Genomic DNA, 110,751 nt, shown 5'->3' with positions numbered 1-110,751 from the left:
TTCTGTAATGCCTAAAATCAATGTTCATTCCACATGACTTCCTTGTCAATTTTCTAAAATGTGTATCTAGTAAAAACAAAATAAATCAGAAAAAAATTTGGAGTGAAGTACAGGTATGATACACAGTAATATTCTGCACTGCTTGATGCATTAGCAAATAATCACTATGAGAGCCAAAATCTCAATTTCATTTATAATGAGATGTGACTTGAAGCAATTATGCTGATAATTACTGTAACTGCCAATAGGGGGTAGTTGGGAGGCCTTTGAAAATGAACATTTTCTATCCTTTCCTGTGGCAAACATAGGTCCTCTGAATTGGGTTCAAGAGTGGAGCAGCTGTGGCACCTGGCATTCTAGTGGATTGGCTAGATTTCCCACAGTAGGATTTCCCATTTTTAGCACCCACTCGTTTTCCAGTCTCATTTTCCATCTAGTCCATTCAGCATTTGCAGAAGGCTATCATAATAAAGCAGTGTTCCCATCTGTTGGTCATGGCTTTTTTAACGAGCAGTTGATGTCAATTCAGCTATGCCTGCATCTGTTCCTTACTGCAGCTGTGTGTGGCTAAGGGCTCCCCAACAGCTGCCAGATTTAGCTTTTGTTTGTCTCTCGATACCACGTTACAGCTTGGCCAGAAACATTCTGTCTTCTCTCGGGATTGTCCGCTCATGGAAAGAGGAAAGTGTGCTAAACTCTCCATCTCCTTCCCCATAAAGAATGAAACATGGGGACAGGCAAGGGAAAAAAGTGCAGTTCCATTGGTTTAGGAGGCATGTTTGGGGGTATCTGAGGGCAGAGGTGGAGGACAGTTCAGTCCAGATCCTAGGAGCAAGACCAGAATGGGTTCTTTCAGCATCTTAGGAAGAAACACAGAGAGCCTGTGCACTGGCTAAAGGAAATAAACAGCTTGTGAACTGTGTGTGGTGGGGAACACTCATTTAGCAGTGCAGCTTCCACTTTACTCATGGAAACACTATGGCCACAAAACCTTGTAGTATTTTAGTCTGGCAATGCTTTTGTACTGCAGACAGACAGGACACAGTCAGAAATTTCCTGACACTTACACACGGGAACTCTAGATTTCTGTCTCTTAGGGTGCTGAAGAAGAATCAGAATGCTCCTTTTGTGTGTGTAAGTGCTGATGGTGCACAGTCATTAGGCAGTTTTCAAAGGCACACTTTTAAGCTGCAGTGTCAAGAGTTTAAGTGGTAGCTATGGATGAAAATCACTCCTAAAACGAATCATAGTCAGGTCTCATACTCTATATATTCAATCTGTGCTGCTGCTTTTCCAACCTGTATATCATATACTTATCCTTCTTTATTCTTCTGATTCCTTCCACTGTTTTGTTTTCTACTACACAAGTTCTTACATGATCCTTGAAAATCAAAGTTTGAAGCAAAATAGAGTATATGCTTTTGTTTACTTTGTTTCTTCCTGTTTTATTCTCTTTCATTTTTCCTCCAGCTTCTGGTGTTTTGTCAGTCATTATGACTGTCATCATTTTGTGCCAGGAGGGTGCCTAGTAGTTGGTGGTCTCATTTGATATGACTAAAAAGTGACTTTTCAGTGACACAAATAGAAAAGGAAAGAAGATAAGCATGGGTCAGACAAAGGTCCATGTAGCCTGGCCCCTGTCCCCAGCAGTTCCTGGAAGACGATTCCTGAGAAAGAGTAAGATCAAAGGTTGGCCTGTGAATACAACAGCTACAAGCTACAGACTTAGAAAATGAGAATTCTTAAAAATACCTAAAAACAAGACTGGTTTGAACTTGTGAGGATGAAAGCAAAAGATCTTTATGCAAAACTACTGCTCTGTTAACATAGTCATTGAGTTATTTGTTCCATGATAAATTTCAGGGGTGTTTGAACTGTGACATCCAAGTTCATGGTGGGTCAGTGTGTTCTCTCACTAAAGATATCGGTTCTCTCCTAGCATCTTCCCTCTCCATTTCATCATCCTGGTGTTCATCAAGGTGTCAAACTGCAGTTGTTGAGAACTTCACCTTCCAGCTCACTGAAGTCTCCCTGGTGCTTGCACAGTCCAGCTATGGGAAATTCTCCAGAGCCTGGTAAAAGCAACATCCCCAGGGTTATTAGAGTCAGCATGGAGCAGTGAGGATTGGCAAGACAGCCTCAGCACCACTGCACAGAGCAAAGGAAGCTGCAGGAAGGGTGCATGATGAAAGAGCTTGGAAGGAATGGATGAAGCTGAAGACAGGAAAGATTTTTAGCACCTGTAACTGTGAAATTTTAGTTCTTGAATCAAAAATAAACTTATGAATGAATACTAAATTATTTATGATTTTGCAGACTTACTTTGGAGGTATGAAAGAGAAACAGCAGCAGAGGGTCAGCTGTGCTGTTGAAGAGTATCAATATCGGAAGAGTTGTGAATAGACGTTAAAGAAATTCTCAAGCTTGACTCTGCACTTTCCAGGCAGATGAATGTATTTATCTTTACATCTGAAGTAAATGGTGTTGGAAAGATACATTTAAGCAAATAGAAACAGGGAAAAATAAAGTGTACACATGTATACATTGTAACCCAGTGGTACATTTATATTGGGTGAATTCCAGCTTTTATGGTAGTCAATTTGATTACAGATCTTTTTTGTGTGCATGACACGTTTATAACTGGGTCTGGCTACTGGGATATTGCTCTGCTTTGATGTAGCAGTAATATCTCAGGTCTTGTCTTTTCTGGAGGGAGTTGTGGGTAGGGCAAGGACAGCAGCTACTCCGTTCACAAACAAAACAGATCAAAACCCCCAAAAATTGAATGGGGTAATAAACCATCCCCAAGACATTCTCCCAACAAGATGAATTTTCCATTTGGATTTGCCAGATAGCTGAGCTCGACCAGGAAGGCCTAATTTCAGATTCTTTCAAGGGAGCATAACCAGATCATCAAAAATCCAGGTTGTTGCTTCATCAGACTGCCTCACACAAAGTTGGCAGTGGTGGGGTTTGGGCTGCTGAGACTATGCTCAGACTACATCTTTCTGATTCTTTTCCAACTGCTAAGATGGCACTTTTCCTAGTTGCTCAAGAAACATAGCCTACACAGCAAAAACAACGAAACAAAAGCCCCCTAACAAACAAACAGAAAAGAATTTTCACCTGATATGTATTTGTCATTCTGGATCAAGCCTTGGACCCAAGGTTGGGACTCAGCCCCTGGCATTCAGCACTGCATGAAAGGGATAGGGAGACAACACCTGTTACATGTCCTGTTGGTACCAGCTGATAGAACGTCAGGAAAAGTGTTTGAGCCTGAATTCCTTTAGAAAGTCATCAGTAACCTCCTACTCAGTTGTGAAAATGGGAAATCAGATCAATGTACTATCTTCTGAGAAAAAGGGAAGCTTCATGGAAGTTTGGATAACAAACCTTGGCTCAATCTGCGCAGGTATGCAATGGACCATTTCCTCCAGGGCTGTTTCCTTGCTTGCCTACAGCTTGGCTGCTGCATAAATCCAGCAACGCTCTGAGAGAGCACATAGCTCCTCTTAATCACACATGCCCACAGCTCTGAGTGCTCTGGGGCCAACTGTAACCCTCTCCTGTTGATAAAACGAGAGTGTTGGCATCAAAGCTGAGGTTTTCCTCCAGCTGGGAGGTGCTTCTCCTGGGAGGGGAGAGTGCTCGCCAGAAAAGGATGCAGGTTTATGCTGAGTGCTCTTGAAAACCGAGCAGTTAGTGATCCCAGTCCTCCTCACAGTGGCCCTGGAGCCAGGCCAACAGCATTAAGCAAGTGCTGTCTCTGCCCAAGCCATGGGACGAGGTTTGCTGATGCGGCCTTGCTGCTTCTGCAGAGACACACCTCAACCCAGCTCAGTAGTGCCCAGGTTTCAATTTAACAGCAAATGTGCTGAAGGGCAAAACTGTGTGAGGGATGATTTCAACACATTGTAAGCTTGGTCTTCTAATTACAGGGCTGTAAGAAAAGGTGAGAAGCAAACAAATACAAACACGTCTGTGGCCTAAACTGAACACCTGCTCTTTTTGCCCAGTTCTTCCGCTCCAAAAGCTATTAAGGTTAGGATCTTAGCACTGGGAGTGTCACCCCTTCCTGTGAAAGCTGCCTCATGTATCAGTCCTTAGCAGGTTTAAAAGAGGTAAGTGTCCATCTCCAGTGGCATTCCCTGCTCCAGACAGTTTCCCTCACAGGTAACTCAGGGCTGAGCATTGCACGGTGCAAGCAGCTGCCTCCCTGCCTGTTTTCCACGTGATCTTAAGTTGCTTGTGGCTTTTGAGGAAAGGATGTTGGGAAATTTGTGACACAGACTTTGATATGTAGTAACAGCTAGCTACATGCACTGATGTTGAGCTCAGATTTGTGACTGTATGCCCATATATATATTTCTGTCCATATATATATTTCTTTTCCACGGGACTCCTGGTTTGATACACGCGTGTTGCAGTATCTGCACTGTAACAACTGTATGCTGAGTTTTTGCTTTGTCAGACAGTGATGAGGAGAATGGAGATCCCTGCACACCTCATCTTTGTTTTATGTTGTACATATGCAGACTTTTTTTTTCCAAACAGATCTGTCAGTCCCCTGAGTCAACCAGAAGCCACCTGACAGTGGCTATTGCATCACTGATGCTGCATTGATCAGCCCAGACAAGAAGCAGCCTGCACCGGTTTAAGACCTACTCTACATTGCTGGAGCTACACAGATGCTCGTAGGCTCAGAGTTAAAGTAGAGCTTGGGTGCTTGTGCCCGAAAACAGAATCCGGGACAGCAGTAAGTAATAAATATCTGGGGATGATGACTTTTCAAGCCCAACATTCTCCTCAGAGAGATCACTGACGTGACACCTTCCTTGGAGTGTCTTGTTAGCCCCTGCCTGGCGGCACAGCTGGTGCAGTGCGCGGTGCCGCAGTGCCACTGCCTCTCCTGCGCTCTGGGCGCTGCGCTGCCGGAGCAGCTGCTGCAGGCTCTGGCTCTTCAAGTCTTGGGGCACTGCTCTCCCTGCTGGCTGGGATGCTGTGGAACTGTGCTGGGAACATGAGAGGGGTTCCTGCGGGGAGACGGTCTCCTTACATGCCAGAAATTCACAGAATCACCATCTCCCCATGCTCTTTCTAGTACAATATGCTGTGAATCTAGTCACTTTTCACAGCTGCAGTGGAAACCCAAATCTTTAACCAAGAAATGTGTGAGGGGAGTAATTTCAGGCAATGCAGTGAATGCAGACAGCAAATATAGCACAATGGTTTTTTGTTTTCTTTCTACTATACTTCATGTTTTCAACTTTCTCTGCCTGTCTGCAGAGCCTGGCTTTGTTCTGAGTCTTTTCACGCATCCTGCATTCGTTTACCACCCACAGATGCTGCCTGTTTATTCTCTTCTGCTGTTTTCATTGATCTAACATGAAAGTCACCTTGAACTGCAAGAGCTTTGCCCTTGCTAGGTGTGCAAATTGTTTAAAAAATATAAATACAAGCATACAAAATACAGGGACTAAGCAAGTTTTTGTAGGGATTTCTGTTACAGGAAGTCATGGATACTGAATCTGAGTTGTCCATAAAAAGGCAAGATGTTCTTGGATTTAATTGATAGGTCATAGAATGGTGGCAGACATGACACCAAGGCACAGTGTGTTATACCTTTCAGTATTTATCTTGGTCCTTTTCTTCCTCAACAGAAGTATATTTTGGTGTTTACTGACCATTTTTTAAAATTTACATCTTAATGGGTGACATGGGGTAATTTACCCGTAGGTAAACTATAAGAGGTATTGCACCAGAGAAAAAGTCTTCCACAAGAAAATTCCTGCCAGGACTTACCATCAGTCTTTATTTTATGCAGCTGTTTTACAGATGAAGGTAACTCAGACCCTTCCTTGACAAAGAAGAGGCAGCACTTTGGCCTAACAGCTTGGTATTGAGTGCCTAAATATCGTCTACACATGAATTTAAAAACATGTTTCCAGACAATTACATTGTGAGTATGCCTGCAGGGCTGGCTGCTGAGTGTTGGCCTGTTTGTTCCCTTAATTAAATATATGGCTAAATGCATTCAGCCATGTTAGCTCTGGCTGGGATGAGCAATGCTGTGCTTGCTGATCCCTTCAGTTCTGCCAGCCCTCATGGTCAGAGAGCAGCTACACTCTGTCACTGTGTGGTTTCAGCCCAAGCACAAAAGCTACACCGACTTCCTTCGTGTCCTCCAGGACAAAAAATAATTTTCTTTGCCTCTTCTTTCTCATTTTCTTACCATGGAATCTTTAGCTTAATTCTGGCTGTAAGAGCAGCAGGAGATTGCAGGTTTTAACTCCATGGAGAGATGGGTTACATTGGAAAGCTTAAGGAGATGTGCTTTTTAATTGGCACAAAACAGCAAAGCCCCAGCATATTTCATGGTTGGTGGGAATTTTGGGAATTCTTTCTTTCATAAATGTGTGATATTTTGTGCAGGGTGTCTGATCCACCAAGAGGAACTTTCCTAGTGACAAACTGGCTACTGACTACTAGCCTGTGGTCCTTTTTTCTCCCTTTTCTAAGCCTACCCACTTTGTATTGCTTTAAGAGATCAATACAATCAAATGACCAGTCTGACCAGTTTTGACCATTACCTGTACAACTGAGCTGCAAAAGCCTCGAAGTTCACAGCATGCCAAAGCACTGAACACAACATTCCTCACCTCCCACCAGCTGAAACTTTTGTTCCTGTATAAAAGTGACCTTGTGTGTATGTGGTTTGCAGGTGCTTTGGCAAACACCTTTTAACTTCAAAGAAGTCAGGGAGAAGCTGAGAAGACAAGGCCACTCCTGCACAGAAACCAGCAAAGACAGTTCTCAGAATATTTATGCAGTGGTTCTGGCAAAGTTGGTAATAACAAAGAAATTTTTATTATACATTGTACCTACATGCACATCTATTTCTGTTTGTTTTTTTTTTTTTTTCTTGAATTAAACTACGAGCACTTCTACAAGGGCTTTGGACTTCTTACAAGCTGTAATGCTGAGCTCAGTGGCACTGCCCTTTTGATCTTCCCAGCAGTGGCCCCAGATAACTGTGAGGGCTTGCTGTTACAGGACCTCTGGACACCAATGTATATGACTTCAGTTAATTCCCCATAATACTCACCTGGTACTTAAAACTGTACAATACTTTAAAAATGTGTCTCATTTGTGATGTTCATGGGGTTTTACAAACTAACATGTACATTGAAATGTACAAAAATAAAGGTAGTCAAGTTTGTGGTAAGACCCACACTTGCCGATTTTCATCTGAGAGTTGAAATTTAAATGCAAGCACTTGGTCCAGGACACAGATTTAGCATCTAAGTGAATGGAGAGGAGGGAAAGTTCCATGATTCAGGATTTTAGATGTGATGCTCATAAATGCTGTAGCCACAAATATGTTTCCTGAGGAGGTCTAAATAAATTAAGGAGTTTTAAAAATCTCTCAATATATTCTTTCTCTTCAGACCCACAGAATTGAAACAAACAGGATGAAGGCCAGCTGCCTAAACATCAGTCTAGTGCTATCTGAGACGTCTAAGGGTCTCCAAGACATTTGGTTCAGGTTGGCCTATATGATATAAGACTTATTAAAGACTCATTTTGTCTGGCTGCTAGATGCTGGGGGAGATAATCCACAGCACCTAAAATAGCACTGAGCCCTGTCAGTAAAGTCATTCCCTCTGGGGAGTACTGCAGGAGAGGCTTAGGTTTGTTCATTTATATCCATTACCATTTATATCTGCCTAATTATGTGAAGAGTGGAAGAAATTGTTTTGACATTAGGAAACTGCAGAAAACAAAGGCAAATCTAGTGATACTAAGGCATGCCATTAAAAAAAAAAAATCTAATTGAAAACATTTTCTGAGCTGCTACCCAGAAAGTCATCAAAAGAATAATTATCCAATCTGCAAGCCCCACTGAAAAATAATTCAAGTCTCCTAATCAGTCATAAATGACATAAAAATAGGGGGGCAGTCTCTTCTGCCAGGTAACAAATGACAGAATGAGAGGAAATGGCCTCAAACTCCACCAGGAGAGGTTCAGATTAGACACTAGGAAAAACTTCTTCACTGAAAGGATTGTCAAGCACTGGAGTAGGCTGCCCAGGTAGTGGTGGAGTCACCTTCCCTGGAAATATTTAAAAGACATGTAGATGGGACACCTGGGGATATGGTTTAGTGGTGCCAGGTTAATAGCTGGACTCTGTCTCAGAGGTCTTTTCCAACCTAATTAATTCTAAAATTCTGTGATTTTTAGAGGGGTTTGTTTGCAATTCCTTTTTTTCCTTTACTTTGCTCTTGAGGTGAGGTGATGGACAGGTTCCCTATTGCCATCTACACCGAGACACGGCTGTACTTCCAGCACCTGATTTCTTTTGCTGTGAATTGTATTAAACAGGGCATATTCCATAGAGTGAACTCAAGTTTTCCTTTAAGCTAACACCCTCTACTGTTCACTCTTGCATATTATCCATAAACAAAACATAGCCACGATTAAAGTGACTACTGACTTCAGTGTGGTACAGCAATTTCTAGAGTATTGTTGTAATTTTAGTTTTGTTATTCTTTGAAATGAGTGCAGCAGTGACTTAATCACCTGACCTACCCTACATCTTTCGGAAAAAGCAACATGCTGCAATGTTCCTTTTCAATAGTTTCGATGTAGTATACATGTTTATGATTTATTTTTGAAAATAACTGTGATTCCTACAGTGCCAAGAACATCCTGATCACAATTTGATGTTGTTGAATGCTGGGGCTTTCCTTTAGCAACCAGAAGTTTCTGAAGTTGACTTCTCTCTTTTTTTATGCTGTATTTTTGACATAGTTATGAAAGTTGAATGAAGTTTCCTTGTGAGTGATGATTTCTCACATTTCAAGGTTTTGTGGAGAAGATGGTCCTCTTCTGTACTTAAAGAGTCCATGTGAATGAGTTATCTGACTCAGAATGGCCATGCAAACCAGACATCTGGCTTGCCTACCTCCGAATTACAGCCACATGCCATTCACCAGCTGCTCCTATACGGATCAGTCCACGCTTTGAGGATAAGGACAACATAAATGAAATAGCCCTAGAATTAAATATTATTTGTCACTCAAAGAAGGCTGCTAAAGCTAAAAGGACTCTTAGTTGTTCTCTAGAAAAGACAGCAGCATGACAATGAAAGGGGCAGGAGAAACTGCAGAGCTCTCCTTCCCAGCTCTCTATTCCTACTCTGAGTAGTGTGACACAAGTGTCTGAAGCTCAGTTTTAATCTCCTTACTTTTGCATAAAAACACCTAGCACATCATGCTTTCTAACAATCCCCACCTCCCTTGGGAAGAACAGGGCTTAGGGATCAACTTTAGGAATGCTGCTTGCTAAGGTCATGAAACTTGTTCTTCAGGGCTATTCTTTATATGTAAGGCAATAAATGGGAAGCTAATCTTAATGAATATATTTTGTGAAATCATTCCTTCCCCTCTAACCATTACCAGCATCAAATCAGCAATTATTTGTTGTTCTGTGCACGGGAAGGTGTAAGCATTGTTAAGTCACTCAAGATTTTAGCAGTGTTAATCTCATGAGTTTTTCTGTCACTGCCAGCTGCTGAAGCTTTTTTCAAAAACTCTATGGGTCTGTCTCTAGCCCTCAGGAAAACCACTCAGAGTTTCCCCTGAATTTCCTCTGTGCTGAAAAGAAGGCACCATTCTGGGAAATCCCTTTTCTCAATGGCAGCTGTGCTGCCATTTCTCATTTGGCTTCCAAGTGACATCAGAAGATTAGTTGCAATCTCTTTGCAGGCTGCTAATCCAGAGTGCTGCATTACAGGGCCCTGACGTCCCTCTGAATATGACATTAATTTGACAAGAAACAGAATAGTGTTCATAGGTGCTACAGAGATATTGGCAAAGACATATTGACACCCCTGCCTTGAGCTCCATAAAAACGGCTGTAACACCCCCAAGGCAATTCCACAGGTCTGCTTGTGGCAAGAGGCACAACTTGATCCTGTTGACGCTGTTTTGTCTCATCCTGTCACTGGCTGCCTGGGAGAAGAGACTGACCCCTACCTGGCTGTACCCTCCTTTCAAGTGGCTGTAGACACCAATAAGGTGTTCCCCCCGAGCCTCCTCTTCTCCAGGCTGAGCAACCCCAGCTCCGTCAGCTCCTCCTCATAAGTCCTCCTCATTCCTCATGCACTGGCAGTATCAACTTTGAAACTTAGGTTTTGCCGGTAGTTGCTGCTATGGATTGTCTTTGACCATTGTACAGGACTTTCAAGTATGTTATTCGCTTGTCGAAATAAAACTCCTGTCGGTATGGAACTAGGACAGGCTGGCTTGAAACCAGGATGATTTCACTGTCTTGGGGAATATCTGCATTCTGCTAAGCTCTGATGGGCTATGCCATGGGCTATCACGCCTTAGCCATGTGGGTGTGTAAGCTGAAAGGAGATAGGGCATGGGTAGCCTGGTGCTCACACTACAAAAGAAGGTATCCCCCCAAAGAGAGACAAGAGTCAACCAACAGGAACATGTCTCTCCCACCAAGATTCCAGTGAGAGCCAGGAACATGCTCAGTTCAGGTACATCAGCAAAGGATGTGCTCCTTTGCTGATGTCACTGACCCCCGCTCTCAGACTGCTTGTTTGTTTAAGCAAAGCCTGTATACAGAATGCTCCCACTGGCAGAGATTTCCTGAGTCTCTGGCTTTGTTTCTATTTCATAAGACAACAGTTCCCACCTGTCCCAGCCAGTGATATTTGTTCTTTAAAAGTGTTTCTTATTTCAGCATTTTGCCTTTGCCTTACCTAACTTGTATGAGGTGGGGAACCATGCTGGGCTGCTCCTGCCGTGCTTTAATCACTGCTCCCGAGAAAGCCTTAGAAAGACATTTAACAGTGCCAGATAAATGAAGATTCAGCAGAACTCAGCACTCTACTGAAATACTGAACTTTCTGTCACATTTTCAAATGCTTGCTTTTTATGACTACTGTAACATGAATATTAGTGAGACATGTCTTGTACATGACATGAGCCTTGTATAAAGTAAATGGAAGTAAAAGGTATTGGCTAAAATAATTTCAAGGCAAATCATAGAATCATAGAATGGTTTGGGATGAAAGGGACCTTACAGATCACCTAGTTCCAACCCCTAAAATGAAGTTGATAGGATTTTTTCTTCTCCTTTTTACTCAGTTGTTGAGGTAAGTCACTGCTATCTGCTATGAGGCATTTGGCTACTCAAACTCCCAGTAGCCCTCCTATAGACTTTTCTAAGTTCTTTGATTTCTTCAGTTCTAAGTTTACAACTTGAGACAGTGCTTACAGACAGCAGTTAGAGATTTAACACTCATCATTTGTCTCCTGCATCTCAGGACAGTCCATCACAGCGCCTGTGAAGGCTGTTGTTAGATCCAAGTAAATGTATTTCTGGGTTCATGAAAGAGACGTCTTTAATCTGTGATTACCAACACTTGGCTGCAGACTGTCAGCTGGGTTTCCTCAGACTCATTAGCGAGGCCCAGCAATGGCAGTGACTGCCATCATACAGCACAATGGGAAAGGCTTTTAAGCCCTAATTTATATTTCACATAAGTGCCTCTCTTTCCTGTGCTTGCTGCTAATGGACCGTCATTATGTGACTGGAAATGTCAATTTATTCTGTTTGGAGGAGCTGGGCTGTCTCCCTATCAGTGCCTCAGGCCTGACTAGCATTTTGCTGAAATTCCCCTAGAGACAGCAGGATAGTTTTATTTTCACCAAGAGATAGGATTGTCCTGAGAACCAGCATAACAAAATAAGTGCTCTTGTGTATACTTATTATCCTAAGCTAGCCACCTGGGAAACATTAACAAGGCTGCATTTGCAATTGTGTTTGTTTAAACAGAGCAGCACGAAAATTCACAGGAGAATTTCACAGCTCCCTGATCGTCTGTAGCGCTTCTGCGCGGCTCGCGGAGCCCGTGCCTCCGGGCAGTGTGACTCACACCAGGCGGTAAGTGAACTCACAGCTCGCCTTGCAGGCAGCAGGAATTTCCACACCTCTCCTAGGCCAGGAGCCAGTGTCCCTGCTGATGGTGACCATGTGCTCCCCATCCCTCGGGGCTCTCTTCTGACAGAGAACGGGGCAGGGGCACCTGGGAAACGCTGTGGGACAAAACTGCTCCAGCTGAGCGAGCGCTCGCTGGGGCCACGGGCGGGAAGGCTCCTCACCTGTCCATGCCCTGGTCTGCTCTTATGCAAATGCCTCCGTTTGCTGTGGCAGGAACACCAAACAGTGCTAGAGGGTTACCTTCATTCTTTGGATAGTTCAGCCTGTAATGGCTTGCATTGTGGTTTTGCCTGGAAAAATAACTGGCTCTAGGTGGATGCTAAGGCCTTCGTCTATGCAACAAGGACCCAACCCTGTTACACCAAAACGTGTGGGATGCTTTTCACTGATTTCAAAGGGACACAGCAGCTACTTTGCATTCAGCATTTATTTACTCAATCCAGGTAAAAGCTCACTAATTTTGCTTAAAAAAACCCAGCAGAGTCCTATCTTTCCACCTTACTGTACCTCACCTCAGTGGTGCAGAGTAAGGTAAAATAAATAGAGCTCATTCACAATTAGGACAACATGGAGCTTACAGTGTAGGACACTAAACAGGTACATGTGACCTTTTGCTCTTATTTATCAGGACATCCCTGGCTCTAGTGGGGCTAGTTTATGAAAGCAGCTTGGCCATGTCCAGTTTTCTACAGTAGTCAGTTCCTCACAGGTTCAGGCTGTTAAAAAACTGTGAAAATACCCGTGATGTGGATTTCACAGGCCTCATTTGGATGTTTCTATTCTCTGTTTCTGTTTATTCTGTCTTTTGAGTCTTTTTGTCTTGCATTTGCATGTGTTAACTTCACAGTTTTGTTCAGTGGAGCTCCAGTTCCACAGATCCTCTCCAGGTCATAACTCACACTGTTCAAATGAGAATGGCTTTCTAAGGCGGATCTAATCAGTGTTTCTCTTGGGAAGGAAACCAAATGAGCTTTTTTCAGGTTGGCAATTCAGTCCAATTATTTCACAGATCTTTGTTCATTTATTTCCTCTGAAGTGGAACAATCAGAAGAAACAGGGCAGAGCTACAGTGCAAACAGGAAATTACGATTTCTCAGTTTGAAGAAAATGAGATTTTGTAACACATTTCTCCATTTATTTATTTATTAAGCTTTATTCTTTTGTCATGCATCCTGGAAGTGCTTTATTGCTGAGCCCAGCAGTCTTGAGAGAACTATCAGAATAATGTCAGTACCCCTCAAAACAGAGCTGGGTAGCCAAAGCCACAGGTACTGTAAATAAGCTCAACTCCATTGATTACCAGGGACATATATCAGTTTAGAGCAATGGAGAACTTGCAGTTCACTGCAGTGAAAGGATGCTTTTTCACTCCTTGGAAAACATCATTACATAGAATCATAAAATATTCTGAGATGGAAGGGACCCACAAGGATCACTGAAGTCTAACTCCTGGCCCCACACAGGACAGTGCCAGGAAACACTCCATGTGCCTGAGGGTATTGTCCAAGTACTTCTTGAACTCTGTCAAGCTGGTGCTGTGACCACTGCCCTGGGGAGCCTGTTCCAGTGCCCAAACACCTTGTGGGTGAAGAATCTTTTCCTAATATCTAACCTAAACTTCCCCTAACACTATTTCACGCTATTTCCTTGAGTCCTGTCAGTGGTCACCAGAGAGAAGAGATCAGTGCCTGCCCTCTGCTTCCCCTCACAAGGAAGTTGTGGACTGAGATGAGGTCTCCACTCTGTTCCCTCTTCTCTAGGCTGAAACATGTGCTTAATGACCACATATGTTATCATTAATCACCTAAGAGATTCAGAAGGAGACTTCTAGTAATGACACTAAGCACTTCTTTTTGACAACAAAAGTTGATTAGGTGTAGAATTTCTACTCTGGCTATTGACCATCTTCCCTGCAGGGCCTGCCTCTCTCTGTGTTTTGCTCTGTGAGGTGTGCTGCCTCAGATGACTGAAAAACTGGGGCTTATGCTCAGATTACTAATGACAGGAATTGGCCTCAACATGTGAAAGGACAGCTCTGACACAACGCCTGCTTCCAGCTCAGGGCCTGACTCGGTAAAATTATTTAAACTGAACTCCAGGTCAGTGCTCTGAGCCCAGGCCAGCAGAGAGCAGGGCAGATTTACAGAACAGGTCACAGTCCAGCTGGCTTTATCCTCTTCTCAGATTTACTTTTTGCCTCATGGATCTGACATTCCACAATGTGGTCTAGTGCTGCTGGATGCAGGAGGACACTGCAGTGTTATCTTCCAGCAAGTGATTAGTGAACAACTGCAGCATGTGGGAAGGACTCATATTGGAGAAATTTGTGGACAACTGTCTCCCGCGGGAGAGACCCCGTGTTGGAGCAGAGGTAGATGGAAGACGGAAGGAGCAGGAGAGGCAATGTGATAAACTGATCATAGCCTCCATTCCCTGTGCCACTCATGTGGGCATCTGATGTCTAGCCCGGGTCAGCCACCAGCAGCTTCAGAGGAGTTTCACTTACAAGCTGAAAATAAGCTGGAAATGAATAAACTGAGAAAATAAGCTATGACACAGAAGACTGTGTTTAATAACCAGGTATCTGAGGATCAAGGTATGAAAGATTAACATAAGGAGTTGCTTTTTCTTTCTTTTTCTTCTCCCCCTCTCTTTTCTAATTTGAGGTGCTGGAACTCCAGATTTTCCTTTTCTTATTAATTATAATTTCCAATCACAAACTATCATGGATGCTTTGCTTAATTGCAGACATCTGGGAACAAAATTAATCTTTAGTTTGGATATAAAACTGAAAAATACTTTGTTGAAATTAGACATGGTAATTCATGGTTGTCTTTTAAAGAGGTGTCTATCTAAGACCAATAACTTTAGGCCACTGAGATAGATCATCAGTAGTGCCTTGATGAACATAATAATTTTGATGGATGATATCTTGCAGCTGTCAGCAGGTTGAACCTACTTATTGATGGTTCTCAGGGGACTGGCTTAATGATTGCACAAATGAAGCAAGAACTAAACTGACAATTTCATGGAAATTATGAAAATGCTGGAAAGAAGCAGTATTTGTTCCCTGAATAAGCATGTGTTAATTTCTACCTAACAAGTAAGAAAATGGAAAAGGAAAGAGGTATTTATTTTTTTCCCTGTCATCTTCAATTCCTAGGCAACAGGTTTTGAGGTACTGTGAAGATGTATTACAACTTTAATACAGTCTTTTCTCCAGAATTTCGTGCACCAGTACCACTGAATGCAATGACAGATTTTAGAAAGTGATGCCATTCTGGATGTGGATCTTCATTTTTGTTGTTTCAGCCTGATCCCCTTACTGTCCAGATCTGGGACCTTCTGGAAGCCTCCACGGCTTTTTCCTGGGTTCCATTCACAGGCTTCCTTCACATAGCAACCAGAACATAAGGGCAAGGTGTACAACTAGACCTTGTCTAAGTAGGAAGCCAGGACCTGCAAGGGGCACGCATCTACGTGTAACCCCTGGGAGGCGCAACGAGTGCTTGAGCCTTTGGAGGGACAACAGCAACTTGGCTCTTGGTGCACATCTGGTTGGTTAGCTCCAGTACCAGTGCTTCCAAAATGCTGCCTGGAGTACTCCTGAGGGGTCAGTCCAGCAGCAAAGGACATGATCTTCTTCAAATGCTTTCTGCCTTCTGCCTTTCTGCCTAAGGTTTCTATTCTGATCCTCAAAAAACCTGTTACTCTGAAGCCTGGTGTGATAGCAATAGGAGATAAAAAACTCGAGTTTCTGATGGGGTTTTAAGAGTTTTAGCCATGGCCTTTCTCATCTCCTCAGTCCTTGTTTTGTGATGTGGTTCATCTTTCTTATGTAAAACAACCCGAGCACTTAGAATGCATTTCTAATGTCCTGTTGTGTTCAATCTAGCTCAAATGACATGCAGCAAAGTGCAGCAGCCTTTCAGTTAGAAATGACATGGCTTCTGCTGACATTTCCCAGCTGAAGAATCATTTTGTGAATCATACACACTCTTTCTTTCCAGCTCTTCTGAACCCTGTGAAAAGCAGAATCAGAACTGAACAGGTGGAGTTCGGGTGAGTGTGAAAGCCTTGAGGGAGCTGCAGCAGGGAAAAATTAGGGTCAGCACCCTCAAGGAGGTCAGGGAGCGAGGGCCAGAGCTCTGAAGAAGAAACCTATTCATCGGTACCCCGAGGAGAAGCGCCTCTCGTAATGGAGAGGGTGTCGGCCCCAGCAGCAGTTCTGGGAGCGGCTGTGGGGTACCATCCCCTCGCGGCTCCCCGCGGTCAGGACGCGCAGGGACGGAGGGGCAGGGGCCTGGGAAATCCACTTCCCGACGGCTGCCGAGGGGGACGCGCTTCCAGCTGGCAGCGGCACGTCCCCACCTGCCTTCCTGAGCATCGCCGCTGCCTCCGGCCCTCCGCCGGCGGCCGCGGGCGGTGTGTGCGAGGGGAGGGCGGCGGAGAACCGGCTCTCCCTGCCGGCCCCGAGCTCTCCTCCCGAGCGCGGTCGGGAACGCCGCCGAGCCTCCCCGCTCCGCCCGGGCTCTCCCGGCGGCACGGACCGCGGGCGCCGGCTGATGCGCGGCGGGAGGCGGATGGCAGCGGCCGGAGCCTGCCCGGCCCAGGGGCGCTGGGGCCGCGGCCCCCGCCCCGGCGAGGAGGGGTGAGCGCCCGACGGGCACGGCTCCGCCCCGCCCGGGGGACAGCGGCTGCCGCGGGCACCGGGGCGAGTGGCCGCCCGCAGCCGCCCCGCACGGTCCCGCCGCTTCTGGCATCGCCGCCCGGGGCTGCGGATCCTCGCTCCGCCAGCGGCCCCGGGCCGGCCCTGCCCTGCCCTGCCCTGCCCGCGGCGGGCTCCCAACTTTTCCTCGGCGTGGCACGAAATGTGCCGGGGCGCCGCCGAGCCGCTTTGACGTCTTGATCCTCTCCGAGAACTTAACAGGATCGCAAAGCCCTTCGAGCGGCTTTTCCCGGAGAGCCGGGCTTAGGCGCTCGGGCTGCGGCCGTAATCCGCCCGCGCCGCGCGGAGGGGCGGCTCGGCGGGCCCTGCCCTGCCCCGGCGGGCCCTGCCCTGCCCCGCCGCCCCCGCCGGGCCGGGCGCGCTGCGCTGCCGGGGCTCCCGGAGCGCGTCCGGGCCGGCCGAGGGCAGCGCTGCCCGCACCGCGCTCGGGGAGAACGCCCCGGGGCCCCGCGTCCAGGCGGACGGACGGACGGACGGACGGACGGAGCGCCAGAGTTCGGATGCTGCGGGGAAAAGCGTGGGCAGGTGAGTCTGAAGCAGGAGGCAGTAAGCCTCCCTTTCTGTCATGCCCATGAGAGTGGCATCGTGTCCTGCATCAGACTTCAGTTCTAAGCCTTAGTTCAGAAGCTTGAAATGGAAACGTAAGCTGTATTTATTTAATTTTGAAGAAAAGTGTTAATTTGATTAATTGATGCAGAGATCTGTACTTAACAATTAAACTGGATTCAGGGCACAAATCTGAACAGAAGTGGGGCTGAGGGGACTTATCCACTCCTGTTGACTGAGGCTTAATTTTACCAGCTTATTCCATGTGTCTCTTAACTTCTCCACTGTCTGGTGCCTGTGGTGTAAGCAATGAGGCTGTCAAACCCTATATAAAGAAAATGCTAGCAAATACTGCAAGCAGTGAAAGGGAATAATTTTCCAGTGATTCCTGGTAGTTCCAATAAACTGACCTTGTTTCTAGCAATATGACATCTTTTATAAAACTCCTGTAGTGTAATCCAGACCATAGTCTTCCTAAGAATGTGCAAGATATAATAATAACTATAATCAGTGTCTTTCTCTAATGCAAGGTCCCCTCATTTGCCAAGAGGAAAAAGTCAGAAGAAGACAAGGAAAAATGGCCTGAATATTTAGATCTCTGAAGAAATAATGTTAAATGTAAATATTGGTACCTCTTGAACTACCTGTTTTAGCTGTATTTTGTTTTCCAGATTCGTAGTTGTTGCATTCAAAGCACATTTAAAATCTGTAATTTTCATTGTTACAACTGAGCAAAGTGTAGTTTCAGATGTTATAGCTTTCGAAATAGCATAACTGTATGTCTTCAGTCAGCACAGTGTTTTTTTTCCTCTGGTATTTCTCATGTTGTTTTCATTGAGCATGCATGCTAAAGCCATCTGATTAGAAAAATACATGTTGCAGATGATAATGGGACTGTCAGGATGTCGAATCAGCAAGGGTGATCATGGTAAACAAGTAGTGCATGACTTGAGGGAAGAACACATCAGCTTTAAAAAATTATATGTCATCCTTCCATATCAGCATCTCTCAGCTTTGCCTTCTATATATCCCAGTCTTTGTCATCCAATTTGCACCCAGCTCAGTCATTTCGGTTCAGCACGTTGTCCTGCAGCCTTCTCTAATGTTGCCATCTCCTTTCATTAGCATCTCTTAAATCCTCTTCGGTAGGATGCCTCGTTACTGCTTGTGAAACGTGACACGATTAACCTCTCGTGCTTCCCTTCCCCAGCCAAATGGGATGGCTCCGATCGTTCACATAAAGTGGGCAGGGAGTGAATTTAAATGGGTAACATTCACACGTATGCACGTGCACACATGCAAACATACATATTTATTTTATAGGCACGAATTCAGGAGTGTAAACCTGCTGTGTTCATGCTGGATTCATGCCCCTGCTATGTTCACTTTTAAGAGTTACCTTGGTACATGAATGCACTGACAGCAGACGTTGGCAGAACCGGTGAATTTTAAACAGTGGGCTACAGAAGCCTTGCACAGAGCTTACTTGCTGTACAGAAACGTGGATACCTGCACCATACTGGCAACAGAAACAACACGATGTGACTTGATTGTCCAGGCAGCTGTAGTTTTTAACTTACTATGTTTTAATTTACAATGTTAAATTCAACATCCACAGCTAGTTTCTCCTGAAAAGCGTCCAATCTAAAAAATAATTCATCTGCAGAAGATGGTCTGCAGAAAACTTTAGTAAATCTTAGAAAATTGAACTGCATTGCTAAGAGTTCATAGTTACAGAAGGAAAACTCAGTCCAAATAATTAAATTTATTTAAATGATTATTTTAGTACTACAAGGTGCCAGAGACTCCGCCATCAAATAGATCAAAGGTAATCATGCGCATTTCATTCTAAGACTATAAATTATACATACATGAATAGTGAAGTGCTTTGTGAGGTGCATGCACATCTAAAGTACTTGTGAAAGGTAGAGAATTTGACACCTTTGGTACTGAGGCTACTAGGCTGTGCATATAAATTATGTGCATTCTCAGGAGATGTCAGTGCTTGTAGACTGTAGAAAATGCAATATGATGTAGCAGAGAGTAATAAATTTTGAAAAGTGTGCTTTTAAAAGAGGTCCTAGAATTTAAGAATTATTGATTTAAACTGTAATGAATTCGTGAGGGTAAGGTGTACTGCTGGTTGCTTTTTCAAATCCCTGGGCTTGATACAATAGCCTTCATACAAAGCTGATTTCCGTGAGAGTGTGCCAGAGTCCAGTCTGCAGGTGAATTTACAAACCTCCAAATCATTGAAGCAAAGGTTGTGCCTTCTCTTCAAATCAAATCTAAGAAGGTACTTAAAAGTTCCAGTGTCCAGTCTTTGAGGTCCATTTGTTGCCAGTACTGAATCATTGGAGCTGCAGCCTGTCGCACATAGCATACACAAGATACATAATGCCCAGCTGAGCTACAACTATTAGCAAGTGATATAACAAGGATCATGTAGGTGGAGGTCAAATCCCAGAATAAATCCCAAAGACTTATCAGGGTTGAACCTGAAAGGCTGTGTGAGGATTTGGAATGTGTCTTAACTAAAATGATGTAAGTGATCCTATGCAGCTTATCACTGCTTCCATAGCAATAAATAAAATGCTGAAAGCTTCAAGAACAACAGTATTTAACAACTACACAAACACATAGGATCCATTACAAAATTGCATGTAAAGTCATCTTTTACTTTGTGATGGTGATACATATTTCACCTTGAAAAGCTGTTTTTTGAATTCTGCTATATTTTCTTTCTGTAGTCCTTTTACTCTAAGTAAATAAGCTTTAAGAATACTAAGTGGTGGTATAAATAGCTTGATCTGTCATTATCACCTGATTAACAACTATATTTGCTTCATATCAGATGTATTAATTCTTGGTTGGTTAACAATTTTGAATTAAGTTGGGGTGGGTTGACATATTCTGCCCCAAAAGGGAACTGCTAGAGTAGCCCAAACATGAACTCTCAATGCTCTTGACAGAGAGACTACAGTAATTCAAAGTTCCTTCACAGATGTTTGACAGGCTGTAGAGCTCACTTTGATGGCTTAGCTGATAGCTATCAACTTCCTAAATTTGTTATAATTTGTGTTATTAAAGTGTGTGCCTGTGTGTTGGGTTTTTTTTCCTGCAAAAAAAAGGTGCAAAATTGTCTGAAACCCAAGCCACAAAGCTGCTCAGAGGTCTTGACTCTGTCCAGATTGCAGTGGGTGCTGAAAACAGATGCTCCTGCTGCCATACATGTTCTCAGAGCACTGAAAACCCATGAGAAAGTTATGTGTATCCCATAATCTTCTGGTAGCAGGCTCTGGAAAAAGGAGGAAAACTGGTTTTGGCTTGCTTAATTTGAAGCACACTTGAAAGGTTTCTCATTTTTGAGGTGCAGCTGCTCAGCACAACGCAGTTTGCTGCAAGCAGGTGAATTGACTTGCGAAAGAGGGGACTTATGGCTGTGAGTTGGGTACCGCTCCTTCTGGGCTGGAGTTGGAAGCCCAGTAATTCTCGGTATCCCAATTTAGCTTCAGTCATTTTTCATATGTAGTGTCCTTTTTAGTGCCTTATTCCTGCTTACCTGCATTTCTGCATGCCTACTTTAGGAAATCTACTCGATGGCAAAGCTCCTAAAATTTAGATACTACAGCCTTCGTAGCTCTAGTTCTAGGTCTTTAATGATGTAGTTCTAAAGAGATAATAGAACCTGATTTTCAAAGCTAGGAAATACTTATGTGAATCCGAAATTTTCATATGTTACTTGAACTCATATTTGTTGTCAAACAACTGGCTGTCTTGTTAAAAATACTTATTTTGTACCAGACAGTGCATTTAAAATAGTTGGACACAAAACCTCAGTTGCTATTGAATCCAAAAGGAAGAGGATAAAAGAGCATGAACATTTGCATTTCAAGTAGAGAGTGCTATCACTAATGTATATAATTTGTTACATTTTTAGTACAATAATACATCTATCTTGTTTATCTGTAGTTTCAGTCTCAGTGATGTAGGCATTGAAATGCAGTGTTCTTGAGTGTGGATTTATTATTCGTCTCTTTCAGGTAAGTACATTTGGTAGCAAGGAAAAAAGTCTAGGTGAGAAAGCATGTTAAAATTCTGCTTAATGCATTGTTAAAGATGTCAATCTTTCAAGAGCTAGGAGGGATTCAAGTTTTACTTTGCTGGTGACTAGACTGAGGCTCAGAGGACTATGTGTCTGTCTGTCCATCTGTTTCTCTTGTTAACTCACTCGTAAGATAAATACCTGTTCTAAGTGCCTAACTTAGTACCAGACTTGTCAGCCTTTAGGTAATCAAGTTTTACCCTCAGTGTAATTTTAAATATCCAGAGCAGTGAGTGTAGTTCCCAGGTAGGAGATACTTTTTTATAAAAGGCGGGTACCAGTGTGGGGTGGGTGCAGTGCCCAGGGGCTGGCAGGGGCTGTGGGGCCCCTTGTACAGCAGCCAGGGCTGCCTGTGCTGGACACAGACGGCTCCAGCCAGCTCCAACTCATCCCCTGCGGCCAAGATGGTGTCAATTTAGGGAAAAAGCATTGAAGAAAAAGTAGGATACCACAAATGCAGTGTATGGGGACTGAGGGGAAAAAAAAGGGTGAAAACCGTTTCTGCAGAAACCAAGGTCAGAGAAGAAGGAGCAGATGTGGTGTTCTGGGTGCTGGAGCAGGATTCCCCTGCAGCCCTTGGAGGGAACCATGATGGAGCAGACATCCACTGTGGAGGACCCTTTGGTGGAGCCAGGTATTTCCTGAAGCAGACTGCAGCCAGCGAAGAGGAGCCTATGTAGGAACAAGTTCTCCTGACAAGAACTGTGGTCCGTGGAGGACTCACACTGGAGCAGGTTTATCCTGCAGGACTGCAGCCTATGGAGACGACCCACACTGGAGCACTTTGTGAAGGACTGCAGCCTGCAGTAAGGACCCACACTGGATCAGGGGCACAGTGTGAGGAGGAAGGAGTGGCAGGGAGGAAGCATTATGGACTGACTGCAGCCTCCCATTTCCCACCCCTTGTGCTGCTGGGTAGGGTAGAGGAGGTGGAGGAGTTGGGAATGTAAGGGTGAAGTTGAATCTGGGGAAAAACGAGTGGTGGAGTGTTTTGTCTTTGTTTCTCACCATCCAAATCTATTTTAATTTGTAATAAATTGAGTTTTCCCCAAATTTGAGCCCTTTTTGCTTGTGATGACAGTTGGTCTTCCAATGTCGTTTTTCTCCCTGTTTTTTTTCTTGACCCATGAGCATCCTCATCTTACTTTCTCCTACTGGGCTGCTGAGGAGGGGAAGTGCGATAGCAGCTGGGTGGGCATCTGACAGCCAGCCAAAGCCAACCCACCATTCTACCCTAACAATTGTGGTTTTAAATATGAAACCGAGCTCTACTCACTTCTTAAAACTGCCTTGTAAGACCCAGCATTTTGTGGCAGTTTTGGGATTGCAGGTCCCAGATGGTCAGAGCCATCTGTCCATGGCCCTGCAGAAGGTGTTTGCTGAGCCTCACGACTCTTCAGGACTTTCCTGCTGGCTGACTCCTGTTACGCTGCTCTCTTGTCGGTTGCTTGCCATATTTTGAATGCAAGGTTGAAAGGCCAGTCTCCTCCCATGACTATTAAACACATTTATCATTAGGATCCTTAGAGGCCTAGAAGGAACAAATATTTCTCCTTTATCAGATAGCCAGTAATTTGTCAGAATTTTAGGCAGTGCCAGACTGCTTTATGCAGTGCCAAACCATGTTGCTTCAGGAGGTCTCAGCACCTGCACTGTATCCAAATTACTACACTGTTTATTTCTGTCAGTCCTGCATTTAGTCTCTCTCTACCACAGCTGGGCACAAGTAACACACACTCATCCACTCTTCCTACCTCCTTCCAAAAATATATTAATGTATTTTATTGATTAATAGTAGAGTTGTATTTCTGGGAAATTTTCCCCCCCTCCTTTTCTCCAATATAGTGCAGAATAAGAGTTCAGATCACACTGTATATTGAATGCGAATTTTGCAGCTGAAATTATTGTAAGGGTTCTGAAATGAGCTGAAATTTTACTTATTTTTAATTTATAGCTTTCTAGTGTTCACTTTCTAGGGTGAGCAAGCCCCATTTTCATTCTCTCCCTTTTCTGTGTCCTCAATCATTCTTGCCATGCTGTTATCCTTGCTTTATCCTTTCTGTTTAAGAGAAGGACTTAAGAGTGTTCCAGATAAGTCTGCACTGTTGTTTCATGGAGCAGTTTTAGTGGTTTTTGTGTCATCAACACGTTCCATGTATACACTGTGAGTTGTTGTGTCAGCAAGCCTGCCCTGCAGTGAGCACGCTGTTTCACTGAGCTGTACATACGTCATAAGTTCATAAAATGGTTTGGGTTGGAAGGGACCATAAGGGCCATGTAGTTCCAACTCCCACTAGGCCAGGTTGCCCAGAGCCTCATCCAGCCTGGCCTTGAACACTTGAAGGGATGTGGCAGCCACAACTTCTCTGGGCAACATGGTCCCGTGTTTCAACACCATCACAGTGAAGAATTTCTTCCTAGTATTTAATCCAAATCTACCCTTTCGAGTTCCCTTTCTGAGAGCATATGGTTCATTTGGAAGCATGTAGGGCAGTAGCTTACATGCTTTTTGCCTTTATTCATGGACTTCCATTTGCCTGTGTTGCACATCACTTGTCATCAGATTGAAAAATTGCTGTAGTTGATGTGGGCCACCCTGAGGTTCCCTGCACTCCTTTTGTTTCTCTTGCCTATAGAATTTTTTACCCTTCTGAGATCTTACTGTATCGCCACTCCTTCTTTTCATCAGCATCATTAACAACAGGCTTTCCTACAGAGCCCTGAGGAATACTGTTATTAAACTTTTGTAGTGGTGAAGGTGGCTATTTAATACTGTTCTTGCTTTCTGTCTTATCGTTCATTTAACTCAAAGTAGTGTTTGGCTTCATACGCTATTACTTGCTTTTTCTTCTTCAGTGGCCAAGCCTTTGGAAGTCTAAGTAAGGTTTCCTGTATTCAGTGCTCCACTGGCACAGTCAAGCCTTTCAGGAGATTTAGAATATCTAATTCCAGTATCAATTAAAAGTGTTTAATTCCAGACTAGTAATACCCAATTTCAGCCATTTCAGTTTTAAGTTTAAGGAAATACTGTGCTTAATGTTTTTTAGCCAAACTGTCGGGTACTGATGCACAAATGTGTCTGGAAATCCAAATGCCACCCCTACAGCATCTGAAACACAGAAAGGCACTGTTCACTGATCTCCACTTTCAGAAGCAATGTATCTTCTCAGTGAGGGAATACATGGTGTTGGTAGCAAATTATCTACATCATCCCAAGACTTTGGAAGGGTTTTATTAGCTCATGCTTTAAATGTTTTAACAGTTTTATTGTTTTAACAGTTACTTACTTTGTTGGAGGTTATAAACCAGGTGACCCTTGTTTTTAGGAACTGCTGTAGGTAGACATCAATCTGACTGTGACTCACCAGAACTGACTGTAACTGTTGTGTCAAGTGTCAGAACTAGTCAAGAACTTAACTCAGTTAAGTTTACTGAATTAACTAAGTTTGTGCTGAAATTACATCTTTAGAAAAAAGGTTTAATGCTTTGTTATTTATCTTATGAATAATTCTTCCCACCATCAAGCTTTTAAAACTCTGAGTTATGTTTTTAGCATAAATTGTCTGCACTTTAGAGTTGATTCTTCTGAGCGAACATTCCAGTCTGAATGTGGGTTGAAAGAATTCAATTTTTTTATATCCATGTGTAATAAAAATGCATTTTTTCCGCAATAAAACTTCAGCTAATTGGCATGAACAAGGCTCAGTTTAAGGTGAGACACAGTTAGACATTAACTGCTTTACACTGAGGCAAAATTAGTAATGGGAAATACTAATAAAAATTTTGGATATTAAGTGATGCCCAAGGCTGTTTCTAGAGTAATTTCATGATTTCTGAATGAAAAAAATATTTAAAATATATTAAATGATTTTAAAAGTTGTACATGGTTTTCTTTAATTGTCTGGGAATTGAGTGGAGGGTAAGTCAGGTATCTGTTTTTTAAGAAAGTGAATGCATAGCATTCTAATCATGGATAGTGAGCTTTGCTCCAGGAATAATTCAGGTCACAGTTTCTGAAAGATCTGTATTTCATTTGCTGTTAAAGGTGAATCTTGTGTGGTCAGTAAAACAGAGGATTACAGGTGAAAAATGGACACTACCTTGTCTGAGGGAGTTAATTGATCCTGAGAGATTTTCATTCTAGTAATATTTCAAACAAAAAAGGCTCCTGAATGGAGTTTCAAAACTTATATTTTTCCTTTTTTAAAAATTCAAAGCTTTCACTGAAAGTCTTTCAGTCCGCATTTGTAAGACACTTGTCTTGAGTCTTAAAACTTGTTTTGCAAGTGGTAGATGTGATATGAATTTGGAAAGGCATTGAAGATCAAATCTGGAAAGGAATTCAGATAAATTTTGTAAAACTTGTAGGAGATGAGCTGCTAAATATCTTAACAGAGATTGTTTTGAACCAGGATAATAAAATCCCCTAGCGTGTGTTTAGGGCAGAGTTTTAATAGTATAGAACTATAGCATGGCCTATAATAAGCTGAGGGATGAATGTCATTAATTATATGCTTGGTTGGTATGGATTTTTGGAATAAAAAGCTTAATCATAGATAAAATTAGGACAAGGGAATTAAGGTAAAGTGGAATGGGTTGTCCTAGCACATGCATTACCTGGCTTTTTTTGGTTGACTTCCTAACTAACCTCCTTTTAATGAGATTTTAAATGCAATTTTACTATGCATAATAGGTATGACAGTGTAGGTATCCATAAAGCCCAGAGACTGAAAGAATATAGTGTCATGTAACTCTTTTCTTTGGTCATGATGAATCTTTGTTAGACTTTTACCAACACTTTTTTTTTCTGTCTACTGCAAATAAATCAAGAAACACGTGTCATATGTGTGTGTAAATATCCCTGACTGTTCTTCAAATGGTTGAAATTGCTTTTTGCTGTTCCACTGTTCTAATAAAGAACTCTTTTTAAGTACTGAGGACATTCCTTTTGCAGCCTTCATAAGTTTTTTTTTTCCCATTTCAGCTGTCATGTAGATGTTGATATGTAAAGCAAAATGGCAAAAATCAACACCCAGCACTCCTACCCTGGTATGCACAGCCTGTCTGTCAGAACTATTGATGAAGATATCGAAAGGATTGAAAATGGCTATATCAGGTAACATTTTCCTTTCATCACAGTCAAGAGGATAGATTACTCCATAATTTGTGGAACTCCTGTATCTCCAGGCATGGGAGCTAGAATTATGGGAACACTGTGTCATGAGATTGTTGACCCAGTGCACTTAACTGACTTAAACACATATATCCCAAGTACAGGAGATATGGACACAGGGAGGTTGTCATGGCTTGCCGTTTTGGAACCAGGAGCTGTATCACCTAAGGAATAAAGCCCATTTTCACATCAGTGGGAAGTACGTTAACTCATTAAAAAGAAACCTCTTTCTCGAGTCACCACACAGACAGCAGGGTCTGTGCTTCCAACAGAGTATGTAGGATCTGGTGAAAAAAAAGATCCTTCCAGCACCATGCAGTGAAAAGCCTTGGGAAGTTTTTTTAAAAGCAGCCTCTGCAAATTGCCTAGTTCCTGTGATAGGGAAAGTCTGTAGTGTATAAAGAATATCAGTATTTTTGTACTGGATTTTCAGAGTCTCTCCCTGTACAGAGGAAATGTAATAGTTTCTTTACATTTACCTTTCTCTAGTTTTGATAGTTTTAAAGTGGCTGTTTGAAACGTGCCAGTGAGCTTGCACTTACCTTTTGCACAGTACCAGTCATTCCTCTAGACTGGGCAAAGCCTGCTGGGCCTGCAGAAGGATGTCGGATTATCCATAGCATCTGTGAAGACTGGAAAAAGTTTTCTGCTTTTGGCTTGTTAGGGCCAACCACCTCCTCTATGTGGACCTTGTCAGATTGTCTCTTGCTGTTCAAATGCATACCCAGACTAGAGCACCCAGAATCCTGATGGGCTGATAGGACTCCCTGTATTACAAGGATTTTTGGATTGCATGTCCCTAGCAGCTACTATGGATGCTCTGTTTGAATTGTTCCTTTTTTTCTTCTTGCTTTGCTTCCATGATACCTTCTGTCACACAGGTGTACCTGCAGTACTGAAAGTGGACCTGATTTGTACTGCACAGTAAGGCTTGCTTGATATAGTTACACTACCCCGTGGTCTCCTTAGGGAGATTTACAAGAGCCCTGTCCCTTTCTCTCCATTAAGTCATGTCTTAGAAAAAGTGAAAACACAGATCAAAATGAGCCTCTTCCTCTCCTTTTTTTAAGTGTCCTATTTGTAGCGGATGTAAGTGATTGGCAGCTCACAGCATGGAATTACTGGCAGGGGTGTGAGAGTGGGGTTATCAAGGTTTGAATGTAGAATTAAATCCCTGTGGTCATCTGCAATTTCAGAGGCAGTGACTTTGACAGATAGAGGAACTGAAATATGAATTTCACTGTATCATCATGGTGATGGTCTTGAAGAGGCATTTATTTAAAAGAAAGTTTGATATTATCAGCATTAATTGCAGGAGTTCATAGATGAATAAAAAGATACAGTCTTGCTCTGTAAAAGAGATCTCACATTTAAGATTTTTGGATTGTTGAAATGATTGCTAGTAAGATGTATGCAATATCTTTGTACTACCATTCAAAATTTTTGTTATATATTTTTTTAAACTCAGATTTGGTTCAGAATATGTCTGTACCAAAAGACAGAAACCATCCAGAATTTTAGCTCTTCTGGTATTAAAATATGCAACTATAGACTTTGGGATAAAAGCACCACATTTTCTAGAGTAACAGCATTTCTTCTTTGCCTTTACCTTCCTCCAGCTCCTGTTAGCTATAGTTCAACAAAGCAATTAAACACATTACTTAGTTCTTATTAAAGTCAGTGGGTGTTAAATTTATGCTTAGTGCTAGGGATGTGCTTAAGCACTTTTCTGCTGTGAAATGAGGCGTTACCAAGAAAAAGCATTCACTGCAACAGTTAACAGAAAGCTGCTACTGATCTGTAAAATGCTGTGCTCATTTATGCTGCAGTGATTCATGTGCCTATATCCTTACTCTGTAGCATGTTATAAAGTTGGTTCATTTTGTTAAAAAAAATCAAAAAACCCAAAAAATAACAAACAAAACTCCATTCTTAAAACCCAGCCTCTGTGTAGAAACAGCTCAAATAGGAGAGGCAGCCCATTGGCTTATAGACACAGGTTGGCTATCTCAAGGTTGGAAGTAGGATTCAGCAGTGCCCTGCAGACATCTGGATTTCGGTGTCTTCATGTGAGTGGGTGCCTATGTTCCTGCTGTCCTGAGTGGGGATGTAGTCAGTACTGATGGTCAGCAGCATGCAGGGAACTGCTCAGCTTACCCTGAAATTCAGTAACTCTGCAGGCTTCTTCGCCTCTCATGATTATGAGAGGTATTTAGTTGCCTAAAATAGGTGGCTAATGCTATTTGAGATACCATAGAGTATTTGAAGTGTTTAGCTGGTGCTGGTGGATGTGAGGAGAGACCTATGTGCCCTGGAGAGGTCCAATAAAGTATTGTGAGATGTTCCAAATGGTACCAGACTCCTATTCTGTAGCAGCTGACTTAAGCTCTGAGATGGCCATTGGCTGTAATGGGAACTTAGATGCTAATTAGTCATGGCCATTAACAATATTAGAATTTATTGCTAACATCTCACAAAATGTATATTATTCTGTAAACAGGAATAAAAGTTCTTAAAACCAGCCATAGTAGTGCAGTCTGAAAGACTGACTAGTCCAGTATCCTTTCTTCAGCAGGTCTGTAGGCAGTTTCTCCAGGAAACAGTAAAAAAGGGTGGACAAACTGTACTATTCTCGCAGCATTCATCTCGAGAGAGTTCTTGGGCTGAGTGTGGGCTTTATGTATCTGTCAGTCTGTAATGAGTGTCTGTTCCATGAGTTTGTTCACTGTCCCATAGAAGGACGTTAACTTTGGCAACCACAATATTCTCAGCACTGGCAACATAAACTAGGTTATAAAAGTTTTTCAATACTAAATTATATCTGTTGGTGTTTTGTTATTGGAGGAGAAGTAGAAAACAGCTAATAGTTGAGAATCCTGGGACCGTCAGGATCTATTTTAGCGTTGTTCTTTGGGTAGAAATAATGAAGTTTCACGTCTGTTAGTTTCTGAGCTGTGAGTGCACATAAAATTGAGCTGCTAATTATCCTCTTGTGGGTATTCAAAATGCTGTTTCCAGTTGTTATGAAGATACTGCAAGTATCGTTTTAGTCGGTGTTTTCCTGGCAACACAGATTAACAGACTCATGTGAGAGTTCTTGTTTGCATTACAAAGGGGGAGAAAAGTGATCCTTAATGGATGTAACAAAGTCTTGTAAAAGTGAATACTAAAGACTGAAAAACACAGAGAAAACCGAGGAGTACTATAAAAATAAACCTGGAGTGAACCCTAATAAAGTCCAGGTTCCAGTGAAGTCAATTTCAGAACTCCATTACCGGAAGATGAGACTAAAATTTCACCTATTTTTCTCAAATGCTGATTTTTGTAAGTGCTAATAAGTAGTCTTTAGCTTCTGAGCTTGCTAGAATGTCTTGCAGAGCCTCTACTGACTTCAATTCATACTGGATGGCTCCAGAAGAGTAGGAACATGGGCTTAGCAATATGGTTATCAAATATATGCTGTATTACTAGGGAGAGGACAATTTGCTGGACTGTTTCCTGATGCAGTGGTGGAGAGAACCAGATGGGGGGAAGTCTGGTGAAGGCTGTGTGGAATTCTTAAAAAACCAACTTGTTTTTGCAGAACCCATTCACTGTATGAGGATGCACCCTCAGAACTGCAGGGAGTCGTTTCTGTGGAGGGAAGGCATGTACCTGAATCCCAGGCGAGCTCCTTCACGGGCAGGGGAGCAATGGCAAGGTAACATACTAACTAATATAATTTCCAGTATTAAGTTCAATTTGCTGAAAGAGACTGGTCACAATTTGGAGGCAAAGAAACAAGAGCCGTTGCTTTCCAAGAAAATGGATGGAGTCCAGCTGAAGAAAGTCTATAAGAAGTAACAGAAGTTGCATTTGACCTTGATTCATCACTTACTTACTTCTAATAAAAATCTCTGAATCTGAGAGAGGCTGAATAAGCCCAAACAAATTTGTAATATATAAAAAAATAAATTATTTTTACATAATTGTATCTGAAAATACATTAAATGCTGGGGACATGCATGAAGTGAGGCCGACTGTAAAATAAATGGGTAAGTGTTTGGTTCTGGCTGATAGCTGATGCAATGTTTGTTTCCTATCAAATAAAACATAATGATTGTTCCATTTTGGTAGATGGCTCTGGCAAGGGAGGAGAAGAGGGATCTTGTGTTTTGAGTGCAAGAATTTCTCTCAGTTTTTAGAATCCAGTTACGTTTATAATGGATTTGGAGCCTTAGCCAGCAAAATTAAAGCCAACCATTGTCTTAAATTGTTTAATTTACTGGGACTTAAACCTGTCCCAGTGGAGCTTCAAAACCTTATTGTGTCTACTTTGCATCTGAGTCTGCAGGGCTCTGCCTTCAGATACCATTGTTGGACACAGCACAGATCACAGTCAGTTTAAGCATAGTGTTTTTCAAAGAGCAAAGAACAAAATTATTTTAAAACTAGGGTTAAAGAGTATTGTTTACACTTCAGCCTTTCGAGTAGTGGAGAATAAACTAGTATTTCCCTGTTTGCTTGTCGGATAATGACACTGCCAGATGTAGATTACAAAGTCTGCAAGAAGTTGAGTTTAGATGAAAAAAAGATTATAGATGTGTCTTTTGTGTAAAAATAAAGCACATGAATATATAAATTAATACTGAGAACTTGCATTTTAATCTTTGTTTATAGTTTCCTTTACCCTTTTTCAGGACAGTTTGAATTACATGTGTGTGTAGCTACAGTTATATATACTCTGAATATACAAGGAAGTTTCTGATGTAAACGTGAATGCCTAGCAATTTAAATATGAGTGTAGCATAACATGGCTCTTGAATGGAAATTCTCAAGGATCTCAGACACCTGAATCTGATAGACTTCACTTTGAGATGTAAAGGCCCCATACTCAGCAAGAATATTCTGTTGCTCTTGCAGAGCTGATACAGTAGAATAGGAACTGTTGCATGAGGTATTTTTCTGATTCACTGCAGAAAGTGATCTGTGAAATTGTGGAAAGTGACTGGGTTCACACAGTTACTCTATCAAATTTAATTTCGTAACAGGTGGAGATGTGGAGAAAAATACTCCTGGGCTGGTGTTTGTGTGGATGTTTTAAGGCATCTCACGTTCCTGTCTGGTTCAGTCGATTTTGTATGTGTGTTCCATGCAGGCTGTCACGATTTGTCTTATCTGTAAGGTCATGGGCCATGAGACACCTGCACCATGAAGACCAAAGGCCTGATTCTTTCCTAGAACGTATCAGAGGGCCGGAGCTCGTAGAGGTGTCCACCAGGCAAAGCAATATCCGCTCCTTTCTGGGTGCCCGTGAGCGGCCCGGGGGAGCAAACAGGTAAGAAGACATGTTTGTACTTTAAGTGAAGATGACTCAAGTTAAGGTGTTTTCTTGGTAATTAGGATGTAAGTTGTATTTTAAGAAGAGGGTAAGGAGCTTAGCATGGGAGATGAACAGAGTATCTAATGCTGCCCAGGAATCTTCACTAACTGAAGTGCTGCACTTTCAGCAGACTTTCTCTTTCACCCTCAAAACACACTGTGACCAAGATCATGAAGTAAAGGATTTTGATCATGCTGCTTCAGGCAGAATGATTTCTCAGAACTGGAATTTTATCATACGCAACTTGATGTTGCTAAACTGCTCTCGACTGAGGGAGAATGCAATTTCTATTTCAAGAATCTAGGATGTTTCTACTTTTGTTTTTTCAGGATCTTAATGTGCATTATATGCAAGTGTTAGGAAACTCAAAGAAGCAGTTGTGCAAAATGTGTCATTACTTTGTTATACTTACTCATAAGTCCATCTGATAACAATACAGAAAGTTTCTGATGCAGAAATGACAAAATCGTTTGGATGCTGATTTCACTTACTAGCACATACACAGTCTTTGGTATGGAAGGCAGGCTTAGTCTTAATTTTTTCCCCGTAAAACAAAAGAGACGCCTTTATGTGTTTACAGTTTTTGATTTGATGAATTATTATTACTTTATAAATGGTTGATACAGTGTTTTAAATTTAACTCCAGCTAAAATGGGAAAATGAAGTCCTAAGACAAAAGCTGACTTTCTGTTTGGCATTAGGCTTTGAAGCAGAGAGTCCCATATTTTTTTGCATAATTAAAGATTGGTAGGTAAGCAAGTAATTAATTTCAAAAATCTCAGCAAGTAATTCAGATTAAAGCAAAAACTGTTGAAGGTCTGTGCATTGTACAGGTTACTTTGATTTGTTGTGGTCCAGCACAGCCTTATTATTATCACTTGATCTACTCCTTAGAAATTCAGCTCAAGAGCACATTTTATTGAATTAGCCAGATTGTTGCCTGATTTCTCAGGTGTCTGGATCAGTAACAACTGCAGATGGGAAGTAATTAGAGAGAACTACATTGATCCTGGGCCAACAAACCTCTGTATAAGGCTATTTGAAGTGAATTTAAGAGCATCCATTCTCAGAGCCTTCTCAGTTCTATGCTGTTGCTGGTTGACAGTAACTCTCCGTTGTTGTATCATTAATTCTGCAGCAGTGGTAGGTATGCTCGTTACTTATCCACAAGCCTTGACACTGCATCTGTGAAGAAGACTTGAAAGGATTGAGGAAAGCTTAAAATAGTAGCCCAATGAGTACAGGGCTAAAAATAGTGAGGTGCATCTTGCCATGCACTAATACGCCTAAGGACAGGCTTCAGACATCAGATGTGGTCACAAATGTGTATGCCAGGCACATGGCAAAAAGGAACTGGTGCCTTGAAGTAGTTATGAAAAGGGGCTTATCAAAGCAGTAAAAAGGGACCTTGATAATCTTATCAGAGCGTATGTGAGAAGCTCGTGAGTCGGTCTTTGTGTCGGTAAACACGTGTGTGAAATACCAGCAGTCTTTACACTCTTTAATGTGTTTTATTTAACTTGCTTGCAGTCACTGGCCCTTAGCCAGGTTCAATGTCAACTTTAGCAACAACACCAATGAAGAGTAAGTACTGTTAACTTCCAAAGACCTTTCTACTACCAGCAGCTTCTCTTTTTCCCTATCCAGCCTAGTAACATTTGTAGTGTAAACTCTCCTTAGTTCTTCCTAATCCTTTCCTAAGAATATATTTTTATTATAGAGATCCTAAGAATATATTTTTATTATAGAGAAAGATCTAGTTTTCTTAGCATGAAAAGCATCCTTTGTGCTCCCTGTGAACTTCTTTTTGTCTGAAGTTACCCTTTCCTCTCAAGGAGTGAATTTAACTAAGCATTTAGTCCCTACCTTCTGTAGTTCAGCTGGCTGATTTTACTGCATTGCCAATTGATGCATTATTTTTTCAGTTTTTAAATGAGATTCATATATTAATATCTAATAATGGTCTTCCTCTTTTAACACAGTGGTCCCTTTTTGCAAATCAAATGCCCCAAAAATTCCAGGTTGTCAAATGAGAAGTGGATACTGATGAGGGCACTAAAACCCACTTATGTGTGCATCTTTTTAAAGTGTGTGTTTCAGTTCAGCAGGTACTGTTGTTTTAGAGTGAGTGACAGGCACCATAATAAGGCTGGTATTGCCACAGAAGCTCTGACAGAAGTTGTCCTTTTGAGTCTATTTAATATCATTGACAAGCTATTTCACAGTGTTACACCAAAGAGAAATTTATGGAACAATGTGAAGAGCTCCTGCAATTTAAATTCACCCAGCACCAATGTTTGTTGTTTGTCTTAGACCACAGCTATCTGAAGACACATCTGCTCTTTAGTATCCAGCAGCAGATCTGTTCTCATGCATAATGATAGGAATTTTTTTCATTGCTTTCCAGATGAAAACAAAAAATTTAAAAATAATCAGTACATCTTCTGATTGTGTCAGAGATACTTCTAGAAAACTCTTGGGGTTTTTTTTCTCCAAGTAATTCTATCATAGGCAAGTTTAAATTGTACCTTTTAAATGATGCTGCAAAACCTTTGTGCACATAGCTGAACAAGAGATATTCCTGCTCCTAAAGCAACTTTTTGGTTTGGTTTGCATAACTTTTATTCAAAAGGAAAATCTGTGTGCAGTGAACAGTGACAGAAATGTGCAGATTTTTATTTAGACTGGTGTAAAAGAAATGCTATAAGCCTGGAGCCAAGCCTGCTAGACAGAGCCCAAAGGACTGATTAGGACAGAAATACTTCTGCCTTACTCTGTTTCTGACAATGACTCATGTACCTTGGGCAAAAGTTTCATCCTTTCAATGTTTCATTATTTTTAAATGAAGACAAGACCTGTCTGTCTACCTGCCAAACAGTCTGAAACATACTTGATTTGCAAAGTACTTGACAGATGAGAAATGCAAATATTTGACTCATTCAAAGACTATGACAGTGTTTTTGTAAGGGCTGATGAAGTAGTTGTCTAAGTCTAAAGCTGCACACGGCTTAGAAACACAGCATGGATGCTGCTGTGTTGGGGTCAAAGAGAACAGACACAAACTGTTTTGTTAGTTACTGGATTCCAGTTTATTCAGTGTCACTGGTAAAGAAAAAGAAATGTGGAGTTTTCATTATATTAAAGACCTAAGTGTGCCAGGACTTGGGGAACTGTACATGGTGCTTTCAAGTCTTTGATTATAGCCAGCCATTTCCTCTGAGTGACTTCCAGTGCCAGACTGCAAGTAGATGGGAGTGGGACAAGTTGGAAGTTACCACAACAGAAAGATGAACAGAGGCAACATAAATGGAAGAACCTCACTTACGAAAGATACCTGTAGTTGACAGATGAGTTTATAGGAGATCTCAGGCCAGAAAAAAAAAGTATTGGTGTTAGATGTTGTGTGAAATAAAGTTTTTTCACTTTTTAAAAAATAAAACTTAATCATAGGAGGCAGCTGGAATTGTCAAAATATTCCAAAGTTCACCACCACTGAGACTTTTTGATTGATTCTCAATCTCAGCCTACTTTTCCCTGCATACCAAGAGCCACAAATATACAGTGGCCCTACCCTTTGAAAATTCTGTTTACTTGTAACTCTGCCTTTCTGGTAAGAATGCCAGGCACTTGAAGTGTTGAGGAGCTATGTTAATGCTAACAGCAGCAACTGTGCATTTGCCTTTAGATCAGACACCATGCATAGTAATCTGCAGTGAAGTCCTGACATGTTTTTTAAACAGAGAGGAGTTTTGGGGGCAGATTGGAAAATGAAGTGTTAAAGGGCAGTCAGTGACAGAAATAAATTTTTGAGCAGCAGTTCCCACTGCTGTGTAGGAAATCAGCCTTGGCAAATGAAAAACTCTTTCTTTGATTTGAGATGCATGTAGAAATAGAAGATCAGTCAAGCCAAAGGTTCTTTTCCCCTCCAGTTTTACTCCCTTGCACTGTGTAATTTTGAAGGTTTCAGTGGTGTTGGTCAGCTTGGTAGGTATTTCCCCGGATGTGGCAGAGTGGAGGATCTCAGCATTTTTTAGCAAATGAGTCTTGGCTTTTCCAAAGAACACTGTGGTGGTGCATCACTATGGAAATGTCTAAGGGTGAGAACTGGAACAGGTGCTCACTGCTGGTTGGTGAAAGCTGCTACTATCTTAAAATTGGGGGCTGTCATCTCCTTTGGAGGCCTCCTTTCTCCCTGTAACAAGCACATTCCTAGATGTGACTGCCATTCACAGCACAGACCTTTCTGGCCTGAGCAATGTGAGCAAGTGTGCATGGAAAGTACAAGTCCTGCAAGCAGCATTATTGCATATTCTGTCCTTGCTGTGGGATGTTGCTGTCATTAAACTAATTTGTCCATGCTTGACACCAGTGCAAAGGGAGACTCAGACCCAGTCTTGGCTGTTCAGAGGAGAACACAAAGCTCCCAAGGGAGCAGGAATCCATGGCATTCATTCAAACCAGACATTATGTGTGGGGAGTTTCGTTACCCACATACACTGTAGTGTGAGGAGCACTCTTAGGCTTTTCTGTCTAAGGGGGACACTTTCTGCTTCAAGGACTAGACAAATTTCAAATAAAAAAGAAGGAGATCTCAGATGATGGATTTTCTGCTCATGTAAATGAGGACGGTTCTTCACATCACATTACATGATTCTTGACCAAGGCATGTAGCAAATCTAGCTTTAAGATAAAGTATTGACAGAATCTTGAGAAAGACATTAACTTTCTGCAAGTTTGAAAAGTATTTGTGGGCTTGTCTGCATAAGCTAACATATTACAAGACTCTTCTGTTCAGACAAACCTAAGAATGGGGCAAGTCAGATGCAGAGGCAATTAATTAATTAAAATTTTGCTGGTTTTAAATAAGCATGAGAGGAGATTTAGCCTCATTTTGTATAATTACCATGAAAGCTTCAGACAGTCACAGTGGGGTTTTGGCTGTGCAAAGAAAGTTGACAGTTTGTTAAGCCATTTCACATTCTGTCATCCTTTGATAGGTTTCTTTTTAGATGCCTGGGTTCTTAAGAGTCAGTCAAACTGAAAGCATTTACTTAAAATCAGCCTGGTACACTGATGTGTGAAAAGGTCAAGAAGGTGTGGGTGACTAAGGCAGAGAATCAGCCAGCTGGTTACCTGATGTGATAGTGTGGTGGTGTCAGGGTGAGAGGTCTCAGCCTGTAAACCCTCTTTTCCAGTTGGATCCCTGTCCTACTCTGTCTGGGGTCTAGTCTAGTTTCCCAAACCTCCACCCTCCCCCTTAACCACTCAGTATTGGTAATATTGCTAAGCCTTGCATTATGTTGCACAGCAAAAAGGAAGAAAAGAAAGAGGTTAAAGAGGAGAAAAAAGAGGAAAAGAACGAGGAAAAGAAAGATGACAAAAAAGATGACAAAAAAGATGACAAAAAAGATGATAAGAAAAAGGAAGAGTAAGTATAAAGAATGTATGTGTGGTTGTAACACGTCTCCTACACTGCAGAACATGGTATAGCATTTCACTGTAACACTTTTACAACTGTTGTTCTGTAGACTGCTGATTCTTAGCTTGTCAAATCTTTAATACATTTTCCCCTTTGGGAAGGTTTCAACTGCTCAGCAAAGTTGTTTCATCTTGAAGACCTGTGTTTAGATCTTTCAGAAACAGCTTCCTATGTCAGTAAAAGGGAATTGAGCTACCTCTGGTTACTTTGAGTTGAAGATCACTCTTTAATTATGAGAACACTTCAGGACAGCAGCCTGCTTTGCAGAGCTGCACAGACTTTTCATTGTTCCAGAATTTCCATAACGATTCAGAGCAGATGAACCAAAAGTCTGGCTCATGTTACCATGTAGAAATATCTTACATGTAGAAAATTAAAGGTTTGCTAGTAAGTTTAGTTATTTCACTGACTAGTATATTTAATTACTTAATATGGTGCAGTTCATTGCTAGTGATCACTAAAATTTGCTTCTCTTGGTTAGGGGATGGTGTATTTCTGCAACAAAATGAGGTAATTTGAATGCTTTTGACAGAAATGGATCCTGTTCTTGCTTTGTTCCCCTAAAGCTGACCAAAATATGGTACCATTTGTATTTCCAGTGATTGAAAGTAACAATGATGGCAGATAAAAAGAGAATGTATTTGAGTGGACTTCACAGTTGAGGAGTATGTTAGAGTAACGTACTGTAGGTTTATATGTATGTATATGGTGGCACATGCTATATAGACTTGGGGGCATTCCAAATGGAATCTGATTGATCTTAAGATCTTTATTAATCAGAGCTTTTAATTTTTTTTTCCAGTTAGAAAGCCTTTGTTCTAAGCACTCTCTTTTGGCTTTAATTACTCTGTAGTGAAAGACTGAGCTTTGCAGTAGCCGAAAGTGTTTTGAAAAATTTTGTCAAAGAAAATTAATGTTTTAATGTCTACAAGGTAGTGTACTCTGACATATAAAGACCATATTTCAGGATCACCAGTTTTGAGGTGGTGACCAGTTTTCTAGAAGAAATGGTTTAAAACCAGTAGTGAAGATGGTAAAGTAAATACTTCACAGAATCACAGAATCACCAGTTTGGAAGAGACATCTAAGATCATCAAGTCCAACCCAAACTTTTTAGATTAAAGCTGCTTCCTTTACTCACATCACCTGGACATTCAGCTGACAGCAATGGTAATGCCAGAAATACACACAAATATGAAATAAATTATAATTTCGTTTTAATATATTTTCATTCTTGGAGATTAGGAAAAGTCACACAAATATGTATTCAACCACTGCCTGCTCACACATTCTACACACTATTATACAGTCCATAGATCACACTTTTACTGTTGATATAATTTTGCAGCTGTGGACCTCAAACCCACTAATATATATTTCCTCTGATTACATGCCTAATTGCTCTCTATTCCATATCAACCTTTCTCGTGCTGGAGGTGGGCACTTCTGAGCATACTCTTTGCCATTAGTCATGCTGTTCTTTAAGTCTTTACATTCCAGGCCTGTATGCTTCCTTTAGCATCACTTCCTTGTTGTGAGGCCTAAGGAGCCAGGACTGTGAATGTGTGAAATTTGCCTTTACATACTAAGACATGTTTCAGCTTTAGTCACACACACTGTATGTGCATATGCACACAAAGATTCTTACTTTTACAGACATGTATTTGAATACATGTGTTTTACTTGTTCAAATGTGTGCTTATGCAGTCATTTCCATAATAGAATTTGCTACAAATCAAAAATTAGCCTGCAAAGGAAGGCTCTTTCTCTAGCGATGAAAGGTAACCTTCTAACCAGAGTGATCATAAGAAACATTTAACAATTAACTTTTTTTTCATTGTGGTGCTTAAAACACAAGGCTGTGGGTTTCAGCCTGGGAGACATGAATGTCTGTGTTTCTCTTTCCACTCTTACTTTTTCCAAAGTTGGGTCAAACAAAGAAATAGAGCTTGTCAGATGGGCTCCCTGGTATCCCATCTGCACTGCCTGCATGGATACTTTCTCTTCTCAGGCAGCTGTGAGTTTATGATGAGATGAGCAGTCTCAAGAATAGGGAGATCCAGCAGGTTGCTTGCTTACATTTTCAGTGTAAATCTGCATGTTTTGCTTTTCAGGCAGAAAAAAGAGGTCTTTGTGATAGATCCTTCAAGCAATCTGTACTACAACTGGCTGACCATAATTGCAGCACCCGTGTTCTATAACTGGTGTATGCTAGTGTGCAGGTATGGATTTTAGTTAGTAACAATTTTGCATTTCAATCACTATGTTTCCTATGTAAGTCACCCTCTTATCTCTCTGCAGTATCTTTTGGGTGACTTACCTAGAAGATTTACAGTTCATATACCCCTTGGGATATATGTTATGCGTACCACTGGGAGTAGGTGCCAGTGTTTATTTTTTTTTCCCTTTTTGTCTAAAAGCAGGTGGATGTAACTTGCAACCTCATCCTGAGTATCCTCATGAGCGCTGGTGTGGCCTTTGTGTGCCACCTGCTGGCTGGCGGCTGAGCTGTGTCCTGGCCACTGCAGCCGTCTCCCTAAGCACTGCGCCAGGAACGAGGGCTTCTCATTACCCAGGAGACAACAGAAGGGAGGAATGTGGGCAGTGGTGGGGCCTCTTAAATTCATATAGTGCCTCTTTTGGATGCTCGAAGGGCACGAAGATTTAACTCGAGTATTTTTTTTCATGGTAGAATGTGGAAATCAGCTTTAGTGAAAGTGATGGGGGGCTGTGGAAATGGTTTCCTTACACTGTGTAAGATGGTAGGGAGAGATGAGGATGGCTTGCCACTGAGAAAAAAATCTTTTATTTGGGAATTATTTTCATGGAGATGTTTATTCTGTGAAATCTGGTGCAGTTTTAATTGTAGGGATATGTGTAATCCTCCATAAGTGCACTTGTGTGGCATATATGTGTTTGAGTTTTATTCCTGTCCAGAACACCTTTGAATTCTGAAAGATCCTGGTGTCTGTTTGGACATAGCTCCAGTGTGCAGATGTCTGGGCATGGAGATATGCTGCCTGTAATATTTCTGTTCCAGAAATGTGCACTAACATGCTGCTAGGACACATAATGCAAGTACTCTGCTTATGCAGTTGGCTTAATTTTTTTTCTTTAAATCTTTTGTTTCTTTAGAGCCTGCTTTGATGAGCTACAAATGGACCATATTAAAATGTGGCTGTTCTTGGATTATGTATCTGATATTATCTATCTTCTTGACATGCTCGTCAGATTCAGAACAGGTGAGTCCTTCTGGGATTTTAGTGTTTTCAAATGCTGCCTGTATATAAAGGGTGGAAACAAAGATTCCCCTGTGGGGTCTGACCACTGTAATATCCTGTCAGAACGCAACACTGGAGGCTTTGGGAAGATTAAATGTCTGATCAGTTTGGATTTTTTTAAGACTGGACATTCCAACACTTGCTCTTCACTTGTCTGTAAATTCAGTTCTGTCAGTAACAGGCATGCCAGATACTGAGTGAATAGCCACTGTAACAGGCTGTGTGGGGAAGGGACAATAGGGCAATTGGGGCAGGAAACCAACTGCACCTCACAAGTGCTGTTTTCTTAACCAAGCTGTGCAGCATCCTGGTCAGAAGTGGTTATTGAGTTGGTCAAGTGCAAGACCTGGCACCTGTCTCAGACTTCAATCTGTTCAGGTCCTACACTGGGAACAGGCAGTGCAGCCCCTCTGCCACCAGCTGTGCTTCTTGCAGCCTCTACAAGGTCCTGGCTGGGTTTCCCAGTGCCTGGTGATGGGATAGGTTTAACCTGGGAACCTCTGCTTAGGTCCTGCCTTCCTGGAGGAAGTGTGAACCCAGAGGATCTGTGAGGGCTATGCCATGCTATGCGTGAAGTGGTTCTTTTCAACTTCTTGCCCCTGTTTCTGTAATCCAGGCAGGCTGAGATTCTAACCCTAAAGTGCTATCTGTTTTAAACTGAACAAGGTTGTAATATAGGCCTAAGTAATGACATACAATGAACCATATCACCAAGTTGCTGAATAGTCCTTGATGCACTTTGGTGCTTGCACTTTGGTCCATGCTAGTGAACACCTGGTGTCTGGGCACAGCTAGGAAGACAGCGGAGGTTGGGTGTTGTTCATGGTGGTGTTTTTGGAGGGGCCTGGAAGAACTTACATGTGAATAGAAGCTGTCGTGGTAGCTAGTCTTGGGCCAGAAAACATTTCCTGTCTCATTCTCGTCACTGGTACAGACACAGCCTCAAAACGTCCCTTGAAAGGGTCCAAAACAACACTGATCGTTAAAAAAATGAGAGTAATTATAAATCTTTCATTTTAACATCTTGCCAATTTTATCTATTTATTTATTTAAAGTCATACTAACAGCTTGATATTAATTATGGCCTGTGACGAGTTGTAAACATAATTACAAGACGGGCTAAAAATGCTGTCATGTGGGAAGCACACAAGTCATGGCAAGCCAAATTCTTAAACTTAGCAAGTACCTTTTTCAACAGGAAAGTCAGTTTCAGGTACCAGCCTAAATCACAAGACTGCTGTATTTGGGGCAGGATGGGAGGGCTTAATCTTCTTTGTGTAGTTAAAATGTCAAATGTGCCAACTAAATTTAGCTTCTGCAGTTGTATCTGTTACTGTAATGGGAAAGAACAGAGCAGAAATTAGGCATGTCCAGGCAAGGCAAATTACAAATTTCCATGAGTTGTCCTGATAATGATTATATGGCTGTTAAAGCCTGGCTGGAATTTGAATTTGCTGCCTGGCTTGCAACTGCAGAATTGCTGGATGCATCTCCCGAATGCATCAGTGCAGGTGTCTGCTGCAGTTCCAGGCACTCCAAGAAAGAAGTTGCTTCTTTTAGGTGGCAAAATCTTTGTCAACTCTCTTAACAGTCCCTCCTGGCTCTGCCTTTGCCTGCTGCCTTTTCCTGTGAAACTGCAAGGACCATCTGCCCTGGAAGCCTTTGGGGAAGAGTGTGGCTTCCTGCTGTCTGAGGGCAGGATCTGCCTTTGAACTGAGATCTGGGTAGCCCCACAACTACTCTGATCATCAGCTTCTCCATGGTGCTTTTCTGTCTAGCTGCAGGACCAGTTGGACTGCATTTCACCTATTTGGTGACTGTACACTGTGAAACAGAAAAGATTCATGTGTCAGCAGCTGGTAGTGTTTAGCATAGCCTGTATTCTAATGCTTTCAAAAGATTTTACTAAAAGACTTTAGTTCCATAAGGGAACAAAAAGCAGAGAGATTTTATCTCCCTTCAGGAGGAAGGTGTTTTCAACGTTAATTTGCATAATTGTGTATCAGAAATTCATCAGGCTAGCCAGCTTTTCTGTTTAGTTGTATAACTAAAGGGCATATTTGACCAGCTTTTTCAGCAGTTTTCTGGGAGGCAACACATGCATAGCACGGGAGCTACTTCCATTTGTAGTTGCCATCAGTTTGCAGATCCAAAGCCAGATACACACAAATAGATGAGGCATCTACAGATATACCACACATTCCAGAAATACAGACGTGCTGTGTCGGGCACAAAGAAATGCAGATACTTCCCTGAGAAAACTTTAGATTGCTAAGGGATTTATCAAATGTGATAATCCTGGATATACTGGGAATGCTTTGGTTTTTTCTCAGTGGACTTTTTCTCCTGAGTGGCCCGGTTGGCCAACAGTTGGCTATCTCCACTTGCAATTGCAGCAAGTATATTGCAGTGCATAGACTGTTCCTTGTGGAACATTTTTAATGCTCTCAGAGGCACAAAAGAGCACTGTGGCTGTACTGTCTGCAGTAAAGGTTTCTTACTGCAGTTTATATCTACTCGTAAATTTTTTTAATCTAATACTTTTCAAAGTCTTTGTAATGAAGAAATATTGATGTGTGAAATTCCGCTTAGTAGCTCTCTCACTAGAAACACAAAAAAGTGCAAACCAAGGAAAATCCTGTCAGTTTTAACATTGGACACAAGAGGAAAAACATGATTTAGGGAGGGAGGTAACTGTATTTCTTTATTTCAAGGATATCTGTATTGTTTGGAAAAAGTTTCCAACAATCCATTATACCTACTTGGTATTGATTTAAAAATACTCCACTCCTATTTTATATGCAATTGCTTAATACTTGCTTAACTTTAGTTATGACTCAGGCCATTGCTTCATGAAAAATTAGACTCTTTTTTTTTTTTGCAAAGATACAAGAAAAAGATACAGCTGTCCCAGAATAGAGTGGAAAGCCTCAGAGAGCACTGCGGTGATAATAGAGTCATTGTTCTTAATCATTATATATCAGCTTTGAAACTTGATTGAAATATTTAAATATGCAATTAAATGACCTCATAGTGTATCAATGTCTGTAGGCATAACAGTACAAATTTTAACATGCTCAGGTCTGAAATGTAAGTCACTCACTACTGCTGATGGTATTTTTATTCTAACAAGTAAAATCCTTTTAATTCTCCGAAGGCTTCCTTGAACAAGGCTTGCTAGTTAAGGACGAGAAGAAATTACGAGAACATTATACCAGCACTATGCAGTTCAAACTGGACGTGCTGTCTCTTGTGCCAACGGACCTGGCATATGTCAAGCTTGGTTTGAACTACCCTGAGCTCCGATTTAACCGCTTGCTGAGGATCGCTCGGCTCTTCGAGTTTTTTGACCGTACTGAGACCAGGACAAATTATCCGAACATGTTCCGTATCGGCAATCTCGTGTTATACATTCTTATCATCATCCATTGGAATGCGTGTATATACTTTGCAATATCGAAGGTGATCGGGTTTGGAACTGACTCCTGGGTGTATCCCAACGTGTCTGTTCCGGAGTACGCGCGCCTGTCCAGGAAGTACATTTACAGCCTGTACTGGTCGACCCTCACGCTGACAACCATCGGAGAAACACCGCCCCCCGTGAAAGATGAGGAGTATCTCTTTGTGGTCATCGACTTCCTGGTGGGCGTGCTCATCTTTGCTACCATTGTCGGTAATGTCGGCTCTATGATTTCCAACATGAATGCTTCCAGGGCAGAGTTCCAGGCCAAAGTGGATTCCATTAAACAGTACATGCAATTCCGAAAAGTGACTAAGGATTTGGAAGCCAGGGTTATTAAGTGGTTTGATTACCTCTGGACCAACAAGAAAACAGTGGATGAGAAGGAAGTTCTCAAAAATCTGCCTGACAAGTTGAAAGCTGAAATTGCCATCAATGTCCATTTGGACACACTGAGGAAAGTGCGTATATTCCAGGATTGTGAAGCTGGACTTCTCATTGAGCTGGTGCTGAAACTGAAACCTACAGTCTTCAGTCCTGGGGACTACATTTGCAAAAAAGGAGATATTGGAAGAGAAATGTACATTATCAAAGAGGGGAAATTGGCTGTGGTGGCGGATGATGGCATAACCCAATTTGTAGTCCTAAGTGATGGCAGCTACTTTGGTGAAATCAGCATCCTAAACATCAAAGGTAGCAAATCTGGCAACAGGAGGACAGCCAACATTAGGAGTATTGGTTATTCTGATTTGTTCTGCTTGTCTAAGGATGATTTAATGGAAGCTCTCACAGAATATCCAGAAGCCAAAAAGGCTCTGGAAGAGAAAGGACGTCAAATTCTAATGAAAGACAATTTAATAGATGAGGAGGCAGCAAAAGCGGGAGCTGACCCAAAAGACTTGGAAGAAAAAATAGGACGACTTGAAGTAGCTCTGGATACGCTGCAGACTAGGTTTGCGAGGCTCTTGGCAGAATACTCCTCAGCTCAACAAAAGGTGAAACAGAGACTTGCCAGAGTAGAAACCCGAGTGAAAAAATATGGTAGTGGCAGCTTATCAATTGCAGAAGCAGAGGCTGAAAAACCTGAGGAGGAGAAAAAGCAGTAATGGAGTATTTATATTTCCTCATTTATTGGAGAAAGTTGAAGCACTGAAAGCCATAAATGTATGTAAATATGTGTGTGCATACATAGACATAATTATTTTTATATGAACTCAAGAGAATGGTTTTTAGCATTTTTAACTGAAGCAGTATTTTCTTGTAAATAGAACACTGTCACTTTCTTCTTGGGGGAGATTTGGTCTGGCACTTGGGTACTTTTTTGTACTGAGAGTGGGTTTCTTACAAGTCATGCTCAGAATGTCTGTTTTGTTTGGTACCTGTGGGTCTTGACACATTGTCTCTTCCTGCGCATCATGCGTTAAGAAGGCATTGTACTTGAAGGGATTAATTTCTTTTCTTTTTGAGAGCTTAACAAATATTTATAGGGTACCCTGCTCTAACTTGCTACTTTAGTAGCTGATTAAATACATGGATGTATGTCTGGGTTTCTCAAAATCTTTGTTCTTTCACAGTCTGTGCAAACAGTTGGACGACAGCTAAGCAGTGTCAGGTACCTGGCCCTTGCAGTGCACCCTGCACGTGTACGGAATAGCCGTACATCCAGATGCTTTAGTCTGATTCTCTCTAATGAGCTGGGCTCTGCACAAAGGACCATGCTGACAGAGTAGCAGTGCTTATTCATGTCCCTTCTGGCAGGGTCTGTGACAGCCTTTGCTGGTCTGCAACTGCTTCACAAGGGGACAGAGGGGGGATCCTCCCTTCTGCTTTTTTTAGCCCAGTTCCATCCCCACTGGTAAAACCCACACTTGGAAAGGAGTCCCCTAAAGCCTGCTGGTGGAAGGTGTCTGGGGCAATATGGCTTCACCGAAGCTGGGAAAAGAGGGCCCTGGTGCATGCAGCTCCCATATGTAGGGTGCTGAGTGAACTCCCTGGCAAGTGGGCAGTCCCTGAGGGAGGCTACTGAGAAATCCCATGGCCCAGCAGGGCAGGCTTTCCTTGCCTGCCAGGCAGCTTGCTCCCACAACAGGGTTGCTGAAAGGCAGGGAGAACAAGCCCTGTGTTGCAAAGTCATTCCACTCACTTAGGCCTTTGTTTTCTTCCTTTTCATTTCTTCTAAGCATGTCTACTCCATTTCCCTTTGCTGTTTACTGCCATCTTTTCTCCAAAATAGTTGTCACATTACCATGTTTCCATTAGTTAGGGAGAATGCAGAAGATACTAGCTTTCATTTTTTGCTGTACAGTATTTTGCTGTCATGCAACTTTCCCTATGTTACTTTCATCCTCCTGTATCTCACTGGCTTTTGAAAAGTATGGAGTAGCAGAGGCTGTTCAGCATGTACGGCATGGGATCCTCCAGTGGCATTAGGTATTACTAAGGGCAGTGCTCTGACTTTTGGTTTCAGCCCTTACAACAGTATCTGGGATTGATGGCCTGTTGGAAAATTGGTGAGAAACTCACTGAGAAGAGGGTGGTGTAACTGGGTGGTAGTGGAATGAAAAGAGACAGTTTTGCTAAACTGAGTACTACTGCTCAGAGTAAGCCCTTGTCGCTAGGCAAGCAGCTCTCCCCTTCTATTGACATTTCTGAGCCTGATGAGGGAGACAAATCTGTCAGTGATTAAGGAATGGGGCTTTGCCAACAGCACTGGCAAAGCGACCACTGGGTAGTAAAGTCCACACATGGCCCATGTCTAAACTCCTGTTACTGTTAGCCTAGAAGCCAACTACACTTACAGATCTTCCCTAAATTGGGCTTAACTGCTGTTACCAAAATATCCACTGATGGTAACAAGTGGTTTGGAAAGTAGCCAAGATCTGTATGTGGCCAGTGGCACTCTGCTACTCCATACTCCATCAGCTGAATCTTGTCCTTATTTTCTTTAAGGGCTTGAGAGAAATGGGGGAACTGCGAGAGGCTGGTTTTGGCAGGGGTGTAGTGCCCTTGGTCCCGCCCAGAGGCAGGCAGGGCTTAGGTGGAGCTGGGCTTATTGCAGGGTGCCCCTGTGAGCACCGATGGTGCCGTCACAGGCTGCTCAACTTGCAGCTTTCACCTCGTGACAGAGGTGGGTACTGCACTCGCCTTGGCTGACATTCACTGTTGTGTGACTCAAACCCACCTGGTATCTGGTAGGGGTTTTGTGCATATCAACATGTTCTCCATCAGTCATCATTCTCTGTAAATACCTGTCTACCCAACACAGCACAGCTGTTCCAGTCCACTAGGGTGAGTAAAACTGTTCAAAGTACTCTATACCGAATTTATACCTGTTTAAAAACCCTACAAACACAGGACTGCTTCTTTACCTGATGGATCAGAACAGCCTAATCTATCAGTTAAATACATGTTTGCTCTTCCCTTTCCGTGCCTCTTGATCTGGTTTTCATATGCCAGAAAAAGAGCATTTTGATGCTATTGGCTTCAGTCACTTTGAAACATACAGCTTCTGGCATGATGAAATCACATCCTTTGACATCTTTCATCTCTGTAAGATGTTTTTTCCTCTTCTTTAATGTGGCTACAACATGTACATTAAAATACTTTGAGTACTGTTCAAGCACCTCTGTGTTTTCTCTTATCCATATCCCTCTAGATTTTAGTGTTTCATGACAGACTTTGATCATGTCAACATTACACGGCCCGAAAAATCGTTAGCTGGAACAGAGATCTGAAGTGACAGAAAACCAAGTGGGAATGGTGGTCTCCCCTCACTGCAGGGCAGCTGGCACACAGCTTTGGTCGTGGGCCCACTTTTGACACCATCCCTGTTTGCAGATACCACACAGGCACAAGAGCCTGACCATTATCCCACTGCCCAAGGAGTGCCAGGTCCCATGGGGCGCAGAGCCTGCCAGGCTCTTCATGCTGCTGCCACCTGTCTCCTGTCTTTCCCTTCCCAGCTCCAGGCAGGGTGGCACAGCAGGGACAGTGTCTTGTCTAGCAGAAGTGTGTGCAGCTTTCTGCTACTTGCACACAGGTCACCTACCAAAAATTGCCTGGCACAGACTGGGCTGGACTTGTCCTTCAACCCTGCCCCAAGAGAAAGCACAGAACAGGGCAGTGCTTACAGAGCATTTGAACATAGGCCTTGTATTTAGAAATAGGTTTAATGGCCACAGCACTCACTTCACATGGGCCTAAGTGGGTAGCCATGGGCTGGTACTGCTGCTCCAAACTGCCTGTGCGGAGTGAGACACCAGATGGGCAAAGTCTGAGATGTCTGAACATCTGCTCCACATACAAAAGGAGAGGAAAGGTGGTGGAGTGGCACAACAGGCTCCAGCTCCTGCTCAGAGTGGGCTTTTCCAGGGAAAGGCTCTCAAGCTATGAACCCGGTACTCTGACAGCAAATGATTTCAGCCTTGCTCCTCTCTGAAGTGCTCTCAGTAGTAGCACCCCATCCTTTTACCCTCATTCCCTACTATTATTCTACTTTACAGTTTTTACAGCAGAAAACTACCCTAGAAAATTCAATTAACTGGACTTCAGAAGTAGCAGTGACAGCAAAACAGCTGATGTATTTGTACAGCCAAGGGTTGGGGTTTGCTTGACAGTGCACTTTCTTCAGAAACAGCCCAGGGAAGGTACAATTATGCTTTTTAACTCTTTTCTCCAAGGCATCAGCTTTAGAGTTTCATTCCTGCCAAATATTTATTAATGTACAATAAGAGGGCTCTACTTTACATTAAAATCCAAACTGCTCATTGTCCTTTTCCCCCACAAAAGCATTAGTGCTTTCTCTGAGCTGGTCCGTGTGTTGCCGGCTTTGGAAGACACACTCGTGTTTGCATCACTGCTGATACCAAGGATGAGACATTCACAGGCCAAACCGAGGCCAGGTTGTCCAGCGAGGTGACACAGGCAGACTAAAGGAGAGCTGCTCTTCACCCTCAAGATTTGCAAGATGACAGCATCTGCACTTGACTTCGAGGTCCCTCAGCTGTTCTAGTAATGTTTCCAACCTGGAACAAACAGAAAGAATCAAACCCTTGTCTACATAATTCAGTGTTTGCAGAAACCCCTCATGTATCCCTGAGAGCAAAACAAATTATGCACTAAATGGATCTGGCAACTGTACAGGTGGTTAAAGCGCAAGGCTGCAGTTGTGGCAGCTTTCCTGAGGAAAGCCATCAGTCTGGGACTCCCCTCTCCTCCCAAGCCCCATCCACAGTCCAGAGCATGAGAAGGGTGTTTGAGGAGGGAAGAACACAAGCCCTGAGGAACAAGCTCTAGGGCTGAAAATGGTCAGGCCTTTTGTTTCTGAAATTCAGATTTTACAATCATTTCCAGCTCACCCTCAAGGGCTGAGGCTTGCTGCTGCCAACTGCCCTTGCAGCTTCACTGTGGCAAATACAGTTCTGCTATTCTGTTTTCGCAATCCTCCCCATTCCACATCCTAGGAGCGGAGGGAGGAGGAAAGGCTTGCATTCTTTAAGCTGTTATTTAAGGATGAACACAAACATTAGCTTTACTCCAGAAGCAACAGCAGGTCTCACAGACTTCCTTCATCAGAAGCCGGGACACCACCTGGGCTCCTGCAGGGAGTGTGCAAGTTGCAGTGCAAATGGCTCAGCTTCCATGGGCTGTCTTCCCAAGAGGCTGAGGAGGACACTATCCAGTTCTAACAGAGACCTGTCTTATTTGTACAGGTAAGTTGGGGTAGAGTACTAAAACCAGAAGTGCAGAAACATGGAAGGAATTTACTAACGGATGCTATTTCATTTTTCTTTCCTTAGCATTTGTGGTGGCTGGTACCAACCTTTCTGTAAGAGGGCAACTGAAGAATACTAACACAGAAAATCAGGAAAGCACAGCTGTATTCTAGAGCAATGAGCAGCTTGATGAATAGCTATTAATTTCTTAGCTTTTTGTCTGTTTTAATACATTGTTTCTTTAGTCTCCTGACAAGGAAAAACCCCCAAACCATTCTGTTCTTATTGTCAACAGTTATATTCTCTCATTGCCCTGGAAGGGGAGCCACCCCACAGCAGTCACACCTGAGCAGCCCCTTTAGGTGAGTAGCATGGCAAGAGCCCACAGGCACTACCTGCCTTTTCAGAGAAGCAGACAGAGAAGCACAAAAAGATTTTATGGTGTAGCCTGTCTCCAGGGCTGGTGACTCAAACCAACTGTGCTGTAAAGATCTACTCTTTTTAGGAGAACCAATTGCCAGTTCCTCATCAAAGTACAAATACTTTACTTGCATAATAGTGCAGATAATTAATCCAACTTCCTGCAGTGGGATTCCCACTGTTTTCAGATTACTCGTAGATTTAGGCTGTTTAAATTAAGTCCTCAGGCTGCTTGTTCACAGGTCCAATGCTTGGCCCAGGAAAGCCTCTCTTACAGCAACAGCTTTAGGTACTCTCAGTGAAGGAAATAATCCAGAGGTGGGATTTTTAAGTTCTGACTATTGAAACCCAATGCCTCATCTCTTTGCAGTAACAGCTGCCTCTGACCACACTTGCATCAATGTCAGGAAAAAAGCTTATTTCTAGCAGCACAAAGCTGCAGAGCTGTTCTAGAAAAGCACCTCATGCCTTTCCAAACACATCAATTACCACCACAGCTCATTTATCCTGTCAGCCACAGCCAGGCTTCTCTGTGCATAGTTCAACCTGAGCACTGACAGCACAGGGAAGGCTCTTGGCTCAAGGTAGATTGACAGATGAGCTGCCCCAAGGAGAAACACTTTCAATTCAGGGCTTCAAGGCTGACACTGTCGTTGCCATAACCTGACTGCACCAGCTGTGAGCACTGGCAGCCAAAGAAGGATGAGTGCAGTGAGGAAGGAGCAAGAAAAGAGCCATGCAGCACTTTGGGGCAGCTGCTGGCAGTTCAAACCCACAGCCAAGAGCAGGGGTGACAGACATGCTGGGCAAGGGAGACACCCCAAGCTGCTCAGCTTCCTGCCACAGGGGGAGGGAGGCTGGTACAGAAGGGGTGCTGCAATCTGGAGCCAGAGAGAGAAAGGAGAGAGGGGAGCCCCTGCAGAGTTTTCTAAACTGCTTTACACTTAGTTTGGTGGCCAGAAGGGGCCCAAGCCAGACTGATGGGTGACAGGAATGACTTCAGCAGGGCATGTTCCCCCTCCCCAGCCACTGCCTGCCAGTGCTGAGAGCAGACCTGTTGTGCAGCACAGCAGAGCTGCCTACTCCATATGGGGGTTTAGTCCTACACAGCTTCACTCTTACTTGGGAAGGGTGAAAGGAAAATTTCAGAGCAAACCCAGGAGGTGATGAGACCGACTGATGCTGCCATCAGTCACTAGGAGACCCCCGAGGCTGCAATCATCCTCAGGATCCAAGATTCCCAGAAGAAAGGTAAAAAACAGCAGAGTATGGCTGCTGGAGGCTTCCACCTTGCAGATGCCAGGAAGAAACTGCTGAAAGAGCCCATTTTTACCACCCACAGCCCTGCAGCAATGAGGCTTGGAGGCAGCAGGCAAATCACTGCCACCAGCTGCCCCCAGTGTCACTGCTGGGCTGCAGCAGGACATGGTGTCCAAAAGTGCTGGCTCCAGGCCAGCCCTTGTCCTGCAGAAGAAGCCAAGAGCACCAAAGAGAAAGAAGGGACTAAACCCATCCTCTGAAGGTGGCAACAGAGGATGGGGGTGGTCCCAGAAATAAAGTCTCAAACCCAGGAAACCTTTCCTAGGGCCTAAACCACACAAGAAATTCTCTCTCCTCCAAAATCAAAGCTAGCAAGAAAACTGCCTTGGATGATAACACTGCTTGTCCAAACTGCTGCAGGTCTGAAGCAGGATTGCTTCTGAAAGGCCTGAGAATGTTGTCTGGAACAAATCCTAGCACAAGCGCAATGCTCTCACCCAGGCTGGCTGCTGGCCACTACAGCTAGGGCAAAAAGGAGAGCCTGGTGGCTCCAGCCCTACACCAAATCAGCCAGACAGGAATTTTGTTAGAAAGGATATCATCATCTTGGGGATTTTAGTTTGGGAATTAGACCCTCCCCAGAGAGATTCAAGGTGTAAAAAAACAGTGCAAGAGCAACCCTTATCAGATGCTCACAAGTCTGTTTTGGAGTACCCAAACTGGCAAAGCCAAAATGTCTTTTATTTCAGGTGGCTTGCTACAAAATTCATAGTATTCTTCATGCAAAGATGACAAAAATTAAAAAGCAGTGTGCATGGCCCAAAGGAGTTTTTTCTTTAGAAAAAAATCTTTCATCTAGAAAACATTCTTGTGCCAAGTTTCCCATTTTTATTAAAATCAGTTAGGAAACAAAACCCCTTCAATTTTAACGTATTGGCTCACCTGATCTTTACCCCTTGCTGCTCAAACAGAGTGCTTGCAAAGGGAAATGTTAAATCAAAGGTAGCAACACGTGATGTATGGCAGATCAAAACATGGAACAGGAAAGTTCAACTAGTTGCCATTTCATGGCCAGTTACTCATACTGCTGTCCTGTACAGGTTTGGAAGCAGAAGGACGCAGTGGGAAGACAGATTTAAAGGATTTTCTCTGTGCATGACGTCAGTGGCACAGCAGATACCCCAGAGCCTTCAGTGACATTAACAAGAAAGGCTTCATGTCAGGTTTGCATGTAATGGTTGAGCTACAAATCTCTGCATATTTTATCTTGACTTGACATTGGTCAGTCCAAGCTGTGAGCCAGCGCTGCAGGAGCAGCAGGTGCAGTTGTTTGCAGTTGAGCTGTGCTGTCTGTCCTTCCAAGGGCAGAGGTTTAGCTCCAGCAATTGCTGTCTGACTTTCAGTCAGCTCTGGTCTCAATTTTTAAGTCTCAAAACTATGCACAAACCTACCCAGCAAAATAATGTAGGAGTTCCTAATGCAATCTTATTGTCCTAAAACAGAATGATTCCCACCCTCCACCTGCATCTCCAATGTCCTTGTCTCTTAGACATGTCCCCACACAGAACTCCCAACACAGGATATATATTGAGCAAGACATCCATAAACACAAGCACACTAGGCAAACTTCAGTTGTTTATCAGAATCGCTCTCTTGATGTATCCTACAAGTGCTGCAGAACAGAACAAAACTACACTTGTATATCTACAATTAAAACCATCTTCCCACACACTTTTAAATTTGGTTAATGAAGAACAACAATAAAAATCAACAGCTGAAGACATCTTCAGATGGAGCACTGGAGAAAAATACAATGACATTTCATGGTTTTCCTAATGAATTCATCTGCGTAAGAAGTGATCTGTCTAAAGACTAATGCCAGTTGTCAACTCTTATTTCTAAAGCAGTGTCCCTTCCATGATACAGTATAAAACTGAATTTCTTAAAATTAACTTAATATTAAGTCCCCGATGCTCTTATGAGTTTTATGACAATTTAATTAAAACTTTCAACTATGAACAAGAACTGTAAGGAACTTAACACAAACCCTTGTGACTCAGGCTAAGCATAATAAACTCAGCTTTTGTTAGGCAAGGCTTGATTGTGAATAGCTAAACTTGGAAGAAATTCCTGCTCCATCTTGCATGCTGAAATGATGGAGTTTTTCTGCATAATAAATAAGGCACAGCTCAAACATTCCACCCAATTAATATTCATCATAAAAACTCTTGAGACAATCAGGAAATTTTTAATCCTCTTGTGAGATTAAAAATTTACCTGGAGATTAACTGGCTACAACAGTGCAAGGGAAACACCTTAAAGCTGAGGATGTGGGGGTTGTCCTCTTCCAGAACATCAGCAGCATGGAAACCTGTGTCCAACTCCCTGCTCCACAGAGCAGAAGCCCTTGCAGGCACCTGGGCAGCTCACACTGCAGCTCCCTGGAGGCTAAGCCCCCCACGTCCATCACACCTGTGTGGTGTCAGATGTGACAGGAAGCTCCTGCTTCAGCAGTGAAGCCAGTTGGATGAGAGGCACAGACTGACTACTGTAACATGGAGTTGCTTGGAGCCCTGGGCCCATTTTCAGCCCATTCCAGCATCAGCTTTCCTCAGAATGCAAGGTTGGAGGGGGCCCCTTGGCTGCCACCATCCTGTCTCAGGCCGCTGCCTGCCAAATGGAAGACAAGCCCAGTGAGAAGTTCACAAAACACAATTACTTAGTTAACTGAACTATGCTCACTCCTGACGGTGATGCCTTAGGTTTTAACTTCTATATTTTTCAAATCCTGTACTGCCTAGTGCGTAACTCTGAAGTTTCTTGTAGCCTGTTAAATTTCTGCTCTCTCGTGCTAGGCAGACATAACAAAGCCTCCCTGGGCCTGCTCTCCAAGGACACCAAGACTGTCCTAGGCCAAAAAGTATAAACCAAAGAGCCTCTAAAGGGGAGGGGTAAGCTGAGGGGAATTACATCATTAAACTGAAGCTTTAATTGGAGAATTAACCCTGCTATGCAAATGAACCAAACCTGTAAAAGTGTGACGAACTCGTGACCTGTCATCCACCTTGGGGTCCATCTTGGCAACAGCCTCTGGCTCCCCAGGGGTACCTCTGAAGGCCTTTCAAATACATACCTGCTACTTTTATTCCCTTACTCCTGTCTAGTCTCTGTGTCTCGGAGGCCTCTTAAGGCATCAACGGCTGTTCCTGAAATCTTTTTAGCAAGAAGCAAAACCTTTCATCTTTTAAAAGGTGATGCTCTGTTTATGCAGCATTATGTACTAACATACCTCCAGAGCTAAACAAAACCGCTTCTTTACTCCTGATTAAATCTGAAAAAGTGCCACATTAAGATGATTCTTTTCAGTGCACTACTTCTTCTCTTGCACTATCATCATTTTTGAAGCATGTGATTGTATAAAACACAGATGGAAGCCTGATGGCCCCTTTGCACCAAGGCTGGAAACATCCTGGCAGTCTATTAGGGTGCAGAAGGAGATACTTGAAGAGGTATTTTTCACTTGTCAAATGAGGCAGTGCTGAGATGTCCAAAATATTTTCTCGTCAACATATTGAAGACACCCTGTGGAGAGAGCACCACCACACTGGCATCAGACTACTGCCTTGGAAGAGGAATCTTATGTCTCATTCAAGAGAAGTATTTCCATGACACATTAGTACACTTAAATCTCCAAGTTTCCTAGACCTAAACTTTGCTAGACATTGTGTAAGACATTCCAGGTATGCCTGGAGCCCAAAAAAACCCCCAAATCAAAACCAACTTAAAATGGCATTTTCCCTTTCAAACAACAGAATTCTGGCTGAAACTTCTGTAGGGCAGAAATGCAGCCTGCAGCTACAAGACTTCAATGTTAAATTCAAACCTTATCAACTGGTGCTGCTGAACAACTAGTGCACTTATACCAGCACTAAGGAGATCAGGTTTCAATACAGTGGTGTTTGGGGGGAGGCAGTATATATTTACATGAGAAATCAGTCAAACATGAAGTACTTATATCTTACCTGAAAATGATTCCTTGAAAAACAACTTATGCTTTTGAAGGCCAATGCAATTATGTATTATTTTAATCTTAATGCTAAAGGAAAACAGAAAGAGCATATTTACAACGTCAACAGCTGAGTTAGAGAACTTTGTATTGCTATCCAGTTATGCTGTCTGCACAGCTTTCAGACCTATATAAAAAACCCCAACATGAATCACATACACCTGTCAGCTGGGCGTAACCACAAACCACAGCTAAATCAGCATAAGAAGAGTTACATGGATATAGCCTGACAGCATTAGACTGTGGAGACAGTACATACCACACAGCAGTATCATGATGTGTTCACGCTTGTAGTGAAGCACCTCAAGGCACTTTGCAAATCTTGGTCTTACCAGCTACAGTGAAAGTTGCTCCAAACTTGAAGAGCTCAGCAGGCACTGCTGTCAACCACCCTACACTGAGAGGTAGGGCATCTTGTGTCTTCTTCTTCAGGAACATACAAGAGGGCAGGTCCTAAGGGCCACCTCTGAGATCAAAGGCCAGAAGACAGACAGCACCTCTCCCTCCCCAGTAAGTTTCAGTCCCGTGTGTCCAGGCCACCTGGCATTGGCTTGAATTTCAGAGGGGAACATCGCTGGACCCCACATCACTACAGTTCACTTCCGGAGAGTTTTCCGTACCTGCAACCCTCAAATTATGCAGTACTACAACAATTTCTAATCAAACGATTTAATAACTAATTTATCAAAGTAAGAAAGTAACTTGTTTTCTTTTTCACTGAACCATGGTGAAAAAAGGTCATTGTTTTATTCAGCATCATAGTTACATAACAGTTGTCTGTTTCTATTACTAGAAAGAATTTATTAAAATAGTCCTGAAAGACATCTTTTCTTTTTCCAATGATTTCAAAACTAAGCCTTTTAATGCCAATTCCACACAGTCACGGGTTTGATCGGTAGTTATAGCAATTGTCAAGGCACAAGCTCAGCTCTGCACACCCGCTGCAGCTTGTATTGGAAAAGAGATATGCCAGTTACATCTGCAATTACAAATGCATAATCCCTTCATCATATATTGCAACAGGAGAAATTAACATTAAACACAGACTACGAAAGGTAAAGGATTTATTTCTGATATGATTTGTAGAGTTAAATTAAAAACCTACTGAATACTTTATGTAATAGATGAACATAACCTTAGTACTTACTTTCTAACAGTTTATTTAATGGCTGGAAGTGTACAACATGAAGTAGGCCTCACGTTTAATATTGTTCAATTTGCTTATTGTTAGATGAGATTAAAATACAGTAGCCATCCCTTTAGATTATGGTGCAACACTGATCATGTGCCTTGATAGGTAGGAAAAAATATTCATTAAATAAATGATGATGACATAACATGTAGGGAAGACTTTGGATTGTCTATTTAAAATGTCAACATAATAGGCAATTAAGAATAAAACTTCATTTTAAGTGCACTTCCACATGCTTTGTTTATAATATAGCAAAAACTTCCTATCTTTTTTTCCAGACACTTCACTCGCTACTCTAAAGCTGTTCAGTTGAAAATGCACTTTCCCCAGTAAACTTCTTTTTTTAAAAAATTAACTAAAATTTCTACCCTTTCATATGCTAAGAAACGTTTCCTAATTAAAAACACAGTTTATTACAAGACATGTGAAGACAACATATAGTGAAATGAATTTTAATTGTTGTGCTGTGACTAAAGTAAAGTTCTCAAGGCTGCAATTTAACATTCCAAGTTCTCCCTTCCATCTTTATTGATTCTTAAGATTTTGCACAGAAACTCTTTGGGGGCTAGAACAGCAGTAATTGCATCACACTGTTTTTCAAGACTTCAAGTTTCAAAAGCAAACTCTTCAAAAAGTACAGTTTTTGATTTGATTAGATACAGGGACAAAAATATAGCACATACTTGAAGGTTACATGGTCTACAAATGATGGCAATATTTTCCTTGGGAGAGTACAGTTTGTTTTCTTGTAAATACTCAAAAAGGCTCAACTTCAAGCAGTAATAAACACAAGCAAAAGTGATTTAACCCTTAAAATAAATATTCAGGAAAACCTCTCTGTACATACAAGTGAAAGAATATGTAACACTTTCACGCTAAAAGAAAAAATAAAGATTTTGTTCATATAAGCAGCTGAAATCTGCTGTTCCAGCCCAATGTCCCCAGTAAAGAAGGGAGGCACAAACACAGGTGACTACTGTAGCTCACTATCTTATGGCCTTTTTGGACAGGGACATCATCACCATCATTTTTTAATCCCTTTTGTTATACTTATTACAGCATGCCAAATCCTTTGGCATATGTGATGGCCTTCAATAATCTTTCTTTAAGCTTTTCTTTGCTTGAGTACTCCGGAAGCAAAAGTACATTAAAGCATGTGTGAGATGTAGGTAACCTGTGGGACAAAAAAACAAACAAGAAAAGAATTCAGAGTTTGGAACATGCAAAAGAAATACATCTCTATTATACAAGTCCAAAAAGAATGAATTTGAAAAAAATATACTTTTCTTATAGATTCAACTTTCAGATTTAACTAGGTCAATAACTTAAAAGCAGGGAATTCACTTTCATTTATTAAAAAAACAAGCAAAATGAAATTTTTTTTTTTTTACCTCTCTGTATCTGGGCCATTTTTGGCTATGATCATCTTTAACTTTCCAAGTCCTCCCACAGGGGCTCTGTCTGTGCCTGTTGTAAACTGTAAGAACAGTCTTTTCTGTTCATCTGTAAATGAATGGACTATTTCCCAGAATTCCCTACCAAGGAAGAAATCAAAAAGTAAATAAACCATAAGCTTTCTTTGATATAAATTTCAAAAGTAATTGAGCTTTGAAGGTGTAGTAATTCTAATCTGTCTTAACATCAAGCTTACAAGTTGCATTCATAAACCAAAACTCTCAGAATGTACTTACCAATACATGAGATTCAGAAATAGAAATCAGAAATATTACCAAACACTGCAGTTTAACTGGCTTTAAAAATTAATTTGGCTGTGTTCTGCAGATATTTTATTATTCCTGTTTCCTAAGGAATTATACTGATTCAACAATACTTATACCATCTCCTCTTCTCTAATGACAATACTTGAAAAAAGTGAAATTACACAAGATGTTTGCATCTCCAGTACTACAAAAATACTAAATCTAACAATATTAAATTCATTATGAAGAAAAAAGCAGATAAAGTGCTTTGTATCTTTACAAAATTAGAAAAAATTACCTAATAATAAGAGAGTCTCTTGTATAGCCACCATCATATTCTGTAGTTTCTTCTAGTGCTTGAAAATCTAAATTCTGTAAGAAGATGATATTTTTAAAGATGACCACTAATTGTATATTTAGGATCAAAAAAAAGCTCCACTCTCTAGTGTACATTCAGAATTCTTACCCTACTTCCACAAATAAGTAATTCAATTTCCTCTGGTCTAAATAAATATTTCAAAGGAGATTCATTGGTCACCATGTGGAATCCTCTCCGAAAGGCCTTGAACTGCTTTTCTACTGATTTATTGAGTATATAGTCAGCATACAGATTGACAAATTCCTGCAAGGAAATAAACCCCAAAAAAACTTAGTGCTTCAACACATGCCACTTGAAGTACCTCCCAAAAATACAAGACCCCAAAATCTAAATGATTCTGTAATTCTGTGCAGATCATCTGTGCTCAGCTTCTATTCAGCAACACAAAAGAATAAGTCTCAAATACTGCTCAAACAGGCCCAACATCCCACCCAGAAGCTATGTGTACATGTATCGGTGCTTTCTCTAAGAGAAACCTTTTCTGTTCGCAACCACACTGTGCTATGGCAATTTTAAAAGCCTTTTAAACTTTAAAATTATAAGTGAGACCAAACCTTTATAGGGTTCTACATAATTCTACATACAGTATATCTAAGAACTACAGATTCTGTTTAAAAAGCTCAGTGTGCAACATGTACCTTTCTGTTTTCATTTGTAATAGGAATTTTATCACCGTTTTCCTTTAAATCATGCATCATTGGATTGCCAAAGAGATCCGTGTGAGATATTTGAAACGTTATCATCATATCATCTTCCACACTTCCTTCATACTCTAGTAAGTCTCTCAAACTCTGATACAGAACCTAACAGAGTAAGAAATACATGTCTGTCACAAATAAGCTTTGATAAGATTTCACTAAGCAATACAAGAAGACATGAAACCACCCGCCTCGAAAAATGGTTGTTATATTCTATGACACAAGTCACATAAAAATCTCCCATAGCAGTCCAAACAATTGTTTACTAAGCTCAGTATTTGTAAAGAGAAACAATAGAAGATATTAAGATAAAAAAGAAACATGGCAATCAGTGATAACTCCCTTAAAAGAGCCTTTTAGTACCCACCAATCTTCCAAAATGCAATGGTCAAACCTGCAGTTTAAAAGCCTTTGATAACCTCTTCTTTTAAGTCTTTTGAATCTGTCTTTACTTTAGGCAACCAGAATATGTTACACTAGTAAGGGGAACATTTTTAAGTTAAAAATCAGAGAAACCCCTGTATTTTATATCAGATAAAATTCAGACAGCAGGCTTTTATCTTCTACTTCTTATTTAAAACACAAACCAACTAGGAAGTAATCCTGAAGCAACACAGATGGGGCAGTCTTTAACATAAGACGACATTTATGAACCAAAAAAAAAAAAACCCAAACCAAAACAAACAACAAAAAAAACCCCAACCAACAACAAAAATACCCCACCGAACCTCAAGTTAGGTCAGAATTCACCAAGTAGAATCTGAAATTACCTGTAAGAGTTTGCTCTATTCCAAGGAGCAACCAGCCTTCCTCCCTGCTATGCCTTAAGAAAAGCCCAAGAATCTCTTAGAAACCACAGACTGTGCAGAAAAGGAACTATTATTTGGCTGTGATAGAGGTGTAGGGGCTAAAGAATACAAAGCGAAGGTGAAAGCGACAACTGTGTGCAACTGTATTTTTATAGTGAAGTAGAAGAAAGACATTTCCCCTCAATGTTTTAACTGAAACATGAAAGTTTACATGTAAGCCTCAACCTCTCACTATCTGTGTGGTTTTGATTTTTCCACAGGATCTTTCAAAAGGACCTTGTACTGAAAATCACTGGACTTGAAACCATGGGTGGTGAGGGCTGGTGAACATCCTATTCTCCATGCTCTACAGCATTAGAAAAAGCATTGGGAGGCTTGACTACTGTGAATTTCATTTTGGGTTTGAGAAGCTCTGAAGTGTTAAAATCATATGAAAACACAAAGAGTTAAAAAAAGGATTATTTTAAAAGGAATCAGTGTAGGTGTTAGAGGAGAAACATAAAAGCAGGGGAGAAAAATTAGGAAATGCCCTGACTGCCCTGTTCCATAGAAATGCATCCACTTTTTTTTGGTCATAAAGAGTTCTGAATATGTAATAAAAGTTAGAGGAAACTTGGGGCACTATTTCTCAAAATCATTATACAGAGAAACTGGTTGAATCTGGCATGCTGTTGTATGTAGCCATGCAAAGCAGACCAGATAACATTTTTTGATTACACATGACTCATTTTCAAAAGTGAAAGGCCAGTTCTTTTTAGACAGTATTATTTAACTAATCTTTTTTGAAAAGATGAGGATTTTGTATAACTGCTTATAAAAGGGAAGTGTTCCAGTGTTTGAAACAAAATGAAGCTTGCTAATAACTCCTCTAGCAACATGAGGGGAAGCCACTGGTGATCTTTGATTGCAGGTGGAGCAGGGCCAAGACATCCTGCACACACACTTGTGTGCTCTATCTAATAAAGCACATGGACAGCTCACTGCTTGTGTACAGCCACTGGCTGGGAATGAGTGTGGGAAGATGGACATTGATCACTGCTCTGATACGGGATATTCATTAACTGTAGGGATATTAATACATTGCCTCATCTGTCTTTTGCTTTAGACAAAAACCAGTAAGAGCATCACACCTTTGCATGTTTACTCTTTCACTTTTTTTTGATAGAAACTTCACAAATAGCTATAAACAGCCTAATTTTAGAAGTCTCTTTGGGAAGATACATACTTGTTTATGTTTAATAATGCTTAGTAATATTTAGCAATTTATGCAGTAAAAAAATAAAACAAAGCTTTATTGATACTGAGCCCTATTCATTGACACTACAATTCTGCCTCCTCCAAACCAAATGTAGAAAGAGATTTTACTGCCTATGAATTTATTTTAACAAATACAGACTCTTCACTCAGGTCACTGGTTATTTCACTTTCAGTTCTGACAGTGATCTTGTGTTTAACTGAAATATAGATTACATTATTGCATGGAAAATGCACTATTAAAGAACATAAGGAACTTACAGGATGAGAGTCTGCCAGATCACGGAAAGTTCCTTTTTTGCCCATTAGCTTCCTGTAGACAACCATGGGGAAATGTACATCCAGTATACAGTTGTTGTAAATAGCCAGTCCCAGTACTATGCCAATCAGGGTAAACTGACCCTCAGTTTCAAAAGAGGACGGATTAAACCAAAACAGTTTTGTAGACTCATCGTATGTGAACATCCCTGTTGAAAAAAAACCCCAAAAAGTTGAACGATTATGGTAACAATTCAATAAAAAGGGCACATAAAACATACCATTATAAACCCATTTGCACTAGCCTTTAAGACATGTTTAACTTAACATTATACTGAATTGAATGGCAAAGAGAAACTACTTACCTTAGGGTGACTGGAGCTGCTCAGAACACTGTTACTCACATCACCACTAAAAGTGTGCAAGAGAACTGTTATACAATATCCTGCAACACTCACTGAAGCTGCATGTACGCAAGCTTTCATCCCCTCCACTACTGAGGAACCAGCAGCACATCTCCAACAGCGACTGTGACTTTGATAAATACAACAGTGCAAGAAAAGAACACGGTCAAAAACATGTGGATGAAACAATCCTGAAGGACTCTAATTACTAAAAAGTGACAGCCTTTCTTCAAAGGCCAGTCTCAGCAAAGGAACAGGACTAGATGCAGCCCTACTACTGAATTAGAAGCTATGATGATGGAGCAGGGATTAACCATCACACATGATTTTAGAGTTAGATGCCCAACGGATTTGTTTGCTTGTTTCAAGGACCATTGTTACGGCAGCTATTACACACATTTTAACTTGAGGGGAAAATGGATCATGGCTTCACAGAAAGGGTTGCAATTTTAACACCTTGTCACTGTCTAAAGGGAGTGGTTTTGCTTCTCTCACTCAGTTCACTATTTCAGGTGACCAATTTCCTGCTCAGTTCATGAGCTGAGCACTGAAGACTTCAACAAACAGCTGAACTGACACATGCCAGAAGCTGCATAGGGAGAAAAACGTGCAGACAAGAGACAGGCAGAGTTCCTTACCCTTTTGGCTGTAGCAAGACACAAGATAGCTCTTGTTTATGGAACTGGAGTTTGTGTACAGGCTATAAATTATTTAAATGAAACCTACAATAAAATCCATTGCTTACTTGACTAGATACTAAAGCAATATAAATGCAAACCCCATAGACTTAAGGTGAGAGAGACTACCCTGGACAGGTATGCTTGTACAGCTAAGTCTCGTGATTTTCAGGCAGAGCCTAAGTAAAAATGCCCCAGGCTGTTTATTCTCAAAACACCAGAAGTCAGATCCATGTGGTCAAGAATATCAACTACATTTGCCATAAGGATTTATCTTGTCAGCTCTTACAAGATAGGCTTGTTTACAACCTGTGCAGATGTACAAACTGATTACAATGCCACATGAACAAAAAATTACTCTGAAGACTGAAAATATAATCTACAATCAAGAGATAAAGACTCTTTTCTCATTTCATGTAAGGAAATGAACTACAAGCTCATTCAAAGACTCCAGCTACTCCCCAGAACGGATTATGTTCCTAAGTGACTAGAGCTGGGTCAGCCATTAGGGGAGCACAGAAATAATAGACTGACCCATCAGATAAGGCAACTGGAAATCAGAAATGGATGAGCAACTCAGACATATGTAAGACAAACATTATATAAAATCCTGTATTCCGTTTTCTGAACTTTTCTGAAGTAACTTCTGGATTACTGGTACATAAAAGCAATGACTTGTACTAACTGGAATATCATGGAAAAGTTAAACTGTCAAAACAAACAACTCCAGAAAATGTCTAATAATGAAGGATCAAGAGTTTACCCAGATCCACATCTGGAAACACTTTAAGGCGAAATACAGTATTTTACTCCCTTAACAAAATCAAGACTACAGTACATTAAAATAATAATGAAACACCAGAAGAAACTGGAACCTGCAAGAAGGGGAAAACAACTGCCCTTGAAGCTATATGAAGTTATCACTTCTTCCCCTTTACCATGGTGACTGCTGGTCATAAATCCATGATTTTTTCTGAGTTATTGCCTCATTTGAGTAAAACTTTAAGGTAGTTTAATATGGAAACACTCAAAAAGTTGAAGAAACTATAATAACAATATACATCTCTCCAAATAAACCTATTAAAGGACAGACATTTTAAATTCCATTTAAAGGATCGCCTTCATTTTCTCAGGTAAAGAAAGCATTTATAAATCAACAAATGTCACACTTAGTATATCTGATGCATACATGAACTGCTATACCGCAATGCATATATATATATATACACACATATATACACACACACACACACTGAATGCAAGCTACATGTTCTGCTTTTACACACTTAAGCCAAAAGCCAATAAAAAGCTTTTTCCCCCCAGAGTTACTATGAATACAAAATGTGTACGTACTTTTTTTTACATTTTTAATACAGAAGTAAAATTTACAATATGCATGCACATCTAATCTATCTCCTATCTTTAAATGCAGGGAGTATATACACAGTGCTTGGATCTTCGCTTAAGCCGACTTTAGCATCACTAAATAAACAGTATTTCAATACACCCATATAACTTCTGTTTAGATAATCTCAAGTTGGAAATGTATTTATTTTGCATTGAAAATAAAGTTTCATCAGTCAAAGTACTAAGATTTCCTTATTTTGCCATACTTCAAAGTAAGCTAATTCAGATTCCTGATCTCTCCAAGTTCATAGCATTTTTCAGACTGAGTAAGACTTGTCTATGGTTCTGCACCAGTTGTTATAAGAACTGGTTTGCATATGGTAAAGGGCAAGTGCCAAGGTTCAGATTTTTGTTACTGATTCTGGGTACTTGATATTGATACTTCCTCTCTAACCTGGTCAAAGTAGATTTCTGTGTATTTTCATCAATTTTCTAAGATACAAAACTAAGAACAGCAGCTTTCTCTTTTAAAATAGTCTAGTGAAACCAAATTAACAGCCATGAGCTTCTTTCATGGAAGCCATTACAGGAAGTACAATGTAACATCATATTTCACATAAAATGTGAAATTAGTATAGGAACCTGGCAGCTCTAATTTCTATTCTAACACAAAGTATTCTTATAATTTTATAACATTTTCATCTTTTCAGTGTAGCAGACAAGCTGCACACTAAAAGAAGCATGTCCTTGCATAAATGATTGGTGCAGGGAGCAAGGAAAAAAAGAATATGATGGAAATATGACTGCTGAAACACAAACAAAATTATGGCTCTAATATATCAAATTACTCTAAATTCTTTAACTATAATCAAATTTGACATTGCTGTCACACTTTGGATCTGTAGAATGGAGACTATCAGACTTATTAAGCTGGAGGAAGTGGAGGAAATAACTCAAAAACTCACCATAGTCCTACTCTTGCATTATTGCAGAAGCTCTTCCTCTTTGGTTTGATTACTAATTCTAGAAGCTAATCACAAAGCAAAGTGAGGAGAAAGGTGAGAGAACAAACAAAGGAACCCTGCAAAGAAACCCTGTACTACTGATTTGTATCCAAACAAACAATGATAGCTCTCACTAACTATACACAGTTACTCCTTCCATCATTCCTCCTTTAGGAGGATGACTGCTGATGACATGGGGAGCCTCAATGTGCTCAAATACTCTCCTCACCATCAATGAATCTGGAGAGCTTCAGAGAGAAGCAGCAGTGGACATAGAAAGCATAAACATGGAACAATCCAGTTTGGAAGATTATCCAGGCCAACCAACCTTTTGTGAGAAAAATCTGTTACATCAGTAAATTATTAGAACACATACCGATATCCGGATTGAAGATTTCTTCCACAACCAACTGAAAAAATTCTTTGGAAACACCTCCTTCATCTACCCCTTGCTCTCCTTCAAATTCAACATACAATTGCTTCTTCAAGTCTGCAGGATTTTCCATGGCAATCATCTCTAGCTATTGAGTGAAGAGATAGAAATATTTAATTAGTAAATCTGTTTACTAGAATAGTTTAGTATCAAATAATGAAACCAAAAGTACCCACAAAAATAAAGAAGAAAGTGAGCACAAATCGCAACAGTAAAATCAGAGAAATCAATAGTAAGGCTAAATCACTCTAAGCATGTTTTAGAATCTGGGGATTAACACAGCAAGAAATTTACCACAGAATCGATCTGTTAGCCCATTAAAGCTCACAGGCTGTTAGCCTTCTCTATTTCTATTCTTCTAAGCACTTATTTAAAATAAGTTATCATTGTTTTGCACACAATTCACAGAAAAAGGAAGAAGAGATATGTTACTGGGCTAATTAAATTCATCTGACAATGAAGAGTCTGCAGTATGATCCACATGTTTGACAATAAACGGCTTTGTGAAGGGATTACACAGACATGTTTCCAGACTGGAAGACAGAAAATAAGCCTTTGATGAGTAGTTGCATCTCTCAAACAAAGAGCTGGAAAAAAACCCCTAAAACCAAAGAAGACAGTAATATTACAGTCAAATCAACCCCCTCTCCTTGACCCTAAATGAGGAAGTCTCAAAAATTTCTTGCTCTTACTTCTTCAGTGCCTTTAAACGGATCTACTGCACTGCTGCTATGAAAGTGAAAATTCATTTAAGGCCAATAGAAAATCTGAAATTTTACAAGAAAGGGTTTCAAGTCTATCTAAAGGCCATTAGAGGTCACAGAATCACAAAACAGTTTGCGTTGGAAAGCACCTGGAAAGATCATCTTGTTCCAACCCTTTTGCCACGGGCTGGGACACATTCCAGTAAACCAGCTTGCTCAAAGCCCCATGGCCTCAAACAATTCCAGGGATAGGACATTCACAACTTTCCTGGGCAACCTGCTGCTGCGCCTCACCACCTTCACTGTAAAGAATTTCTTCTGAATATCTAATATAAACTTCTCTATTGAGGTCATTTCCCCTTGTCCCATCACTACATGCCCTTGTAAAAACTTCCTCTCCAGTTCTCATCAGCCCCCTTTAGGTGCTGGAAGGTTCCATAAGGTCTCCCTGGAGACTCCTCTTCTCTGGCTGAGCAACTCCAACTCTCCCAGCCTGTCTTTACAGGAGAGGTGCTCCGGCCCTCTGATCATTTTTGTGTCCCTCCTCTGGATTCAATCCAACAGGTCCACATCCTTCTTATGCTGGGGACCCAGAGCTGGATGCAGCACTCCAGGGGGCAGTCTCACAAGAATGGAGTAGAAGAAGGGGACAGTCACCTCCCTTGACCTGCTGGCCATGCTGCTTTTGATCAGTCCAGGGTATGGCTGGATTTCTGGCTGTGAGCGCACATTGCCAGGTCCTTCACTTGATTACAACAAAAATGTATCCTTTCAGTAAATCAAAAGTTAAGCAAGAATATTTTGCAGCTGCTAAGAAATAAGCTACTTAAAAGCATAAACACATTGGTTAAACTTACACAGCACAATTAGACTAAACATACCTATGTGGTGAAGAAAACTCAGCAGCAGTAAATTAAGGCACAGATGGACCTGCATACTCCTCTACCAAGACCATTTACTTGAGAGATTTGCCTCTGATTCGGGCTACTGCAAATTGTACTTACCAGCAGGTGTCCTTAGCATGCTAAACCTTACTTTTTATTTCACTACCTTACCTTATGCACGCATGCCAACACTCTTTACAGCCCATAATTTTACTACAGAAGTGTAAAGTAAAACTGGAACAGAACAGAGAAGGTAAAGGCAGCAGTAATGACACCATTGACTCATAAAATCACACCACCAGCAAGACACATTTTCTTCTGCTAACTGCCAAGTCAGCCAGACATGATCCAAGCAGCACAGCAGGGCAGGATGGGTGACAGAGTTAGGGTGGTTATCATAACAGGTTTGAAGACTTTGAAGCACTCCATGCAAAAGGAGCATGTGGAGAAAAAATTGCACTGCCTGGTATTGAAAACTACATTTGGAAAGAGAGGGAGTGTAACTTCACAGTATATAAATCTCAGTTCAAAAAACATGAAGGCAAGCCTGCAACTTTTCTTGAAAAGTAGAGAGCTAGCACTTATTTAAAACTGTAAATACAGGTTAAATGTTCAAGCTGGAGAGACAGAAATTCTTCTATTTGGATCCCTTCCACTTAAAACTGACAGCAATAAAGTTGTGGGGTTTTTTTGTCCCCAGTCACGACTTTGTTGGCTTCATAGTCTTTACCACCAGTAATTTACTATATTGCATGTTTTATGAATTTTGATGAGTTCTGAGAAAGCAAATGTTGTGTCTGCTTTTCTTTTGGGACAGCAACCCTTTGTGCTAGTGTAATGATTCTCTTGTGTCATGGAAATGCACTAAGGAAAGTGATCATATTTATACATCTAGAGCAGTTAAAGAAATTTCAAAATTGTTTTCTGGCTGAGAAAAAAACAGCATTAAAAAAAGAGGAAGGAAACAGTCTTAGTTGAGCAATGCTGGCTAGGCAGATTAGAACAAGTGCACTGGATGTATGCAAGGGAGACAGATAAAGGATTACCCAAAAGCCAGTATTTTGAGCAAAGCCTGATGCTCCTTGAAGTAGATTCTATAAGCAGGAAAATGCTGCTAAGCTGCTCAACTGAAAGTTGTGGGTTTAGCTGCTCTTTTGAATATCCATGTCAACACTGATGCTTCACAATAAAAACTGAATGCCGTGGGAAACAGCAGCAGACACAGCAGTAAGGAGACACTGGATTTTAGCAGAACTGCAGCAGTGTTTCTATAGCAGGGAAGTATGAACTTCAGTTATAGTTGTCTGGTTCTTGGGTTTTTTGGGGCCTTTCTTTTTTGTTTTTAGTAATCACAGCTACCTCAATCTTGTCAACACAGATACTGCTGGATAAACACAATCCAGCTGTGTGAATTACCAAAGTTTTAGAAGTTGTTTTCTGTCACGATAGTTTGACTGGCCAAGTCATTGAAATAATCGTGTTTTCCAGGGACTTCCTAAGAAGCAGGTGTGTAGCATGTCTAAAGCAGCACAAGAATGTCTGAATTGAAAAGCTGAAAGCTGAGAGACAACGTTATAAAGAATATTTGTATTTTGTTTGCTGAAACACAACACTGTACCACAGCTTAAGAGATTGGGTGATTCTACTTTGTTTACAGAATAACACTGCTTTCCTGAAAGACAGGAATGTTCACTGAACCTCAGAAATATGACAACATTTAAAAGCTTAATGCAACACCGGAGTTTGGCAACCTGCTTAAAACTGATAGCAACTGAACTAATTTCTATGCAGTTAAAAATGATCACAAACCACCTTAAGTTCTAGCATAACATAAAGTTCTCTTTAAGGCAAAGGCAGGAATATTTTCCACACTAGATAGCAAAAATGACAGAATACAACTAATTAAAGCTTGAGAGTACCAGTGACACATCATGACATAAGTTGGTCAACATGTTTTTCTAAAAACTGGCATGGAAAGTAATAGTCACTATTACTGACATATAATGACACAGCAGCCTTTTCCCCAGCTGTACTTTACAGTTCGTGCATTTGGAGCTTGCAAACATCAACAGTCACATGCTCTGCATCCAACCAAGGCATACCAGTGATAACATTTTCACCTGGACACACAAACTTTGACTTTGACTAAAACAATGTTAAATCTCCTGAAGTACTTTGCTGCTAATATGGGAGAGAATGTGCCTACCGGCTTCAGGTGTCACGTAAGAGTTTTGGTCATCAAGACATTCAGCCAAGTATTTACTAGCAGGAGAGGGTTGCTGCCCACTAGCTGTCTACATTCCATGAGAAATTTGTCAAAGTGAATTTCTAATTTGCAAGCAAGTACAAGCCAGATTCTGCTGAAGGAATCCACCACATTTTCACTTGCAGAAGTTGTGTGTCATAACTCACACCCTTTAAATTACTGCTACCTGAGAAGAATGCCACATATAACCTGGGCCATGGGGGTGGGGCAAGAGTAAACTCAGAAGAAGGGGATGAAAGAAATAGCTCTTGGGGAATGACAAGGCAGAAGAGGGGATTTAAGGATATATTTCCTTTCATTACCACCACACTCACACAACATGACTCAGCAGTACAGCTAACCTATTAAACCTGTTAGATAGAAAAAAAAAAAACCATGTTAACTGCTTTCAGGAACTGCAAACTGAGCTTTCAGAAACTACAAACCAACTCCCAAATATAAGGGTTCCTTAAAAAAAAGTGGGGACTAAAGTGTTACAAATTCCAACATTCTACCCTTGTCCCCGGGTGACTTTTCAGACTAACATGCAAATGAGTATACAAGAAGTATATCATACAAAGAAAGATGTTTCGTTAAATGATTTCCAATAAAAAATGAAAAATAAATTTCTGAGGCAAGTTTCATACATGCAAAGAAACTGAACCATGAATTTGTAACCAAAATTTTTCCTTAGATGTATGTGTTTCAGGGAACTAAGATTCTCTTAATAAGGAACTTAAAACAAGATATTGCTTTTAAGGTATTTAAGAAGCATAGCTTCAAATTCTTAGTAAAAGAAAAAAAGTCCTACGGTAATAATAGTAACAAAAAAAAAATCACTTACCAGTGTTCATATTAGCTTTAATGAAGTCCAGAAAGTGAGAAGATATACATACTGAATTATAAAAGCTAAAATATTAAGTATTGATAGAAGAAAAACAGTTTGGTAATGACTTCATTAGCTCAACTAATTAAGTGGCCAGTATTTAGAGTGTTTGCAAGTAATTGCAAATGCTGATCAAAGTATTTGTTTGAAAAATATTCAACATCAATAAGGAAAATACGATCAAGACAATCTCAACCTCATTTTAGTCAATATTCTTGAAAATAATTTTATCAGGAAGTCATCACTTATTCCATATATACTCAAAAAAGTCTTCACTGACTCTTCTGTAAAGACGCAAGTCTAGTGACCTAAACAGTAGTTCCTTACAATTCAAAAAGGTCTGTAAATATTCAAACCCCTTAAGTTAAAAAAAATATGAAATTTGAGGGTAAATATGTTGGTAGTTGTCATGGGTAATCAATCACCTGTAATTTAAGCATGTTTAGAAACATTTTGTCACTGAACAGACCTAGGAACATGCTTCCACTACTGAAGATCATTATCTTGGAAAGATCTTTCTCGTATTTTTCAGTGAGATACTTCCTAAGTTAAATACTGTACACCCAAAACTGCAGCCATCCATGATGCAAACTCATCCAGTGCTGCTTTCACTCAGGTTTGATGCTGTCACTGCTGCTACAGAAGCTCATGGTACCCATCTTAGATTCCCATCAGAGATAGAGCAAACTGCTTTAAGGCTTAGGACACGAGACTGAAGAGCTTCCTCCAGACCTGTTTCAGACCAACTAGGAAGTAACTGTGAAAATTACTAAAATCACTTCTCAACCAGGTACAGAGAGTACGAGTAACAACAGCTCGCAATTCTTGAACAGATCAGGCACTCCCTGATGAAAGGTGACAGCATGGAACAGTATCTCCCCTGCAACAGCTTCCCAGCTACCAGCACAATTGCAGCTTAGAGATTTCCTGAGGTTTGTGTGTGGCTCACATCAAAATGCCTGTAATGTCCATTAGCTCTTGATGGATCTTTCTTGCACAAAGAGTTACAGGTCCTGGGCAAAGACATTCACCATTTTAAGGCACACAGTGTGAAAAAAAGGTCATTTTGCTTACATTAAGCCTGATTCTTGATAATAAAACAAGGGGCTACCAGTTGAGAAAACCATTATTTCTCACTCAACTTCTCCCCATCCATCTTTTATGTCCTCTCCATCATCTTTTTTACCCTTAAGGGGACTTTACAATTTCTCTGAAGAGACTCTCAGTTCTCTAAATGTATTTCTATTGCATCCTTTCTGATATTAAAATGAGAAGAAACAAATGAAAGAGACCTAGGCACACTATGGTCAACAGTGAAATTACATGTTTCCATTCACTAACACTTCCTGGGGAATATTTAAAATATATTCCTTGAGAACTGATACTTTGTATCATCAGTTAAGACATATCAGTAGTTAAAAGGTGGATTCTGTACCCACTTCATACATTTATCAATTCAATTTTCCTTAAGTCCACATGATCCCACAACAGCTACCCTGCAACATCTGTTTGAAACAGCACGTATTCCCTTCCTCCACTGTGGATGGCACATCTGTGTTCATCTCCATTTTATGGAATATAATCTATTTTCCACTTCTGAGAAATGCCTGGGCTGCACTTGGTCTTGTTGGCTACCACTACAGTTTAGTTCAGACTACATGAGTTTAGAACAATTTTATCTTTTCCCTTTATTTTCTGTCCCAGAATAAACAGTTTAAAATCCTTACTTTTCTTGGAGCTCTGACAGTCAGGTCACCACAATTTAGCATACTCTGGCAGCTTAAATTAACAGCCATAGGAAGATCCATGGCAACTGCCCAGGCATGTAACTCAGGCTGCTAGGCTGTGCAAGGGCTGCTGCAAGTGCATCACAATTTAGATTAGTATGTTTCAGCTTCATCTGATTTAAATTTCCTAAACTTCCTACAGGCCAAGAGCGTGCACAGCAGTGACTGCTGTGGCCCCGTTGCAACTCGATGTTGCCCATAAGCTTTTTAACCTACACTAAACATATTTTTTTTTGTCCTCAAAGATTTCAACTTCCACAACAAGCAGTATGTGAAAGAATGCCTTTTCTCTTATTTATGGATTTTCCTTCTTATATTAGCATAAAGACGAAGGTTTGCTTTTCTTCTGCTGCAACTGACATTAAAAAGAATGTCCTAAAACTAGCTCTTATGCTCTTTTAGCTCATCCTCTCCTAAAGAGAAAGTACTGTCCCTCCCTTTTTTTCAGTACTTATGTGCCCAAAACGGAACATTTAGGGAATAAACTCCATTACAATAATAAGACAAAACCTAACTAGACACAACTCTAAGTCTGACAGATAGTGAAATTACAAAGACTACTCTTAAATCAAAAACCACAGTATTTTTGTATTTATTTGTCTAATAAAAAGTTGAGTTTACAGACAGGAGCCAATTTCTGCACCACAATCTTATTTTTTCTTTTGGTACTGAAGACAAATATTTTCCCCGACAAGTCACAATATCAGCAATTCCCATGAAGCAGCTAACCCAGCTAGAAAGTGCTAGGCATACAGAAAAATCAAGGTAGGAGCTCATTTAGGGCTCTCACATGTGACCTTCAGTGGCAGTTAAAGTCATCAAATTTAACTACAAGTAACAGCTGGGCTGAGAGGCAAAAATCAGGTAATTTCCCCAAAACCTCTCTAAATATCTCTCTGGCTCTTCAGTGACAAATTTTAAAGCCAAGGGTAAGTTTAAAAATTTGCAAACCTTGTGCTTTAGTAACAGAACATGGGAAAATGAGTTTTTGAAAATTATCAGCTTAAACAAAAAAAAAAAAAAAAAAAAAAGGAAAGGTCCTAGAATTAAAGAATGTATTTCGGTCATATATGGACCTATTTACTGTAAAATAGTTTGTATCCTGTATGATTCCCCTCTTTCAAAAATGCACGAAGACTTGGCTTTAAGTTTTAATTCAGTAAGTCAGCATACTCAGAAACAGGCTGCTCTCATACTTCTCTGTATTAACAGGTCTGTCTTTTCCTTTCTCAGTCATATCAGTATTTGCACCAAATTGCAACAATGCTTTATTTCTAGAAATTTAGAAGTCTGCAAGAAGAGTACACAACTAAAAGGTTTTAATTTCAACTTCCATCTGAAAATCCCTCACATCAGAAGATAACCCAGGACAGTGCAGAGGACAAGAAACCGAAGTTGGTTATGCTCACCATTCAGATCTGTGCAGGATCTGATAATGGGGAATAAGAGCTATTTGGCACTTGCAAACATCTAAATCTGCAACCACTCTGAGCAGAAGTGGTTCTGCTGAACATACAAATCTTCAGCATCATGCTTAGAATTCAAACAATAAAGCTATCTGAGATTCTTCTAGAGGAAATCTAGTATCTATGCACTCACAGAGAGTCCTTTTCAGTTACTCCAAGCCCATGTAGTTTGCAGTGGTCAGACACAACAAACCCAAGTTCCACACTGCTGCATGACTTACCCGGACAAGAGCATCATCGATGATGTGATCACGTCTCACTTTAAGTCGCAAATATGGGTTGAGCTGCTGCCCTTGAACTAAGCTGTAGAGCACAGTTATGCGTCTTTCACTGTACATCCGGATCCTATTGTCATAATACAATCCCAGGTTCTTGGTAACAGCATTCAATATAAAGGGACAGGTCATAAATGAGAATTTATTCTCTGTTTCTACTTTGAAGAAAGTGTAGTCTTTGTCCATTTCTAGAACATCATTCAGTGGTTCATTAATAAATTCTTCAAAAGGGATAAGTGGTTTTCTGCAATCTATAGTTTTAACACCAAGTTCAGTTTCCAGTGGGTCCACTCGAGGACCTTTTTTATTTCTTCTTTCCTCACCCAACAGCTCTTGAAGAGTTAGTTCACTTGATTCTGGGATGGGTTCTTCATCTTCCTCTTCATTATGATCTGTATCCACATCCCCTCCTACTACATTTGCATAGTAAACCATTTTCAAGCACTTTGAAGCAGCAACAACAGCATCATCATCATTCACTAGGTTACGACTATTGAACTCGTTGCTTATGACTTTGTAAGTAATAAGCTGCTGAAATGTTTCCATCATTCTCCGAATTTGATCTGCTCTGTACTTAGACCACAATCTGACCAATTTTGCTTGAGCTGCAAGGGGTAGTTTGCTCATTGCTTTGCAAAACAATGGTAGAGCCATTTCCAGATATTCTGGGCTATGAAGATTGCCATTCTCCATAACGATAATAAACAAATTCAGATAGTTAGGATCCCGAGAGTACACATTATGGTAAGTCAAGTCACATTCCACATTAGGTGACAAGTACACAAGTGCATTTAAAAAGGCAGTTTCTATTTTCTCATTAGAAAGTAACCTATCATAGACCCGTCTGACTGCTTCAATATCTACAGACACTTCATCTGGGCCTAGTTTTTGGAGGTTATTATCTCCCTGTGTGTTATCACCTATTCTTGATGATGAAGATGACGATGCACCAGAATCCTCTTCCATAGCAGCAGCCGAACAGGCAGCTTTTTCCTTTTCATCTTCATCTTTGTCTTCATCCTTTCCTTGAAGAGACTTGAGCTCCTCCTTGGTGTGCTGCTTGGTTTTTCGGAAACTCTGTACCAGTGCTTCAGCACTAGAAAACACTCTCCCAATTACCCGGATTAAAGGGGAATAATCCTCTTTTTCTCGACATAGTTCAAGAATTTCATATATCTTGTCTTCTGTTAGAAAAGTCACATCTATAAAAAGATAAAGTTATTCATTTTATTAAGATAAAAATTAAAATGATAAAATACTTCTGGCTTGCCCTACCCAAGAGATCTGTGTGTCATATCACCCTTAAAATTGAAAAAACAGTGTCAGTGCTGAATAAATTCAAGACAGATACTTTATAATTTCATTAGCAAGAAACATCATGATTTCATTCACTGACTTTGTAAAATATTTTATTCATGAATGTCAATCAGAGAATGTGCACAATGGTGAAACTGTTTTGCAGCCAATTAACTACATTTGGTAGTTAACAGCACTCTATTGTCTAAACAAGAGCAATCAGTAAGAGGTTTAAACTTTATGAGACTTAATGAATAAGGCTGCAACAATACAGTCTTCTGGTAAATCTGCACAGTTAATGTGTAAGTCATTAAACTAAACAAACTAGACTGCATCAACCTCTTTTTTCGAACACAGCTCATGTTTATGGACTTCACACATTTTTTCACCCTTAAAACCAAACCTTGAAGAAAAGGCTCAATCACTTGTTTTGTGGTATTTAAATGGCAATGTAAGATTTCTTATTTCTCTTTTTCATGCTTTCTGCAACTGTTTTGATACTAAATCGATGCCTGAAAACCCTTCCAAAGCCCTCAATATATGCTCTGAAATTTATGCTGCCTTCTAAATTACATATACAGTGGGGCATGTAGATTATTTCTTTGTACATTAGGCCTCACTAAGATAAGCAATTTGGGTATACTCATCAACATGCTATTCAGATGAACAAGATAGTTTACACAGATCATCTGCTCCAAATACCTGTCTGTTTTCCCTCTCCCCCAACTCCTGATACAAAATAAGATATTTGAAGGGTCCATTTGCTATTTGAAATCTTCCTTTCTCTTTAGAAAAAAGGAAGAAAACATTATTTATAGCTTTCTATGTTACTTCTCAAACAGAACCCACAGATGCTTTCATATCAGGTGATGATTTACAGTAGGATTACCACATGATCAGACCTTGAAAAGATATTCTGGTTTAAGCAGATTCTTCTGAACTGACATATAATTTAGAATTAAAACAGAATCTGTTTAATTGCATCTCTAGAGATCTAGAAAACATCTCAGAACTGTATTCACTAACCATGCTAGAACTACCTACCTCTGCAGAAAGAATTCTATCATTTTAATAAAGACATGTTTAATAAAGATGTTGTACATTAACATATTTTGAAATGTAATTACCTAGACTGATACTCATTCCAAGAAGTCATTAAATTAAAAATACAAACTAGATGATGACAAGACAGACAACCTACTGACTTTCACAGAATCCCAAGCCACTCTTTGAGCACATCTAACACAGGAAAGGTTAACCTTATGTCATGCTACTTAGATTGACTCCAAGCTGAAAATGCTGACAAAGCTCAAAACTAAAATCTGTCCTGTTAAAAAAACAGCTCTACTGAAACCATTATGAAAGGATTCAAGCTTAATACAGCATCTATTTTTGTCTGCTGCAGTGCATGCTCAGGAAGAAAAACTTGTTTTAAAAGAAGTTTTAATTTTCTTGTGTTAAGAGAAATTTAACTGCTGATACAAATGATGTCCCATGAGACAGCCCCTCAAAATGAGGACCACAGTCTCAAGTTCATTGAGTCTGGACCATAGACATTATTCATAGCATAAAAATTATCAACACAAGTTGACAATTTAACAATATAACACATTTCAGATTTCCATACTTAGAATAGGAATTCCTCATTCACTCTTTCAAACGTTTTAGTATTACAGGAACTAACCATGTACTATTTCCAATTAAAATATTTAATAATACCATCAGCAGTTTCCTAGCAGCTTTAAGTCCTATCCCATGACCATCCCGTAATTGAGCTGCCATAAGGGCCTGCCCCATTTTTACTGCACAGCACTGAGAACAGCTGGAGGAAAACAAACCTAAGTGAAGCTTCACCATAACACAAGCCAATTTTAGCTGACTTGTGTCTGGATCTGTGAGCTTTTACATGCTTTTTCCTCTCATGTCCTCTATTTCAAATAAGCAATCCAGTAAAGCAACTCCTCTCAGACCTTGTTCTCAGTAATATTGCACCATGAAGTCAAAAACCTGCACATGAAGTCAAGTTTTAACAGTGATCCTTGACTGTGAAAAAGACTGCGTGTGATCTATATATTGCCAACAACACACTCCCTAATTAGCGAATTCATTAATTATATTTTCTTTATCTCTTATGGAAGCTTTGTTATCATTGTCTCCTTGCTGCCTATCAACTGACCTTCTCTGTTTCCAATTTAATATTTTGGTGATCAAAATTGAAAATAGATTCCCAGGTAATGACAACATCGATTTTTAAATGATGCTTCCTCTCTGATTACAATTGTAACCTATGCTTTCTATATATTTGTGATTTCTCTATTTCCTTGTTTGTGGACTGCTATCTAAGGTATTACTGAGATGCTGACAATGGCTTCCACGGAATTTTTTCCTCAAAGCTAACAGTCTTAGGGCTTAGAACTCGAGAAAAGTAATTTAGGTAATTACTTCTGAAGGATATTTCTTTCAATTTATTAGAACTTTCAATCCTATGTCAAGCATAAAAAAAAGTCACACATCCTTTTCCTTGGCTTTGCTGAACTTAGCTGCAATTTTCCCAGTAACTGTTGTAGCACATAGACCTTAAACAATTCTGAGTGCGAGATTCCTTAGACATCATCCAATTCCAAAGGTAACTAAGCCTCAGATGGGCTTTAAGAATGCATTAAAGTTCTGTCTATACAGGTACAAAGAAAGGTCAGTACTTGTGATGCTCCAAAAGAGGAAGTCTGAGTCACTGCTGTAGCCAAAAGACTGTCTCTGGAGGTAGGTTGAGAAGACTCTTAGGTACCCGCCTTGGGGAGAGGGGATGGTTAGAGAGAATAAGGAAAATTCTGTATCTGAAAAGCTCCATAAAAAATACAAAAAAATCAAGAGAAAAATCACAAAATAGACTTAATGTGCCTCTTTCTCATCTAAGGCTACATTGCCTTCCCTTTCCCAGTGTTTGCCTCTCTGCTTATTCAGATCGTAAATAATTTGGGGAGAAATTTATCCTTGCATCAGATAAAGAACAAACTGATGCTGCTATTAACTGGAACATCTTGGGTTGCTTATAACACAGTACTATGTTTTATTGCTGATTCTGTAGTGTTTATTAAATCTTTGCTGTAAACAATTTCACCTTCTTTAGCTAAAATAAATGGATCTGGACTTGTGTTTGTACCACTTTTTGCCGCAATAGTTAAAAAAGGTCTGCTCAAAGGTTAACGGCTTTAATTACATTTGGCCTGGTTTCTGGATGTGTTTGCATCACGGGTTTTGGCAACAACTAACACTATTCTATTAGTATGTATTTACAATTAGACAGAGTTTGAAAAGCTAAACAGAAGTTAGAAAACATATACAGAACAGTATTTCATTTTACACTGGTTTAAAAATAACTGTGCTCAAACATTTTTAGCTTAGTGAATGCATTGCCTATCACCCACTGTATCATTTTCTTCATCTGTTAAGTTTCTTAGCAAAGAATCTGGAATTAGCTAAAAGTATAACTTTTATAATTTATTAACTGCAGAAGAGTTACGAAACTAGCAAAACCAAAACAGTCTTACAAAAGCACTTAAAGCTTTTCTATATTTGCAAAAATCATTATTATTGTAAGACAACAAATGAATGTTGATTTTAACAGAGATGCGGTCAAGATCTAGGTCTGGAATCAGTGTTCAGCATTAATCCCCCCATTTTTCCAAAACCATAGTAAAATACTTGACTGTCTAACACTGCATTTTACTGAAGTCAGCAGAACACCACCAGAGTGAATTCTGCTGGCTTGTACTCGTGCAAATGAAATGTGTTTTATTTTATGAAAATTGTAAACATCTTACCTTTAAAGTCATCTCTTGGGCCTTGCATTTCCTTCTTGTTCATTTTTCTGTCAGTGCAGGAATTGTTATGGGCACCTTTGGAATTGTTTTCTAGGTAAGCTGAGCTCGTTCCTTTCTTGGAGGGATGAGGATCACAGAGTTTTGCATTAATCTTATAAAGCTCGAGGGCCTTAATGGCTGCTGCATTGTTATCCATACGGAGAAAAGTTGGACAGGAAGCACAAAATTCATTTGTACAGGCTTCATTTCCACAGCCCTCGGTTAACTGGTGGTAGTAGCGCTCTATTAGATGCTTTGCAGCTGCTCGCTTCCTGTAGCAAACATTCAAACAGTAAGTACAAGGATTAGTGGAGCATTCACATACAAAGCTCATTCAATAGCATCAGCAAGGCAGAGATTAGTCAGGCACTGAAACACAAGATTTCTGTCAGAAAGAACACATCAGAAGATTTTTTAAAATCCAGGATTCTCATCTTGACAAATGCAAATATATTTAACACACAATTTAATTTGTGGGTTCTATGTAAGTGAAAAATAAATCCTGTTCATGCGTAGTTTTTTATGGTAATGCTACAGTGGAGACAATCTTGTACAGTTCTGAACAATCTCAGCTGTTGCTACAAAAGAGAGCAATTTGAATGCAAAACAAGGCTGCAACCGAAACAGAACCGGATGTTGTACAGGTGTTGAATCTAATATATAGTACTGAGGCATGGTCACCACTGACAGACGGAAGAGGCACAAAACACAAACAATTCAGACATTTATTTAGCAATACTATCAATACTACACTATTTTACCCATTTTAACAAGATTCCAGATGACTAAATTATCATATTTAGTCTATTTAAATCCGCACAAAAAATATTCCTTTATTAATTAAACTGATGCCAAAAACACAATTACAGATGTGCTCAAGGCTGAATATATTTCTCCTCAGCTTAAATAAATTATACGGTTCTCTAAAAAAAAGAAAAAAAAAATCCAAAAAAGGAGTATCTGCCAAATCCTTCTGTTTCTCTTACCATCATAGGTGGCAAGTAGGTATTCTGAAAAATCACAGCTGTATTGCTGTACAAGTTTATGTGCTCAGTACTATATATATGCACAAAAGAAAATGTAACTGTCTTATTAATAAGGTCACAGACTTCTGCAGAAACGTGCAAATACTAAAGAAATCACTGGAAAGCCGCAGGTAATCAGGACAGAAGCAGCTACATGCAGCACCAAGAGCACAACGTTTGACCACATTTTGGAAAGAAAGCCCCAAACCTCAACTTCATTTAAGATAGTAAGTTATTAATGAAAACTACCAACTATGAAAGATTTCAAACATTTTGACTAGGTGTAACATAAGGGCCTTTTACGTAACTTTAGTGATACAGTACCATAAAGATTAGAGCATCAGAAATTGTAATAGTAACTTAAAATTGCCTTTCCTGATGTTGATGCATGCACAGATTCTGCATAGAGCAAGTACGTCAGAACTGAAGTGCTAGACTGGTACTACTCAGCACTTGCTGCACCTTGCTGTTAATAATGGCTGGTTAAATAGCCGTCTCAATGCAGCTACTTTAGGAGGGAAAGCGTTCAGAGTGACTGCTGAGGTGTATATTACTCAGCAGTAACACCTTTGCTTCTTTCTTTTCATCCTTCAAGACCTCATGATGCCAGAGAAGAAAATACATCTTACAAGCAAAACAATTACTTTGATGTCTATCTGAACTTTCAAATGCCCCAGTACGTTTCAAGGGAAAAAAACCAAACAAAAAACCAGCTGAGGAGAAAGGTTTCCCTGGGACTTTGAGATGGATGTGGGGGGGGAAAAAAAAAAAAAAAAAAGCAGCAGCATGAGCAATATGACTAAAATCATCACTGTGTAACAGGGAATAGCTGTATTCTAATCTAAGGAAAGAGTTCTAGTCTCTCACATTTTTATATGTAGGCTTAGGAGAATCTGCCTCTCTCCATGTACATCTAAAAATAAGTGGTTTTTTTAATCCTGTCTTTCATACTTCAGCCATTAGTATAGAGACTTTAAAAAAAACCACCCAAACCCTGCCAAAGCAACAGTGTTTTAATACAACTCGGACCAGTACATGATTTAAGAAACAACTATTACTGATTGCAAAATTTCGTGCTTTGATCATTCCTGACTTTCAATCATTCCAGACCTCCAGATTTAGAGTGTGAAATACTGTAATTTGTAATCAGGTTAAGTATTTTGTATGAAAAAGTTGAATTGTTACAACTGAGCTGTGGCCATCTGTCTCAGCAACATGCACATCTTTCTAGCTCACACACCTAGTTTGATTAAAGTTATATCAGTGTATAAACACTGATATATTAACAACACATTTTTCATCTTAAACAACACTCCATTTTAATCAGGTCATATCTGAGATGCCAGTAGATAAAGCTAAGCTTAGACTGGTCTCTAACAGTTAACTTCTGATAGACTCAATATTTTTTTTTTGTTTTAGTTTTTAGCTACCAATTACTTCTCAAAGTTTGCTATGCCTACAATAAGGCTATTTACAAACACTTCTGACTTGTAGCTGGAGACTCACTGACTCAAGTTCTGTGAAACTCTATTAGAGACAGAAGGTCTGATTGAAGGCTGTATTTTTAAATTTTGTTTTAAAACAAGTATGGAAGCAAACAATATGGTGTACTAGAATACAGCAGTATTAGAATTTCATAGGACAACATCCTTAGTTGGAAGGGACCCACAAGGATCATCAAAGTTCAGCTTCTGGCCTCGCACAGAACCATCCTCAAGAATCACACCATCTGCCTAACAAACACTTCTTGAGCTCAGACAGGCCTGGTGCTGTGATCACTTCCCTGGGGAGTCTGTTCCAGTGCCCAACCACCCTACAGGTGAAGAACCTTTTCCTAATATCCAACCTAAACCTTCCCTGATACAGTTTCATGCTATTCCCTTGGGTCCTGTCACCACAGAGAAGAGATCAGTGTCTGCCCCTCTGCTTCCCCTCATCAGGAAGCGGTAGACCATGACGAGGTCTCCCCTCCAATGTCCTTCTCCAGGCTAAACAGACCAAGTGACTGCAGCTTGTCACCAAGTGACAGTGGAAATCCAGAAAGATAACATCAACTGGCTTCCCTTGATCAACTAGATGGGTTACCTTGGCATAAAATGAAATTAAGTTTGACATGAACCCATGCTGGCTGTGACCGATGACTGAGTTGTCCTTCAGGTGTTTTTCAATAACTCCCAGAATAATCTTGTCCATAATTTCACCAGGCACTGATGTGAGACTGACAGTCCTGTAGTTTTCAGGGTCATTCTTCCTGGCCTTCTTGAATATTGGGCCAACACTGGCCAGTGTCCAGTTGACTGAGATCTCTCCAGATTCCCAGGATCGTTGAAAAATCCTTGAGAGAGGCCTTGCGATGACATCAGCCACCTCTTTGAGTATTCTTGTATGAGTTCCATAAGCCCCCATAAACTTACAGGGATCCAGCTGGATCCTCCCCCCTCTCCCTGGAAGCTATTCCACAGTCTTTTCACATTACCTTAGACAAATGATTTAAGTAAATAAATAAATAAATTTAAGTGAGGACACAGACCTCAGAAGGTAGAAGAGAATTTACCAAGCCTTCCACAAGAGCTACATTTCTGAGGTTCATTGATAAAACGACTTACAGAAAAGGCAGTTCTGAGTAAGTCAATGTGTAATTTTACAACACAGTTAGACATTCCATACCACATTCCCACTGGTGTATACTTCAGGTGTTATTATCACCTTTCATTGCCAAAAGCCCACATTTCCCATTTCTACATTTTTCAGCAGAAGAACTTGCAGCATACTCTATATTGTCCAAAAGTGAAAACTTGATCTCTTTTGACATTCCCCATGCCATTTAATATGCCGAAAACTAAAGTTCTTGGCCTGAGGCATTAAAACTGGTTCATCAAGCAAGGTAACATAAAACCACTCTCTATTCTTAGCTCACGCTACCCCCGTGAAGACTGCGGCTCTCTTTAAGTTCCTATAAAGGGATCTACTGAAGAGCAACTGGTCCCTTAGAAAACTCAAGGCCTAGTTTGCTGTACATTAGCACACAGTTACTGCTGTAGTTAAGGCTACAATAGTGACTGACTTGCATATACATTTCCAAATACTCATTGTTGTTGCACATCCAACTATGAAACTGCACTGGTGTGGCTGCAGTTGTAAACATTTCACAGGTATATCCTTATGACTGAAGGATAACTTCCCACTCAGTGGGCCTTGTATAACCTCCTCAAGCAATACGCATTGCTTCAGTGAGGAGGAGAGGCGCCTAAAATAGATACCCAACTTCCTTCCCCAAAGTCCAACAATTTCACAAGCACACTTTTCTGTTTCAAATTAAATTAGCATTCACTGAGTTAGTTTGTGGTAGTTACAGAAAAAAGAATGCCTTTAGGCTTTTCATACGTTCTTTAGCTAATAAAAAGCCAGATAGTAAGTCCTTTGCATTTGTAATTTAAATTCTGCCAAAACTGTGGAGTATCACAAGAAACATGTACCACCAAGACAAAGGTGAACTGGGCTACATTTTTGGTAGTAATTTTTTAATGTCTAAAACCTATAAAAAACAAGGATTGAGGGTACTTGTTCCAAAGTTCATATGAAACAGAATGTAATTTGCATTTCTCAAATACCTTAAACTAAGTACAGAGAAATACCATGTAAAGGAAACTTTTGCCACAGAAAAAATCAGCAGTTTAAACACTAAAGGAATTTTTGAAAAAATTGAAGCATGTAGTAATTTGAAGTTCACATACAAAGCATTTAAAATCATGTTTACATTCAAAACGTGCCTGAAGTTTAAAATACCTGCATAACTGCATCATTTTTGCTTGTAAGTTTACCTAAATTTTAGAAATACACATGGATGTTTCATACTTGTCTGGAAATACCAGCATGAATTAACATACTTCTGAATGGTTTCTGCTTAGGTCACAATAATTTTTATATTATTTTTACACATAAATCTCACTTTGGACAGGAGTGTTGATCTGCTGGAGGGCAGGAAGGGATCTGGACAGGCTGGACTGATTGGGCCAAGGCCAACAGCATAACGTTCAACGAGGTGAAGTGCCAGGTCTGGCGCTCACAACAACCCCAGGCAGCGCTACAGGCTGGGGACAGAGTGGCTGGAAAGCTGCCCAGTGGAAAAGGACCTGGGGGTGCTGGTCCACAGCAGCTGAACATGAGCCAGTGTGTGACCAGGTGGCCTAGAAGGCCACTGGCATCCTGGCCTGTACTAGCAATAGTGTGGACAGCAGGATGAGGCTGTGATCATCTCCCTGTTCTTGGACCTTGAATCCCACGTCCAGTTTTGGGCCACTCACTGCAAGGAAGACACTGAGGTGCTGGAGTGTGTCCAGAGAAAGGCAGTGGAGTTGGTGAAGTCTGGAGCACAAGTTTTATGAAGAGCAGCTGAGGGAGCTGGGGGTGTTTACCCTGGAGGAGGGTCAGAAGAGACCTTATCACTCTATAACCACCTGAAAGGAGGCTGTAAGCCACGTGAGGTTGGTCTCTTTTCCCAACCAACCAGTGATAGGACAAGAGGAAAATAGCCTCAACCTGTGCCAGGGGAAGTTTAGGCTGGACATCAGAAATAATTTCTTCACTGAAAGGGCAGTCAAGCTTTGGAATGGGCAGTCCATGGAGGGTGCGGAGTCACCATCCCTGCCTGAAGTGTTCAGGAAACAACTGGACATGGCACTTGGTGCAATGGTCTAGTTGATAAGGTGGTGATTGGTCAAGGGTTGGACTCAACGGTCTTGGGAGTTCTTTTCCAGCCTTGATGATTCTATGATTGCTAAATTTAGTAAGTGTAAATCTACAACAACCTGTTTTACAATGGCTATTAGGAATTCAGAAGTGCCAAAATGTTCATAAGCAATTTTCTTAATGCAAAAAAAAAAAAAAAAAAAAAATTCCAAAAAAGCATTAATGTGCATGGAAACTGTCTTCTGGGTAAGAAAAAACCTAGGAAACAGGTTTTTTAGTACTAATAGCAAAACAACTTCCAATATATGTGTTAACAGAGGCATAAAGAGACATCTGCAACAGTTATACTACACTGTGGAAACAACATGACCAGCATATAAAAAACAGTTAAAAAAGGTGTTGCAGATGGTCATCTTTGTGAAGTTACATATTGCTTTGCACAAGTTTCAGCTTCAAACCTTGCACATTGGTTTTCCTGCTTCTGTTTAGCTAGAGTAAGAATAGCAGTGCTAGAAAAGACAAGCTTCCAGTAATAGCACTGCCCACACAGAGCCTTTTGAAGAGCCCTGCCCACCACACTGCCAAACACTCCACCCAGACCTGGAGCCCAGCCCTTTGTTCCAGCAGTGCTGCAACACCTTTTGCCTGCCTCAGCCTCTGGCACCACAGCAAATATGCATGGAGCTCACATTTTCCAAACTTCATTCTTTCCAGTGTGGTGGACCCCAACAGCAGGGCTGGATTGTGAACCCCCCTTGGACCATACCAGCTTAACCCAAGGGACCTCCCTCCCGACCATGTATTCTAGATCTACCATGCTTCTGGGAACATCATGTGCTGACAAAGGCAGGGCACTTCCTCAGGAAGGGCAACCCTGAGAACAGAAGGTCTGTCCTGGCTATATGGAGCAATGCAGGAAGACAGAGAGAGGGAGTGAAGAACACAGCATCTATCCCACAATCTCGTCGTAGAAAAACTGCCTTGCTACAGTCCTATTTGAAAAGGAGAGAAGGGTTTCAAAATTGCAAAGCATGCTATCCTCAAAAGCAGAGAGGAGGAAAGATGAATGCACAGAAAGCCGTATGAAGACGGCCATACCTTTACCTTGGTATGTGACATCATAAAATAGAGAGTGAAAACACAGGAACAGGTAAGAAGTTATTTTTTAAGAAAGTTATATTAATTGAAGCTGAAAGTCAATGGAGATGTGTGACAGTAGCAGACAGAAGATGCTGACCTTAACAATTCTAAGACCTGAATGAATGCTAAGGTAAAAGACTCCTGACTTTGAGCTAGCACCAAGATGTTCATCACATGGAAACCCAGAACTTGAAAAGCTTGGGATAAGCAAGACTTACACATGGAAGAGTTTGCTGTGTAAGAAACTGAGTATTTTCTTTAAATTTCTTTTCATTCACACATGTGAAACATATATGAGTATGGTCCTGGTATAAAGCTTTGCAATGCAAAATATGGAAATAAATAAAGCAACTGTATCAGCCAACCAGAGCAAAACCAATCATTCATTGTGCAAATAAAAAACCACTTGTACAAGTCCCTGCATTTACTAATGAATTTTAGGCATGTAAATAACATAGTAACTATTTTAGCAACACAGTAGGCTTGCAGGTCACAACTCTACCACCCAACCTGCCATTCCACCTCTAGTGGCAAGAGCCACTCTGCTGCAGAATTGCAAAAATTCTCTGTAACAGGTGTAGTACCCATCACATTGTGATACAGTTTAAAAAAAATTTAGTTACGCAAGTATACTGTATAACTACTAGTCAAATATGTGAATTCCTACAGCTTGACTGGCTCACATTTATTTTAAAGAAGTCAAGGTCACTCTGATCACTGGTCTACATCAAAAAGAAAAAGTACTCAGCTATCACACAGAAAAGCTTACTACTGTAAATTATTTTTTCATGTTTGGTTTTAAGGAAAATAAATCATGCACACACAAGAACTGTCAAACTCCTAGAGGGGAAAAAAGTTTTACTGCCTTTTCCTTCTGATTTATCCTAGGTCTTTAGAGTTTTTGTTTCACACCAGTCTAGATGAGTGCTACTGATACATCTTTCCTTAAAACGTGTAAAAACAGTAATCTAACTGACAAGATCCAGAGTGGACTACAGCCAGGCTGCTGTAGTTTCTCCTACTTATTCTCCTACTCCTCCTTATTTCTCCTGTTTGGCTACGCCAGGGAAACAAAAGGACACAACTCAACTTGCTGCAGGAACAATAAACCACAATGCAGCACAGACCACTACTGGAGCAGGAATAAGAGACCATGGCAGAGCTTTTGTTCTGCGACTTCTAATGCATGTCCACATAGCAACATGCAGAGGCACCTCTCAGGTCTGGATCCCTGAAACCCTCACTCCTAAGAAAGCAGCTGGACAGCACTTCTGTAACATGGTATGAGTGAGGGAAAAGAAGTTTGTCATACAGGAGAATTGCTTCTCCTAGCGCAAGAAAAGGTTTCACTGCAGTTGAGTTGCTAATAACACATCAGAAAAGCCCTCACCGTTTCCTCCTCCCCATTTTTTAGGTATTCAGTCCAATGTAGGGGGGCTCACAGCAGCTTTGCTCCTCCTTAAGTTGGGCAGCTACAGCAGAGAAGTCCTTGAGCAATTCACACTATGTCCCTAGCCTGCAAAACATCCTGAAAATGGCATCCAGCCCGTGGTGTGTAAAATGCTGAACTGCTTGGGGGGAAGGCGTGAAGGAGACAGTTTAAGGTCAGAGAAGAAGTTTGTGGCAAAAGAGAAATGAACCCAGATCCTTTGAAGCCTCAGACAGCACAACAACTACTGGGCTACATTCCCTCTATTATTTTGGAACTTGTGCTGTAAGCCAGAAGAGCAGTTTGTGGCTTCCCTATTAGAATTCTGTAACAGAACAGTTTGAATAACTGGAAAAGAATCTTTGTTTGCTAACTCACAGAAGAATGAAGTCTCAAATAACTTTTTTTTTTTAATGCAAACCTGCAAACCTTTTGAATTTTCAAACTGAAATGAAGGTTTCAGCCCATCACAATCTTGCTTCTAGTTAATCTTGACTTCCAGACTAATGAAGATAAGACAAAAAAGGTTCAGACCTGTCAGCAATATGCTCTGCGAATACTGTTCAGTGAAAGAGAGCTAGTTTTCTGTTTCCAGAATTTATGTCAGAAGTAACTGGCATATAAATTCACCAATTTAAGTCACAATCTTTTTTCTTAGTTCAACAATCCATCTGCCACAACAGATACCAGCAGATATTGTGCCTTAGTACTGAAGTGTCTTCAAACCCGTGCCAGATGTTAGTGAATGGCAGGTAGAAATTACATCCCTGCTGTCAAGTCTGAATATAGGCTGTAAGATTTCTGACACTGTATTATGCTACCATCTACTGGTTCACGTTAAATTAAACCTCTGAACTTTCCCTTCAATTCATTCACGCTCAAAAAAAAAAAAAAATCAGTTTCTACAGAGGCTTAAAATTGCAAAATATTAATTTGAAATTTTCTAAGGCAATTTCACAGTTCTACTCAACTTTTGTCTTCTTTTTATTAAGCAGATGGAAGAGTGACTATTATATATGTTCAGAACATTTTTAATCAAGATACACCAAACTCATCCACTCATTTACTTACATTCGGCTAGTTTCAATGTTCTCAGAGTGAGGTTCTCCTGGTGATCTGCAAAACCAGACAGAAAACCTTAAGCATTGCTTCTACTTCTAAGTCAGTACAATATGAAGAGTTACGAAAGATGGAACGTGATAAGTGTATTATTGCCACTAAAAGCATCAACTTTTTGATACTTGCAGATTTAATTTCTCAAACTCTAGAATACAGTTTATAACATAAAACATGATAGTATAATTAAGCCAAATTTCCTTAAGAAGGAGAGCACTTTTTCCCCACTGCTTACACAACAGGAGTCATTAAGGAAGAGATCTGCCAGTACTTCTGCATTCAGGCTGCACAGTGCACCAGTTCTGGGCTAATTCTTCATAACCACTTCTGTAACCAAAACGTGTACTCAAAGACTATCAGTGATCAACTGCAACCAAAAATTCTTTACAAAGCTGGAGTCTAAGAAGTAGCAGCTTAGAAGCAGGGTCCAAAAGAATCTCAAAGCAAATCTCACATCTCTCTCCACCTGAATTCATGGAGCTAATCTCACAGACAGCTTTGTTTTCTTCAATCCAGCCAAGAGAACAGCCAGTAATATTCAGAATTAAGTGTTATTGCCTGGCATTTTTGAACACACAAGCAGCACCTGTGTTTATCTTGACAACCCCCACTGACTTAATTTACAGAGTAATTCAAGGGGTATAGCTCCATACTAACTTCAGTAGACTAAATTATAGTTATGTAGCTCCTCTTTATTCCCATCTTCCTTAAGACAGCACGGATGCAACAGTTGACTTTTTTTTTTTTAGACAGTATTTTTCTTCTCCCTTTTGGACTTTCCCCTAACCAGTGAGTTTGTAGCCAGACAAGCCAGAAGACAAGGCACTACAAATGCAGCAGTTCTGATTCTCATAATCTTACGATGCCTTGAAATCATACCCTAAAAGACCTTACGGAACCTTCACTTGGGTACAAACTTTGGTACAGTTGACCAGAACTGCCATGCTGGAAATACTGTGCAAGGAGTGGAAAGAGAGCACAGTCATTACAGTAAAACTCTGCAGCTTGGATGAACAAAAATGTCTTTCATGACAGCTTTCTAAAAACAGAAGTGAGCTAAAATCTGCAAATAGAACTAACTTTGCAGGTTTCACCAGAGTCTGCTGCGGGATTTCAGTTAGGACAGATAAGCAGACTTTCCCATAGCTTTACAGGGAAAAAAATCTTTACTTACAGGAATGCAATTTCTAAATCTCTCTATTTACTACATAACTATCTATAATATTCTAAATGCTATTGGAAATCTCCAGTTGTAGCCTGATAGATTCCTTTTTTCCTGCTTCATTGTGCTATTTTACTGGATGGTCTCGCCTATTAAAGCTTGGACTGCTCTCTAAATTCTTTACTAAAATTTTAGTTCCTTTTCTGAAGCACCAGATCTTAACAATATTCTGGATTCTACCAAACAGACCCAGTGCCTAGAAGGTATTTCTGGCAGACAACTTAGAATTCCTAGGCTAGCTGGATACTGTGCAGTGACAGATGATGCAGAACACAGGAAATTATTTGTTTATATTTCATTAACTTATAAAATTTAACTGACACTAGGGACAGAATTCTGAACTTCCTATCCAACTAATTTTATACTCATGCTTAAAATGTAAATACCCTTTTAACTGGAAAATAGCATAAAAACTGCCCAATTAAAATTTTGGCCTCTATTTATTACCTCCAAATTACATTTCTCTTACTCATTAAATTCAGAACTGACAAGATAGTTGCTGACAAAAATATTGTTCAGCAGCAAAACAAATAAAATTTCTCTTCAACTCCAGCAACCAAAGCAAGCCTCTAAATGCTTAGTGAAAAGAACCTCAATTGTTTTTTCCCACTTATTCACCTGGGCATGTAAGTGTTAGAAGCTGGAGTAGAGGAAAGATGCACGTTTATATTCATACTGGTTAGCTCCTCTATTTACTTCCAGGACTTCAGTAAACAGTAGCAAAAGGTCTGGACATTTGAGGCTTCGCTCTCTTAATTCTAGTATTGCGACATACAACACATTGAAGCTTTGGGAGAGTAGTGCTTTTAGTTGCTATGAAAATGCAAGGGAAATAGTGGTGTTAAAAGAAAAACATCAAGAATACTGATCACTTTCAGCCTTTAAAATAAATAGCAGTATGAAGAATTACAGAAAAAGAGCAGATTGGCATCTAAACTTTGCATGTAAAAAAGTTAGCCTGGCGATCTGTAGTACAGACATGTAAACACAGGTATCAGTATACCCAAAATCTTTTCCTATCCTCATCATTTGTGAGAATTTTATCTGGGCTGTAAAGAGACAGTACAGTTCATGTTACTGTATTGTCTGTTAACACAGACAATACAGTCTATGTTACTCTAAAAAAACCCCCCAAAAAGATGCTTCTGTAAGATAAACAATATAAGAAAAAAATACCATCTAGCTGGGTCAAAAAAGGCTTGGTCCTCTAAGGAAAGTGGTTCTGCAGAAAACAGGGTGAAAATTCCTTCAGCTTATTGTTTTCTAGAACATGAGCAGACCTACTATAACTATGGTTTGCAGAACTATTAATGCACATATTAACTCGATTTTAAAAGGTTTCAAATGACAATGTAAGCACCTAACAAAATGAGCTTTCAGTACTCATTAAAATGAAGTGGAAGATCAATCTAATTACAGGTTGCACTTGTTTGCTGAGAAGCTATTTATTTTGCAATACCCAATTGTTTACAAACAAGATACCTTGTTATTTCCTGTGAGCAGGCAACAGTACTGAAAAACAACTATATAGTACGGCAAGACGTCCTTTCATCATGCTTAAAATCTGAAACAAGAGTTCTGTTCAGAGAAAATCTCAGAGCAAATGCTCTTAAAATTTCAGCTTTGAATTAGATTGTAGATACTGATCACAAGACACCAACTAATCTGAATACTGCAGTATGAGCTAGCAAATTCAAATGGTGGCTCATTTCCAACAACACAGGGAGCAACTTCTCCATTCTACAAGCCACTCCTTTTACCTCCAGTGTACGCCTCTAGATGAGAGAAGTAATGGTATGCCAGCTTACACATTTTAACACCATCAAGCCTCCTGGATAAATACTTTAAAAAAAAATTGAACAAATGCTTGGCTAAGTATGCTAAACAACTTATACAGAAATTCAGTATGACAGTAAAAATCACCAGAGACTTTTAACTGACAGTATTTTTCTTAAGAGGGATATCATGGAGCACCACAGTGCTTATATTTTAAAAAGTAGGCAGACAAACTAAGTGAGCTTTGAAATCACTGTTAGCAAGAGTGTAAGTCAACTTTGCCAGCTGACTTATCTTAAACAAATAATGTAACTCAATATTATTTATAAAACTAACTTCAAGCCATACAAGTTAAATACCTTAAAATAAACATTATAGTAGAAAAATTCCTGAGAAACAACCCAGTATGCTTCATGCTTACCTTTTACAAGCTGTGGCCATTCGGTGACATCAGGGTGATCACAATTTTGAGTCACTGATCAAAACCGAGTTGTCACACCACTCCTGTATCACGCTGGGCTAAGCATAAGCTTAACAACTCTAAATAAGTAAAAATAATTTAGTTAAAAGTCCTTAAAAATTATTTTCAGCCAATTCTCTAAAAATAATAAAAAAAACCAACATAAAAAGAAGAAAAATATTGATGCTAAGTATTGTTTTATCAGTGAGATTAAGACTTACATTCATTTTTTGCATGGCATTCTAACTTCTAGAGTTACTCACTGCAGTACAATCAACTGGTGAACTTGAAAATTCAGCAACTTATTTTTAGTCTTTCTAAAAAACCAAAATCCATACCCATCTCTTGGACCAGCAGAAACACCCCATGACAAGACAACAAGCATTCAAAGATCTGGAATTGTGTGCATAAATATGAACTGTAATTTCTACCTACAATAAAATTCTGGTAGGTGTTTTGCTGCTACAGCTGGGTTAACATTGTTTCTTAGCAAGGCTCTGTTCCCAGGGAGCAACAAGTAACCTGAACTTTGTTGTGTGCCTCTCCCCAAAAAGAAGTAAGCTACAGCTACATAAAAGTTTCAGAGGAGCAACTTTCGCTATCTATAGCAAATCTTTTAGGTTCTTTGCTCCATTTATATAACATGTCCTCTCTCCTCTCCCTTAAACTTTCAAAAGTATATTTTACCTGTCAATTGTTTCCCGTGATCTGGCTCCACTGGTATAAATTGAAGGGTTGGTCCTTTACTTTGTCACGCAGGTGGCAGCCAATGATCACTCAGCAATACTCGTGCCCAGAGCGCCCTGGGACCACCCCAGCTGATTACTTCCATGGCTGAAAAGGAACCAGTTAGTCTCTTACCTACTGCTATTATCTACTCTAAACTAAAGTTAATGGATAACATATTTCCAAACATAATCCTCAACACTCAATTCATCCCATTCTCTCTCCCCCCCAAAGCTCCTAAGTGCGCTGGAGAAAGCCAGAAAAGAAACAAGGCCTCTGAAGGAGAGTCAGATGACAAATAGCATTTCCTTTCTGCTAATATAAATTTTTGATAAAAACTGCAATGTTAATATTGTATTTAGTAAATAAAAAGTTATCTTACTTTCTCTTAACAGCAGCAGCTATGAAGACAGACCTCTGTATAGTATCCTGATAAGTTTTATTCCTGTGGTAACCCAGATGAAACCCCACATTTGCAGGTTGCCATGCAGCAAAAGCCTCACACAGAATGAAGGTGCACAAAGCTATTGAGGGCACACCCGCAGCTCTCTGCAACACCTGCAGACATAACAATCTGGTGCAAATACTAAGAGAGCACATCAGACAGCTTTAAATATGTAGTAAAAACCATTTATTTCTTTACTGCACCTTCTTAGGTGCTTCAGTCCAACCTATACAAGAGTCTTGCAGTAAGATCTTAGCAAGGTTCATGATTTTCTAAGGTTTGTCAGAAAAACTGCCCAGTTTTGCCAATCTACTATAATTTGCCATTCTATCACAAACTCTGCACAGAACAAAATTTGTGTTAGTTTCAGAATGATGCTTATTAGTTTTATCACATACATTCATTGAGATAGGTAAAGTGCCATTTGATAATTTTAACATCAGTAATATTTGAGTGTTCTCATCGTAACACAAGTGCAGTTGACACAAGGAAAGTAAAAAAGAAGCAGGCTACCAAAAATCTCCAAAATAAAACAGAGGTTCTCTAGTACTTATGTTTTATGGGTGTAAATTGTCAAAGTTTAACTGAGTCAATGCTAGGAACATAGAAAAACAATTAAAAGTCAGTTGGACAGGTTCCTGATCTGTCAACATTACAGAACAGGGTAAGTATTTTCCATTCAATGTCTGCTGACTGTCAGCTGTACAGAAAGGCAAAACCTAAGATGCTGATGCAAAACTGAGAAGCTGTAAAACACTGCTTAATACATTCTGATTAAGACCTGAAAATGTCCAGTTTCAGGCAAGCCTTAGTTTTGAGGAAACAGATGCCTATTCTAAAACTGCTTCTAGCACCTAGCCCAAGTAACTTCTAGTACACTGGTCAGAGGACAGTGGTATCATCTCTAAAGCTTCACTGGCTGGGAAGCCTGCACTCTGACTGCTGGAAGTACCAGCTCATGTTCTGGAGTGTGCCTGACCAATCACTCCCTACCTAGACTTGGTCCTATATCACCCAGACTATTGGCAAAAACTTTCTACAGCAGATTTCCATTCAAATAGAAGTATTTAGAACACCAGGCTGCCATGAACCTTAGTAAAACAAAGTTTTCCTGAGGCTGTTTCATATGGGAGAAGTCATGAACACGACTGACAACAGTGAAAGAGTACATGAAGTGTTGGTGCTGGATTCAAACACCACCAGATTTTGGAATGTTAAAAAATATACATTAAATTGGCTGCTCCAAAGTCATAGGCAAGACAAGTTTGTGCCAAGGCCTGACACAGACCCAACTCTGTTAGTCAGATTTATCACACCACCGAACATAGTATCTACAGCAGTTCTGTGATGGGAGGAGTATCTGAACTGTCACAAATCTCACTGAGCTGAAGTAAACTCATTGAAGCTTTGTTGTGAAATTTGTATCTACAAATTGAACTTATCATGGGTCAGAGCTTTGAATCAGGTAGTTTCAGGATTTCTGATTTGTTGCATGATACCTTGAAACTAGACTTTTACTGTACTGCAGTTGAAAATTCTCATGCTACTTTTTGCCAATATAGATGCAAAAAACCTTAATGAATCATTTTTCTCTTTTGTCTCCTTCTCATCCTACCTTCCCCATCTATCCTTGCTGCCACTCCTGTGGGACTGAATATGATTGGCAAGGATTCCCTAGCACAGATGAAAGAATTAATTTTTCTAAAACCTTACTCATTCATGCATCAGCAGAGTAGAGTCTGCTGGCAAAGAGACCAGCATGTTGAAACACAGGGTGGGTGGTGAAGGAGACTGCCACCAAAGATCCCTTATTCTGAATATAGCTCAAACAAAGGACATTTTGACTGCTTAATCCAAACAAGCCACAAAACCCCTCCAACCTGGTTAAGAGAGTCAAAAGACACTACTTGATTAGGAAGGGAAAACCACACTGATGAATACACCGAGATCTTGGAAAATGGCATTATGGAGAATTGTGAATTGGTCTAAACCAACTGCTTTTCTGTCACAGGAATTTCTCTACAAAAAAACTTCTCTGTTTGAAACTTACCTTATAGAAGATGAAAACAGCAGCCCCAGAGCAGATACTTATTGGTATTACTCAAACAAATTCCCCTGGTCTTCACTGTTATGATCAGCATGGCTTACAGTTTAGGCTTTCACAAACACACTGAGCAGCTGAAGGTATGAAAGGAAATTTGTGGCTGTGGAGTATGTCTGAGAAACCCAAGATGGCTGCCAGGCTCTTTGGGACTGGGCAGGCTCTAGTACAGACACATCTGTGTCTGCCTAGCGACTATTTACTAGGGGTAGAATCAACCAGGACTGCAACAACCCCTGTTACAGTTAGGAAGACAATACACAAGGATACATGTCTTCAAACCACGTATCTGAGAACTCTGTGACTTAACCTAGCCTTCATCAAAAAGGAATGGGATAAATAATGTTTATGCAGTGATTTGGAACAGCATCTATTTCTCCAAGATGGCACACAGGTGAATATTTTCTTAAAAGAATGCTCCCATCAACTCAAGGAGGAGTTAAAAAATGAGTGAAAGAACAAGATGTCAGGAAGCAACTTCATGCTAAAAGGCTAAAGGCTAAAAGCAACTTTGTTGCATAGTTTGATAAAATATACCTACATAGTTCATTAAACCTTGAAAGTCTACAAGCAGTAACACCAGGCAAGAAGAGGTCCCCAACTTCAACATACAGAACCTAAAGCCACACCCTGGAGATTGTAAATACTTATTCTTCAGCAACCAAAAAAAGGCAAATAATTTCCAGGTACCAATAATTTAATTGAACATTACATGGTAAACCTACTATGGTGCCTGGGTATTTGATGTTCACTTTCTGTGACAGCAGTGAAATCTGGCAGCTGATACATAGTATCTGATGCCTAGGAAGATGCCTTACAACATGAACACTATCCTTACTTAAACTGTAACTTCTGATTGACTTATTAAAAGAGTGGGACTTGTGGGAAGTGGCACTTGTAAGAATTTAGATTTCCTTTATAAAAGAATTTTAAGTTATCTACCCAAGCAATCTTTGATCCAAATTTTTTAAGATTCTCTTTTTGATCTATGATGAAAACAGGGGTGATTTACTGTACAATGAAGTACCATGATCTACATTACCTTCCAGTACCAGAATTTGAGTTGCTTAATTAAATGTAACCATCTCTCTCAAGAATATACTACTGAAGACAGCTTTTGTATGTTTTCTCAAGAGTCCCTCTGAATGTCCCAAGAACGAATTTTATGTATTTCCAGAAAGACTTTGAGTACCACAATGAAACAGTCATCTATACAATAAGGAACTGACACCTAATATGAGAGCTGGCCTTTTAAAACTTGAGATTGAGTCAAATGTCCTGGAGAATATTCACCAAACCCCTAAATTCAATCTTAATTGTCATAAGTAGAAAAAATAATAACGTAATAGGCATGTTTGATTTCTTCATAAAGTTGGAAATATAAATTATTTTGTTGCCTGCATGCTGCTTCCAATGCACAAAACATAAAAAGAGAAGTTTTCTTCATGCATCTAATTTGTAGGCAAAATTACTACTGATCCTACAATAAAATAAAACAGCCACTAATACAACCTGATCATAAAAATCCTAATGGAGCCAAAAAAAGCCCAACCAAACGATAATATGGACTCTATATGAATTTTTCCTACTGCATGGTAAACCAAGCAATTCTACTAGTAACAACAAATGCAAAATCACATTAGTTAGAAAACCAAAAGAATTGGGTTCTATCCTGGAAAATGCCAACCTAAAGTGACTAAAGCAGTCACAACTGATGCACAAATGTACACATGCTCCCATATATTACAAAAAGAGTGACAGATATGACTCATGAAGGGTCCCTGGAAGAGTGTCTGTTCATCTGCACAAAGTACTTCACACATCTTCCAAACTCTAACCCAGTTCTCCAATTATTCAATATTCTTCAGAAGTGTTCCAGAAGTAGTAAAAAAGAGCCACAAAGACAGCATGAAGACAGAAGAAAATGCCTTGTGATTAGACAATGAAAAGAGTTCAAAGTTAATCAAGCCTATCAATATAGATACTGGAAGAAACTAAGTCTTCTCATAGCACAAAAAGAATACATAAAGATCTTCCAACTGAAAAAAATGCATATGAAATCCTCTTGAATAGAAAATGAAAGCTAACAAATTCTAATTAGAGTAGGAACACAAGCATGCAGGATAATGAGAAAAATTAACACTTGAATAAATTATTTGGGATGGGAATCTGAATTTGCTACTATCTTCAAATTAAAGTTAGTGCTACTCTGGAATTTACATTTCAGTAAAAACACAAGTTACTGAGTTTCATAAAGGCAGAATTTTGTGCATCTCAATACAAAGAGATCAAACACAGGTTCATATAAAAGCTCCATCCTATAATGTCTGTATACTTACTTTGCCTTGATGTCAATACTCTCCACTGTACTGGGTTTGACTAGGATAAAGTTCATTTTCTTCATAGTAGCTAGTGTGGGGCTGTGTTTTGGATTTGTGTTAACACAGGGATGTTTTTGTTATTGCTGAGCAGTGCTTTCATAGATTCAAGGCCTTTTTCACTCTTCACCTCACCAGGCAGGAGGCTGAGGGTGGACAAGGAGTGGGGAGGGGTCACAGCTGGGACAGCTGACCCCAGCTGACCACAGAAACATTCCATATTATATGGCATCATGCTCAGCATATAAAGCTGGGGGAAGAAGGAAAAAGGGGGAATGTTCGAAGTTACGGCATTTGTCTTTCCAAGTCACCGTTACCTGTGATGGAGCCCTGCTTTTCTGGAGATAACAGAACATGTGCCTGTCCACGGGAAGTGGGGAATGAATTCCTTATTTCGCTTTGCTTGCATGTGCGGCTTTTGCTTTACCTATTAAATTATCTTTATCTCAACCCACGAGTTTTCTCACTTCTACTCTTTCGATTCTCTTTCACATCCCACTGTGTGGGGAGGTAGAGAGTGGCTGTTTGGTGTTTAGTTGCCAGCGAGGTTAAACTATGACATTCATAAATCACAGAGTAACAGAGGAATATCTGATGTTTGCTCCCATTCCTGCCCCTCAGGCCAAAGCTAGAGGCCTGTGTGTTATTCCCATTTTCTACAACTGCCCCGGCAACTTTGGATTCTAGATTCCGCCTTCAACATCTGTTCTTGGTTTGATATTTCAGTGAGATCACATATGTATTTTGTTCACCTTTGCAAAAGCAGGAAAGATCCAAAATTATCCTTAGCTTCGGCATTTTTCACTTAGACCACAGTCTGATTTTTGTCTTCCACTACAAACACACCTGATTTTTTTTTGCAGCAGAACCATTTGTTTTTGTTTCTATTTCAGTTATATTGTATCTATTACTTCAGGCTCCCTCCAAAATGATATAAAGCCATGAACAAAAAGCCCCTTCTACACCAGTAGGTGAAATCCAATCACCTATTTAAATGTCTTTTAGTAACTCTCCTTTTACTGGCTACTTATCATGTTAAATTATTTTGCAATCAGGTAAGTTTTACAGCTTTGCTTCAGCATTACTATTTAAATTTTTATTCTGTCTGTCCTTTTGCTTATGCTCTGTTTTGATTTCTTTTGCCACCCATTTGTCATGCTGCCTTCCATGTAAAGCATCTTTCTGTTCACCAAGTTCTTCAGCATGTTTGCTTAAATATAATTTATATTAAAACCAAGCAACCATGCAATTCTGTAGCACAACATTCAGCTTTTCTGATGTTCCATTAGTATTTATTACTCACAATTTGTGGGGGATTAGAGGGGAATTCTTCATCAATTTATGAAGCACATACCATTACAAAGACTCAATGCATACATACAGTGGCAAGCAGTTAAACATCCAGAAGAAAAGCAGCCAGCAGGAATAATGGCAATAAAGAAATAATGGCTTAGGTTTGAAGAAGAGCCATTGTACACAGAACCGGTATTGACACTGGAGAGCAAGAAGCAGGTGGGTGGTCCCAGTGGTGCTGTGGGTGCAAAAATGAATATACACTACCTGCCAGATGCCTACTAGAGTAAAGGACCAATCTATGCAATTCTCTCAGGAACATCTGGATTGTGATAATGTAACATTGTAGCTTTTTGAGAGACAATTTTTAATTAGTACACACTACAGCTAAAGTTTCAGCATAGAATTAACAGTTTTATTAGAGCCTGTCTATAGCTACCTACAAAACAGAACTTAAAAAGATACCAAACAACTCTTTTGCAAACTTGAGATTTCAAAACTTTAAGTATATTTCTAAGTCAATTATCTTGAAAAATCCAGACATAAACCCATGGCACAGAAAACTTGGATCAGCTGTTACTGAGCTCTTCCCCACATTTTAAGTGGTACACACATTGCTTAGAAGCTGTTCTTGAAATAACTACATAAAATCTTGTATATGCATGAACAGACCTATTTAATATGGCAGAAAAATTAACCTAATAGTTGTTTTTCTGAATGCAGTGATGCTCAAAGTTTCAAAAATTCTCTATGTTCCAAGTTGGTTCATAGTTGGTAGAACTTAAAGAGACACTACAGAGTGGTGCAGTAATAGCAGGTATTACCAGAGAACCACACCAGAATTAAGTTAGGAAATGGCAATTAAAATAACTACAAGTTCAAGTTCCAACCCTGCCACAATACATGTACATATTTTTAAGCTGACTGGACACTTAAGAGCCTAGACAAAAAAGAGATACCATGTGCCAGGGGTTTATGTTAACACTGATAATAAAGATTATATTTCTGTATTTCCCAGCATTCCTATTTGTAAATTTGACTTACACTGATGACTGCATAAATTTTCTGCAAGTTCTGAACTTATTTTTCAAGTCATACCCCCACTATAAATATGCTCAGCAGCAAATAAAAAAAACTGGTACAGCTTTCAGAAACACATCAATTCTTATCCAATCCATGGAGCAATAAATGGATGGTAGCAGCATGATGATGAGCTTGTTAAATCAAAAGGGAATTCATCAATGTTATATCTTCAGTATTTATTTTCCCCAAGAAAAATCAAGTAAGTCAGTTTTCTAGAAAATTATGACTAAGTAATAGATACCATAGTAAAAAAAAAAGGGGAAAAAGTGATTGTGTGCTTCTTCTTGAATTAATTTTCAACCCTTTTTTTAATCTCAGGAAAGAAAAGTATCATTATTTGCTATTATAATTATTAGCATACAAACAAAGTAAGTGAAAACAAACATACCATATCTTTTCAGAGCTGCAGAATCTTGTTCTTTCAAATTCTATAATGGACTTCTACAGTTCTTGTACCTATAATGCAAAACATTACAATTCAGATCTTGCAGTATGCTTCATACCAATCTGAAGCTCAATACAACTTCAGGACAATACCTTCAAAAGTGCCTATTTGATTAGTCATGAGCCTGCAACTAAAGGAAACATAGAATCATAGAATATGTCAAGTCAGAAGGGACCTACAAGGATCATCGTACCCAGCTACCCACTCCTCACAGGACTGCCTAAAACTAAGCCATATAAAAACTAAATCACACTTTTCATAAAAACGCACAACAGAAAATAATTATTGTTAGATAAACTACAAAAACAAAGTTCATGCACATAGTATTCCCTATTATTTCCCCTGCAGTGATGCAATAGTTTTACAATTCCATTCATCCAGTTCATTACAAATACCAATTTCCTTTCTCCTTCCCGGCCCATATTTAGCTCTGTTTTTTTTTCTTTTCTTTAAGAACTGGCATTTATAATAAGAAGAAAAATGAACTCTCAAAAGAAGTCACAGATAGAACCAAATCTTTGTTCTGGGTGCATAAAATTGCTGGAGTTCAGTAAGCTTTTCTATAAATTCTTCATTTTCAGAGAAGTCATAATTAACAAGGGACTAAAACATACTTGAAATATTTTCAACAAACACCTAAAAGCACAGCCAGCTTTGAGAGAAAAAGTGACACAAACAGACACATAGGCACATAACTGAAGAAAGACAGGGGCTGTGGATTCCCCGTCAATGGGGGTGTTCAAAACCAAGGTGGATGGAGCTCTCAGTAACCTGGTCTACTGGAAGGCGTCCCTGCCCATGGACGGGGGTTGTAATTAGATTTTTCTTTAAGGTTCCCTACCAACTCAAACCATTCCCTGATACTATGAAATCTACTTACTACTTTTCAAAAAAGTTAGTAATTTGGCACAGAATATCACATTTTCAGTACTGTGAAGACTTAATACAGAATTTCTTGGTTTAAAACTTTACTAAGAGCAAACAAATCCAACACAGCTGATTTAGGCTGATCTCCAACATGGATCAGAGGTCCCACAAAGGAAAACCTGATCTGGTTACCTGAACAGTACATTCAGTTTTATCTTAAAAGATGTCAAACCAGCAAGAACTCATTTAGTGTCAAGGGCCCAATTCTTTATCAGGGAACTGAAACCCTGGACCAGTTTTACCACTAAAACTCTAAGCACTAACAACGTGAACACACTTCCTTGTATTGAAAAAAAATTCGTTATATAGGGCACCCTACATGTTTCATGAAAAAAGACTGCTATTTCAACAAACAGTTCTACTAATTATGTAGCTTTCTGTACAGTTAGGATTACTGTGCTAATGATACGCAACTGCATCAATAAAACTTTACTACCATTCAGAAGAAAAAGAAGAAAAATTTATCTGAACAGCATGAGACAATAACTGATGATTTTCTTGTTTGCAAGTAGCACTTCCACTCTGTATCAACAGCAGAAATCCAAAATACCTTATATTCTACTAAAGAATAATTATTCATTCACAGTGGTGCCATTAGACAAACTCAGTTAAAAGTATTCTGACAAATGCAACCAATATTGTCACACCTTATGTCATCGGACTTCCAGATTAAACTTCAATGTATGCATTTGTTCTGTACAGACATACAGCAGTGTTATCTGTATAAAATTCTCTCATTCTCCTCTAAGATACAGAAGCACATATTTTCAGTGTTCACAGAGTAGGAGAAGAGCACCAAGTACAGCACGAAAAAGCAGTGCAAATACATCTACCAGAGATCTTATGATTATTGTCCAGCAATAGAGACAAGAAAACAATGGTTCCCAACAGAACTGAAGCTATGGAGTAGTCTAGGACAGTACAACTGACAGAAGAAACAAGACCACAATGGAGGAGATGCAGACAGCTTATTTGCATAATAACACACAACAACAGAAGAGCAAATCCAACAACACAAAACTGAAGTTCCTGGACTTCCAGTTCTTCTTCAATCTCTCCTCACCAGCTACCACTGAGGCAGAACAGAGTTCAGCAGTCTACTAAGTCTAAAGTCTACATTCGCTCAAAGGCTACATGACCAACACAAAAGGAAGTAAGGCTCTGTAATGCTTGTCTAAAAGGAATGAAAATGATTTCATGAAGTCAGATGTACTTCAACATTCACCTTTAGTATACTTAATTAGCACTAAGCCACATCTGCCTAAAAAAAATGCAAATGGCAAATGTGACTAAAGGCTTGGTCAACATTATTGCTTCCATTCCACATTAAAAAAATCTTCATCTATCATGTGACCAGAGCCAAAAAAGCTGCTTGTTTACAACTATGTCAGATATTTTCAATTAAAAAAAGGAGGCTTCAAGGCAAACCGAATTATATTAACACAGACAGTAAAGCACTGAACTAACCACACTATAGCATATGTAATTACAAAATATTTAAGGAATTAATTATAAATTACAAAAAAAGCTTCACAACTCTTTTGTCTGGCTTGATAAAAGATATCATGAAATCATCTCTAACAGCTTAAATTATGTTTTCCACTTGGAGTTTGGGGTTGTTATGTTTATCTGGTTTTATCCAATAACTGTAACACAACAGGAATAGAAGAAAAAATTCTGAGAGCGCTACCCTAAAGAAATAATACCTAGTATTATAAATTTTCTGACACAATTTCAAATATTTAAGTTCAATTAAGAATAATTTTCTTCCACAACTAACATTCTTAACAGTAAACAAAAATCACATTAGCCAAGTAAAAAACAAATATTCACAAACATCCTTCTTTCAGTCAGATATTCAGGTTATAGGAATTGTGCAAATGGAGTATTTTTCACAGCCTTACTATGTAAAGGGCTCCATCTTTGCAAGCAAGAAATACCAGTGTCTCACAGAAGTGATACACACTCTCGGGAGCTCCCTTGTCCTTGAAATCTGATGGGATTTGCAGGTTGTGCGGACTCTTAAGTATGTATTTCTCTTGGCTACAATAAGCAAGTTTTGCTACACCAGCTGAAACACAAGGTGTTGCTACTCAGACAGTGTACACTAGTATACCTTGGACTTTCTAAAAACAAACTTGGGTTGTTTATACACATAGTAGAACACAATATTCATCACCAAGACTTTGGACAAGATATTTCACTATGAAAAAACAAGCAATCGTTATCTGAATATAGCTATACAAATACGAAAACCGAAAAATTGTATTGGAAACAAATTCTGAGGTAGTGACAGACCTCTTCAGTATTATCTAGCTTTGCAGAAGTTTTTGATTCCTTTTAAGAAAATGGCAAATACCACATTGTAAAATAAAGACACTTAAAGCATTAGTCAGCTCAAACACACAACTAACCATAATGCAAAAGAAAAACTCATCTACAACTGTGATAGCCTTTCTTCAAGTATTTTGACCTACGTCCTATTTGAGAAGTTCAGCTCCTTTAAGAGCCACTCCATCACCTGCTAACAGCCCAAGCCTGCTGAACTGCAGCTGCTCCAACCTGGGTCCCAGGGAGCATACCAGAGCAGGAGCACACGAGTAATGCCAGACCCTGGCTGCCTGGACAAGCCTGGCATCTCTCAGTGCCTTGCAAGCTTGGCAACACAATATAGATCACTCTTGTGCCTCCCCTGCACACAGCTCCTAAAGGTAAGGGAGAAGGTGTTTGTCATCCTGACATCCTCATTTCATCAATTTCTTTGGTGTAATCATTATCAAGGAAATATTAAAAAGTCCTAAAAGCAGTCTGACAAAGGAAGCAAAGAGCATGGTCTTCTCCATGAAGGAGATATGAACTAGCTTCACACCTAGAACTCTAGCTCGGTCAGAAGTCCTGTCAGTCCTCACACAACACCAGAATGAAAAGAAAACTATGTGGACTAATCATTGCCAGACCATTATGCAACAACCACCAAACCCAAAGAGGTTCTGTAATTTTCTGCTTGAGATCCTGTTGGATCCTATCGATACACAGGCCACCAAGATCAAATTTCCTTTGGGTTTCAAACCACTCTAAAGTTTTTGATACTTAAATTTTGTCTTTAGTTACTTAGGTCACAGCTTTGACATTTTGTCACGCAAGGAATGAACATGAAAGCACATGGAGGACGGGGAGATTTGAGATATGCCCTTTCACCAAGGGCAAGTCTTGCTGGACCAACCTGGTGACCTCCTATGATAGAGTGACTGCATCAGCGGACAAGGGAACAGCTACTGATGTCATCTATTTGGACTTCTGTAAAGCCTTTGACATGGTCCCCCACAACACCCTTCACCCTAAATCGGAGAGATAATGGATGGACTCTTTGGTGGATGAGGAACTGGTTGGATGGTTGCATACAGAAGGTAGCGGTTGAATGTTCAGATGGGCATCAATGACAAGAGGTATCCCTGAGGGGTCCATATTGAGACTGGTATTGTTTAGTATCTTCATCAATGATAGACAGTGGGACTAAATGCACCCTCAGGAAGCCGGCAAACAATACCAAGCTGTGTGGTGTGGCTGATATGCCTGAGGAATGGAATGTCATCCAGAAGGACCCGGACAAGATTGAGAAGTGGGCCCATGGGAGCCTCAGTCAATGAGGCTAACTGCAAGGTCCTGACCCTGGGAGGGGAAAACCCCTGGTATCAATACAGGCTAGACAACGAGGGAATTGGCAGCAGAAAGTAACTACAGAAGGACTTGCAGATCCTGGTTGTTGGAAGGCCAGCCTTGTCCCAGCAATGTGCGCTTGCAGACCAGAACGTATCCTCGGCTGCATCAAGAGCAGCATGGCTAGCAGGTTGAGGGAGACCAGTCTGCCCTTCTACTCCTCTGAGACCCCACCTGGAGTGCTGCATCCAGCTCTGGAGTCCTCAGCACACAACAGGCACGGACCTGTTGGAGCAAGTCCAGAGGAGGGCCACAAAAATGATCAGAGGGCTGGAGCAGCTCTCCTATGAAGAAAGGCTGAGAGAGTTGGCATTGTTCAGCCTAGAAAAGAGAAGGATCTGGAGACACCTGTCTGCTGCTGTTTAATACTGAAGAGGAGCTTACAAGACAGATGAGGACAAACTTTTTACAAGGGCCTGCTATGACAGGACAAGAGGTAATGGCTTTTAACTAAAAGACAGTAGATTAAGACTTGATATAAGAAAGTAATTTTTTACAATGAGGGTGGTAAAACACTGGAACAGATTGCCCAGGAGGAGATGCCCCATCCCTGGAAACATGCACCGTCAAGCTGGACGGGGCTCTGAGCAATCTGATCTATTTGAAAATGTCCCTGCTTATTGCAGAAGAATTTGGACTGGATAACATTTAAAGGTCCCTTCCAATCCAAACTATTCCAAGTTTTTGGAAAAAAAAATAATGCACTCCATACCAAGCAGTCAAGTGGTACATCAGTTCAAATTGTCTTTTATCCACCACCACTGTAATCCACCTCTGGGTGACAGTCCCACTTCTGTCATACTACATAAGATAAGCACGATTCTCAAAAGTAAATTATGTCAGTACACAGAGCATGTTTTTAAAGTTATTTGAATGGATGCAAACAGCAATGTTTTTCGATGAAAAGTACTGGGAGAGCTACAAACTGTGAATGCACTTTTCAAGCCACCAGATTAAAAAAAAAAAAGGAATTCAAAGCTCTGCTTTGCTAACTAGAAATTTCTCTTAAAAACCCCATACATACTTCTGTTCTAAGGAAATTCAAGTAGCTTCAAAAGAAGCAGATCACCCCTCTTACCTAAGACAGTGAAGTGAGGGTCCAGAAGGAAGCCACCCATTTAGTTCCACTCAGCTGAATAACTGCAGCTTCTCCTAATTCTTCACCACTCTGTAAAACATGGGTAAAGAACCATGCAGGACGGTAACGGAAAGAGTATCGGTAAAGACTGACTTCCACCCCCTTCCTCCATTCAGCAGTTTGCATAATACAGGGAAGCAGGCTCAACCTATTAAAGTAAGTAAGAAGTAGTTAATGCTTCCTTTAAGAGATTCATTCATAAGAGTATTTGTTAGACATAACTACAATAATATTTAATTTATAATGTAATTTTGCACCCAGTAAATTATTTTGTCAATAAGCTCTGTCCCTCCTAACCACAGGAAGGTGCAGCTATTCAAAAATAGCAATTTAAAGTGCTATTTAGTCAGATGTTACATTGTCAAACCTGAATCCTGGATCTCAACATTGTTTGATTTTCTTTTTCATATTCCTCCTATGAGGTTATTTTCCTGAAGAAATGTGTCACCAGCTGGTGTAGTTACTGAAGTATTGCTTCATTGCAAAATGTTACCTTTAGACTGTATTTGCTGACTTTGTGCTAACCAACCAGATGCATTACACACATTACTATTCCTATGAACCAGCTTTTTTCCAAACTTTTATTCATGGGCAACACAGGCTTATGAGGCCATCAGGCACTGCCTGTAAATACAAGAAGTTAATGTAGTAAATGTTAAGGTCAAAGTATTTAAGGTGACAAAATTAACTTCAAACATGAGATTTGCTCACTGCTGTTGTCTCTGGAACCAGTTGTTTAGCACAGCTTTATAGAACTTCTGTGAGGGGGGCAGATTTTTGTTTTTAGAAAGTAAGCAACATACTCTACATTTTTTCATTACAGACCCTGATAGCAAATGTATTACTCCCCTCCTTCCACGTACAAATCAGAATTTGATTAGTGACAGAAAACCTTTTAACACTGCTTCTCTATAAAATTCACAGCTACCTTAAATGCACTGGATACTTCAGAAAAATTGTAAAACACACCTCCTTTGTTTAAAAATCAATATCAATTCATTAATTAGAGTGAAGACTTGGCCCACACTACCAGAAAGGAAGATTGATGCTGGAAATGCCTACATACTTTATGAATTCTGTTCCCTTTCCCCTCAATTGCATGTTCTATTTTTAAGAATTAGTTGCTTTCATCTTCAGGTGTATGAGTACACTGGTGTGCGGAGGGAGAAAGACATTCCCTGCATTTAAAAGAAGATGAACTCTCTCTGGATACTCACTAAGTAAACTAAAACTAAAACTGAGGGGGGAAAAAAAAAATCTTTCCTGCACAGCAAAAATTAGGATGATGCATATTTACAAAAGCATAAAAACTAAATTAATTCCATGATAAGTGTCATATCATGTACTACACTAATTAGTGTTTATAGAAAATGTTGTATGTTTAAATGTGTTCACAATTAAACATGTTTAGGACTTAAAACTCAACTCAAAGATATTTCCGCCCCCATCGTTTATCTGGTTAAGTATAACCTGTGAATTCAGAGAACTAGTGAAGAATATATCAACAAAGAACATAATCATAATGAAACAAGCATGATTTTATACTGTGGTACACATGACATTTCATACTTTCAAAAGAGAAGTTAAAGGATATGAAAACGAACCTGTTTTATTTTCTCAAGTTGATTAAAACAATTGGGGACTCTAACAGGGACTCCAACAGGCTAAGAATATCCCTAGATATATTCAACATATACACACAGTTTTCAATTCCATCCACAAAAGAATCATCGTTCCCACATTTTTAAACAGCAGCAGCAATTAAAAAAAAGGAAAATACCAGAAGTCTTGTTTGCTAAAAAAAAGGATCAAACCTACACAGCTTTGGAGTTCTGAAGAGGACTTGGACTGAGAAATGTAGGCTTTAAAATACACTGCTGTGAAAAAGTTTCTGCTTTTTCAAGCCTGACTTTTTTTGCAAAGTCACAGAACCATGCCCTGAAATAGACCCAAACAAATGAAACATTTATTTTGGTATCTAGCTTGGTGCTTTTATTTCTATATTCTTGGGAGACACTCAGGACACTCTAATGAGGAGAAATAGCAAACACCTCTGATAAACAAAATGAACTCTTTAATTCCAGCAGGAAAGATGCTACATTAAATAGCAAACATTTAGGAAGGAATGGAAGGTCTTTGTAAAAGAGAGATGAAGCATCTGTAATATTGTACAGAAATAATTTCAATTAAAAGTATCAGCTCTGTAAATGTAAGTAGTGGACTAGGTTTTCTTTCACTATTTCTCTGTACTGAGTTGACAGAATGATACCGTTAGCAAGACAAGTCATAAGCACTACAAACTGCATCTATTTTAAAGGACAAACACATGTGATAGTTTTCTTTGCATATCCATATCAATTTAGCAATACACATTTCATACTTTCAACACACTCCAACTGAGTTTTGCCTTATTTTCAAATTTCTAAAAAGTACCTTCAACTGTTTCCACGATGAAAGGGCGCAGCATTATTCAGACCCAACATCTAAACCCAGCAGTTTGTGAGAACTATAAAAAGCCCATTTTCCAGCACTTTTCATTCTTATCAAGTAGTACACCTCTCACTATCTCCATCATTTCCCTCTCCCCCCCATCATAAGTGTCTAACAACACAGTACAACTCAGAGCACTGCTTTTCCCTTAGCAGGGAATCTCTCTAACTGGATGCTATTTGCATGAATTAGGAACTTAATCTTATCTTTTAGACCTCTCCCTTTCAAACCAGTCAACCAGACCAAAAAAAAAAAAAAAAAAAAAAAGGAAAAAGAAAAAACCAGCAATACAATCACGCAGGCCTTACTTTGTTAAGAAATCAAACTAAAATTGGGTACAATTTTCCACTGAGAAACTTTCTACTAGACATGCAAGAAGCATGGTAAAACCAGTCTGAGAAGCCGATTTCTCAAAGGGCCTCAGGTTTGCAGACTCCTACTAAGGCAGGTAAGTTTCCATACAGACAGAGGGACCATCCCTAAAGTGATGTGTAAGACACATGCTTAGTCCTAGAATTAGACCAACACATTACACAGAAGGAAACATAAACGAGTATTTTCTTTAACTAGAGAAAAAAGAAAAAGGATAACTACAAGCCTGTAAATTACAAGTTCTTGTCACTTAAAGGAGAATTGTGAAATATGTTTTGTTTCTTAAGCAGTAGTAACTTCTGAATGACCACAACACATCATCTGAGACATCTGATTTACAAATCAACAGTGAACTGTAACGTTCCTTAAGAGATCTTAATACTGCAGGTATGCTTAAAAACTAAAGCCCAGAAAGTCCTGCAGTCAGGAGCGACACATCACATGCATCAGCAAAACAGCCTGCTCAGGTTCAGATCCAACTCTTCACACTGGTAGAAGAAGAGGTGAAGGTAGCAGGAGCAAGTGAACAGACCTACTTTGTCTAACAGGCCTTGGCCACTAGTTAAGAGACCCTCGCAGCGCTTCCCATTCCGGCAGCCGGCCGCGCCGATGGCACTGAGCCGTCCCATGCCCACAGCAGCCCCGCAGAGCCATCACCGAACCAGGAAACTGAGGAAGGGGCAGGCTGGGTTCACCCAAGGTCGCCCAGCGAGCCCGGTCTCCCCGGGGGGACCGGGAGAAGCTCGGAGCCACCCGCCCGCCCGGCCTTCCCGGGGCGGCCCCGCACGCATGTGTCTCACGGCGAGGAAGGAGAGGACCCCCGGGGCCGCCGCCTTCCCCTCCCCGGCGCGGGGGAGCTGCCAGGGCCGCCTCCCTCCCCTTCAGGGCCAGCGAGAGCCGGGCGCCATCCCCGCTCCCGGCCCTGCGCAGCGCCCACACCGACCTGGGCACCTCGGTTGCTGCTCCCGGGCGCTCCCGCCGCCGCCGCCCGGGCTCATGCGGGGGCCGCGCCGCACTCGGGGCCGGGCCGCGGGCGAGGAGGAGGCGCCGCCGCCGCTACTGCTGCTGCCGGTGCCGCCGGAGCCGCGGCCTGGCGGGGCGGGGAAGGAGAGGCGGGCGGACGGGCCGGGCCGGGCGGGCGCGTCTCCTCCTCCTGCTCCTGTGTCGGCCGGGCCGCGCTCAGCGCGAGCCCCGCACCTCCATCTTGGGACAACGCGGATGTCGGCGCGGCGCAGGCTCGGGGCGCGCGGGAGGGAAGGAGAGAGGGAGGGAGGACCGGCCGTGTCCCGGCGTGCAGCGCGGGCGGGGGCGAGGCGAGGCGAGGCGAGGCGGCGGCGGCGCGCTACCCACCGCGGGCAACCATAGAGAGCTGCCGGGCCGCGCCTTCCGGCCGTGTGCACTCGGAAGAGGGGAGGCGAGGCGGCGCCTGCGCGCCCGCGCGCGCGAGGCGGGGGCCGCCATGATGGAAGAGGGCAGCGCGGGGCGGCGGGGTGGGGCGCGGGGCCGCGCGTGCGCTCGCGCAGGAGCCGGGGGGCGACCCGCGGGCGGGGCGGTGCGAGGGAAGAGACGAGTGGGTGTGGGATACGGCAGTACATACTCAT

General features: G+C 40.5%; 2 protein-coding genes across 8 annotated transcripts; one reads left to right on the top strand and one right to left on the bottom strand.

Moving 5' to 3' along the window:
* Positions 1 to 17,126: 17,126 nt before the first annotated feature.
* CNGA3 (cyclic nucleotide gated channel subunit alpha 3) lies at positions 17,127 to 47,782 on the top strand. Of its 2 annotated transcripts, none has more exons than XM_048325105.1 (9): positions 17,127 to 17,279; positions 26,390 to 26,521; positions 30,162 to 30,278; positions 31,743 to 31,895; positions 33,471 to 33,524; positions 37,249 to 37,368; positions 39,534 to 39,641; positions 40,555 to 40,661; positions 43,858 to 47,782. In XM_048325105.1, exons 2-9 carry the CDS (start codon positions 26,421 to 26,423, stop codon positions 45,264 to 45,266), a joined length of 2,169 nt encoding a protein of 722 aa, XP_048181062.1. In that variant the 5' UTR covers positions 17,127 to 17,279; positions 26,390 to 26,420; the 3' UTR covers positions 45,267 to 47,782. The 2 variants fall into 2 exon arrangements, with proteins under 2 accessions (XP_048181062.1, XP_048181052.1); XM_048325095.1 differs by having other exon boundaries at positions 31,716 to 31,895.
* Positions 47,783 to 56,343: 8,561 nt separating this feature from the next.
* Positions 56,344 to 110,461, bottom strand: UBE3A (ubiquitin protein ligase E3A). 6 transcript variants are annotated; one of them, XM_048325083.1, is made up of 16 exons: positions 110,094 to 110,461; positions 106,229 to 106,436; positions 100,450 to 100,517; positions 92,723 to 92,869; positions 91,997 to 92,115; positions 91,282 to 91,363; positions 88,533 to 88,577; positions 79,140 to 79,450; positions 73,969 to 75,224; positions 65,719 to 65,863; positions 61,914 to 62,119; positions 59,530 to 59,694; positions 58,979 to 59,134; positions 58,811 to 58,884; positions 58,204 to 58,347; positions 56,344 to 57,986 (listed from the first exon to the last, which is right to left on the bottom strand). In XM_048325083.1, coding segments are annotated over exons 7-16 (2,580 nt in total). In that variant the 5' UTR covers positions 88,535 to 88,577; positions 91,282 to 91,363; positions 91,997 to 92,115; positions 92,723 to 92,869; positions 100,450 to 100,517; positions 106,229 to 106,436; positions 110,094 to 110,461; the 3' UTR covers positions 56,344 to 57,865. The 6 variants fall into 6 exon arrangements, with proteins under 6 accessions (XP_048181040.1, XP_048181000.1, XP_048181007.1 ...); XM_048325043.1 differs by lacking the exon at positions 91,282 to 91,363; XM_048325050.1 differs by lacking the exon at positions 91,282 to 91,363 and having other exon boundaries at positions 106,229 to 106,318.
* Between the last annotated feature and the right edge of the window lie 290 nt (positions 110,462 to 110,751).

This window comes from Corvus hawaiiensis, chromosome 2 (assembly GCF_020740725.1).
Source record: "Corvus hawaiiensis isolate bCorHaw1 chromosome 2, bCorHaw1.pri.cur, whole genome shotgun sequence".
NCBI classification, from domain to species: Eukaryota; Metazoa; Chordata; class Aves; order Passeriformes; family Corvidae; genus Corvus; species Corvus hawaiiensis.
This window is presented reverse-complemented; position numbering and strand designations above follow the sequence as displayed.

Bases quoted from the DNA above. Each gene is read 5' to 3' on its own strand.
- CNGA3 (XM_048325095.1), top strand. From the start codon at position 26,421: ATGGCAAAAATCAACACCCAGCACTCCTACCCTGGTATGCACAGCCTG. The intron at 31,896-33,470 runs GTAAGAAGACAT...ACTTGCTTGCAG, and splicing joins CGGCCCGGGGGAGCAAACAG to TCACTGGCCCTTAGCCAGGT. The intron at 40,662-43,857 runs GTGAGTCCTTCT...AATTCTCCGAAG, and splicing joins GCTCGTCAGATTCAGAACAG to GCTTCCTTGAACAAGGCTTG.
- UBE3A (XM_048325043.1), bottom strand. From the start codon at position 92,016: ATGGCCACAGCTTGTAAAAG. The intron at 59,135-59,529 runs GTACATGTTGCA...ATTTCCTTGCAG, and splicing joins TTACAAATGAAAACAGAAAG to GAATTTGTCAATCTGTATGC. The intron at 58,885-58,978 runs GTAAGAATTCTG...ATCTTCTTACAG, and splicing joins TACTTATTTGTGGAAGTAGG to AATTTAGATTTTCAAGCACT.